Here is a 127,467-nt window from a genome sequence, read left to right as displayed (position 1 = left end):
GCCTGCTGAAGTGTGGCGGCCTGCAGGTCCCATAGCCCTCTTGGGCAGCTGCAGAGCTCCAGATTCCTCTGCTCACAATGGCAAGGGCTGCCTGTGTTCCAGGATGATTCTGCTTTCCAGAGCTTTTTCCTCCCCAGGGGTGGGAGAGTGGGGGCTGTTGAGGTTAAATCAGGTCACAGTAAGTGGTATGGGGCAGCAGGTGGGGCAGCAGAAAGGCGTGTGTGTGGGGGTGTTCTCTTGGGTGTGTGCTCATGTCCTACAGCCACCAGGTGGAGACTGAACTCTTTTATTCTGATGGATGCTGGGAAGGTGAGCAGGCGCTGAGGAGGTGAACAGGCACTGGGAGGGTGAGCAGGCGCTGGGGAGGTGAGCAGGCGCTGGGAGGGTGAGCAGGCGCTGGGAGGGTGAGCAGGCGCTGGGAGGGTGAGCAGGCGCTGGGGAGGTGAGCAGGCACTGGGCAGCAGTTGGAGCTCCTCAGGGATGCCCCGCATGCGTCATGCAGACTCTTACACTCATCACTATGAACATCATCACGTCCACGATGATGTGCTGAGCACCTCCCCCACAGAGGACATGGAATGGGCTCAGAGGAGCCCTGTCAGCCACCGATGGTCAAGGCCATCCATCACTGGACACCATAAAGCCAGGCAAGCCTCAGTTCCCACCCTCTGTTCTTCACCCTGCAGTTCAGCCAGACTGACCTGAGTCCTCTTTCTGGAAGTTGCTCTCTTCCTTCTCTTATTTGTGCTTTTGCTCTTCCTTCTGCCCTTTCCCTGATCATCTCCATGCTGCTTCCATAAGGAAACCTTCCCTGATCTCCCACCTGTCTGAAAGCATCGCTCCAGATTATTTTGTCAACGTCTTGAGTGTGCCTCTTCAGCCACAGGGAGCACATTCCTCCTCCTGATGCAGTGATGTGGATTTGCCTTCTCCAGTCCTGATTTGTCTTTTGTTTTCTGTTGGACTGTGGCTCTTTGATAGCAGGACCTATGTCTGCTCCAGCTTTCTGCTTCTTACAGCCACAGCACAGAGCCTGGTTCTCAGACTCATAGTAGTTGTTGGCTTGCCGAATGAATGAAATAAAAGATTCTAGCTGGGATTTGTTTTATAGTGATAAAGCATTTGTGCATTTAGGAATGCACTGCATTCAGAAAGCACTGAATCTGTATTTGTTCATTTTCATCTTACTTCTTCCTAAAAGCGTGCTATCCTCACAACTCCCCCCTTCCTACTGATTTGTTGTCTCCAAGCCCTCAGCAACCATGCATTGGTGTTGCTGAGGGCTGACACAGATTGAGCATTTCCTGGGTATCCAGAACTTCATACCATGTTCATTCCCTCATTCTCTCCAACACCCCCTCCCGCCCCCCGCCATGAGGTAGGTTCTGGTATGCCCACTTTATGGATAAGAGTGTGGGGAGAAGAAACTTGCCCAAGGACAAATAGCAAGGTTTAAACTCAGTCCCACAGAAGTGGTTCTCACAATGTGATCAGAGCAGCAGCAGCAGCAGCAGCAGTGCCTGGGAACTTACTAGAAATGCAAACTCTTGGGCCTCACCCAGACCTACTGAATCAGAAACTCTGGGGGTGGGGTTTAGCCATCCGAGATTAAAAAGCCCCCAGGGGATTCTGATGCACACGCAAGTTTGAGAGCCACGGGTTTGGTCATGGAGATGGATCCTGGTCCCTTGACTGCAGGGCATGGATCTCTTCTGGGACTCAGAGAAGGCTCAGAGAAGATGCTGTGTGCTGCAGGCCTTGCCTCTGCGAAGCAGGCTGCCTCCCTGCTCTGGGCTATAATGGATCTCTCCAGGGCAGAAGACAGTGGGCACGATGCTGGGCCAAGTTTTGCCATTGAGCCAGATGCCACATGCCAACCTTACTTTGTGTGATTTATGAGTTTCTCCCCCAACACCAGCCACATATGGCTAACTTCATTATAGAAGAGCTTCCACCCCAGAAGATTCATTAATTAAAGAATCAGTGCTGCACCTCACAGCCCTCAGGACGGGCATACATTACCAGGAGTTAGACAGCTAAGTCCTTTCTATAGATAATCCGAGTGACGACACAGCCGTGCTATCCCTTATTCACCAGTCACTGAGGTTCACACATTTTAACTTCTTTAATCCTTACGACAATTCTATCAGGTAGGCATTTTCATTATAACTCCATTTATAAACTAGGAAACCGAAGCCCAGAGAGGTTAACACACTTGCCCAAGATTACCCAGCTAATAGGAGACAGAGTCAGGATTTCAAATCATGAAGTCTGACCCAGGGTCCGTGCTCTTTTCTGGCCTTTATTGCCTTTGACATATTAGTTTGTATCCTCTTACCAACCCTGACAGGTTTATATTGTTTCCCCATCTTTCACTTAAGGCAATGAGGCCCCATGCAAAGCCCTTGGTCTCACACCAAAGCCCAAGGCTTGTCTCCCTACACCCTACATCCTTTCGTGAGTGATTCTTAGAAGCCTGAGAGGTAGGGTGACACAGGGTTAGTTCTACAGTCATCATCTATACAGATGTAGAAACAGGCTGAGAGGCCGGCAAGTCCAAAGTCACAGAGCAGGAAATTGGGAGCACCAAGATTTGGCAGACCCGAGAACACAATGTCGCTTGACACCACACTGACAGAGACAATTGCTGATGGCTCTGCCTGGTGCCAGGTGTGTTCTCTGGAGCTTGGGAGGGTGAGACCCCCTGAATGATCTGGGCCCACAGCCAAGGGCTTCCCACGCCCTCGAGTTCCCCATGTCTGAACGGCAAGGCCTTAGCATCGTCTGCTTTCGTATGCACCCTGGCCTGGAGCCTTGTTTTCCAAATGTCTTCCTGGCATTAAAGTTCTCTGTTCTGCATTATTTCTCCTCAGATGCTAGTTTTGTGCTTGTTCAAGTGGAATCTCCTTTTGCAGACCTGCCCCTGTGTCCACTGAGGTGGGGCCTTGAGGGTGCTTCATGGAGGCGGCTGGGTTCATCCAGTTTTCACCAGGCACCTGGGGCTTTTGCATGCTCATCAAGCAGCTGGGCTTATTTTAAATTTACTACCAAATGTATCCCTCCCAGTTATTTCTTGGCTGCTTTACTGTGTGACAGCAGGAGTGGAGAGCTCTGGCCTCGCAGTAAGAGAATAGTCGCTCCCAGCCCAGCCATTTATAAGCAGGGTGACCTTCAGCAAAGTCACTTCGGCTTCCTCACCTCAGTGTCCTCACCTGAGAAATGGGGGTGATGTGGGGGCAGATTAAATGAGAAAATACTGTGGTCAGGCCTTGTGAACTAGAAAGTCCAGGCAGTGGGCCGGGAGCATTGGGGAGTATTTCTCTGACCCTGGGGCAGGCCAGAGCTCCTAGGCCCCAAGGCTGTGGACTTTCCAGTTGCTAAGGACATTCTCCAGCCATCAGGGCAAGGCCTTGCCGTTCAGACATGGGGAACTCGAGGGCGTGGGAAGCCCTCTGGTAAAGAAGAGGTGGAGAGTCCAGGCGTCCTCTTTGCTCCTGAGCTGGAGATGGCTGATCTGGCTTTGAAACCTTTTTTGGTGCTACTTGCTTTTATCTTTGAGAAGCAAGAAAAGTAGATTCAGCAGGGGTCTTAATGTTCCAATAAGGCTTTGAAAATCTTTAGACTAGTCGGGAGGGCCAGGATGGGGGCCAGGGGGGAGGGTTATGAGGCAGGAAGAGTGGTGCCTTCTGGGATCTTCAGAGCAGAGCTGCCGCTCTCTCATCTGCATCTCCTCCCTGACATGCATTAGGGTTCTCTGGGCCTGTCCACGGAGCGGAGGAGGTGGGGGCTATGATGACCTCCCCAGGCCAGTGGCCTCTGTCTGTGGAGGCCACACTGGGCTTGGACTTGTCAGTGTCAGAAGGCCTGAAGCAGGATGACAAAGCCAAACTGCTGGGAAAACCCCACAGATATTTTATCAATTACACAAAGAAAGCTGCGGTCGGGAAGCTCCTTCTCAGCCCAGGGTTCACTCTGCCTGGCGGGGCAGAAAGAGCAGGGGCTGTGGAGCCAAACCTAGAGCTGAAGCCTGGCTTTTTCTTTTCTTTTTTTCTCCAAGAAATGGGAACTGTTTTTTTGTTTGTTTGTTTCTTAATTTTTTTTTATTGGGAAATACTGGGGAACAGTGTTTCTCCAGGGCCCATCAGCTCCAAGTCGTTGTCCTTCAATCTAGTTGTGGAGGGCGCAGCTCAGCTCCAAGTCCAGTTGCCCTTTTCAATCGTAGTTGCAGCGGGCACAGCCCAGCATCCCATGCAGGGATTGAACCGGCAACCTTGTTGCTAAGGGCTCTTGCTATAGCCAACTGAGCCATCTGGCTTTTTCTTTTATTAGCTGGGCAACCTGTGTCAAGTTACTTCACCTTTCCGAACCTCAGTTCCCTAATTAGTACAACAGGGATAATACTGCCTGCTTCTTAGGGATGCTGTGAGATTTGAATGAGATGGCATTTGTCCACTGGCTGGAATAAAGAAAAAGGGACATGCCCACAAGAATGCCCCAATTCTTTGAGAGGGTATTTGTCTTGTTCGCAGCTGGACCACCAGAGCTTGACATAGAGGATGTGGTCAATGAGTGTTTGTGAATGAATGAATGAATGGAGTATAACTCTGCGTGAGGCAAACAAGCCTCTCTGGGGAGGCCTTGACTCCAACCCCAGCTCCAGCCCTGGCCCAGGGTCCCCAGGACTTCAAAAGGGGACATGTGTTCAAAATAGGTACATGTCAGACTTGTTAACTTTGCAGACAGAGGAGTCCGGGCAGGCATGTGTCTGAGATGGACAAATGGGTGTAATTCACCAGCAAGAATGCCTGGAGCTACCCTCAGATTCCCCACCTCTATCCCTAGCCACTGGGTGAGAAGCCTGCCTTGACCCCTTTACCTTGAATCAGGGTTGTACTGGGATTGCCTGTAGTTTTCTACACTCCCACTAGACTGCAAACTGCATGAGGAAAAGGACGTGTCCACAACAGTAGTGTTGTGCCTCGCTCGTGGTAGGTGCTCACTGAATATGTGGTGAGTGAATGAATGAGTACAATGAAACTGCTGTCCTCCCTCAGTTCTGAGAGTCCCTGGTCTTAGAATGCAGCATTTGGATGCATGTCAGTTTGTTCTCAAGCTTTCTTTTCTAATCTAGCTGTTGATTTGGGTTTTCAAGTGAGTTTTGACCAGTGAAAATTCCTTTTTATCAGGCACAGGAGACGCAGCATTTGCAAGTTAGTGCTAAATCAGTGCCTGATTAAACACACAAGGAATGTGAAAACAAAAATTACACCGCAGTCATGATGCAGCTAATACAGATGGGGATGCACCTACCTTGTGAGAAAACTGCTTTCATACTAATGAATTTGTTAAATTTGGGCTGAAGCATGAAAAACTGCAGCTTTGGGATCATCTATGGTTTTAGTATAAACTGGCAGCAAAGAGAAACTGATGACGGCTTCCCTGGTCCTTGAAGCTTTTGCCCAGGGCCACGTCTCCACTCAGGATATACACCTGTAGTTTATTTGCATACAAATGGCAAACATCTACAAAAGGCTTCAGCTGAAGCAACTTTTAAGGAAAACGTTATTGCTTCCCTAAAGGCTCTATTTCCTCGGTTTTTCTCAACATTCTTTTCGTTTAGCAGCTACTCACGTCGACACAGATTTTCCACCCCCGGAGTGCCTACAGGAGAGTGGAAGGTGCCAAAGGTAAGGTATAGCAAAGAAAGGGCTGGAAAATTGAGCTCACTTTTCAGGACTCCCAGAACCTAACGTAAGTGTTTTAAGTATTATTTTGTTTAATTCTCAAGCTAACTCTGTGGGGTCGACACTATTATTATCTCCACTTGCAGTGAGGAAAGCAAGGTTAGAAGATGTTGTGAGTTGCTCAAGGTCACACGGCTAGGAAATGGCAGGGCCTGACCTTCAAGGATGCCTGGCTCCAAGAGTTACGTTTGTAAACTATTCTGTCTGTAAATCACTTACTCTTTATATAGCTTAAAAATATAAAGCAGTCCTGTTAAAATGATTCAACAGTAGTGTACAGAGTCTACTGACATCTCCCTGAACTGTTTTCAAATCTGAATGTGCTGAAGAGATTTCTGGAGTTGTCATCAGGATAAGGCTGGGTACAAAATGTGTGGGTTTCGTGGAAAATGAAAATATGGGTCACCTACTTTATAAACAACTAAGAATTTCAAAAATGATGATAGCCGTGTGGGGCCCTTCTAAGCACAGGTTACATGTCCCTGAAACCGCCCGAGTTGGGGATCTCGGTGGAAATGTCTGTTTTGTCTGGGTGCCTGGCATTGGGTCTGGCACATGACAGATATTAATAAACTGTTGGCTAATAAAGGGAATAAATATTCATTTACTCCTACATACCAAGCAGTGTTCCAGGCACAGGGGATATAGCAGCAAGCAATACATATAAGGTTCCTGACCCCGTGCAGCTCGTATTCCAGAGGAACAGAAAAACACAGGGCACAGCTACCAGGAGGTGGGGATCACTGGGGGCATCTTAGAGGCTGCCTACCACAAAGATCCCACCTCTTTCTTTGGACACTTCCAACCAGAACATTTCTTTGGGATTTGTGAACTCAACTAGAAAGAAAGACTCTTTCTAAAATGGTAAAGCTTGAAGACTCTGTGGACAGCCATGATCCCCAGCAAGTGGAAGAAGCTGCTCCATTGGATGAATGAAGCTGACACGGGGAAGCAGAGACCAGAAATGGCAGGCATTTCTGACTGCCCGTGAGTCTGGTTCCATTCGACCCTGAGATTCACCTGTGTTCTGGCCATTCCTGTAGTTTGGTTATATGAACCACTGGCTACACCCCCTCTATTGTTGCCTAAGCTAGCTCAAGGTGGGTTCCTGTCATTTGTAACAAGAGAATGACAACCAACTAACTGATCCAGAGCCTCACACTGAGGCAGGCAAGTCAGTTAGGGAACTGCAGCAGTAATTCAGGTGAGAACTAACGTATGCGGTACTGGGAATGGTGATTAGGGCCCAAACAGGAGAATATATAAGAAGGCAGTGGTCACGTTAGGACTGTCTTATTCCCCGTTGTATCTCCAGAGGTTAACATTGTGTCTGGCACATAGTGAAGTGCTCAGTAAATATTTATGGAATGAATTATTAGACGAATGAATGAAGGCAGGAAGACAAAAATAAAAGCAAGACTGGCTGACCAATAGGAAATGGGAGATGAGAATGAGGGAGAAATATTAATGCAACCTTGCTGGCTGGCTGGCTGGCAGCCCTATTCAAGACAGGAAGAGCTGCTTTGAATGGGGTCAGTGGGTGAGAGTCCGTCACTCTGGATGATGAATTCGGTTTTGCAGTACTGGCATGTGTTTTCCTGATGAGAGCTGGTCTTAGGGAACACAGGCGTTAACCTGTCTAGTCAGGAGCGTTCCGTCCTTGGCCTGCTTAGCTCTGACCACGGAACAACTGAGGGACTCCACTGCGCACTCAAAGCCTATTTCCGCGCTAGAGAAAGACCTAATTTTGCAAACAGGCACTGATCACAACCGCCTGGGGGACTGGTGGTCCTTGATTGGGAACAGTCTAAAGTTAGCATAACAAAATCAGCTGTCAAGAGTCAGCCTAATGAGTCCTCCTGACTCTCAGCACAGTTCTCTAGGGTCCCCGATATGACAGCTTACTTCCCAAGCAGGCTGGGGAAAACTATGGAGACGAGTTGAGAAGCTTGAAATTGGGTATTCAGAAGACACATTTGCTTGTCTCCTTTGGGGATGCCTACGCTGAGGCTGGGCATAGATGGCAGCTTTTTAAAAGCTGGCATTGTAAAGCTGTCAGAGGTGGGAAAGGTCCCCTTTTGCTCTGGCACTCTGTGTCCAGTCGGAAGCAGGCTAGGGAGATGGTTAAGCAAAGATGGTTAAATTCCAGCAGAATTTCGTTTGAAGTGCTGATCGTGTTTACATCCCTCATTAGCATGCGTCAGGAATGCAGCCTCCATCCCGCTGCTCCAGGCTTGCTGAATGCCAGCCTCCCCGCAACTAGTATACTTCCTTTCCAGGTCGTCCGAGTTCCTCCTGCCCCAGCGGCTACATAGTGCCAAGCAAAGGCTTCTTTGGGGACCCAACTATGTCCTGCTTTGAGAACGACTCATTCCCTCTTGTGAGCTCAGGTTTTCGGGCGGGAGCTGGGCAGAGCATCTGGGCTGAATGGACTAGTGAACACGAGGTGCTTGAACAGTAAAGCACCACGGAGGGGAAAGGGATGCGTGCTCATGGGCGCCTCCGAAACGGCCCTACTGGCTTCAGCACTACAGCTATGCAGCAGTCCCGGCAGGATTAGAACTACATCCTCCACCCGTTTTTCTTTAACTTTTCATTATGGAAAATTTCAAGCATATAAAAAAGCAAAGAGATGAATACTATCACCCAGCTTCAGCAATGATCAGTGTACGGCTAATCTTGTTTCATCTACATTCTTCCACTGGATTATTTTGAGACAAATCACAGATATTACGTCATTTTATCTGTAAATATTTCAGTACATACTCTAAAAGAGAACTTAAAGAAATAACCACAATACCATTATGAAAGCTAAAGCATTTCACAATCATTCCTTAATACGGATGGCATCTTACACTGGAGGGCGGAGGTGGCTCCGACTACCTTCTCTTTACCCTTGATCGCTACCAGGAACAATGTGTCAAATGCAAAGCCATGAAAAACACAAAGGATCAAGGCAAGGCAAGATTCTGCCCACACCAGGATCGCCACTGACAAGCTTAGCGACTTTAATGTGTTCAAAACCTTCCTGGAAGTAGTAGTCTAATAGAGAAGTTCAAACAAACAAACAAACAAAAACAAAAACCAGCAGCTCTCACCTTTTTAATGACCTTTTGGCACTTCCCAGTGTTACAAGGACCGCCCATTAGAGAACAGAGAAGTGACAGGAGGTAAAGATTCCTTGTCGGATCAGCTGGTGCAGGACTGGGGGGTCCTAGGCCTCCGCCAAGGTGCAGGGGTAACTGCACGGTGACAGGAAGTTTTTAGACTTCTTTCTGGTAGTGTTTTAATGACAGTATTAAATGTTTTGGGGAAATACATTTTATTCAAGTATAACATGTATATAGAAAAGTACACAAAATACTAACGTTTACTTACTTTGTAATAATAATTATCACTTACTGAGCTCTACATTTTTGCTGAGGATTAAGTTAAACACTGAAAATGAGATGTGAGCAGCCTGACTGCTCTGCAGCCAGTCCTGAATGTTGACCATGTGAAATCATCTCTATGGAGGAGCAGGATGAGGAGTGGCCTGGAGTGGGGAGTCGGAGGACCAAGTAGGGGGAGATGTCTAAGCAGAAGGTGGCTGGGTGGGGAGGCTGTCCACGTAGGGGACCCTTTCAGGACAGCACACTCTATGTTGAGCACCAACACTGACTCACTGTTGGGTCGCCCACTGCAGTGGTGATAACAGAATCTTTTCTAAAAACTGTATCATGCCAATGTCTAGGCTGGTCAGTTGCAGGAGTTACTGGGCAATACGACAGAGACGGTCACTGTTCACACCCAGGTCACCTAGTCCTCATATACTCTGTTGTTTAAGTAGTGATCAGTAGCTTTTTACAGGAAGGAAAGATGTGATTTCTCAATCCCAGTACTTGAATAGATCGAGAGCCTGGCTCAGCGATGCCAAGTGGGGTATCAAGGCTTTTGACCTTAAATCCCTTAGAGCTGCATCAGGACTTCATGCTAATGAACATTTGCCCTCTACAGGCTTTTAGTACCTGTACCTTCGAATCTTTCCATAACACTCCTCTGAAGGGAATATGAGGCACCACACACACACACACACACACACACACCCTGTCACAACTGCAATCTCCCATTGGGATTTGCTTAATAACTGAGAAGAGCATTATGGTAATCCTTCCTGGAATTGCTTGGTAGGTGGAAGGAAATGGGGTGACTATGCTTCTAATAGGCACCTGGGCTCACTGATAGTGCGAAGGACAAAACAATCTCTGGAAGGCTCAGGGCCATTGGAGAGAAGACACACAGCATTGTGGGTGCTCTTCAAACTGTTTACCTTGAGCGGGTACTAAAAGAATCAACCATACTCTTTTTTTTTTTTTTTTCAAAGTCTAGAGGGGCAATGTAGTTGGCCAAGCCTGGGGTTGCGTGTTCTGGAACACAGCAGGTACTCCACAACCAATGCGTGTAGGTGAAGGTAGGAGTTGGCATTACCATGGCAACCCCTCCAACCTCAGGCTTCCATGGAAGAAACCATGATCTACCCCACTTCTCTTAAATTACAGTCCAGACACCTTAAATTCAAACATCTGTTTACAAAGATAGAGCGCCTGTCTCAGTTAAGTGATGTAATCTGTCCTCATTAGCCTTCTCCCTAGTCTTTTGAAAAGTATGAAGAAAATTACCTCTGGCACAGAAGAGGCTTTTAAACCAAGCTCTTCACAATATGACTCAAATTGAACATCCAGTTAAGCACATAATTACCAAAAAGGAGTGTGCCAGGTCAATTGACACAGGACTGCTAAGAGTCCTCGTGATTTCAGTCTCTCCGCCCCCTCTGTACCCCTTAGCCCATTACTCGGGCCTTTGTGTCTAGCCTAGAGCTTCCTTAGCCTTTTGTATCATGCCTGTTACCTATGGTTCCTTGCCACCCTAACAGTCTCCCCACCCCAGCATTCCCTCCCATGACACTTTCATGTTGCTCGTTGCACTAAAGTGATGCTCTTCTCTACCCTCTACTAGATGGTGAGATCCACACTGCCTGACATTCTTTGTTCATTTTGGTAGTCGGTTATGTAACTTGTAATGTTACCTTGCAGATTCAATCACTATTTACTGCACATCTAACAATGCCAGGTACTTTCCTGGTATTATTAGATGTGGAAAGCAGTGTGGTATTGGATATTCTACTACTCCAAATATGGACACCTGGAACTTTGTTAAAAATACAGAATGTGAGGGTCCATTTCAAACTTAAATCTGCACTTTAACAAAAACCCGGGTGTACGACATTCAGAATGAGAAATAGTGGTTTGATACACATCAGAATCTCCTCAAGAGCCTTTTATGTATTTTGAAGTTCCGTCATTGGGTGCATACACATTTATGTCTCTTGGTAAATTTACCCTTTTATGATTATTAAAATGTCTCTTTTTATCCCCGGTAACATTCCTCATTATGAAGTCTACTTTGATAGCCCCTTCAGCTTCTTATGATTAATGCTTGCTGTTTGCATGTTTTTCCCCCATCCTTTAACTTTTAACCTGTTTTTATATTTAAGGTGGGTTTAGCATATAGTTGTGTCTTGCTTTATTAATCCAGTCTGACAATCCCATTCTAATTGGTTTAGACCATTTACATTTAATGTAATTATCAATTTGACAGGGCCTAAATCTACCATCTTGCATCTTTATTTATTTGCCCACCTGTTCTTTGTTGTGGGAGTCCTAGAAGAGGATACTCCACAACAAATACCTGTAGGTGAAGGGGGGGGAGATAGCATCACCATGGTAACCCTTCCCACCCCAGGCTTCCACATTATCCTGCCTTCTTTTGTTTTTTTTCTGGGGTTTTTCTGAGGGTTTTTTTCTGTTGTTTTTTAAGCAATTGCTCTCAGGTTTACAAATAGGTATCTTTAACTTTTCAGTCCATCTTCAAATGATATAACATTTCATCTCAGTGTTAAAAACTTTTCAATTGTGTATTTCCATTTTTTCCTGTCCTTTGCATTGTCATACATTTAAATCTAGATGTTATAAACCACAGTATTTTAACTTTAAACAGTGAATTCTCTTAAAAATATTTTAAATGATAAAAGTTTTTTGTATTTGCTCACATATTTACCATTTCAACTGCTTTTCACATTACTTGTTTAGATCCAAGTTTCCATGTTTTATTTTCCTTTTGCCTGAGGAACTTCCTTTAACAATTCTTGTAGGACAAGTATGCTAGCAACCAATTATCTCAGATTGTTTATCTGCAGAATCTTTTATTTTGCCTTTATTTTTGAATAATATATTCAGTGGATATAGAATTTTAGGTTGGTAGTTTTTCTCTCAGCATTTAAAATATGTCATTCCATTTTTGTATAGCTCTGGATAAGTCTGCTGTCATTCTTATGTTTGTTCCTCTGTATGTAATGTGTTTTATCTGGCTGCTAAGATTTTCTCTTTTATCACTAGTTTTTATCAGTTTAATTATGATATGTATTGTTTGTTTATCATCCTTGGGGTTAGTTTAGTTTTGTGGACCTGAGTTTACAGCTTTCATCAAATTTGAAAATTTGGGGCATTATGTCTTCAACTTCTTTTTGTTCTCCCCACATCATCCTTTTTCCTGATTCTCCATTATAAAATGTTAGACAACTTGCTATTATCCTACAGGTCATAGAAACTCTCCATTATTTTTCAATTTTTTCTTTATGTTTCAGTTTTTAACTTTCTATTGCTCTATCCTAAAGTTCACTGCACCTTTCTTCTGTAGTGTCTAATCTGTTAATCCCATCTGGTAAATTTTTCATTTCAGATATTGTATTTTTCATCTCTAGAAATTCCATTTATTTAAAAAGTATCTTCTATTCTCTATTTGTTTTCCTTTAATTTCTAATATTGGTAATAGCTGTTTTAATGTCCTTGTCTTGTAGTTCTGTCATCTCTGTCATTTCTGGATTAGTTTCTACTGACTGATTTTAGTCTCTGATAGTTGTTTTCCTGCTGTTTCTCATCTCCAGTAATCTGAAGGCAGTACAACTGTGAATGTGACTCTCTTCAGCATTTGGTTGCATTTGGTTATCATTAATCTTTAATGAGTGTTGGGCTTTATTTTGGCACACAATTATGTCTTAATCAGTATAGCCCTTCAAAACCTGTTTATAAAACTTTGCTAGGGTAGGGCTAAGTAGCCTTCACTTGAGGGACAGTTCAGTCTTATCACTAAAAGTGTTAACACCTCTGGGGTCTTCAATGAATGCCCTGGGTGATTACCCAAGACTCTCTAGCTAGTCCAAATTTCTGTCTCTCCATGCTGTGGGCTCTGGGAGTTGTTCTTCTGACTCTCCAGTCATTCTATGCCCAGCCTGGTACTCAGCAATGTGAGGGAATCCACACGCAGATTTCTATTAATTTTCTGGTAGCTCCCTCCTTTCCAGAACTTTGCCCTGCAACTCCCAGCTGCCTCAGTCTCCCTCAAACTCTGTTTCCTCAATTCTGCAAGGCAGTTGGGCTCTATTTGAATTCCCTTTCCTTGCTATTCTGCCTTCCAGAAAAATATCTTCAGGCTGAATCCGGGGCGAGTGTAAGGCTCACCTGTTTTATTTGCCTTTTCTCTGGGTTCATAGTTCTCTGTTACCTGTTGTGCAATGTATGAAGAAGTCCCTTCACTAACTTTGTCCAGTTTTCCAGTTGTTCAGTCTCATCCTTACTCTATTATGTCTAGAAGTCTTGGGGAGCTTTTAAAAATTCTCCTTTTCCCAGGTCCTGAACGTGATGGACTGAATCAGATTCTCTAGTGCAGGGTTAGCAAACTACAGCCCACAGTCCAAATCCAGCCTACAGTCTATTTCTATATGGCTAGCAGGCTAAGAATGGTTTTTACATCTTTGAAGGGTTATAAAAAATATAAAGAAGAATGTGCCAGAGACCACTTATGGTCCACGTCTAAAATATTTACTACTGAACCCTTTACAAATTGCTTGCTGACCCCCTAAATCCAGAGGAAGGGTCCGGGCACCTGATTTTTAAAAAGCTTCCAAAGTGATTGTGGTGTAGCCATCTCAATACCAACTGGTAGACCAGTATTTGAAATCCATTACTGTAGTGGAAAGAATGTGATCTTTGGAGCCAGAGAAACCTGGGTTTTACTTCTTGACCTTAGGTAACTGCTTTTTTTTTTCTTTTTAAGATTTTTTTTTTTTATTGGGGAAGGGGTACAGGACTTTATTGGGGAACAGTGTGTACTTCCAGGACTTTTTTCCAAGTCAAGTTGTTGTCCTTTCAGTCTTCGTTGTGGAGGGTGCAGCTCAGCTCCAGGTCCAGTTGCCCTTGCTAGTTAGTTGCAGGGGGCGCAGCCCACCATCCCTTGTGGAGTCAAACCGGCAACCTTGTGGTTGAGAGGACTTGCCCCAACCAACTGAGCCATCCGGGAGCTCAGCAGCAGCTCAGCTCAAGGTGCCGTGTTCAATCTTAGTTGCAGGGGGCGCTGTCCACCATCCCTTGTGGGACTCCAGGAATTGAACTGGCAACCTTGTGGTTGAAAGCTCATGCTCCAACCAACTGAGACATCGGGGAGGCAGCTCAGCTCAAGGTGCCGTGTTCAATCTTAGTTGCAGGGCGCAGAGCCCACCATCCCTTGCGGGACTCGAGGAATTGAACTGGCAACCTGTGGTTGAGAGCCCACTGGCCCATGTGGGAATTGAACCAGCAGCCCTCGGAGTTAGGAGCACGGAGCTCTAACCGCCTGAGCCACCGGGCCGGCCCGGTAACTGCTTTTAAGTCTTATTTCTATAGTTATAAAATAATAACTGATATGCAGGAATGAAGATGAGATAAGGCATTCAGGTAAAGTAGCTGTGTGCTACAGAGCTGGCCACAATAAATGGTTATTTTATTATTTTTTCTATTGAATAAAACCCTGAATATTGCTTTTTCTCATTGGTTGAGTGCTTCTGGTGAAAGTCAGAGTGCTAATTAGTTCCACTAAAAATGTGTTAACCTCCCCATATTCCCCACATTTGTTCCAAACTTTTCTCACCATCTTCAAGGTCCTTCATAGATCTACTCCTCACTTTTTCAAAGATGGTGACTTATTTTACCCATTTAATGGATTGAGACCCTCTAACACAAACTCTCAACTTTCCATCTCAATTTCTCTTGTGAGCTGCATTATTCCATTAGTACACCTAAACATGTATCCTCTTCAACTGGCACTGCAATTTTTCACTATCAATTATCTAATTATAATGCATTTTTTACCTTAGATCCTTCTACTACTTACACATGATCAAATTGCCTTTATTAAAAAAACCTGTCCTTCCAACTTACTGTTCCGTATTACCACACTTCTCTTTCCTAGTTTCCAATGAATTTTGACTTCCCTGCCTAAAGATATCACATTTCCTTTACTCTTTACCTGAAAATTTGGTTTTCATCTTCATATTATACTACTGAGACTTCCTAAATTCCAAATCCAAAGCCTTTTTGTAATTCCTGATTTTACCCGTCTCATTGAAAAATTCTGACTTGGCTTCTTGGACATTATAGTCTCGTTTTCCAATCTAGTCTACACAGAACATTGAGTTTCATCTTAATGCAGATTCGACAGGTTATGCCTTAAAAAAATTTAAAGACTATCCACAGCCTATAAAATTAAACTCTAGCTTCGTGTTCAAAGCACTCTAATGCTAGCTTTCCTGGCTTTTATACCACCAACCTCTTAAATATTCACTTGATTCCAGCCATGACTTACTTGCTGTTCTTCAAACACCCCCAGTGCTTTACTACCACACCTCCGTATTACTCTTGTCCTATTTTCCTGTTTTCAAAGTTTAGCCATTCTTCAAGGCCCAGCTCAAATGTTTCCTCCCTCATGAAACCAGCTAGATGTGCTATCACACATTTCTTCAATATCTGTGCATGAAGGATTAACAAATCCTTTATGGAGTTAGGGTGTATGGACAAATTTGCTCTATGGACAAATTTGACCTTGGGTTAACTCTCTAGCTCTGTTCCTAAGGAAAAATGATGGAATGTATTACTAGGCAAGATTGCTTAAACAGTTCATATTAATATATTAATCCTGATTTTCATTTGAATCTTCCAAAAATTAGTAAAAAACAATTTGATAAAGGAGGGGCCATAGAGATAAGAAGCTGATGCCATACTAACTCTGCCCCGACCTTTCTCCTCCAACCCAAAGTCTGTTTTGCTTTTAGGACAGTAAAATTGTCTGCTCATCCTTTGCCCAAGGCATTTATGAGTTGTTAGAAATATTTTCAGCCAAAGAACTGCAAGTGAAGTGAGATAGTTAAAATTTCCCTTTTCTACTCCTGGGACCTGTTAGATCAAAATGCTAAAAGGAAGCAGCATTGTCAAGAAATATTTTAGAAATTCTCAGGTATATAAAATACGGTGGATTAGAGAATCAGGAATTTTGTTATTTTTCTGGTAGGTTTTACCTTTACATAGCAGTATAAAGAATATCCCTTTGTAAGGAGAAATCAGATCTCCTTTACTTGTGGTTGGGTAAGGGCCACACAATCAATACTCCAACGATCTAACAATGTGGAAACAGTGGCTGTAGCTTGGCCAAACCACTAAGAAGTTTCATCAGACTTCAACTTAACAAGGAAAAGGCTACTTCTCCTTTTCTGTGTAATACTACAGTTAAACGTGAATCTTTTCATATTTATTCCAGTCCTAGTCTTCCTTAAGCCTTCTAAAATATGATTCAAAATACCACTCCCCTTCTTTTTGCTGTCATCACCCAACATGTAGGACCCAGATGTTTTCTCATTCCTTAGAAAATTCTATTTTCCTCTGTAAGTCCAATACCAGAAACTATTGCATCTAAGAATCACGGGATTCCATTCCCTCCAGATGTGCTTTAGAGTATTTTTCAAAAAATATGAAGCCAAGATTGTATCTGTTAGAGAAATAAAACTATATTAAAAGGACAGGACAAATGAAAAGTGGAACAATCTAACTTACTTTTGGATCTATTTTTTGTAAAAACATTTTAGCTTTAAAATTTGGCTGATACACATAAAATATTAACTACAGCTATACATAATTTTTTATTTTAAGTGTGTTTTTCCAGGACCCATCAGCTCCAAGTCAAGTAGTTGTTTCAATCTAGTTGTGGAGGGCGCAGCTCAGTGGCCCATGTGGGGATCGAACTGGCAACCTTGTTGTTAAGAGCACCGCACTCTAACCAACTGAGCTAACTGGCCGCCCGACATAATTTTTTTAAGGCACCCTAATTTTAATAGTCCTTTGATACAGTGATGGCGTTTCATTCATAAAATAATTATTCTATAGAAAAAGTGAACACATATACTTTTTAACTCAGAATTTGGTTCTATATAAAAGAAGAAAAATAGTTAAGGCCATAATGTGGAAGTAGGAGTGAGGACAAGGGGAACATAAGGCCAGTAATGAAGCCTCCAAAAAAAACTGCCACTCTTATAGTACATAAAGACTTTCCTGGCTCTCAGTGATAATAGCAGAATCAGGAAATGCCCACATATTCGATGACTAGAGGTACAATACAGTGTTATGTTCAAGTCACAATGTGACCAAACCCTACATTAAAAGCGAGATTACCTTGTACTTTTCTGTGGTCTTTCCCTCACCCTTATAGCTTTCCAGACCAGAATGGTAATCAGCATTCAGCTGCTGAAGGCTACGAGAAGGGCACAAGGAGTTCCCACAGAGTATACGACCAAAGCTAAGGAATGAACCTGGCTGCTACTACAATCTATGTACCAGAAAGTTTTTCATGATGTTTGCATTCGACAGTAGGTACCTTGGAGCTACAAATGAGATTCACATACAAAGCTAGGAATGAGGTAAAAGCTTGTTAGCGTCACATAAACCACAGCAAAATTCAAATTCTGTGTAGCAGCCTATTGGTTTTGAACCTGATAATGCTTTGCAAGAAAATTCAATGTTCAGAGACCAAAAAAAAAAAATTCACACCGGGGGAAAATATAACTAAAGAACATTTATTTGTTTTTCACCAAGACTTTAACTTGAGGACATAACTAAAACTGTGTCACCACCCCCACTCCAACTTGAAGAAGGGCTGTTAGTACAGTGAATGTTATAAAGCAGGCATGAACAGTTTTTGAAGGACTGAAACCAACATCACCTGACAAAACATCTTCCATGTAAATAATCATAAAAATGTTTAAGTAACAAAAAAGAAAAAAAGGAGGGGAGGGTTGGTGGGTGTTTCAGATTGAACCAGATCCTCATATTTCATCTAACACACCCTGGGCTAGCGTGTACCAAAATGGAAACAGGATTACTATAATACAGAACTTCCACTACAGCACGCTGTACACACCTGTGTTCCAAACCCACCCCCAGCCCCTTAATGCTTCCAACACAACTATTTCCCAGCCTGTTGGGCCTGCCGACGAAGGAGCACGTAGATCTTCTCTTTAATCCAGTCTTTGTTATAAGGCTGGTATGTCTGGGTATCAGCTCGGTAACTGAGGAACAGAAAGGTAATAAGCAAAGTTACAATGGTCAATTACTGTCACGTTTTTAAAACTCTTAAGTTATAATTGTCCAATAATGGCACAGATACGCACATGTTCATACATGACCTTAATGAAAATGTAAAAGAGCTGATTACATAACTTCAATTTTGAGCGATATAACTTTACATCACCTTGTACAATCTTATAGCAGAAAAGGAAACCAAGGCCTATAGATCTTAAGTCACAATGTGTTATACACCTACTTCTTAAGAATTTTGACCAGAAACTGCGTATTCTTTTTCCTACATAGTTACTATTTTTATGGTTCCTTTAGTGATTAAAAAACAAAAATCAAACACTAGTACCAACTTCAGATTTGCTAAATTTATTTTGAATTAACTAAAAACCTTTAAAAATGTTACTGCCATAAAGATTTATTCCTCGAAAATTATTAACAGAAGGAAATAGTTTAAGCTATATTTTAGGATTTGCTTTTTAAAATGAATCATGCTAGAGGCCAAAGGAGAGTTATTAGAAGATATAACAAGCTCCAAAATGGCTCTTATCAGAAAAGAAGGGCCAGGCATGCAAGGACTAGCATTAGCAATGAAACCGTAACAGGACTGTAGGGTTTTGGGAGTCCCAGGTGTCCCCTAATAGCCAATCACTCAAACCATCTTTACAGGACTCAAAAAACAGGGACATTCCAGTTGATCTACAACTGAAATATAGCTGGTTAGGCAATAAATTCATTTTTGGAGTAAAAAACTAATAGCATAAAAAGGCAGACAGTAACTAGAGGCTACACAAATACAAAGCACATGACAGTGTTTCAAAGCCATGTGCACCATCTGGTGGAAACACTGCATGGCATCCAAGAGAGGCACAGATGCGGTTTGCCTAAGAAAAATACCTTAGTGATACCCTAGGAAAACAAAAGATCTAATTTGTCAATTATTGCTTTACTTTAACCATCAGTTTATTTTACCTTCTCAGCAAAAAATTACATAAATACCTATTAATTAGTTATCAACTGCTAGGTATAGCTTTAAGTGCTTATCGGAATGAACTCAATCTTGTTTACAACCCTGTGTGAGTAGATAAAATTATCCCTTTTTTTTTAATAAAGGGGGAAACCAAGGCTTAAAGAAAGAAGTACAGCAACTTATTAGCTATGGGACTTTGGCCAGAACTAGAAATTTAAACATTTCTGACCCATCTTCACTGTTAACCACTGACCTATATGCTCCAGTTTCTGGCAAGAGAAACAAACTCCAAAGTAGGAATGCTTTATACCATTATCATATCCTTCCCGAATAGTAAGGTCAGAATCTGGTTCATTAAGAACACACAAGCTTTCCATTTTTACAAAAAGTAGAAAATAAAAAGAAGTATTTGGCTTTTCACTAATGTCCTTTTGTTACAATGACAAATATTCTAAAAAGGAAAATAAGTTTCTTTGACTATCCTTTTTCATGCTTCCTAATGAATAAGGGCTAATCTGGTCTACTTCAAGGTATGGCAGAATAGACTACAATATTTATATTAACGCTGGACTTTTCCTAACACTAAAAAAGGAACAGAATTTTTCAGAAGTATAGCATCTGAGTGGGACAGCCTTATTTAGGCCATTCCCAGCAAGATCAGTTTGGTCGTGAACATTTAGGAATCCATCAACTTGCATGCTATTTTCCAACTCAAGAAACAGTAGTAATGCTTTCTTTTTGGAAAGCTGTACATTGATGGCTGTTAAGTGGCACTTGATAATGAGACAAGTAAATGTTAGGGACATTTACAAAATCCCAAGCTGTTAGCACAGATGAATCTTTTAATCTTGTGTTATGGTCAATGAATGCAGGTTTATACAAGAACAAAAGCTGGGGGACTGAGCAGTGAAATCAGCCAGTGTCTTCACTGCTACCAGGTGGTCTTTCTGATTGGGAGTACCTCCTCGTTACAATAACTAAGGATGAAAATGTCCCTTTTGTCTCTTAAGCAAACAAAGAAAGCCTACATATTCAAAAGGCTATTATCTTAATCTTAATAAAAAATAAACCCCAACAGATCAGAGAACTGCAAAGAATTTGTACTTACACTTCAAATGTATGAACTACAAATCCTCCATGCCTAAATTTTACTATTAATGCATTGTTGCTTTGTCCGGGGTTTAATTATATCACAAAGTATAATCTTACTTATTCCATTTCTTCCTATGCTGGTTACAGCCCTATGTCATTGCCATGTAAACTTAATAGAAGCAACAAGTACACAGCAATTTACAAACCAAAACTGGACTTAATCCCTGTTCTGAGGAGTAACAGTCCAAGGCACAATTGCTGATTGAGAGGGGCAGGGTGCAGTGCCACGGCAATAGGTGGCCTCTTTGGAAACAAGACCTTATTTCTCCTGAATATTCAAATAACAAAAGGGACAGAACAAAATCACATTGTCAAAATGGTTCTAAATCCTAAATTTGATGCTGAAAGTTTTCAGAGACCAAAAAAGTTTCAACATTAGAGACAGAAACATTAAGCTACAATTCAGTTTTTCAGAGTAATAATTCAAATATTAGAAATCATTTTAGCATACTGGATGTAGTTTCTGGTTTACTTTTAATGGCACAAAGTTAGAAATGTTATGTTCTGCTGTTATTGCCATACTTGTCTCTTAAAACCGTTTTAGTTTGTAATTTTCACTGTCAAAAAACTCAACATAATACCTCTTTATTAGTTAACAGTATAATTTAACTCACTTGTGGAATTTGAAATTTATAATTCTACTTGTGAAAATTTCAAAGAACCAATCTACTCATTGTAATTAAAAATAAAACTCTGCCTTGATTTTTTCAATCTAGTTAAAAAAGGAGTTCCCATTATCTAGGCAGTACTACTGTGCTAAGCAAACACTGGATCCGCACAGGTAGTCTCTGAGGTAAAGTTATCTAATTTTTCCAAATGAGCAAATTGAGAATTAGCAACATTAAACTAACTTGCCCAAGGCAGCCACCAAATGACAGAGCCAGGAATCAGTCTCAGCTATGTCTAATTCTGAAACTCCAGCTAGCTCTTAACCATAGTCTCTCAAGGTGAGTAAAACACGATTCTTGGCTCTCAAGTAGCTCCCCATCTGTTGAGAATGAGTGTGCCACATCCACAGCATCAGGATTAGATGTCTTGATTTTTATAAAATCAGAAAAACAGCTATTAATTTTTAATAGGCCAGTAGTTCACTTAAACAATGAAGTGAGGATATGAATATGAACTGTTGGACATTGCAAAATTTAGAATGACAAGTCAGATTCTTTCACTTTTGTTTAACCATTACATCAATTCAAGAATATAGCTCTGTAATGTAAATAAGGGAAAATTACCACCAATTTTAAAAAGCTATGTCTCAAATCATACATGTGTGACATACATTTATACAAGTAGTATTTACTCAATATTAACTATGTTCCATGTACTCTTCCAGGCACTGGGGATACAGCAGTGAATAAAAACAAAGCTCCCTGTTCTCAGATTAAAATCTAAAAAGTAAATATATACGTTATTGATGATTTCACATCCAGTACATGAGTCTCTCCACATGGGCCTCTCAGTTCCTTGAACTCCTCTCCTCCAAGGATCTTGTCTCCTGCCCTTACTTGGCTAGATCCCTATACTGTGTCATCACCAGCAACTTCAATCTCCCAATTTCAAGCATGTCATTCTCTGATTATTACTACTTCCTAATACCCCAACTTCAACAATCCTTTGAGGCCACTGGGACCTAGAATTAAATACCTGTCTCCCCCCACTGCAACCCCCACTTATATTTCATGATCATTCAGTCCCTTGCACACTACTTCCTTGCAGACACGCTCAACTTTTAACATCTTTGCTAATTCTCTACCCGAAACCATCAGGTTAAGTAAGAGTGACTAGGAAAAAACCACCATCACAATGACTAATTTCATTTTAAATTCATCATCAGGTACCTCATAAATCACACATTTCCCTAACCCCTTCAATCTCCTAGATTATTTCTTACCTCTTTTCACAAACCTCCAACACCTCCTCCCTCCCCCTGAACTCCAAATAGTGTCCTTGCCTCCTATTTTCCAGAGATAACAAACAACCAGAAAACATTCCCAAGATTCCACATCTGGCTGCCCTCCCTACTTTTCCATTAATGAACTGTTCAAGATCCTATCTAAAGCCATCAATTTATCCCTCTCTACTAGTTCATACATACCATCAGCCTGCAAACTTAACATTATTCCTCCCACCTTAAAAAAGATTTTTTTAAAAAAGCTGTTTCTTCCTCTAGCTATAATCCCATTTCTCTGCTCTCCCTTTTAGCTAAATTCTTCAAAAAAGCTGTCTGCTTACAATTTCTCTTTTCCTATTTGCATAATATCCGCAGCTTTGCTGGCTTCTTATAGTTTTCTGAGCTGTTCATATTAAAATAATTAGGGCCGATATGTTTTTCACCACTGAAAAACATATTTACTTCTAGCATAGTGTCTGGCTTGGGAAAAACCTTTAATCTGACAAATTTCTGAGAATAGAAAACAAAAAATCTCACTAACAGACCAAAATACACATGGTTAATACTGGGTAGGATTAAAATTCCATTTCAGTCCTACATATATTTACATTTTCAAAATAATGTCAAGAAAGCAGAATAATCTTAGTTTTAATCCAAAGCCAATTGTTTTAGGGACAAAGACTATAAAGGAAAAGAAAAAAACAAGAAAAAGATTAGTTTAAGGAACAGAGAACCGGGACTGAAATTCTTAGTTAGCATGCTCTCTTCATACTAAATGCATCAATTAGCAAAGTTCTTAAGATTTTCCTATGCCTTTAGCTTCATGTTGCCAACTGATTTTATGAGCCATATGTAGATGAAATACATTAATACTTAGTAGTCAAAATGCAAAGATCAGTGTCAGGCACAGAGTGAACTTCCGAAACCATAAATCTCCTCAAACAGATGAGTAAACAATAGAAAAATACAACCTAAGAGCCACAGTGGTTAATACTTACACAAGGCAGCTGAGGTCTGCCAGATCATCAATAAAATCAAACAACTGGCTGATATCATATGTGATAGAGGGGCTGTTAGGATTCATTCTCTTCAGATGTTCTTCATACATTTTACAAACGCCTAGGAGGAAAAACCAAGATCTTAAAATTGCTTACACTTTAGATATAAATAGTGCTGTATGTTGATATCATAAAACTTATTTCCATAAATTTGGGCTCGGAAAAGGACAGTAAGTTGATCACTTTTAATTGTTACTATCAGCAATTTCATAAAAATTTTATAAATTCACCAAAATGTTTGTATTTTGTGCCTTAATAATAAAATAAAATGATTACTTCGAGCCACTGGATCTAAAAGGACTTTAAAGACTTGTCATATGATGGCTCAAACAAGTGATAACATTGTGGGACTTAGGTTTTCAAAAACTAGACATTCCCAAGGCCTCTGAGTAAAGAAAAACACCACACTTGGGAATGATGGATGACAAATGCTTTGCAATTTTGATACAATGCAAACAAACAAACCGCACACACAAACTTAGGACTAATAAATGAGTGCAGCAAGATTTCAGGATATAAGATCAATATACAAAAATCAATTGTATTTTTATACCCTAACAATAAACAATCTGAAAATGAAAGAAAACAGCTCCATGTATAATAGCATCAAAAAGGAATACACTCTTAGAAATTAATAAAAGCATAAGCTATACACTGAAAACTATACAATGTCATTGAAAGTAAAGGTTTTAATAAATGGAACAGTATCTCATATTCATGGATTGGGAGACTTCATATTAAGATGGTAATATTCCCCAAAATGATGTATAGATTCAATGCAAGCTCTATCAAAATTCAATCTATTTTTGCAGAACTTGACAAGATGACTCTAAATTTGATATGGAAATAAAAAGGACCTAGAGTAGCCAAAACAATCTTGAAGAACAAAGTTGGAAAACTCAAACTTCTGGATTCCAAAACTTACTACTAACTACAGTAATCAAAATAGTGTGGTAATGCCTACACATAATCACAGGCATACAGATCAATGGAATAGAAACAAGAGTTCACAAATACGCATAAATCCTCACATTTATGGTCAACTGCTTTTTGACAAGGACACCAAGACAACGGAGAAAGAATAGTCTTTTCAACAAAAGGTACTGGGACAACTGTATATCCACATACAAAAGGATGAAATTGGACCCATACCTCACAGCATTTATAAATATTCACTCAAAGTGGCTCAGAGACCTAAATGTAAGAGCCAAAACTATAAAACCTTGGAAGAAAATATAAGCATGACTTAGGATAAGGCAATGGCTTCTTAGATATGACATCAAAACTACAGATAGCAGAAGAAAAAATATGTAAGTTGGAGTTCATCAAAATTTAAACCTTTTGTGCCTCAAGGACACTATCAAGAAAGTGAAAAGACAAGCCACTGACTGAAAAAAAATCTTTGCAATACATATATCTGATAACGGACTGTTATCCAAAATACACAAAACTCCTAAAACACAACTCAATTAAAAGATGGGCAAAAGATGTGAACAAACACCTCATCAAAGAAGATATACAGATGGCAAGTAAGAGTTATAAAAAGATGCTCACCATCATGCAATTAGGAAATTGCAAATGAAAACAATGAAATATCACTATACATCTATTAGAATAGCAAAAATCCAAAACACAACACCAAATGCTGCCAAGGACGTGGAGCAATAGGAACTCTCATTCATTGCTGATAGGAATGCAAAATGATACAGCCCCATCTGAAGACAGTTTGTCAGTTTCCTACAAAGCTAAACATAGCCTTACCATATCATCCAACAATCACACTCCTCGCTATTCACCCCAAAGAGTTGAAAACATAACCCACACAAAAACTCGCACATGAATTGTTTATAGCAGCTTTATTCATAATTGCCAAAACTTGAAAGCAACCAAAATGTCTTTCAATAAGTGAATGGCAAACCAAACTGTAGTACATTCATACAATGGAATATTACTCAGTGATAAAAAGAAATTAGCTATCAGGCCACGAAAAGCCCTGGAGGAAACTAAAAAGCATAGTACTAGGTCAAAGAACCAAGCTGAAAAAGCTATATAGTGTATAATCTCAACCAAATGACATTCTGGAAAAGGTGAAACTATGAAGACATTAAAAAGATCAGCAGATAAAATAATGATAATCAAAATGGCGGCGTGAGGTGAGCCCCTGTAAAGCTCCCCTGGAAAAAAGATCAGCAGAGGTTTGGGGGGATGGGAAGGAAGAACAGGTGAAGAACAGGATTTTTAGGGCAGTAAATGGTAGATACGTGTCATTACACATACATCAAAACCCACAGATGTTCAAAGCAAAGAGTGAACACTAACGTAAACTATGGACTTTACTATTCAAAAAATAAAATCTATTAATTTAAGGCGTGGGGCAAGTAGGGAAAGCTCTGCTTTCCAGAGGAATACTCACTACTATGAGAGAAAAATAAAAAAAATTACCATTTGGCAACCACCATGTAAGAATTGATTCGGTAAATTCCCTTTTAACTTTTTTAAAAATGGAAAATAAACCACCATTTCTTTTTTTTTTAATCACATTTTTTTCAGTTACAGTTGACATTCAATATTATATCAGTTTCAGGTATATAAATAATCATTTCAAATTTAAAAAGAAAAAAGCTATTAAACCACAAAAAGATTTGGAAGAACTTTAAATGCATACTATTAAATGAAAAAAGCCAAATGAAAAAGCTACATGTTGTATAATCCCAACCATATGACATTCTGGAACAGGCACTGATTCATCCACTGTAAACCAAGGTACCCCACCAATGCAAGGTGTTAGAGATACGGGGAGCTGTATAGAGCGTGGGGAAGAGGAAACATACAGGAACTCTGTACTTTCTGTTCAATTTTTCTGTAAACCTAAAACTGCTCTAGAAATGAAGTTTTCTTTAAAAATCAAAGTTGGATGACAACTAGGAAGACATGGTGCCACCTACCCAGAAGCTGTCTAATTATGAATAGCTTTTTTTCACATGTCTTTCCATTGGTGGCTTTAAATGAACAGATTTTAAGTCTAATCCAGTTAGCTTCGGATAGCAATAAATTCAGAGTCATGCCCAGCAGCAAAAACAGTGACTACTGCACCTTTATAGGAAGATGAATGAAGAATGGACAATTTGCTAGAAACAGTGCAGGGCATACACAACTGGTTTACTTGGTGAAATGACTAAATGTAAAGATGAATGCAATTTGTGACAATCCAATCTATGTGCTCTCATCTAATAGTTCACTGAGTAAAGAAACATTAAGAGCTAATAGTTCCCTTCAGGGTGGTGTCCGCTTATCAAAGCACAACAAATTATACTGATTTGGTTCCATTCCCTTTATTCTCTGAGCTAATTTTTATTTTCTAACAACATTCTTAAATATCTACTTCCCCTGCTCAGATGAACAATCCAAGAAATCTGGAAGAAAAAACAAACCCAGTTCCTAAATGAGATAAATTGAATGTTAGGGGAAAAAAAACACTCCGATTTCTAACCCTTGATTAGTGTTTAAACTCACCTTCCATGCATTCATTCACAGATTCGTAGTCAGCATAAGTTCTTCCTTCTGGTCTTTTGGTAGGCTGTACCAGCAAAATGGTGTGAGACTACAGGGGAAAAACATGACCTCAACATAAGTTTCTAACTCATATTTGAGAAATTCATAGTATGATATAAAATCCTTCACGGCAACTTTCAATGTTTTCAATACTTATTGCCCTATGACAAGGATCAAAAATGACTAAGAAAAACTGACTAAATTTACAAATCTGTAGTCAAAATGGTTATTATTTTTAAGTGGCAGTGCTTTCCTGTTAACAAGTTTAGATCATAATACCTCCCAAACCAGTTTTGGTCACTTTCTTCTTATTGGAGCTATTTTCAGAACCCTTTGGTTTTATTAAAAATCCAAATATAATTGTCTTATCAGTCTTTTCCTTTTTCCAGACAGATTTGGTCCTTGACTTTCTTGTGGTCCTTTTTCCAAGGGGAATGACCAGTACAAAATATGTATTTAAAAAAATAATTAAAAAGAACATACACACATACAAAATATAAGTACACTTATATTTTGGCATACACACACACACACACACACACTGGGGGTGCCAAAAAAAAATGTACCCATTTTAAGAGATGTTACCTGTGTACTACTTTTCAAGTTGAATTATCGTAGCAATGTGTGGTATGATGTTCTCTCTAAAGATGGCACTAATCAAATAAGTACTAGTGTCATTCACTGTATTACAATTTTAATATTTTCCTTTCTTAAAATGTGTATACATTTTTTTGGCACCCTCTGTATATAGATTTATATTTGCCACAATAGGAAAATAAGGTTGTAAAACCTAGTCAGGAAAAAAAAGTTACACAGAATTACCTTAATAAAAATCCCTGTTCTCTATGATTACCAAGCAGCTGTGATTCACTCTAATGAATAGTTAATCTGGCTTTATTAATTTTTTTAAAGTCTCACAAACATGAACCCTAAGAATAGTCATTCTACTGTAGCAAAACTAATACGACACATACAATTTGCTCATTATCTTTGAAAGAAACTGAAGCTTGTATCTCTAGTAAAGCAAAAGTATTTAAGACTTCTGAATCAATACTTGTTTGTCTTAAATACAAATTCTAATTTTTTAATTCTATTTGGCCAGATAAGGAATTATCACTGACATATTTCCAACAAGAATGGGTAGTTGTTATTAACTGCTGTCACTTTCTCAGATTACTAAGCATTTTTACACAATACCAAATAATGACCTAGAGGTAAAATGACTTGCTCAAGGTCACATTGCTAGTTTTGACAAAACAGGAACTGGAAACCCAATTTTCTAATTCCTTCTCCTCTTTGGGAGACTGTTTTAGGTTAAACACATAAGTATCTCAATTCAGAAAATTTCAACCTGAAAAGGTGCCTTCTTAACAATAGCTGCATAACTTAACAGTTACTGCAGCAACCAAGAAATGAAAGTTTAAGTGTGGAAGTAACCATGATTCCTCATAATCCCCGTATAAACATCTCCTTTTTGTGGATTAAAAAAAAACAAAAACACCCACCCATTACACTACCACTCTGGTCAGAGTCTAAGGAAACGTAACCCTCAGCTGAGCCTTTTTTTCCCCCAGCCTCCAATCCCACGAGAATATAAATAAGAGTAAGAACAAGACTGGGGGCTGAGACTAATGCCAAACCAGGCATCTAGGAGTCTTGGAAAAGAGAAAAAAAGTTATATATCTATATATTTAAAGGGCAGGGCACAGAAAAACATCTGGGGAGGGGAGGGATAGTTGAGAAAGCCCACTACAAAGCAAAGATGACCAGGCCCACACGCTGGGTGCAATACATTGAAACTGTCAGCTTTGGGAGCAGGTTTGTCAGGCATTCCTCGGCCATTGTTCCTACAGCAGTCTAGAACGTTTGGGGGGAGACAGCAGCATCCCCACGCCTGCCTTTACCAAGGAACAATCGGAAGAAAGCGCATCCCGAGAACCACACGCCTCGCCCGAGGCAGCAAGAGGGCGCGCAACCGCAGGGCGGACCCGGGCTCTGGGGCCTAGTGCCAGGCCCAGCGTCTCTACGGCGGGAAGGGGAACGGTCGATCCACAAGCTGAGGGCCCGGGGAGAAGCAGCACGCTCGGGCTGTATGAGGTGGAAAAAGATGGACGGGGCTGGAGTTACCCGGAGGCTGGGGACTCAGGGAGCCGCTGAGGCCTTTCTTACCATCGCGCCAAACTCTTTCGCTAAAGCCGCCACCGACACTGCCGCCGCACACGAGCTTAGCCACAACGCCGCCAACAGCCAATCCCCGCGAGACTAGCCGCCGGAAGTCGTCAGAAGGGCACCGCGAAAGAGCCTTTTGGACCATAGGAGGTCACGTATTTCCGGTGGCTAGAGCCGATACCGACTCTGTTTCAGCCATCTTGAGTAAGGGCGATGAGATACACAGGGAATTCTTCGGAACCTGAAGAAAAATACTTTTTTTTTCAAGACTCTGTCTTCCGTACTCTCATTATTAGTTATACGGCTAACGTGATAACCGATGTAGACAGTGATACAAGTCATCTTTCATTAGCCCGTCTCAAAAATGGCGGCAGTATAGGAATCCCGGGCCAAAGGGCGGTTGTAACCCGGAAGTATCCTTCTGAAGGAGGGGGCGGTGAGGAAATCCGGATGTGAATATAGTGAAGGGGTGCCACTTGGCGGCCATGGCCGCTGTAGTATCTGTGGCTGCGGGTCAAAGCCCACCAGACTGGAGTAACATGGGCAGCACCGGACATAGGGCAGAGACAGCTTTGTATCGGCTTCGCTGCTGAATCCCTGAGACCCATCGTTAGAGACTTGTAGGACTCGTTTCCTCTTTCTAGACTCGGAGGAGAGTTTGCCGGGACTGGTGGGCTGGTCCCAGCCTGTGGGGATCACCAGCAGGGTGCCCCAGGGAGCTAGGGGCTCCGGGAGAACGAACAAGTTTGCTTGGGTGTTTCCTCCTTTTCCTGCTGCCACCTGAGACGTTGTCTGTGGAGGGAGTGGGCCCACTGTGCCATCCTCATTCCGACGATTGAAGAAATCGCGCTTTCGCGTATTTCCCCCGTTGCTTTTTCTTTAACTGTTAACCCACCGGAATCCAGTGACTGGCACTTGAAAACCCAGGGGCTAGGACCTAAGACTGCTGAAAGTTCTCTCTGGTGCTAATATCAGCAAAAGGGGTCTGTTTCCAGGTACGTTCAAGAGAAAGGTGCCTCGAACATATCTGGTGGGGAGGACGAAAGAACTGGAAAGTCCACTTGTTCTCTTGGAATCACCCCACGCGTTTAAGAACCTAAGCATCTTTGAAGACACTGAAAATTTGTAGTCTGGTGGTGGTAGGTTAATAAAGGAGGGCAGAATGGATGATTTCATCTCCATTAGTTTGCTGTCTCTCGCTATGTTGGTGGGATGTTACGTGGCTGGAATCATTCCCTTGGCTGTTAATTTCTCAGAGGTAAGAAATTCTCAATTTTGTGTTAGCTGTCAGGATGGCTGCTAGGAAGTAGTGACGGTTGTAAAGGGAAGCTGCTTCCCCAGTTAATCTCAGAGCTAAAGGCCTTATTAAGGAAGACTGTGTTTTAAAAAGATGTACAGGGTGGGTGGATCCATTGCAGATCCTGAAGCACTCTACACAATTTGGGGCTCTGCATTTTCCTGGGGAGAGGGACCATAACATTACTTTGATTCGCAAAGTTTCAAGGAAGGAAGGTACCAGATTGCTATAAAGAAATGTAAATAGTGAATGTTATTTGTTCATATCAGTTGAAATCAATATAACTTCTGTTTTTGAGAAAATCAAGCATAGGTGTTTGGAGAAAGGTGGTTTTTTAGATACCTGTATTAATTAGAATGAAGTAACAAAAATGTTTATTTAAAAAAAAACTTAGATTCTTAACTCATTTCCTTTTGAAGAAGGACAGCATTGGACTGAATATTCGAAGTTGTTTTCAAATCGATTGGCTTAGATATTAATTTTTTGTTACTATGTTTGACGTTTTGGTTAATTTGTTTGGTTGTCATTATTTGAACAAAAATTAATGGGAGGAAAAATAGATGAAAGCATTGTTCAATGAAAATGCGGATAGGTTCTTCAGGTTGTCATAAAGAGTTCATATGTTCACAGTACTCAAAGATTTAGGGAGGAAAAGCTGCTACACTGGGGGGAACAGGATTTCATTATGCCCTGGGGTTCAGCTGTAAAACAGGCCTCGTGTCACTGCCAGTCCTGAAAGAAAGGACAGGGGAGAGGAGAAAGTAAGGAGAAAAGAAAGGTATAGATGAGGTGTGAAGAAGGCCTTGAAGAAACCTGAGGGAAGAGGAGGCATTGCTGGTAAAGAAGATAGCCTGTGCGTGGGAAGAAAGGTGGGACGAGGCCTGGTGAGTTTGAGAAATAGTAAAGCCCACAGCCAGCTGGAAGGGAGGCTTGAATTACAGCTGCTCCCTTTCTGTTTACTTTTCGTATTTGTACTTCTCAGCATCTACTGCCAACATTGAGCTAAATTTTTTTGAGCATGTACATTACCTAACTTCATTTTAAAGAGTCAGCGAGGTACAGATGAGGAAACTGAGACTCAGACAGATTATGTAACTTGGATAAGTTCATGAAGTATGTTAGAATCAGAATTGTTTTTTAAATCCAGGTTTTCCTCACTCACAGCAATTGTTAGCTACTCTGTCCATTGTGGCAAAGGAAGCAAACTGGGAGCCTTTGTACCAAATCTAGCGCAGACTTAATTTGTTAGATTAGCAGACCTTTTATTTTTATTGCTGTTATTGTTTTTGTCTGTATTCCTTCAAGGCAGCAGTTAGCTCGAGCTGAGTGGCCGTAGATTGTCGCTATCCTTTTGGGTGTCTGTGAAGCCTACTGAACTCATTTTGGCTACCTGCCCAGCCAGTGCTTTGTGAGCCTGCTGTCTTTCCTCTGACAAAAACCGTATTTTCTTATAGCTACATCAGAACTGAATTGACATTCATAGGACTGTGATGTTAAGTTGGTTTGTATATTTAAACATTTACTGAGGTGACTTTTATCAGAAATTATAGTTAATTCAAATACAAAACTGATAAAACTTCTTATTTCTATGAAATGCTTAGGACTTTTCCAATTTCAGTATTTTCTCAAGCTGTCTTGGGTGATTTTTGCAATATGCAGACGTATGCTATTTTATTTTTCACTGACAGGAAATGTGTACATGAGTGGTGTACTTAACCAGGTCGTTAATATAAGATAATTAGTACGACATGTCATTTATGGCTTTCTAAATTGATGGTCATGTGGTCTTTTCCAACTGTAGATCTTAAAATGCTATAAATCAGCATTCACGATATCTGTTTATTATTACAGCAGGAACAATGCATTTGGAGCTATTAGAATAGAAAGAAAAGTTGTATATAACTTAACAAAGACATTTTAGAATTTTGTTTTAATTTTTATTTTATTTTTATGTTAGTTTCAAGACATTTTACAGTTTAACTGGTGTTTTCTATCTCCTGCGAATTAAGCATTTTTCTTCTAGGCAAGTTATATTATTACCAACCAAAGTATCGTGAAACTAGTGAGATGATAAATTTGTAAAACTAAACTTCATTCATGGAGGCTGAGAAGCACAATTTCTACCCTTAGAAAGTAGCTCCCCAGATTCCTACATTGGCAAAAGTCTAGCTTTTCTTAGGTACTAGTGTTATTATACATAGAAGGATCAATTAACCGGATTTATTTTACAGTTCACTTTCATTTACATGAAAAGATATGCTTTTTATTCATGCTCTTAATCTAGCTGCTGCTTTGTCATTCATTACTTTTTTCTTCAGAATTTCTCAGCAGGAAAAAAGACCAATAAAGCCATTACTTAGGGCAAGATTAGTATTTAGAAATTAATTAAAGTCAAGTAGTCTGAAACTGCTGTAGCAGTGGTGTCTACCTGCCATCTCTGACCATCAACAGGTTTATGTGACACTAATTTTTCTGTCATTTTTTTCCAACATTCCTTGCCCCCAAAGCAACTTTCCTGATGCTTTTATAACCTCTTCCTTGCCTTTTGACCTGGTGACTGTACCTTCATGTGTAAATCATTTTAAAGCAAAGGGAAAAAAATCTCCCGACTCTCAAGTGCATTTATAAGTAACTAATAATCAAGATTCTCTGTTCTTCAGCACATGGGAAGGAAGAAAACTGAACTTGTAAAGGAGGCCAAAGCATGCTTTACACAAGTGAGGTCCTGTCTGGTAAAGGAGTTGGACACACTAGCACTATCTTACGTTTTTAATGAGCAGTTTTCTTGGCTCTAAATGGAAATGCATATGTAGGTTGAGAGCCCACAATTTAACTACCTAGTATAAACCCAGTTTAGCAGGTGCTCAGAGTGATGAATGAATTTAAGATATGAATGATGGCCAAACTGGGATTTTAGATCAATTATCTGAGGGTTGTTGTTTACCTGAGCATGTCTTTTTGTCACAGAGCTGGTGATAGAGAGCAAGCTGTGTTTGCACCAGAGCTCTGGGGTAATGTTCCTCTAACTCTCTGCTAAATTATTAGTTTTTGGTTTTTTAAATTTCTGTTCCATTGCAGACCAATATATTTGTAAAAATGAAATACTAAGAAAATGAAGTAGGAAAAAAAACAACATACAAAATACAATCCCAAATGTAGTGTTATTAGATTTAAGAGACATAGCAATTATTCCTATAATTGTAATAATCATATTGCTAAAAAATGGATGGAGAGCTTTCTCTCAGTTTTGCACTTTTCTCATTGTAGGTCAGTTTGGATTATAATATTTCATGTGTTAAAATGGTATAAATCCGTAGGTATGCAGATGAAGTAGTGCTACTCTTATTTCAATAAAGAATTTAAAATGATTAATGTACTGATTTCAAAAGGACCTTTCAGAGACAGGTGGTGTGTTCAAAATCAGTGTTACTACTTGAGCAAGCTATTTAACGTCCAACTCTCTTCTTGACCTTACAGGATTGTTGTGAGGATATAATGAAATAATACAAACACAAGGCTTAACACTGTCTCTAGAACATAATAAGGACTGTAGAAATCATTGAGAATTATTCTCAGTATTGATTACAAAAATGTTTTAAGGTTTTCATTTTTATGATTTTGTTTTAAGTTATAATTTTTTTTTTCTAAGTTATAATTTTTAAACCTTTTATTTTTAGAACAGACTTCTAATACTGGGTAAACTCTCCAACCCCCTTAAAACGTGGAAACTTCTCAGCTATTTTTTTGGAAATCGAATGGTCTTGTTTGGGGGTTGGAATTCCTATTCACCATGAATGTTCCATTTGGAGAGGCCAGGGCTTTTCTTCTAGTCTCTTTGCCTTACAGTACTTTTCTTGTTATTTAACTTACTTTTCTTCATTATAATTATTCTCATCTTAAGCTTTGTTTTGTTTTTCATGTGTTAAACTTTTGTGTCTATAATAAAGGACTCATTCATAATAAATATGTTTGGGGCTTTGAGTTGCCCCCAAATTAAAGGTTTGTATCTAAAAGAACACATCCATTCAGTATGCTTTTTCTCAGACAGTGGTTCTTTTGGAAATAGATTTGACAAAGTTGCATTTTTAGGACTTTTGTGTTGTCTGTTAAATTAACCTTTTATTCTTGTATGGTAATTCAATAGATTTTAAGCCTTTTTTGAATTTCATTTCTAAATTCTAACATTTTACATTTTACATTCTCTATAATTAACCCATACATGGAAGACATACTTTGTCTTTCCTCATATTGTTGTCTTACAAAGTTATTGCCTCATAAGTATCTTTGCTTGATAAAACTAGGTTTGGCTCAAATAAAATCTTGATACAATCTGATTCAATATTATTGGTGAAAAACTTTGTTTTCTCTAGGATATTATCTGGATAGACATCATTGAAACTTGTGTGCACAATAATGTTAATAATAGTGATTGCTTATTGCGCTGCTTCTGTGTACCAGGCACTGATGTATTAGCTCAGTTAAACCTCAGGATGAGACTGTGAGATAGGTACCCTTCAACGTCACTTTCCAGATGAGCACACTCTGGCGTGCAGAGGTCACAAACACTCTGGAGGTGTTTGATTACCAGTCCAAAGCACTTGACCATTGAATGGTATTTCTTTTCCGAATGAGCACTGTGTAAAGAAGAAATGAAATGGATCTAAATTCGTACCTTTAGCTCCCCAAATTAGGAACATCCTTAACATCACTTACATTTTACCTTCCACAGTACATCTCATGTCTTGTGCTTAGTCAGTGTAGCAGAATTGAAATTACAGAGGTGAACAATCTCCAAATACCATTGAAACCTTGAAGAGCCGAATATGTCTTAGATGCCCTTTAAATGAACACCTGCCAAATCGGAAGCTGAAACAGTTCCTGTTTTGAACTATCCAAGATTAATTTCACACTTTATATCTTCATAGTTTGTCAATTCTAAAGTGTGCTGTTCAAGAATTGGCATGCTTTTTGAGGGGAGAAGACCTGAAATGGATTCAGACTTCTAATGTATGTGACAGTCTTAACCTTTCCTTTAATTAAAGAATTTAGATGTGAGACTGTTGAATGCTAACGAAGTTTAAGCTCGTCTAACTCATTTTGGAATTCCAGGTAACAAGTATTCTAAGTGTGTTACCGTGCTAAAGACCCAGAGGCTTGCCACATGAAAGCCAAAACTCAAGAGACGAGGTTGGTAGAAAGAAAAGCAGGTTTATTCCAAAATGCCAGCATTAGGTGGACTCCTTGTGACACACTGCCTTCCCACTCAATGTCGCCCAAAGAGTTTACAGGCATGTAAGGAGAGGCAGCACTTAGGAAAGGAGAAAAGCGCTTCCCAGAGGCTGGTTTGTTTCAGGGATAGGAGTGGATCTTGTGCAGATATGTAAAAACTTCTTTCAAGTCATTGAGCCAGGTATGCATAGCAAGCAGAACCATTGAAACTGGTCTGCACGGTAAATGTATAGTGAAAAGTCATTAAGGTTTGAAGGGATGGGAGGGTAGCAAAGAAAAGAAAAGCTTTCAAAAAAGTCCCAAGCTAAACTGCACGGTTAAATTGAATTATGCAAGAGGTTTAAATCTCAAGGTATAGTGTCACCATTACATAAGTACAGGTATTTCTTAAAACCTATGATGGAATTCTAGAAATCTCAATTCTCCTTGAATACTAATATTCAATGTCTAACTTCATTGAAATAAAATAAAAATAGGTATCAGTTCTGGGAATTCTTCTACCCCAATAACATGGATTTTTAAGTGACAGGGTCTTGGGGTTAACTACTAGATAATTATCTCAAACTATCTGATAAACCCTGTATTTATCTTGGGGTCAATTTTCTGTTAACCAAAAATTTTTACTCCAAGCTTCTGCATCTTGTATGTTCCTCTCATTAATTCTTTATGCATTTGACAAAGGCAAATTGGGGAAAGAAGACAGGTGCTCAAAGCCAAAAAACGGAACAGTGAATGGAGTATTGGTTTAGAATACCCCTGGTCGTTTGCAGAATGTGAAAGTATTCACAAGACTCAGAAAAGTAGGAAAGCAAGGAAAGTTTTATTGAAGGTCCGGGGCAGAGAGAATGCCTGGGGCAGTGTCTAAAGATTAAACCGGCTCCTCGGGTATTAAGGAGAGAAGCACCGGCAGAGGAGTTGGTGGGGGCAGAGTCTAGAGTAGACAGCGGCAGCAGGTTGCTGTTTAGCTGGGGTGTTATAGTATTTTTCTATGCAGGACGCACGGGGCTGGTCGTCTTGCAGTTGTTTACTGTTGCGGCTGCCCCTTCTGAGAACTGTTGTCAAAGTTGGCTTCCTCCGAAAATTGTCCTGGTGTTTGTCAGTCTATAGGTGAAGTGCTAGCCTGAGAACCCCGAGCTAACTGGTTAATCTTTAAGCCTATTCCTGTTAGCTCCCAGACTTGTTCTTATTAACTCTTTCTGACTCATCAGTTAATCTTTAGGCTTATTCCTGTTAGCTCCCAGACTCGTTCTTACTCTTTTCTGACTCATCAAATGGGTTTTATAGAGAAGAAGTTCAGCGTAGTGCTTGGTTAAGAGATGTTGGAGCTAGACCGTGTGGGTTCAGGTCACGGCTCTGCCTTTTGCTGGGTATGTGAGCCTGGTGACATTACTTCAACTTTCTATGCCTCTGTTGTAAAGTGGGGGTGATAGAAGTACCTGCCTCATAGAATTGAGTTAATATATATGTAAAGTGATTTTAATAGAACATGCTGACATAATAAGTACTTAGTAAATATTAGTTATTATAGAGATGAAAAAGAAGAATATTCGTAGCACCTCTCTGTGTAGAACTTGTCTATCCAGAAACCTCAGAAACCTCATTAATCTAAAGGGCCAGAAAAGCCTCTGATTAGCTAAACAGATGGCCTAAAGAGCAAGCATTTGACTTCCTCTCTACTGTCCTTGGTACTCACTCGGCTCTTGGGTATCTTTCTATGTAATTCTAGTAGGCCAGAATGCCAGTTATCAATTTATTGCCTCTCAGCTCCACATTCACTCTCCATTGACTGCTCTGTAAAAATGGATCTGGGTCTTTTAAATAGTTTTCCTTTGCCAGCTGGCACAGCGTTGAGCTTTTTCAACTTGTAAGAGGAAGGGGTTTTTCTCCTTGGTTCTGGCGTGCTTGCTCAGCAGGCTCCCAGACAACTTCTTGGGCCCCAGGTCATTAGGCAGCTTCCCCGTGCAGCTCCTGCCGCGCAGGAGGCTTCTCCAGCCTCCAGACTCCTGCGGAACTTCCAGCGTCTCTGGCACCGCCCCTGGGCAGTGTTATAGGAGAGTCTCCCCAGGAAGACAGCGTTTCTCGACACTCTAGAGTGCAGATTTCCAGCAAGTTCCACCAGGGTGGCACCACAAAAACTTCTCTGCCTGTGACGTGGTTTATAATAAGAACTATCTATTTGGGCTTCATCCCTGATTCTGGCATGGAGTGTCTAAAAACCTTGAAATTTCTTAAATGAGTAAAGCTAGGAAAGTGTCTTTTGTTATGTTAATGAGATGACTTTTAGAAGGCCCCTAGCTAAGCTGAGGATGAGGCTGGTTGCCAGGGAAACCAACCAGGTGATTGGAGGGTTAAAACTTTCCCACCAGGAAGGGAAGAGGGACTGGAGGTTGACTCAATCATTTGATGATTTATCAATCTTGCCCATGTAATGTAGCCTCCATAAAAACCCCAAAGTATGGGGTTCAGAGAGCTTTCAGGTTGATGAACACATGGAGGGTCTGGGAGAGTTTTCCCACTTGGAGAGGGCATGGAAGCTCCACACCCTTTCCCCATACCTTGCATTAAATTATTTTATATGCAGAAATTCTTATTATGCATTTAATTTTTTTCAAGTTTTTGCCATAATTGTGTTGAATGAAATTTTTATGTCTGAGACTGTGACCATATTTCAGATTATTTCTGCAGGGGTAGAATGAGAGGGTCATAGGGCATGAGTGGTTTTAAAAAGATTCTCACTCTTTGTTACCAGTTTTTCCTAGATGCATTTTTCCCCCAAAATGTAAATGACACTATGTGCTCACAAACATTGAGTAGTAGTATTGTTAATTTTTAAAACTTTGCTAATTTGGTAGAGAACAATGTATTTTCATTATTTTAATTTTCTCAGTTCAGTTGAACGTCTTATATGTTAATAATAATATAATTATTGCCAGTGTTTTCCCAGGTTCTCCTCCAGTGGGTTTTGTTTTTGTTTTTGTACTCACATTGAACAATCTTATGGGATTTCCAGTTTTTGTTTAGTTCTTTTATACTTAGAAAGGACTCTAATACAAAAGGAAAAACAAATTAGTCTTGTTTTCCAAGATTGGAGGAAGTGGCATTAGTAAAATATTGCTTGTTATTACCTCTATGTCAAATGAATTAGGAAAGGGGAAGCCTATATGCCACTGGCAAAATGGCAGGTATCAGGATTGTTCACTTTTATCCAAGTATCCAGGTTTGGTTTTGTTCTTGTGGAGGAGGAGCTTAGAGGCTTTCTCTGCATGCTCCTGGTGATGGTCAAGATCAGTAATAACGAGTTACTCTGCGCTGAGGGTCCTGATACCGTACTCCTACCTGACAGCAGTAGTAAGTCATCATTGCAGCTCCTTCTTACAGTGGAGGACACTGAACTTGCTCAGGGTTACACAGCTGCTACGTAGAGGCAGGAAGCTTTTTAGCATCTTGACTCAATTGTAAGAACTTGAAGAACAAAGTTCATCTTTGAGTTTCCTTCATTACCTGTTATCTACACTTAGCAGATAATGTAGTAGTTAAATTGGCATTAGGAAGAATCTCCTTGAAGCAGGTTTGTTGTGGAGAAAGAAAATGGAGAAAGCCTTTGTTGCTGGAATAAGAGTTACTCTGTACCCTCTATTTCATCTCTTCAGTGCCTAGAGCTTTGAAGGGATTCGTTTTATAAGAAGAGATGCATCTTTAATTTTTTAGAAGACTATAGTTGATGATTTCAGTACTAAAATGAGCATGGTACAAAGGGGTTGAAATAAACTATTTCAAGTTTAAAAGCTTTAAAAATTATTGGCTAATATTTAGTTGAACCAAACAATGTATTGACTGTTTCTATGAGCAAGGAAAGAAAAACCATTTAACTACCTTGGTGTCTGCCAGGAAAATTAAACTTGACTTCAAAGCTTTGCGCTGATAGTTAATGACATTGAGTACAAGCTGTTGTTTTAATTAGTACATCTGGTCAATCCTTTGGCTCATTCAGGCTACAGCTGTGAACTGTAAAATGAGACAACATAAAACCAATGGCATTCCACAGTTCATGCCTCTCGAGCAAATATTTCATTTCTCTGACAGAAACTGTCGCTTTGGGAACTCACTTTTCATTTTGAACTACACTTGGAATTTGTAGTTCTTCAGATACACCCTTTTAGTGATTTACCATAAGCAAAGGAGAGAAACTATCAGCGTTTTAACTTTGACATATACACAATTTTGAGATTGAATCCCAAATTGTGAAGTTGTGTGAAAGAATACAGTTATACAATAACATGGAGCCACAGCTCTAGTGCTTAAAATAAATCAGATTGCATCCAAAATGATTTAGGTAGAAATTTTTTAAAAATAGAAATTGAGGGGGCCTGCCCGGTGGCTCAGGCGGTTAGAGCTCCATGCTCCTAACTCCAAAGGCTGCCGGTTCGATTCCCACATGGGCCAGTGGGCTCTCAACCACAAGGTTGCCAGTTCAATTCCTCAAGTCCGCAAGGGATGGTGGGCAGCGCCCCCTGCAACTAAGATTGAACACAACACCTTGAGCTGAGCTGCCGCTGAGCTCCCGGATGGCTCAGTTGGTTTGAGTGCATCCTCTCAACCACAAGGTTGCCGGTTCGACTCCCGCAAGGGATGGTGGGCTGCGCCCCCTGCAACTAGCAACGGCAACTGGACCTGGAACTGAGCTGCGCCCTCCACAACTAAGACTGAAAGGACAACAACTTGAAGCTGAACGGCACCCTCCACAACTACGATTGAAAGGACAACAACTTGACTTGGAAAACAGGCCTGGAAGTACACACTGTTCCCCAATAAAGTCCTGTTCCCCTCCCACCCCCCCCAAAAAAAATTGAAATGACAACCCATGGCAGTGTTGCTTATTTTTTTGACTACTGCTTTTTTCATCAAGTGTTGCCTCTGTACTATTGGTCGCTGTGTGGTTAGACGTTTACCAAGCTGATAAAAGTTATGTAGGATACATAACCTTTATATCACTTTGCTGAAGATGGGCTTTATTACGTGTATTTGGATACCCCTTAAGCCAAAGCATAAATTCCAAAGCAACTAACCACTGAAAATTCTTGATATGGTTACACTTACAAGGAATACGTGAGGCCCATTTCCCAGCACAGGTATTCTAAAGAAGTTCCACTCCATTCGTGTATTTGTTGATAGTAGAGCCAGTGAAGTGGTGGGTGCCAGGTCCCTAGCACCAAGTTGTGCTGGGGACCTGCATGTCACCGGGCATTTAATTCATTCTTTCAGTAAGTATTTAGGGAGCATCTGTTAAGTGCCACATACTGTCCTATAAACTGAGGGTTCAGCAGTAAATTAAAAACAAAAATTTCTGCCCTCACAAAACTTACAGTCTTGGGGGAAGGGGGTACAGGGCCATGCAGGCATAGTGTTCAGTGGATGTTAAACTTCATTTGGTAAATAAATGTACTTAATTTCAAAGTGAACTGAAAATATGATACAGTAATTTTAGCTCACATTGCCTTTCCTCCAGGGAAATAATTATAAAGCTAGATGATTCACTCAGACTCACCTTAAAAATCTCTTTCTACAAATTCTCAAATTATTTGTTTCTGAAATTTTTATGGTATTATAACACAGAGCTCATGCTTACACCATAGATGTGGGGTTTCCAAGCTTTGGGGTTTCGCAGGCCACTAATATTTTTGGAGTTAGTTAAAATTGATACAGGAATGTCTGCTTTTAATTTTGCCAAGTAAGAACATTAAAAATAAAAACAAAAACTATCATCACCATCATTTTGTAAAAGAAAGGACATTTTAAGACTAAAAAGTAGGTAGGACATAATCTCAGAATAAAGAGTAGTCCTCTGCCTTGAAGAAATAAAATCTTAGGAAAAGCACATTTCATTATTCTTATTACTCGTATTTTGTCATGGACCTTTAGAAACTATCAATAGAGAACAATTTCACTAATTATAATTTTGGTTTTCCTCATGATGTTGCTAAGGGATTCTGCTGACTCACACTATTTAAAGAGGTTGTATGATTGAATGTTATCTTAGAGGTAAATTTTGTATGATGCGTTGTCTGTGTTGTGCCACGTGATGGACATTGTCTTGGGATGTACAGGGCAGAAGAGTACAGTGTCAAATCAAATTATGCCTCTACCACTAGCTAGCCTAGCTGTGTGATCATGGGTGCATTATTTCTCATCTTTGACATTTGAATCTCCACATATATATTGAGAGAGGATCATTTCTTATATTTTCTTCTAGTTCTTAAACTTGGATTCTGTGTTAGTAACTTAGCTAATATCCAGTTTTTTTAAAGTATGTGTCTAAAAATTAATAAAAATGTTGACTGTGTCTTTCTAAAAATTTGGACCAAGCTCCTGTTCATATCCTTCAGCTCAGAGCATTTAATTGTTCATACATGATTAACAAAGAGTGTAATTTCATGACTGTGTGCTTTAAATACTTAACCATGATTTCCTCGTAATGACATTAGCTGCACATAGAGATTCAACTGTTAATATTTTCTAGCTTGCTAGGGCCTTTGGAAAATTCTTACAAAATCTTTTGCAATAGATAATATTCAGAAATTTGGTTCATGTAAATAAGTAATGTAATTATGGGTAAAAAAAGGAAAAAAATTTTGAAGTGCCTTTTAGTATTTTACATAGACCTCTGAGCTTGGTTTCAAGGAGCTGCCATAAAGAAACTTTGTTAAAATTGAATAATTCTAAAATGAATCCTTTCAGCGGTTCTGGATGAGTAAATTACTACCCAGGTAATTAAAAAAAAAAAAAAATATATATATATATATATATATATGTAATTTTATAGAGGAAAAGGTACAGATGTTAAAAAGTACAGATGTTAAGTTTGATGAATTTTGACAAACGTATGAGATGTAACTCACATCACAATTAAGATTTAGAATATTTCCATCATCCTAGTAAAATAACTGGGTGCCATTTTCTAGTTAATCAGCCCTGCCACTGCGTTTTCCCATTCACCCCTCTTGCCACTGTTCTGATTTCTGTTGCCATAGATTAGTTTGGCCTGCTTTTTTTAAAACTTCATATAAATGGACATACTCTTTTTGTATAAGGCTTCTTTTATTCAAACATCAGGATAATTTTTTGAAATTCATTCATTTTCCTGTATCTAGCAGGAATTCCTTTTTGTTACCGAGTATTGTTCCATTGTATAAGTATATCACAATTTGTTTATCCATTCTTCTATTGGTGGGCATCTCGATCCAGATTTTGGCAATTATTGATAAAGTTTCTATGAACATTTTGTTTTTTTTTTAAGATTTTATTGGGGAAGGGGAACAGGACTTTATTGGGGAACAGTGTGTACTTCCAGGATTTTTTCGAAGTCAACTTGTTGTCCTTTCAATCTTAGTTGTGGAGGGTGCCATTCAGCTTCAAGTTGTCCTTTCAGTCTTAGTTGTGGAGGGTGCAGCTCAGCTCCAGGTCCAGTTGCCGTTGCTAGTTGCAGGGGGCACAGCCCACCATCCCTTGCGGGAGTCGAACCGGCAACCTTGTGATTAAGAGGATGCGCTCCAACCAACTGAGCCATCTGGGAGCTCAGCGGCAGCCCAGCTCAAGGTGCCGTGTTCAATCTTAGTTGCAGGGGGCGTAGCCCACCATCCCTTGCAGGATTCAAGTAATCAAACCGGCAGCCTTGTGGTTGAGAGCCCACTGGCCCATGTGGGAATCAAACCGGCAGCCTTTGGCATTAGGAGAATGGAGCTCCAACTGCCTGAGCCACCGGGCTGGCCCTCTATGAACATTCTTGTACAAGTTTTTTTGTAGACATACTTCTTCATTTCTCTTGATAAATACCCAAAGGTGGAATCTGTGGTTTACCTTTATAAGAGAGAGCCAGTTTTCCAAAGTGGTTGTACCATTTTGTGCTTCCATTCGCACTTCTGAGAGTTCCAGTTGCTCTATATCCTTGCCATCATTTAGTGTTGTCACTCTTTTTAATATTAGTCTTTCTGGTAGGTATGAAGAAGTATCTCATTGTAGTTTAAACTTGCATTTTCCTGATGACTGAATGACATTGTATACCTTTTCATGGGTTTATTGGCCATTCGTACATCTTTTGTAAAGTATTCAATATTTTACCCATTTTGTATTGTTTATTTTTTTGTCTTTTGTTGAGTTGTAGAAGTTCTTTGTATTTCAAATACAAGCCCTTTGTCAGTGTCTTAGGTTGAGTTCCCCAGAAAACAGACTCTGAGAAGGAGATTTGCTGTAGAAAGTTTGTTGGAGAGTGCTCTTGGGAAGGACAAGGGTGAAAGAATGAGCAGGATTAAGTAGATGGAGAAGTTGAGCTGTAATTCAGTTGCAGTAGAGGCAGCAGCTCACCCCACAGCAGGCTCTGAAGCTGGATGGCTCTTCAGAGATGTCCTGAATTGAAGCAAGGACATAGGGCTTCGTATCTCCCTCCACAGAAGTCAGTGACTGCACTGCCCTGAGAGGGAGGATTGCCTTTCGTTAGTCACTTCCCTTGGGCTCAGGCTCAGTTCCTCAGAGGAACTCAGCTCTGAGCCATCAGTAGGCAACTCTCAGCAAATGTTTTGTTTTACTTATTATTTTTTAAAATTTTTCATTGGGGATCTGTGTGTTTTTCCAGGACCCATCAGCTCCAAGTCAAGTCAGTGTTTTCACTCTAATTGTGGAGGACGCAGGTCACTGGCCTGTGTGGGAATTGAACCGGTGACCTGGGTGGTATGAGCGCTGCGCTCTGACCAACTGAGCCAACTGGCCGCCCTCAGCAAATGTTTTGAATTCTGATGTTGAATTTTTTTCTTATGGTCTGTGTTTTTGTGTCCTTGCTAAGAAATTTTAACAACCTAAGGGAGCTCCTCTCAACTTGCTTGATGGGATGCTTCCCTGATTCATGAATTGCTCTATAAAGCCAATTAGATCTTCAAAAAGAAAGAGAGGGAGGGAGGGAGGGAAGGAGGAAGGAAAGAAGAGAGAAAGGAATTTTGCCAATCCAAGATTGCAAAGATATTCTACATTTTCTAGAAGCTTTTGAGTTTTAGGTTTTATATTTAGGTGCATAATCCATCAAAAATTAATTTTTGTGTATGATGTGAGCTACCACCCAAGTAATTTTTGAGGACAATCAGCTCTTTCTTTTTTAGGTATATCATCACTTCTCATCTTCCCTTAATTTGCAAAGCAGGGGCATCTTTCATTTCCATTTCCCAGAGTAGAGCATAGTCCAAATGCTGACAGGACAATTTTCTAGCAATTTATTCATTAGTTTGAATTGTAGAGTTCTGAAACCATGTCTCTAAATTGAAATGATATGATGAGTCCATTTCAGTTTTACGGTTGTTTTTGTCCTTCCTTAGGAGTAAAACTTTACATTCATGAATTTTTTTAAAAAGGTCACTTTTATGAATTGATTAGAGAGAATGATGAAAAGATTGATTAATTACCGTGTCACCTTCTACACACAATAGAGCTATTTCTCCCTCTTGTGTTCTCCATGCTCTGACAATTTGTCTCAAATAATGCTGGATTAGCAGCACTTCGGTGAGTTCAATAACTTGGAAAAGACAGACTTATAGGAGCTCAGTGTTAAATATTAAAATAGTAACACCAGTTGTTTGATGTCATTTTTCTGAAATGTTTCAGTCACTTTTTCCTGTTTCCTCTTGTATCTTAATAAGACAGGTAGAAATAAATATTCTTATTTTACAGAAGAAAAGTTGAGGTACTGAGTTGTTAACCAATTTAGACATGGAGTCAGCCCTATCTCCCAAGCCAGTGCCCCAACCACTGGATGTGTTCAGAATGCCCTCAGTTTATAAGTAGCTAATAATGACCGTCCTAAATGTATGAAGGGCTGACCTGGCCTGTGTGCTCGGATTGTGGGAATTCCCCACTTGCTATATGGCAAGTATTGGCTAGTGCTGACATTGCAGCTGGAGTTCTCTTGTTTTCAGTAGAGACACAATGAGCTATACATCCCTTCCTTCTTCCCAAAGAGGGGGTAATGTTTCAATCAGCCTTTCAGCTAAGAACCCATTTTCCCATAGAGACCACATATATATCCCCCAGCCTCATAGGCACAAGTTCAGTAGTATATCAGAGGTAATACCGCCACTATTATTTTTGCTAATCTCATAAAGGAAACTAAAACAGAAAAGTGAAGTACATGATATACCATTAAATTACTGAAACTTTTTCATAAGCAACATACATAATTATCCCTTTTAGGTTTTAAGATTTTTTTTATACTGTTAAGACTCCAGGAAGCCATATAGAGTATATCACTGCTTCAAGAAATTTTGAAACATAATCCTTTATATCTTGTATATCAAGAGACAGTCTCTCAGAGAAATCTGGTTAAAAAGAAAAAAACAGGATTAACTTGGATTAAAACCATAGAGCATTTATGGCACTGATTGTGATGATCGTTTTACAGATGTATACTTTTGTCCAAACACATCACATTGTATACATTATATACATATATACTGTATACAGCTTTTTGTGTGTCAATCAACCTCAATAAAGTGGTTTTTTAAAAAAACCATGGAACATTTTAGTATTGAATTAAACACATTTTTTTATTGTGAGCAATACATGGTCATTTTAGATAAATTATAAATGTTTAATAAATTATGTTACAAATTATATATGCTATATTATATTTATAAATTATTATAAAGAAATTTGTTAATGTTTATTTTACACTTGTTCTATTTATATGTATACTTTTTATTACAAATAAGACATACCAAAAACCAAAGAACATGTTTGCCTCCAGCTTTTTCCTCTATAGCAGTAAGTCATGACTTTCTATGCTCGTAAATAGACTTATATCATAATTTTTAATGGCTGAGTGTTGTGATACTGTGATGAAGTATTATAGTTTATTTAGCCAATCTCCTTTCTTGGACATCTAAGTTCTTTCCCGGTTTGCACTCTTAATAAGTACAGAGGTCTTCTTTGCATAGTTCTTTGTTTCTTAGGATGGATTTCTAGAAGTGAAATTGCTGGATCAAAGAATTCACATTTTTGAGACTTTAAATCTAAATTGCCAAATTATGTATGGTCCAGATAGGTTGTAGCAGTGTCAGGTGTGCTCATTTCTCCCTATCATGGATTAGCAGACAAGTTTTCCCACATTATTGCTAATCTGCTAAATTTAAAAATGTTTTAATTAGTATTAATTATTCATGAAGCCGACCCTTTTTCATGTTCTGGCCATTGTAGATTTGGTCTCACAAATGAGCAGCTCAAAGTCGTGATTATAGATACTTCAGAAACTTTTTCTCATTCATTCATCAGTTTTTTCAACAGTTATATTTTCTTTCCAGGAGCGACTAAAGCTGGTGACTGTTTTGGGTGCCGGCCTTCTCTGTGGAACTGCACTGGCGGTCATCGTGCCTGAAGGAGTCCACGCACTTTATGAAGATATTCTTGAGGGTGAGAAAGAGAAGGGACTTCTTTGAGATATGTTATTCACACGGAGAGTTGAAAGAAGCTTAATGGTATTTTTTCTGAACTCAGTTTATGTTTGGCGTAGAAATCTACATTGAGAAAAGTCCTTAAAACGTATCTTTTGACATCTTTGACACTGAACACATCCTTAGCAGTTTGTGATTTGAATGCCCCAGTGCATGAAGACCACTTAAGATTTATTTGCAATAATACATGAATTCCAGTCTTTCAAAGTATGACAGTCCTTTTTTAGTGCCCTCTCAAAAACTTCCCAAATTCTACATGATGATGATTGTATTTTTATTGTTCTTTAATGGAAAAATGTATAATATACATGTTTGGATTTAAGGACTCTTTATAGTAAACTTTGTAGATAATTAGTGAGGACCTCTGCAGTAAAGGATAACAAAAAACCTAAAGAGGCCTCTCCTGACGCTAATAGAGAACAGTATTGCGGTGTAAGAGTAAATGCTGGTTGGTCAGCTTGGTTCACTTACCTGCTAAATAATTTGGTCCTTCACACCAGCTTGCACATATTTGACTCAAGGTTGTGACTCAGCAAAATCAGATTACTACTTGTCGTGAAACTTAACAGATACTTGTGAAGGATTGAAACCACAGCTGTTAAATTGGTGAGCTGAATCTTCAAGTGCCAAGAGTCTACTGGACTTTAAGAATAGTATAAAGAGGTACGGCCTTCCAAATTTCTTACTAGATACAATATAAACAAATCGTTTTTCAGATCTGGGTTGAGGAAGAAACCTGTGTCCGTTATCCAGAGTGGTGATGCTCTTATGCCTGGGGTATGAATATGGGTGTAATGGTAGAGTGAGGTCTTAATGCAAAATAGGGCAGAGGCTGAGAGAATTGCTCAGCTGGAAGGGGAGAAAAGTAAGAAATCAGGAGCCTTGGAGCACTGGTTTCTATTCTTTTTGATCATATATCCTATTGGGGTAAAAAAATATGCATGTACTATTTTACTTATTTGCTCTGCACATTATAAAACAGCCTAAAATGGAAAATTTTGAACTATGTCATTTAAAGTAAATGTGTATCGATCAGTATTTCCTTTCTTATCCCAGTGGATCATCTTGAATTTTTCTGGGTGTGATTATTCTACTGTAGAGAGATCATTATCCTAGTATACTAGAAGGCATTCGGACCATGATTAAATAGACAATTACATTTTTTTGTCTTTGTAGTTCAGAAAGAATTATGGGTGGCAGTAGTTTTCTAAACTTGTCTGATAATAAAAGTTTCTTGAGGGAGGGGTGCATTTTAGAAATATTATTTCCCAACCTAGACTGCAGTATCAGAATCTCCAGGGGAAAGGCCTGGGAATATGTTTTTAACAAATTGCCAAATGATTCATATTAGACAAGTTTCGGAAATACTGGGGTACAGGAAAGAAGGTATAGTTTTGTTTCTGTTTTTTTTAAGTAACAGTTTTATTGAGATATAATTCACATACCATATTTTAGATATAGTTTTAAGCTTAAATTTAGCTACTGGGTGTTGGATTACATTTCTTTATTTTCAGTTTTCCTGGGTTTTGATCCAAAATACTTCTGTGAATTCCTTTGAAAATAGATAGAATGTGCTTTATAAACCTACTTCTCCAAAAATAAGAATTCTGGTCTCTGTAACCTTTTATCATAGATTAATCTCCAGCCCTGACATTATTTAAAATTCATTCTTTTCATTTATATATTTTACATTCTTTTTTTTTGGTGTACACCTCTATGAGTTGTGACAAATGTGTAAAATTATGTTATCGCCACTGTGGTCAAAATACAGAACAGTCCATCACACAGAAAATACTACCTCATACTTAAAAAAATAAAAATAAATAAGAAAACGAAAATACTACCACATGCTGCCCTTTTGTAGTCAAGCCTTTCCTCTACCCCCAACCTTTGGCAACTACTGATCTTTTTTCTCTGTCTATGGTTTTGCCTTTTTGAAATGTCGTATAAATGTAATCTTGCAGCCTTTGGGTCTGGCTTCTTTAACTTAGCATAACGCATTTGAGAGTCGTCATGTTGTTCTGTGTATCAATAGTTTATATTTCTTTTTATTTTTGAATAGTAGTCCATTGTTTGCATGAACCATAGTTTGTTTATTCCTTTATCAGTCAAAAGACATATCGGTTGTTTCCAGTTTGGGTTATATTATATTATATTATAGATAAAGTCACTATAAACATTTGTGCACAGGTTTTTGTATGAACATGAGCTTTTATTTCTCTTGCATAAATACTTATAAGTGGAATTGCTGGGTCCTATGGCATGTGTGTGTTTAACTTTATAAGAAATTGCCAAACTCGTTTCCAAAGTGGCTGTACCATTTTGCATTCCCATCAGTAATGTATGAGAGTTCCAGTTGGTTCCCTTCCTTGCCAGCCATTGGTGTTGTCTGTTTTTGGTTTTTTATTTTAGTCGTTCTAATAGATTGTTAGTGGTATCTCAATGTGGTTTTAATCTGCAATTACTTAATGGGTAATGATGTTGAACATCTTCTGTGCTTGACTGCCATTGTTGTATCTTCTCTGATGATATCAAATATTTTGCCCATTTTTTAACTGAATTTTCTTATTATTGAATTTGGAGAATTCTTTATGTATTCTGGATATAAGTCCTTTATCAGATGTGTGATCTGCCAATATTTTCTCCTAGTCTGTGGCTTATCTTTTCATTCTTTTAATAGCATCTTTCACTGAGTAGTTTTTAATATTAATGAAATCCAATTTATCAGTTCTTTATTTCATAAATTGTGCTTTTGGTGTCATCTAAAAACCTCTGTTAAAACCAAGTTCACAGAGATTTTTCTCTTTTGTTTTCCTCTAGAAGTTTTATAATTTTAGGTTTTACATTTAGGTCTATGATCCATTTAGGGTTAATTTTGAATACAAAGTGAAGGTTCATTTTTTTTGCATACGGATAGTGGTCCAATAGTTCCAACACCATTTGTTGAAAAGACTATCCTTCTTCTGTTTGTCTTTCCACTTTGTTAAAAATCAATTGACTATATTTGTGTTGGTCTATTTCTGGACTCTTATTTTGTTCCATTGATCTGTATATCTATCCTATGCCAATACTACATTGTCTTGAAGACTAGCTTTAGAGCCAATCTTGAAATCAGATAGTGGAGTCCTTCTAACTTTGTTCTTATTTTTCAAAATTGTTTTGGTTAAACTAGTTCCTTTGCCTTTCTATACAATTCTGGAATGAGCTTGTCAGTATCTACAAAAAACTATGCTGCGATTCTGATTGAGATTGAATTGAATCTGTAGATTAATTTGGGGAGAATTGACATCCTAATTGCCAAATGATTTATATTAGACAAGTTTTGGAAATACTGGGGTACAGGAAAGAAGGTATAGTTTTGTTTCTGTTTTTTTAATAACAGTTTTATTGTATAATTCGCATACCATATTTTAGATATAGTTTTAAGCTTAAATTTAGCTACTATGTATTGGATTGCATTTCTTTATTTTCAGTTTTCCTGGGTTTTGATCCAAAATACTTCTTTCCAATCCATGAACACTGTATATCATCAGTGTTGTAGTTTTTAGCATACAGATCTATAGGTATTTTATTATATTTACACCTAAATATTTCATGGTTTTTGTGCAATTGTTAATGACACTTTTTTAAAATTTCAATTTCCAGTATTTTAGTATTCAGAAATTCACTAAACTCACTTATTAGTTATAGCAGCTTTTTTGTAGATTCTTTGGGATTTACTACATAATTATAATGTTTAATGTTTTCCTTTCCAATATGCTTTTTTACCCCCCTTTCCTTATTGCACTGATTACACCATCCAGTATGAGGTTAATTAGGAATGAAACTGAACAGTCTTGCCTTGTTCTCATTCAGTCTTTTACCATTAAGTATGATGTTAGATGTAGGCTTTTTTTTATAGATTCCTTTGTCAGGTTAAGGAACTTTTCAGTTGCTAGTTTGTTGAGAGTTTTAATCTTGAATGAATGTTGTCAAATGCTTTTTTTAGTCTGGTATTGTGGTGAATTATAGTGATTTTCAAATGTTGAATTAGACTCGCATATACCACTCTCCCCACCCTAACCCCCGGCTGTTATGTATTATATTTTTTATATATTGCTTGACTCAGTTTTCTGATACCTTGTTGAGAATTTTTTGTCTTTCTGTTCATGAGCAATACTGGCTTGTGGCTTTCTTACAACGTCTTTGTATGGTTTTTGTTATCAGAGTATTTCTGGCCTCTAAAGGTTGGGAAGTATACTCTCTTCTGTATTCTGGAAGAGACTGTATAGAATCAAAAATATTTCTTCCTTAAATGTTTGCTAGAATTTACCAGTGAAACCGTCTGGGGCTGGAATTTTTTACATTGGAAGATTTTTAGCTATGAATTCCATTTCTTTTATAGCTGTAAGAATATCCAAGTTATGTACTGCTTCTTGAGTATGCTTTGGAAGTTTGTGTCCTTCAAGGAATTGATTCATTTCTTCTAAGGTGAAGAATTTATGGGCATAAGGTTGTTCATAGTAATCTTTTATCCTTTTAATATCTGTAGTAATTTCTTTTTTTTCATTCCTGATATTGCTAATTTGTCTTCTCTCTTTTTTTTACCTTGGTAATGCTGCTGGCTGAAACACCATGCTTAATTTCATTGATTTTTTTTTTTTTGGTTGATTTTTCTGCTTTCTAGTTCATTAATTTCTGCTCTTATCTTTATTATTTTCTTCCTTTTGCTTACTTTAGGCTTTTATTTGCTCTTTTTCAAATTTCTTTAAGTGAAATCTTATTGCTTTGAGATCTTTCGTTTCTAGTAAAAGCAATTGATGCTATAAGTTTCCCTTTAAGTACTGCTTTAGTAGCATCCCAGGAATTTTGATATATTTTTATCTTCATTCAGTTAAAAATACTTTCTAATTTCTCTTCCAAATTTTTCTTTAACCAATGTATTATTTAGAAATGTATTATTAATTTCACTATGGTCAAAGAACAATTTGAATGCTTACAAATTTGTAAATGCTTTTTTTAATAGTCCAAAATATGGGTTATCTTGCTGAATGTTCCATACACTCTTGAAGAGTATGTATTCTGTTGTTATTTGGTAGAACGTTCTATAAGTGTCAATTAGGTCAATTGTTTGATAATGTTGAGTAGGTCAAGTTGTTTGATAATGTTGGTCTTCTGTATCCTTGCTGGTTTTCTCCTTTTATTGATTACTAAGGTAAGAGTATTAAAGTCTCCACGTACAATTGTGGATTTGTCTATTTCTCCTTTCAGTTGTATTAGTTTTTGCTTTATGCATATTGAAGCTCTTTGGTGCCTATACATTTAGGATTGCTATGTCTTGTTAACGAATTGACGTTTTTCATCATTATGTAATGTCTTTATTCCTGGTAATATTCCTTGTTCTCAAGTCTACTTTATCTGATATTACATAGCCATTCCAGTTTTCTTTTGATCAGTGTTTACATGTCTTTCTCCATCTTTTCACTTTTCAACTATGTTATTCATTATATTTAAAGTGGGTTTCTTGTAAATAGCATACAGTTGGATCATATTTCTTTAAGGATTAGGGCGCAACTCTGTGAAATTACAGAATCTAATTTATTAGTCTGTAGATGCTAAATTACAACCTTTTTTTTTTAGTTGATGTGTAGTTGACATACAATACCCTATTTGTTTCAGGTGTACATCAAAATGAATCAATATTTATCTACATTACAAAGTAATCACCGTTGTAAGTCTAGTTACCATCTGTCACCATACAAAGTATTACAATATTATTGACTATATTCCCTATGCTGTATATTACATTCCTATGACTTATTTATTTTATAACTGGACGTTTGTACTTCCTTTTTTTTTTTAATTCAGATGTACAAACCAATATAACAGTTAAACGTTTATCATTTATATCCTTCACACTAATAACCCTCCTCCTCCCATCTGCTGCCCCTCTGACATCGCATACAGCCATTATATTTCCACTGCCTCTATTCCTAATGCTGTACTCCACTTCCTGTAACCATATATATATATATATAATTGTAATTGACATTCATTATTGTTCAGCTTCAGCTTCAGGTGTACAGTGCAGTGGTCAGGTGTACATCAACCCTGAGGTGGTCTCCCTAATGAGACAAGTGTCCATCGGATACCCTACAGAATCTTTACAACATTATTGATTACAGTCCCCAAATTGACTTTTGTATCCCCATGGCAATTTTGTGGTTACCGATTGTGCTTTCTAATCCCCTCAACTTCCCCACCTTCCTCATCTAGCATGGATCGTATTGTTAAAATCTCTGTCTTCTAATTCGTGTGTTTAGACCAGGGGTCGGCAAACTTCTTTCATAAAGGGTCAGATAGTAAATATTTTAGACTTTGTGATCCACGTGATTTCAGTTGTTACTATTCAATTCCACCCTTGTAGCCAAATTCACCAATCCTTTCCTCTGTCATCTCCATTCTGTTATTGACCCCATCCAGTGAACTTAACTGTTTCACATATTAATATGTTTTTTCCAATTCTAAAATTTCTACTTGGTTCCTTTTGATAGTTTGTATTTCTCTGCAGAGGACATCCATTCATTTGAAGTGTGTTTACCTTTACCTCAGAGAGCATAGTTATAGCTGCTTTAAAGTCTTTTGAGTATTCCAGTATCTGAGTTACCTTGGGGTTGGTTGATTGTCTTTTCCCTTGGTGTTTGGTCATATTTTTCTTTTGCTTTGTATGTCACGTAAGTTTGGATTATACCATGGACATTTTGAATATTATAATTTGAGACTCTAGGTCCTCTCAAAATCCTTTGGATAATGTTTATTTCTTTTGTTTTAGCACACAGTTAACCTGGTTGGGTTCAGATTGCCAGTTCTGTGTTACCTTTTTTGGGTGATGGCTCCAATTTTAGTTCAGTTTTCAAGGCCTTTACAATGCTGCTTTGTGTCTTTTTCTCCTCCTTTCTTCCGCCTCACCCCCCACCCCCCACTCCAGTTCAAGCCATTGTTTCTCAGTCTAGTTGTGTAGACACAGCTCCCTGGCCCAGGCTGGTGTTATGAGCCTTGCGCTCCCCCTCGCTGAGGCAGTTGGTGGCCAGTCTTTGGTCGGCCACTCACAGCCCCTCACGGCAGCTCTCACCGGCTGCCAGCCACTCATGATGGCAGGGCAGCTCACAGCACCTCCGGCTGCTCACGGCAGCCCAGCTCCGGGAGAACTGCTCTTCACAATCTTAGCTGTAGAGGGCGCAGCTCACTGGCCCATGTGGGAATCAAACCGGCAACCATGGCATTAGGAGCACGGCGCTCCCACCACCTGAGCCACCGGGCTGGCTCTTTGTGTCTTGTCCCTGCAGAGTTCAGAGGTGAGTCTGGGACTTGTGCCATTTAGACAAAAGATTAGGGGACCTTCCCCAGCTCTTTCCAGTATTCCTCTCACACTTTCTTGCTCCCAGGGGACCCTTTCCTTGGTCCTCTGGCCAGAAAGAAGAAGTTTCTCTAGGAGTTTTTGTTGCCTGTGCTGTCACTGCTTAGTTCCATGTATCTTGGGCTGCTCTCAGGGCAGAGGGACAGGAGAAAAGAGAGAGAACTGAATAACTAGATTTCTCTCCACACTTTTCAGACCACTGGAGTGCTTTTCCCAGTTACTATGGCCAGAAAGATGGGGTTTTCCTTGGGGTTTTAACTGCCTGCATTACTGCCATGCTGTTCTGCAACTGGGGCTGCCTTCAAATTAGGACTGGGAAAGAAAAAAGGGAGAAAAGAAAAAAGGGGAAGGGGGACTTCCACACCAGCACCTCTCAGCAGCCTCTTTTGTGGTCCTTTGGCCAGAGGACAGGGTTTCTTTTGAAGTTTTTGCTGCCTTCTCTCCTCTTGCTATTGTTTACTTTTTGTAGTCCTCAGGTAGTTAGATGTATTTTGTGTGTTTTGAACAAAGTTTTTGTTTTAACGCTTTTGCTGCATTAATTGATTTGAAGTTTTTTTCCAAAATGTGTCAGAAATCCATAAAAAACAAAAAGTTTATATTTGGACTATTTTATACATTTAATAATAACAATTTGAGCTTTGTATATAAATGACATTATTTTTATGTATAAAAAATGCCTATTATTGATTCTTGAAAAATGCAAAAATATAGAAAAATGTATATCTACTTTTCTAAACTTCCTTTCTGGAAGTTTCCATCCACAGAGAATGGAAATATTTGTTTGGATATATCCGACTGTTGCAGCAAAAGTTCATCAGTGCATGATTTAGGCTATAGTGGATTTACTCCATCTTTGCCAGCACCAGAAGTCCCCATCATTCTTTATATAAAGTAAATACTAATACTCCACTCAATTAAAAATTTTTGAGATAACTCAACCATGATATTAACTTATTTAAACTAAGCTGTCTCCAAATTTCCCACATCTCTCTTCATACTGATGAGTTTAGTCAAAATCACTTTAGTTTCTGCTGCTTTATCTGTTTCTCCTCCCGACCCTTTTCCTCTATTTGTAGATCAAACCAACTTTTCTCCAAACTGGTTTAATTCTTCCATGGATCTTGCAATTATGGTAATTAACAGATACTTTTTCAGAGCTCAGTGTATCTATGAGCTCTGACACTTTAAAAAGCACTATTACCGTGTTTCCCCGAAAATAAGACCTAGCTGGACCATCAGCTCTAATGTGTCTTTTGGAGCAAAAGTTAATATAAGACCCAGTATTATATTATGTTATGTTATATTATATTATACCCAGTCTTATAGTAAAATAAAGACCCAGTCTTATTTAAAGTAAAATAAAGACTCAGTAAAATAAGACTGGGTCTTACATTAATTTTTGCTCCAAAAGATGCATTAGAGCTGATTGTCCATCTAGGTCTTATTTTCGGGGAAACACGGTAAATACTAACTAACGTAAAAAGGAGACTCTCACATATTCTTCTATAATTATAGCTCTAAAATCACTGGAATTAAATGATTATCAGCAATCGTGAGAAAACTGTCTTTCTATAGAAACAGAAGTTTTAAGAACATAGTTTATTGAGTATTATTACAGTGCTTGTTTACTGTGGAGCTAAAATTTGAAATCACCATAATTCTTTGGAACATGAGAATTGATATGTTTAGGAAAGCAGGCTATTGGGTCAAAGACCTAAATATAAATGTTACATATTCGTAGCTAGAAAATTATTGAAACTGTTGTCATCAGGAATGGTTCAATATAGATTTCCCCGCTGACTTCTCCAAGAATGCCACATATCAGATTCTTAGAGAGGTACAGTTACCATCTTAACAGCTTTTCTCTGTTGTTTTGTTTTACATTTAAATAAAAGGAAAGGGTTATACCTGCTACTATATTAATTAACTGTTACCCTGTCATTCATTAAAAAGAGGATCTCTAAGACTTTTTATACTTTACTCTCAAAATTCTGAAACATGGATAATTATGGACTAATAAGATCTATCTCCTCTTTTATTTTGTCTGCTAAAATGTCTGGCGTCTGCTTTTTCTATGCACACTCGTCTTTCTTTTCCTCCAACATTGTTTTATTGCGCAATATTCTATCAGACCAGATATTCAGGTCAAATATTTAACATAGATATTTAAAAATGAATCTCCCAAATTAATTCCATTTAATATATAACTATGTTTCTGAACATGTAGTGAGCACTTACCACTTATTATATACCGTCCTGACTGGAGATAGGTGAAGGTGATAGTTGCAAAACAATATGAATGTACTTAATGCCAGAGAACTATACATTTAAAAATGGTTAAAATGGTAAATTTTATGTTATGTATATTTATCGTTTTAAAAAAGCTATGAAAACAAATAAAAAATACCTTTCAGGAATTAGAAAAATACAGGTTTTTATTATCTTCAGTTGACGTGTGTTTTTTTGCCCCTCATAAATGACTTTTAAAGAATTAAGGCAGAGTCTAAAATACAGCAGGCTTGTTCAATTTCTTTGATCAAGGATAAAAGTACCTAATCTAATTATAAATGATAAATGTCTAGTATGTTAGTTTCTATTCATGAAATACAACAAAGATAAGGAGTCAGGCCTTGAAGCATTTATATTTTGAGTATCAAATATGTGACTATAAACTAGTCGTATTACTTGGCCAGATGTCATTTACTGTAATTCATAATCTCCCAACAATTGTGATAATTCTAGAACTGAATTTAGATCCAGGATGTGCCTCTTTTAAACTGGTCTCCCTTTGGTTTCTAGTTATTGATTGCCCCCTGATATTCTGTAAAGCTAAAAGTTCTATATTTGATTTGCTCTTTATTTGCAATTTTTATATCAACCTAAGTATAAAACTAGATGAATTTGATTGTAATTATTTTATTGTTGCAGCTCTTCATTCACTTGTTTTCATCAGAATAAAACTTACAATGGTTTCTGATAAGGTTGGCATGAATTTCTCAGCCAGAAAGGAAGATTTGGGGATGATATCCCTTGGGAATATGAGTGCTTTCTTGCTCGGTGATTTGCTTCCATTTGCTAGGTTTTGAGAATAATAGGCAGTTTAAAGGTCTGCATGCCAAAAGCAGAAGACACTTGGGAATTTTGTCATCGTGAACTTTAAGGAGTTTATGATTGGCTGGATTACAATATAGGAAATGGATGATTTTGCAGTAAAGTAAGTAGAGCTTGAAATACAGAAGAATGGAAGCTTCCATGTGAAAATGTTTTAAGGGGAAAACATATTTTCCGTTTATGGTTCATTCTGCTCTAGGAAAACACCACCAAGCGAGTGAAACACAGAATGTGATTGCATCGGACAAAGCAGCAGACGTACCAGTTGTCCACGAACACGAGCACAACCATGACCACACCCAGCTGCATGCCTACATTGGTGTTTCTCTCGTACTGGGTTTCGTTTTCATGTTGCTGGTGGACCAGATTGGCAGCTCCCACGTGCATTCTACTGATGGTAAGTGACCCCAAAGCTTTCTGGGCAGTGCAATAAATTTGCAGTTTAGAAAATCACAAATGATTGAATAATTCAGTGTATATCACTGGCCTGATTTAGTGCTAAAACTCTTGTCTTTTTCAGGTTTCCTTGAACATTTTATTCAGTTGGGGGAGCTACTGAGTTGTGGCATGTGGCACAAGAGAGTGTTGATTGGGTATTACCCATGTTATCTTAAAGCTGTCACATTTAGTTACAAGTCTAGGGCAGAAGTTTTTAACCCTTTTTGTGCCATGGAGCGACTTACGTAGTCTAAAGCCCATGGACGAACCTTTTTTTGGAATACTATTTTTAAATACGTAAAGCATAGTTCATAGGATTACAGAGAAAACCAATTATATTGAAATATAGTTACCAAAACATTAAAACAAATATCTGATATGATAATATATGTCCTTTTCATCAATGCATTAAATAATGAGGTAATACATTTAAATTATAAGCAAGGTTAAATTTCATTTTTCAGACATCAGTATGACAGCTACTGTTGCTTAGCTGGACTAAGAACATTAAATTGTGAGATGGCCTTTAACAAGGCAATGTGAATGTCAAGTTGAGCATCCAATTCATTTGGATTTTTGTTTTGATGTTTACTAGTTTAGAAAATCCTAATTCAGAAAGATATTTTCTTACAAATATTCCTAAGTACATTTGTAGGTTGTTTATCAAGGAAAGATAAGCTTCTCTGAAGGACAACTAGAATTCTCCAAAACTTAAAATTTAACTCCAGTCATAGTAAGTTTTTTGCCTTAAGATCAATGGATTCATCTTTGGGGAGGTCAACATCTTTGATATGATTTGTGGTAAATGAAGGATTCTGATCCATGAAACAACTTCGAAGCCATAAAGATAGAAATAAATTTGAAAGAGTTATAATAGACATAGGGGTTTACAGATATCTCTTTTCAAATACATTGACAGAGAACTTTGCAGATAGAAACTGCTAGAAAGCAGCATAGATATCTTGAAGCAGCATAGATATCTTGGTCCCCAATGGGCAGTGATCCCCTGATTTCCACTGTTTGGTGGTTGGAATGACTGTTGGGTGCAAGAAGCCTCATAGCTGCCTAGCTCTGTCAGACAGGAAGGCTAACCATGCAATGTGGCAGCAGTTCTGTAAGCCCTAATTTAGAGTAGTGGTGACTGAAAGCAATGATATCAAGATATCTTCACCTGTAAAATAATACGAAATTATCTGGTTTCTATTGGCAATAAAGTATAGGTAGTGCTAGTATGACTTGTGGGTTATTGTCTACATTCATAATTAAAGGACATGCTAATTTTCAGTTAGAGGCTAGTAAAAACAAAAATGCATTTTTTTCCAAGTTAAAATCACAGATATCCCCTGTATTCCACCTGTGTTCTCCTCTGTGGACCCCAGGTTAAGAATCCTTGGCCTAAAAATAACTGTAGAAAAGCAGTAAAAGTCACTAACAGATACTTTATAAAAAGATAAAAATAGTTCTTAAGCATATGAAAAGATGATCAGTTTCATTTAAAATAAGAAAAATGCAAATCAAAACTGCTGAGATGCCATTTCTCACCTGTCAGGTAAAAATTCAAAAGCTTGACAATACACTCTATTGGCAAAGCTATGGTGAAACAGAGAATCATTTGCTGTGGGAATGCAAATTGGTACAGCTCCTATGAAGGGGAATTTGGCAATAGCTAACAAAACTACATATGTATTCATTCCCACTTTAGGAATTTATTTCTACAGTAATGACTCCAATATGAAAATACATATGCACAGGACTATTCAATGCAGTATTATTTATCATTGTACAACTATTTATGTGTAGTCATGGAGACTGGTTGAATGAAGGGTATAGTGTGTACAAATAATGGAGTTTTATGTAACTATGAAAAAGAATGAAATCAGTTTTCTGTGAACTAATAGGGAGAGATTTCTAGGAGATATTGTTAAGGAAAAAGCAAAAATATAAATTAGCTTCTATTGTATACTATATTTTATGTAAGAAAGAAGGGAAAATGAGATTATATATGCTTGTTTTTACAAAATAAAAAAAGAAACATAAAGATCAATTGGAAGACAAAGCTGGTTACCTGTAAGGAGCATGGGGTGTGATAGGGCAGAGGGTTTTAGGAGGATATGACACTTCCCTGGGCATGCTTTTTTGGTATAGTTTTGACTTTTAGAAACATGTTGATATTCTCCATATTCAAAAATAAAATGAAATCAACAAGGCTAAGGGAGCTAACTGAAACAGATGAATTGTATTTTAAGTGAATGACACAATTATACTGAAGGGGATTAACAAAAAAATGAACCCAAGTAATTTATGAATGTAATATTTGCCTATATACCTTTAGTCTTGGGTGGACTTGAGGAAGAAGCATAAACAAACAATGAACTCTTATTCGTAAGCTTTGCTTTTTGTAATGGTGTGGGCAAAACAATTCTAAAACTGTTCAGATGTATTATAGCATTGAACAAATGAGTAAATGTGTTGATGTTGGTAGAACCAGGGTTCTTTCTCACTGTGGAAGAAGGGAGGTACAAATATGGAATGAGAAAAGAACCCCTGTAGGGATGGATTGGAATTGGAGCAATTTAGACTCGTGATTTCTAAAACTTGTATGTGTATAGGTATGTATATGTGTATATATATGTATATACATGTGTATTTACATATATACGTATAAACATGTATGTATGTCCTAGCGCTGTCTTCAGGGAAGACCTAAAAGGAAAGACACCCCACCCCCACCCTAGCAATGAGCATACCAGGGCTCTTCAGAGAAATGGCTGATTCTAGGGCAGGGTAGGTACAACATGAGTTTGGAATATCTAGTGCTCAACAAAAGCAGGAAGAAGAAAGTTGGAAACGTGTCACAGTATATGAACCAGCTTGAAGGCGCTCCCACTGACCAGATATAAGACAGCTTGAGCTCCAAAATCATAAAGAACAGTAATGAAGCGTAAAGCATTGAGAAAATGGGAATCGATGAGCCTATCCAAGGGTGGGGATGTGTGGGTGGAGAGGGAGGGGAGAAAGGAAGGTAAGAGAAGGGAGGGGCACTTGCTCACTGTAGAATACTGTAGAAGGAGTGCTGGAATTGGAAAACCATCATTTTTGCAACCTTCATCGTAAAAATTGGCTCATGCAAGAGTCATCAATGAATGTTAAATGTAGGGGCTAAATTTTGATTTGATTGCAAAGGAAAAGAAGTAACTAAATAATGAAATCGGACAGCATCTTGACTAGATGATCCAAATGAATGGCATTGGCGTTCTGCTTTCGTGTGGGCAAGTAAGTTCCTGTCAGACCAACCTCCTTACAGATGACTATAAACCCAACTACCTAAAGACACAGGAATGTTACCTAAAGCAGGCAAATTCTGGAGGAGAGTCAATAGTTGAAACAGGGTGATTCTTATTTTTACTGCTTTTAGCTATCTGTGGGGTAGCTAACACTCTGATAGAAAACCTAGTCTTTGTGGCCTGAGGAACCAGAGGGCAGTGTAACTAATACGTCTGGAAAGCAAGGGCAGAATCTTAGGAGAGACAGAGAAACACAGCCCCAAATTCTATGTATAAACTCTATCCAAGTCTCTGAGCCCTGAACTATGCTTTACTGGCCAGACTCCAGACAACTCAGCTAAAGATGAAAATTAAACCAAGATTTGAGCAGTCGCCAATCAGACAGTTTGTAGTTTGAGCCAAAGCAAGTTATGTAAAGCAAAACAAAAAATCAATACTCTTTGGAGGAATATAATAGAATCCAGAGTATTCATGAGATAATACTCACCTTGTCCCAGATACGATTCAAAATTGCAGCAGGTGTACATCTTAGGCATCTAGATGTGATATCCTGAGAAGCATTACCTATGTAATATTCCACCTAAGAATGCATAATCTAAGGACATATCAGACAAACCCAAAAGGAAAGATCATTCTATTAAAAAACAAGAAAGATACTGGGAGGGGAATGTAGTCTTGAAAGATAGCAATGTCACAAATGTCAGAGACAGAGAAAATGTTCCAGATTAAAAGAGACTAAAGAAATACAACTAAGTACAATATATGATGTTAGACTGGATCCTTCCTGGATAGGAAAAATGCTCTGAAAGACATTCTTGGACAATGGACAAAATTAGAATTTGCAAGAGAGATTAGAAAAAAGTATCAATGTTAAATTGACTGAAGTTGATAACTACTGTGATTACATAATAAAATATCCTTTCTCTTACAAAATACACACTGAAGTATCTAGGGGTAAAGAGTTGTGATGTATGTGATTTACTCTTAAATAAAAAAATGTATACGTATGTATATTTGTGTAGTATGGATAGAAAAAGCATGAGCACAAATGATGAAGCAAATGGGGCAAAAGGTTACATAATGGGTTCTGAAAAATTGATATATGAATGTTTTTTAAACTATTCTTAGTTTTTCTGAAGATTTAAAATTATTTCCAAATTAAAGGGTTTTAAAAATTGTAAGATTACACTTAAATTAAAAATACCCTTGATGTGGAAAGATTTTTTTCTTTAATTTTAAAGTCTTTTGTTTTTTCGTTTTTTTGTGTGTGTTTTTTAAGAAGGGCGCAGCTCACTGTGGCCCATGCGGGAATTGAACTGGCAACCTTGATGTTATTAGCACCATGCTCTGACCAACTGAGCTAACTGCCCACCCCTAAAGACTTTAGTTTTTATTTAAGATGCTACTTGTAACCAGACCATAAGACTTTGTATGAAGAATAGATAAAACAAACTTATCACAAAGTGTAACATGATTGTTCTTCTCAGTTTGGGATGATATTGAAATATTTGTTGTCTCAGAGTAATTGGGGGCCTTAGCTTCCCTTCCATGCAGTGTTTTAGTTAGAAGATAAATTTTACTGGTAAAAAGATAGCCTGTTACTTTATTGTATATGCTTTTTCTATTGTAAACCATTCCTTCTGTGTGCTGGGCTCCTCCAGATTAAGTCCCTTGGCATTTATTTGACTAATGTCCATCTGTCATTTCACCTGGCACTTTGATGTCCCCATCTTTTAACTTTGTTTGGACATTTTTACTTGCCTGTATATTTCCTATAATAGCAGTAGCATTCATAGGATACAGATAATACTTTTTTTCACTCTTCTACAAGGATTTATTAAGCAAATATTAGGTGCCAGTGTTGTGCTACATTCTGTAAGACATGTAAAAAAGAAGTAGAAAGAAGTAGAAAATTTAATTCTGTATAGTTTATAGTCAATCTGGGGATAAAACATTTAAATGAAAACAATTTTCTATAACTCAGGTGGTGATGCAGAGGAAACTTGGAAGTAGCACATAGAGCCTGTGCGCACCGAGCTGTAGGTTTCTAGGCAAGGGGAGAGTTGTTCTGAACTGGAATTAATCTTTCTTGAGGGAAGTGGTCCTAGAATTAGACTTTGAATAATCTCTAGTTTTTGGATTGACAAGCTAAGTCCCATACATGCCAAGAATTAGGGTTGAGGAGATTTAGGGAAAGGAAAATGAGAATGTTTTATTGGAGAATGTTAAACTGGTTGAACTGGACTAGATAGAGTGAAAAAGATGGTACCATTTGATAAAGGGCTTAAGAACCTACTGAATAGAGCATTTGGGGCTGAATTTGAAAAGCAGCAGATTCTCAACTGGTTAACCGACACATCAGAATGGTGGTGTTTCAGAAAGATGAATCCTACAAGGCTGTGCAAGATGAGTTTAGATTACAGAGAAATGAGAGGAAGGGGAAACCAGTTGGGAGCCTATTGCTAATTTAGATTTGAGTTGTTGAAAATTTAAGTTAGGCTGGTGGCAATAAAATGGAGAAAGGAAAATGTGAGAATAACGAAATAGTTGCAGGAGGCTGGGGAAGATGAGGTAGGCAGTGACAATTGAGTCTGGAGAGAAGTGATCAGAGCCACAGAGCACTTTCCATGGAGAGGTCGAGGGTTGAGGGGTATGAGGCAGTGGGGGCAGCTGGGGGTTACACCTCACCTGTTCAGTAAAGGCTGGGTCAAAGGAAGAGTTTCCTCCTGCCCACCTCTTCAGGATAGGGGAAACTTCTAAGTGGTGGAAGCAGGAGAAAACCAGTAGTGAGAAAAATAATCTTCTACTTTAAGAGTTTTCAAAGAATTCTTCCACCTCTAGGTCAATGTTCTAACAGTTTCTATTTCACATTGTTTAATGGATGCCATGCTTATTTTTACTTCAGATCCAGAAACAGCAAGGCCTACCAGTTCCAAAATCACCACCACGCTGGGTCTGGTCGTCCATGCTGCAGGTATGCAGGAACCCCTTTCTTTTCTGTGTGCATCACAGGGACCACCCACATGAACTGTACTTGGGCTGGCCTCCAGGGAAGGGGCTGCTTCAGTAAGTCCTCCAACACAAGCACAAGCCCTCATGTACTGAGTGTGAGGGGTTTACAAGCTCAGAATGATTTTTATGGTTTTTTAAAGGTTGAAAAGAAAAAAGAATATTTCATGGCACATGAAAATTACATAAAATTCAAATTTCAGTGTCCATAGATAAAATTTTATTGGAACATGGCCATACACACTTGTTTACATATTGTCTGTGGCTGCTTTCACACAGTGATTGAGTTGAGTAGTTGCAAGAGACCAAGTGGCCCGCAAAGCCTAAAATATTTTCTGTCTGGCCCTTTAGGAAAAGTTTGCTGATCTCTGCCCAACAATCTCATCTGGACAAGAGCCTCAGCACTTTTGTACTGAACAGCCTTGCTGCCTAGTCTATACCCAAAGTGTCAATTTAGGCAGTGGGGGGCTGTAGAGTGCCAAAGTCTCCGCGTTATGACTGGGCATGCCTTAGAGTCACAGCCCAAAGCCAATGCTAGTTGTAGGATTCTGTCAGTGACAAACAAAGACTGTAGCACACAAAGAGAGGTAGCACACTATTACCTGGACCTTTCTAGTATGACATCGTTTTCTAACAAAGAACTCATCCATTCAGCCAACTTTTACCCATTACGTATAAGTCATCTATGCAGAGTTCTAGTGTCTTTATTTTGTTTTTTTCGTCTGCAAGATGCAGAGATGCTTCCTTTGAAATTCTTTGCTATTTCTGTCATTACAATTTGATTAATCAGTGGTTTTTTGAGCTTCATCCTTTTTCCAGTAACAACAGTAATAATTGACATATTAAATATTCTGGACCAGGTGCTAAGCTCTTTTTTACATGTTGTCTCATTTAACCCTAATGAAAACCCTAAGAATATAGTATATTTTATTGAACCCATTTTAGAGATGAGAAGGCTAAGGTTCGCAAAGGTTAAGTAACCTTCCCAAAGTCAAATACAGCTCTACTTGACTCTAAAGCTCACACATTCAACCACTACACTATTATAGTCATTGTTATTTATAGTGTTTTGTGTTTTGCTTTTTTCAAATTTAGCTGACGGTGTTGCATTGGGAGCGGCAGCTTCTACTTCACAGACTAGTGTCCAGTTAATTGTGTTTGTGGCAATAATGCTACATAAGGTAAACAAAATTTTGGTGTAAGATTTAATATTGAATGTATTCATAATTAAAATTTCTCTTTAGTCATTAATGTTTTTCTGCAATGGGAAAATTTTTTTTTAGTTATTTTTATAATTCCTATTCATTTTAGAGACTTTAGTAAGTTGGTTTCATAGCTGGGTTTTTTTTGCTATAATTTTCTTCAATTTTTCCTAGAAGAGTTTTTTTTTTTAATGGTCATATACACAAACTTAAATTCTCTACAGATGTCTATATTTCATAGTAATTTTTGTTTATAAATATTTTTCTTACTCTCTTTTCTTGACTATTTCCCTTTTCCTACTATCCAAGAAACACACACACACACACACACACACACACACACACACACAAATAGGATATTTTCTTAGCTTAGAACATTCATTCCTAAAAGGCTGAGTTAGTTTTGGTACTATGCTTGGTTTTTTTGTATGAAAATCCAGTCAAATGACATGTACTTTTTTTTTTTTTTTTTAATTTTATTGGGGAACAGTGTGTTCTCCTAAGGCCCATCAGCTCCAAGTCATGGTCCTTCAATATAGTTGTGGAGAGCGCAGCACAGCTCTGAGTCCAGTCACCATTTTCAATCTTAGTTGCAGGGGGCGCAGCCCACCATCCCATGCAGGAATTGAACCGGCAGCCCTGTTCAGAGCTTGCGCTCTAACCAACTGAGCCATCCGGCTGCCTGACATGTACTTCTTAATGTAGAAGCAATCCATACCTGTGGAGCAATAATAAGGGATAAGTTTTCTCTTCCAGGCACCAGCTGCTTTTGGGCTGGTTTCCTTCTTAATGCATGCTGGCCTAGAGCGGAACCGAATCAGAAAGCACTTACTGGTCTTTGCACTGGCAGCACCAGTTATGTCCATGGTGACATTCTTAGGATTAAGTAAGGTAAGTCCAACTCATTCCTTGCTTACCTAGACAAGTGTCTGATTCTTTTGTGATCTACTAGAATTTACAGTCGCTTATGTTGAATTTTTCAATTATCCCCTCAAACTGAAGATAAAATTAGGAGTAAAAACCTATGCAAGGTAAATGTCTTAATTCCTAGTCAATCCTTTTCATAAATCTAGAGCATTTCCTTACTTATTTAATTTGAAGACTTCTCCCCATTAGTTCCAAAAATATTTGCACAAATATTTGGTCTTTAAAATAATATAACTTAAACCTAACCAGACATGCTAACTTTTTTTGACAGACACATAATAAGTCATAACAATAAATATTTAATGTTTAAGTAGGCACATGAAGCGTGAGTGACAAGCATGCAGCAGCTCTGAGAAGAGTAGGGGATGAGCGGAGATGTCTATATTCAGCTAAGATTCAGATTCTTCTACTCCCAGCTCCCGTATCACCAAATATTAAATACCCAATTCCTTGGAATCTAGAAAAACAAAATGAATGAACAAACAAAAGAAAAGCAGTTTCATAGAATCAGAAATCAAACTGATGGTTGCTGGAGGGGAGAAGGTGGGCGGGGAGGATGGGTGAAAAAGGTGAGGGAGGATATAGTCAGTAATGTGATAATTTTGCAGGTGACAGTTACTACACTTAGTAAGGTGATCACATCGTAAGGTATATAAATGTCAAATCACTATATTGTACACTCAAAACTAATATTGTATAACAACTATACTTAAATAAAAATAAATATCCAGTTCTTTATCATTGTACTGAACATAACTTCAGACCTGCAGTGGCATAAATCATTTGTCAGCTCAGAGACCCTGCTGTTCTAAAAGGACCTTTTCATACCTTATAATTCTGTCTACTAGGGCTACAGTTCTTAGCAGCAACCCTCCCCGTTTTACTTAAATGTCAACTAGCAGGCAACAGGAAGAAAATTTTAGAACTAAACTGACTCAGGGCTAGTTCGAGGGAACTGCTTTCCCCCATATTCTCTCTGAGGGTAACTGATTCTTCGGAGTGTCGTCCAGTTCATATTTGATGTAGTAAAACTTGTATTAAAAGGAACATATGAGAAATGAGATGGTTAAAGAATGGTTAAATTCCTGTTAATCAAAGTTTGTTGATCTGGATTGCTAACAAATGAGGAGCTATAAAATCTCTTTCTGTTCACCGGAAGAGCCTTATCTTCTTTCAGTGAGCAATGTATATTTTTTAAAAAAATTTTATTGGGGAACAGCGTGTTTCTCCAGGGCCCATCAGCTTCAAGTCATTGTCCTTCAATCCAGTTGTGGAGGGTGCAGCTCAGCTCCACGTCCAGTCGCAGTTTTCAGTCTTTAGTTGCAGGAGGTGCAGCCCACCATCCCATGCGGGAATTGAACCAACAACCTTGTTGCTGAGAGCTCGCGCTCTAATCAACTGAGCCATCCGGCCGCCCCTATATAGTTCCTTTTAAAATAGTATTCTGTTTATCACTTCATTAATCAGTATAAGTTTTTAGAACTTTTGAAAGAAAGGTATGATAATTCTGGGGGCATAGAGTTAGATTTATGGCATGTTCTTTTCTTAAAATGGTAATTAATTGTTAGTCCATAGGTCCACCGTTTTAATAGAAAATTTGTGTAACGATTAGCTAATGAAATGTTTCTAGGCCCTATGAGGACAGGTACTGCATCTTGATTACCACTGCACCGCAAGCACCTGACTTGCAGCCTGGTTTATAGGCAATGTTTGTTACCTGTTAGTAGCCTAAAGGAATCAGTGTGTGAGATTTAATATCTTTGTCAATAATGCTGTTGATTCCATCTTAAGAATAATACAAGCCAAACCTGTTGAGCCAGACTGAAGTTTGCTTGAAAAAGCAGTTGTGAATATCAGCAATAGTCTCAAACCCTTATTTGGAAGCTTCCCATAAATAACAGAATGGCTGTGATCGCCAGTGTCCCCAGTGTCCCAGATAGCCCTGGTTGTGAATATTGAGTGTTTTTTATTGGGACTTCTTCCTGACCCTGAATTATTCTTGACTTAATTTTTCTTTTCTCTCTCTCTCTGAATTCACAGAGCAGTAAAGAAGCCCTTTCAGAGGTCAATGCCACTGGAGTGGCCATGCTTTTCTCTGCTGGGACATTTCTTTATGTTGCCACAGTACATGTCCTCCCTGAGGTGGGCGGAATGGGGCACAGTCACAAACCCGACCCCACTGGAGCGAGAGGCTTCAGCCGCCTGGAGGTGGCAGCCCTGGTTCTGGGTTGCCTCATCCCACTCATCCTGTCAATAGGACACCAGCATTAATGTTCAGGTTCCAGCCTCCGTCCATGGCCATTTGCCATCCAGTGAGAACAGCCCGGCACATGACAGCTGCTCATTTCCTCAGTCTCTTGTCTCATGTTGCCCATCTCCACCTGTATTCCTAGAGTCTGCAGGGAGGTGAGATGAAAACCTGGAGTAACGGAAAGCTTTTAGAGTAGAAACAACACATTGCGATTGGATATAGACATTCCGTTGTGTTGTCTTTTAAAGGGCCCTGGGCATTTTGAGTTTTGATGTTTCTCTTAACCCTATTCTCAGGGAAGGTGGAATTTGGTTTTAAGGAAAAGTGGAGAACTTCGTACTCAAAATGAAATAGTAATTATGACAGTACAGTGTTCTGTAATTAAGGTAAATCTCTTTCTTACTTTAGAGGCTCTGCCACTTTATCCATTGATTTTTAACATGGTTCTCACCGTGTAAGACTGGTGCTTTAGCATCTATGCCATATGCCTTGTTAGAAGGTCATAATGCCCGCCTCTTAGATGCTAAAGATAACTGTAGTTAATTTGGGGCTAGTCAGGAAAATGATAACAAGATACATTGAAAGTTGACTTTATACCCGAGAGAGAGAAATACCCACTGAAAAGGGGACGTCTGGAGGACTGAGCACCTCCTTCTGCACGTATCTCTGAACGGGGCCTGCCAGTCCACCAAATGGAGCAACAGAGGTGAACTAGTTTCAAAGGTGACTAGTTTTCGGTAGCATTTATTTTCAAGTTTGCCTTTGCAGAACACCTGCCGCCAACACATTATTATAGAGGAACCGAGTTCTAGTAGGTTCATGGCCTAGCTTTCCTTAAAGAACAGTCAGATCCCAAAGTATCTTTGGAAATAAGGCGGTGTTAAATTTTAAGTGAATTTGGATAGTTACATCTTTGTAATAACCCTTTTAGAAGTAAGATTACCAAAACCTAGTTTTCTTTTTTTTTTCTTTTCTTTTCAAATACTCAGCTTAGCAGACCAGCAGTTCCTCTGACAAAATACTTGGTGTCCCTTTGGGAGTGCTAGGTCCGTGTCACATAAGCACCTGTAGCAGTGAAGAAAGTCAAGGCGTATCAGATGTGAAGTGTTTGCCTGTTCATGTAAAGCTTATTGAAATCATGTCTCTTGTCCCTTCATCTTTTCCATGCTTTTCTCCTTACTTCTCCCGCCAGCCCCTCCTCCCTACCATTTGCAGCTTACTGCTGGTAGCAGTGTTAATATTTGTGAATTGAGTTCTCATCAAGACAACCACTTGTTGAACTTGGATGATGAGGAGAGTATTGTCTCTCTTCTTTATTCCCTTCAGTGAAGTTACCTTTGTGTCAGATGCAGCTTTAAGCCCTTTCAATATCACTTCCTCATATGGGAGATGACACAATCACTAATATTCTGGTAACTTAAACAACTGAGATAGTAAAAGTGTTTAACAAACTAGGATGATTTTTCCGTATTTGCCAAAATCCCTGTAAATCTTTTGTTATCAAATAAGTATATAATATTGTGTTGTTAATTTATTTTTGATTTTCTGTATCATTTCAAAAACACGTTAAAGAGGGAACCAAGACTTCTTCAGAGCAGTGGATTTAGGAGTTTGTAAAATGTTTTATATGATGCATATGCCAGATGCCTGTGGTTTCTTTATTTCCTTCCTAGATTTGTCACTGGGTCAGCAGCTGTGGACGTAGAACTTGCAAGCCCTCTGCTGACTATAGACCAAAATAGCATAAATAGGATTTGGTTTTGTATAGTGGCTGGCAGCCATTGCATACAATATTAAAACCAACAGAAGGTAGAGTATGGAAAGTCCTGTGACTTGCCTGATAACAGCTCTGACTTAGGAGAGTCAGAGGGTTCATCTGTCATTCAAAATGACACGGTTGCATAGATTGTCCCTGGAAATTGACTTCGTTAAGTGAATACCACATTTTAGTGTCTGGTTTGGTTTGGATAGTAGCACTTTCTGTCATATTGTGTGCAATGATCAGAGATTTGTTCTGCTGGCCAAAGCCTCTTTCAGCAGTGCCTTGACATCACGCTTAAAAGTTTGGCTAGAATTTCTTGCTGGGTATGGCCTTGAACTCTGGCAAGGATTGACCCTTGTAACTTCCAAATTTGCCTTCCCCTCTGGACCTCACAGTAACAGGCAAACCTTTCAGGGCCTATCAGCTCTCAGAAGCTGTGGGCTTTCCCAGATTTTAAAGCTGCTGCCTCAGGAACTACTCACTTCTCTCTTGGTCAGCAGGCAGAAATAGCCATACTAACCTTATAGGGCTCAAATGCATCTTCAGGTGGCAGGGGACCGAGCAGCACGGCAGAGGCTTCCTTCACTGGGGGAAGAACTTGCTCACGGTGGGCAGTGTCCCAGGAGAGACCACATCGATGGTCACCTGTTGGCACATTTCACTTCCATTTCCTCTTGTTAAAACTGCCTCCTTAGCTGTGGATGCCTTAATGTTCTCACATATTTGAAAACATTGGCAATACTGAAGTCGCTGCCATTATTATTACAAGTGGAATAACTGGCGACCAAAGAGATGCAATTAGTAGTAAAAAGTATGGTCCTTCTTCCTCATAACCAAAGTTAATCTTGACTGTAATTTGACTCCCTTTCCTTGGTAGGGATAGACTTTCTTCAGATTCCGAATATTCTCATAAATGGCAAATTGAGTTGAAAAATATTACTGATCCATTCCCCTCACTTGTTCTCCAGGGAATCGCTTATCCATCCGTTTCCCTGAAACAGTGACGATCCAGGACCGGCAGTTTTCCTGTGCATGCCATTGCCAAGGTCCTTCTTTTATGCAAAGGTTCTGCACCGGAGTGTAGAGAGTTGGAAGTGGTACCACCTATAGAGGCTACGTGTTCTCTCTTCCTACCCCTCATCTCCATCACCTTTTTATTTCCCTATTTGAAACAGCTGAGTTAGCCCTGTTCCTGTATTTTGAATCATTAGAAAAAAAGAGAGGTGACCATTTTGAGTGGTCAGTTTTTTGTAGAAAGGAGAAAATGTAATTGTGGTTTTTACTGGCCTTCTTCTAAGTGTCACTGCCTGGTTTTTCTCTTTTTCAAGAATTAGACCTAGGAGGACACACCAGCATCAGAGTGTATTAAGCCCTCAGACATATGGTAGCTGGGTACTGAACACAGGAACTATATGTCAACAGCACAAGCGCCCAAAGGAGGTTCCTACCTTTCGGGCGCCTGGGCCCTTTGGGAGATCAAGAATAATGACCCGATTCCTCCAAAACTGCTACAGTGCCAGGTGTTCTTCAGGGGAACCTTCTTTACATTAGAAAATGTCTGCTCAATATAGAATGGTCCACATGACTCAAAGAGCACTGTTGGGGATGCTGTGAAATTAAAACCAATGATGTGGCCCCTTTGTAGCTGAGACCTCTAGATTCACCTGAGGGAAATCTGTGGCTTGTGGCAAAGGACTAGACAACCATTAGGAATTCTCTAGATGTTCTCAGCTTAACATAAAGAGATTGGCTTTGATCTTTTTTCTAATAGCATCTTCTAGCAAGTTGGAAGTCTCATGGGATAACACTGCAGTTCTCCTGGTTCAGTAGCCTGAATAGTGATTTTAAATGTCTCTTTTTCTGGATCCTTTGTAAACATGAAATCATTCCATGGATGGCTGCCTTATAATTTTGTCTGTTTCCACTTTGTGAATGGTTAAAAAACTTTTTTTTGCTGTTTTCCGATTTGTTTTATGATATTAAATTTTTATTAGTGCATACCTTATGTGAGTGGCTCATTATTTATCCTCTCAGCAGTTTGTTTTTTCCGTTTGATAACAGGACTTGTCCTACATTTGAACATCAGAGAAGGTCATGAAAAATTTTGAAGGGCAGAGGAAAGCTGTACCTACTATGTGTACATCCTTTAGAAAACGAGGGAAGGAAAGGAGGAGGGCAGATTAAGGACTCGATACTCCATCTGCCCCAAAATATACCAATTCATTGATGGTTTTGTTTGCTTTGCCATTGTTTGTTAGCAAATATTATTTATGAAGATAGCAGTCTACTCCCAGAAAAGAGAAGCAGGCAACAAATCCCAGTCATGGGTTCATTTCAAAGGGCAGAGCTACTTGCTAGATGGGTACAGGGAGCCTGTGGACAGCTGACCTGGTCACACAGATTCATGTGCAAGTGCGGTTGGTAAATTTGATAAATGGTTTCTCCCTCTATGGACTTTAGTACTAGAGCTCATTTTTAACTTATCTACAGATAAACGTTACATACAACAATGCATCACTTAAATATGTAGTTTGTATGTTTAGTCATTAGATTTCATTATTTATTACTGGTCCACTTTGTGCTGATTTTTTTGTGTATGTATCACATGTGTTACAGCAAGTCACAAAGATTGTGTCCAGAGTGTTTCATGTGTTCAGAAAACCTCTCCTCATCGTGACGAAAACAGACAAAAGGGATGTGTATTTACAGTTCCTGCCATCTCTTCCAGGAGCCTTTGGGTCATGTGCCTACATCCCTCCTTGCCTTGAGCAGTGGCCCTGGAAATCTTAGGAAGCAGCATTGTTAAGTGACAGCCTTTTCATCTTGCTGCCTTGAGATCAAAATACAGAGGATGCCAAAAAAATGTATACACATTTTAAGAAAGGAAAAAAAAACTATTAAAATTACACTGATGGTAACCACTTTGAGCACCTCTTATAATTGCAAAAGTCAAATGTGACTTGTATTCCTCTTTTGTTATCCATATATATTATTACAATTTTAATAGTTTTTTCCTTTCTTAAAATGTGTATACATTTTTTTGGCACCCTCCTCTATATGTACAATATGTGGATTTAGCCCAAATAGCCAGCAATCCTTATTCTGTTTAGTTTTATTTCTAATTCTGCTAAGCTAGAGCTGCGTCCCAGTGTGGTTTCTATAACGTAAGATATAAGCAACCTTGTGTCATGTCCCTATGTCTAGAACGCCCTCCCCTAACTCCCTCCCCTCCTTCAGGTCTTGATCCAAAGTTTCCTTCCATTAGGCCATCAGTGACTGCCCTTTTTAAAATTGTAATCCGCCGCACCCACACCCCGAAGCGCCTCACCCTGTTCTATTTCTTTTTCTGTAGCACTGATCACCTTTTAATCTGCTTCATAATATAGTATGTCTTTACTTTGTCCCTCTTCCCCGCTAAGATATAAACTCCAGGAAGCTAGGTTTTCAGTAAATATGTTGTTAAATGAATCGGTCTGCCCTGAGGGGACACTTTCTCCCTAATCTATGCTGCACCCCCCCACGCACACCACCGCCTTGTCCGCCACCAGCTGCTGCCCTGATTCCTGGCAGAACCAGCTGCTGGCCTTCTGTGTAGCTCGGCCTTTGTCTCACACTGGGGTGAAGCTGCTTGGGAGTTAGGCTCGGAGTCAGAGAAAACATGGCACTGTCTACAGGTGGGAAATGAACTGGGTTCAGGTTACTAATCCAGTGCTAAGTAACTGTAGTGAGGTACTGTGTGACTGATTTAGGGACCTGAAAAGCTAGATCCCATTTCTGGCTCAGTTACTGATTTCTGTTGCAGTGTTAGTCACAGCCCAGTTTAAAAAATATTGGATAGGAATGTGAGTAAAAGCATGTGTCTCACTCTGGTTGCCTCATTTATAGAGGGATCCTGACAAATTCAGGAGTTACCAGAGGAGGGAGCCCAGTGGAGAGGAAGGAACTACTGTTTACCTATGTCTGGAAGGCTCCTGGGGGCGGAATTTGATAACCATCTTCAGCTATATCCTCCAGAGGGTAGAATGGAAAGGAAGCCGAGCCCCGCCTCTCCTCCACTTCTTATTCCGTGAATTGAGCCGGTCCTATGGACCAGGACCAGGGACTCTTAAGGTGCTGAGTGGACAAAAGGGAGGAAGGGTCAGTGCCAGTCCTTCAGGACTGTGGTTCAGTGAGGGAGTCAAACCGGAAGACAATTGCTGATAGTAAGGTAAGCACTGGGAGACGAGGAAGCACAGGGTGCTCAGAGGACATGGGGGCAAGGGACCCAAAGTGGGGGCTTCAGGGAGAATGTCAAGCGGGAGATGAGACCTGAGCCGAATGAGTTAGTGAGAGGGTGGGAAAGGTGGTCTGATCAGGAAAATCTACGTGGGCCAAGGCCTGCTGGCACACAAGAATGTGGCGTCTGCATAGAAGTGCCACTGGCTGAGGGGAGGCAAGAGGTGGTGTGCCAGACACGTCCCTAGATGGCTTCTGAGCTTCCATATTTAAGTCTACAGATACTTGGGCCTGACAAGGATCTTTGTAATTCCTGCCTCAACTCCAACTGGGATCCCTTCCCAGGTGCAGTCTTGGCAGCCTGAATTCCTGTCACCACACGGATGACTCATGAATATGGTAGTCCGAAGTTTCCAGATCCTTGCACTCCAGTCAGTGGCTCTTGGTGACTTTTCCCCTCCCTCATCTCTGCTTGTCTCCTGCATTTCCTGGCTGGGGCCCAAGGACTCCCCCTGTTCCTCTGCTGAATACCTGTGTTAACAGTTATGTACAGAGGACCTGGCCTGGCCTGGGTAGGGTGCCCAGTCTTTCTTCTATCCCAACACTCCTGTACTCTGCTCTCCTTTATTTAAGGGGACATGTCCTGGCAGAGGAAGTGTCCCCTCCCACATATCACTGTCTTACCAAAGCCTCCATCCTCCACCTCTTATTTCCTTCCACACCCCAGCCCCTTTGTGACTTGGGTCTTCCCTGGGCTGAGGGCAGGGAGTAGGGGTGGGAGGGCCGCAGGAATGTGAGTAAAACCTGTTGCTCTCCTCTGCCCCTGCTTTCATCCTGCCTGGTACTATGACAAACCAGAAAAGAACATGCTATTCAACCTGGAAAATTTATTCCAAGAATATTGTGATGCTGAGAGTTGGAAGGGCCCTTTTTTGGTATATAAAGCCACAAGGCTTTCCAAGTACCTTGCCCACGGTCTTTTCATTGAGTAAAGATGGAGCTGACAGCTCCATCCAGTCAGCTCCTCCCACGCCAGCCAAGCCCCTGTCACCTGGTCCGATAATTCTGTTCTAGATGAAAAACCAGGACCCTGGCCCTCCCTCAGACCTTCTGGGAGAGTGTGTGAAATTGTAACAATAAATGGCTTTGGGCTTACTGACCAAACTGAACACGTGCCCGTCCAATGAAATACTATACTTGCTCTCACAAGCCAAATTAATGTGCACATTTTAATCCACACATTACGTACGAGGGGGAGCACTGAATACCTTAAGTGTTTCTGAGCAGGGAGCAGCCCTGGACGCCAAGAGCCCACGTGAGTGCTGTGAAATGTCTGGCGAGGCAGCGTGGTCCTTGGGCCACCTCCAGAAACACTTCCATATAGGCAACCTCGGGTGTGAGCAGTTGTTGGGCAGAGAGAGGGCAGAAGCCTGGCAAGAGGCTGACCCTGATGATGAGAAAGAAGTGCCCAGTGCAAGGGACTCGTCTCAGGACGTCTGGAATGGGGCACTGCCCGGGGTAGGGCAGCTGGCCTGTGCACGCACATGCTCTCCCTTGCTCCCCCACCCTTAGTCCTTTGGCCCCCTGGCTTCAAACCTGCATGTGGTGCCCTCTACCCCACCTCCCTCCCTCTTGGGTTCAATACAATTCAAAAAGAGAGGTGTTTTAATCTGCAGAAGGGAAGGCGTGGCGTCGGAAGAGGCTTGACCAAAGAAGAGTCATTTGAGCTGCATCTTGGAAGTTGGCTTTTGGGAAGATGAGAAGAAAAGCATTCTAGACTGAGGGAACAGCGAGTGACAAGATGATGTGAAAGAGCGTGGTGGCTTCTCAGAATATTAGGAGCAGAGTGTGGAGGAAAGGGACATTGGGTGAGCCTGGGCAATAGGGCAGGACCAGATTGTGGAGGATGGTAACAGTCAACGCTCAGGAGACCCAACCACGGGTTTTAAACAGGAGGCTCACACAGTCAACTCTGGGCCTTGAAAAGATCACATGAATGCTGGTGGGAGTGGGGATTCCTTGGGGGCCCTGCTGCAGAGGGGAGGGTCATTTGAAAAGGCTGTCTATTGCATAGTCCAAGTGGAAAACGGAGACTATACGAGGCAAGTTGGGAGGCCAGAGAAGTCCAATGATTGTCCTCAGTTCACACTTCTAATGGCAGCGCTGGACTTAAACCCATCTTAACACGAAAAGCAGGTGACAAGTCTGCCATCTAAAGATTCTCAGATTCTGTTTTACAGATGAGGGAAAGCTGAGGGCCTGAGAGGGCAGTCTCCATTTGGTTGGCAAACTGAAACAAGAAACTGCAGCACCTGAACAGGGGCCGAGTGGAAAAAAAGAATTCCGTAAGCATTTGTCGAGCACCTGCCACATGCCCTGGACTCTGTCCTCAAGGAGCCCACCTGGAAGGGACATAAACCACACAGAGAAAAACTCCCAATAAGGCAATAGACACGTTTTAGAACGGAAGGATGGGCAAAGTTCCACAGGATCCATGAGGACCATGTAGTTTCAGCTGCATTTCCCTGTGGAATCCGGGAGAGGAGCCTGACGGGTGGAATTAAGGTTGGAGAAGGGAAAGACTTCCCATGGAAGAGATTTGATGCTGCAGCAGGGCGTGGCTAGAGCCCGGATCTTTATGCCTCTTCTGCTGCTTGGCTCGACAGGAATACTTGTACTGGGCCCAGCCATCAGACTGTCACGGGTGCAAGGACAGCTCAGGGAACCTAGAGCGGGAACATTCCTAGGGCCTTTACTTGGCACCTGTATGGCCTGGGGTCAGGGACAGAGGGCTGGGAGCCGAAGAGGCGGTACTGTGGGAAGAGCCACTTTTGTCCACGTGGCTGGGAGCTTTTGAAGCCCAATCAGGTGACTCCAGGGAGATTCTTGTCACTGTTTCCTGTCTGAGAATGTCATCTTGCCCATTCCTGGCTGGAGTGGGTTAAATAAGACTGTGTCTGACTCACTCTAACGTGTCGGATCAGAGAGCTGGATCCAGTCAGTATTCCCATGTAACTGCCATGGGCTGGTCACATAAAGTGACCAGGCTAATAATGCACGTTTCATGGGAGAATGGTGACCGTCACATGAGGCTGCAGACTGGATAAAAGTAACGTTATAAAAATGTACATTCTTTTGTACAGTAAAGGAAATAATAAAATGGAAAAAAAACTATGGAATGGGAGAAAATATTTGCAAACTTATCTGATAAGGGGTGAATATCAAAAATATATAAGAAACTCTTACAATACAATAGCAAAAAAAAAGCAAATAACCTGATTAGAAAACAGGCAAAGGACCTGAATTCCTGAATTTGGAAATAAACATATTTCTAAAGACATACGAATGGCCAACAGATACACAAAAAGATGCTCAACATCACTAATCATCAGGGAAATGCAAATCAAAACCACAATGATATCACTTCACACTTGTTAGGATGGCTACTATCAAAAAGACAAGAGAGAAGTGTTGGCAGGAATGGAGAAAAGAGAACCCTTGTGCACTGTTGGTGGGAATGTAACTTGGTACAACCATTATGGAAAACAGTATGGAGGTTCCTCAAAAATTAAAAATAGAATTATCATATGATCCAGCGATCCACTCCTGGATACATATCTAAAGGAAATGAAATCAGTATCACAGCATTATTCACAATAGCAAAGATAAGGAAACAAGTCTGTTGATGGATTAACAGATAAAGAAAATGTGGTGGTACATACACACACAATGGAATATTATTTAACCATAAGAATGAAATCTTACCATTTGCAACAACATGGATGAACCTGGAGGACATTAACCTAAGTGAAATAAGCCAGACACAAAAACATACTAGATGATCTCACTTGCATGTAGGATCTAAAAAAGTCAAATTCGTAGCATCAGAGAGTAGTATGGTGGTTGCCAGGGGTTGGGGGTGGGGAAGAAATGGGAAGTTGGTCAAAGGGTACTAACATTCAGTTATAAGATGAGTAAGTTCTGGGGATCTAGTGTACAGTTAATATTGTATACTTGAAATTTGCTAAGAGAGTAGATCTTACGTGTTCTCCCCACACACACCAAAAAAATGGTGACTGTGACGTAATGGGTGTGTTAACTGATTTGATTGTAGTAAGCATTTCCCAAAGTATATATATATTACATCACATTGTACACCTTAAAAAATCATGTACAACCTAAATACACACAATTTTTATTTTCAATCATAATAAAGCTGGGGAGGGGGAAGAAAATGTGTGTTCATTATTAGGATTCTATCCCTACACACAGCTGAGAGGCTGGAATTTTATAGTGCAAGTAGAATTGCATCAATTCTATAAGAACTTTGAACCTTAGGTGAGTTGGCAATTGAGAGAAATTACTAGAAAAAAAGGGCAAGACTGAGTAGGCAGTCTTGCACGTCACATGGCGCTGTGCTGCAGTATGACAGGTGCGGACTTAGGATTCTGACCAAATCAAGTAACTATATCTGGATCCAGCCACTTTCCTTTCATTTAACACATATTTGAGGGCCTATCATATTTTACAAAATAACTAGCTGTGTGACCTTAGTTAGATAATCTTTTTGAACTTCATTTTTCTCATCTGGAAAACTCAAAGTAATAAGTACTTCAATGGGGCTGTTTCAAAAATTAAATGAGTAAGATATAAATAATATATTTAGAAATATATATATATATGTGTGTGTGTGTATATATATATACACACACACACATATATATATATATGTATTTCAGCTCTGTGTCTGAGTAGGACTCCTAAGACCCTGAGTTTCTGTCCCTGACTGGTCTCACTTAGTTTCTGATGAGACTGGGCAGCTCTGGCCCTCACTTGGCCTGGGGCACTGCATTGGCACCCAGCTTGTTTTGTCTTCCACAGAAATGTCCGCCAGGCATTTGGCACTGCCAGCAGCTGACGCAGAGAGAACAATGCAAGCAGAAGCAGCTTCTCCCAAGGCTGGCTTGTCATGATCTGGGCTGGTTAGTTAAGTGAAGCAGAAGCCACTTAAGTATCTAGTGTTCCAAACTCATGCTGTTTGTCTCGGGAGTCTTTCCACCTGCCATTAGTTAAGGTCTGTTTAGATATCCTGTAAGCAGAGGGGATGGGCGAAGATTGGTTTTTCTTTGCCACTAAAGAAACTTGCAGTGTTTCTTCCACTGAAGACACCAAATCTTTCCCAGGAACCATCTGGGCTCACCCAGTCCTTCTCCTTGGGAAGGACTTCTTAAGAATGATTTTTCCAGGTATCCTGCCTTTTTCCCACCTATGGCTCACAAGTTCATGACTAGTCCATCACAATCAGCCAAAGCTGGTACGGACCTGATTGAGCAGAAAAGGAATTAATGTATTAAAAGGATATTGGTAGGGCTAGCAAACCGGGCCTGACCAGAGGTGAAGCTTCCAGGAATGGCTACCCAAAACCATGCTGCAGAAGCAACCTGCTGAGGAATCTGTTGCTGCCACCAAGCACTCGATGCTGTTATTTGTGTGTAGCCAGGAGCCTGCCTCCTCGTGACTGCCACCACAGCCAGTGCAAATGCTGCTTGCTGCATTGCGACCGCAACTTTGCAGCCACAGCTGACCTCAAAGCAAGTCAGATGCCTTTGGTACCACCTTCCCTTGAGAAAACCGATGCCTGGGTATGTTTTTCCTCATGTTTGTCACCTGCAAGTCAAAAGTCCTGTCCTGGTGCCCCTGAGAAGTGAACTCCTGACCACAGGCTTCTAACACAGTTTTCTACCTTCCATCTGGGAAAAGCAGGACTCCCAGGCTGGGAAATTTCCGCAGCATTACATGTGTCAAAAATAGCCACATGTGTGAAATGTCCACTTTGTACCTGGGCTGTCATCCTCTTCCTGGCCCTGTCTTAACACAGGGCTGGGCCTGACATGTCCTGCAGGGGCACATGCCTCATGAGGGACACCAGGGAGTTCAGATGGGCCCCTTTGGACAGTAAGCAACAAGGGGGTGTTGCCTGGGCTTGGGAACCCAGAGCTGGTTAAGGGAAGGGAACCAGGGTGTGGAGTCCTTTGGGAGGCCCTTTCTTCACCAGTCATAAAACGTGAGACCTGGGAAGGCCTGAGGAAGCATCCAGTGAGAATACATGCCTACCAGGAGGAGCCAGGCAAGCAATAAAAGAGGGAAGCAGGCTAAGCAAAGGATGGAGAGTGACATTTTAGGCATTAAAATTTCTAATTTAAAAAAAGGCATGCAAATGTTAAGAATCAAAGTGGTTGCCTGGAAGGGAGGGCAGGGATATGGAGTTGACTAGATGAGCATGAGGGAACTTTCTGGGGTGATGGAAATGTCTGCATCTTGCTTTGGGTGGTGGTCACTCGGTGTATACATTCATCAGATAAACTTCATCAGATAAAAACTTAAGATCTGTGCATTTTATCATATATTAATTATACCTCATTTTTTTTTTTTACTTGGGAAAGTTCATCTTAAGTCTATCTATAGACTTAAGATAGACTTGGCTCTAGCTACCCATCTGCAAATTCTGTTACAATTGGACTTCTTTATCTAACATACGAGGAATCAGAGACTGAAGGGGAAAGTGGTTTTCCCAAGGGCGTGGTGAACCCTGAGATGGCCAGCGGCTCCTCAGCCTGGGAAGGACGACTGCAGCGTGGTCTAGCCCGCAGCCTCTTCCTGCGCAAACTCACTTCCTTGCCTTTGGAGCGATGCCGGCAGGCAGCGTCGCGAAAACAGCCTTCCCGCGGGACGCCCCCAGGGGCCCGACAGACGTCTGCCAGGGCCTGAAAGTGAGACTGTCACCTAGAACCAACGAGAGGAGCGGAAGTGGATGGAGCGCCGGGCCCCAGCAAGCACCGGCCAGACGCGCAGATAAATCACAGACTCCAACAGCACTGACTGTTCGGGTTTGGCACTGAATGCCAAATGCCCACGCAGACAGCCAAGTTCGGGGAAAAGAAATCTGATGCCCGCGAGGCGGCGGCAGTGCAAAATGAAACCCACCTGAGGGGGCGGGGAGGGGAGGGAGAGGCTGCGGGCCCGGATAGAGCCTCCTCTCGGGCGGGCGCTTCCAACACTTACCTTAGTCTCACCTGGCCACCGCCCTGTTCGAGGAGATAACAACATTTCGCTTTACAGGAGAGAAAACCAAAGCTCACCGCAACTTCACGGAGCTACGTAAGGACTGAGTTGGGATTCCAAGCTCGGTTGTCTGACCCCAAACCCTTGCTCCTTGCTCTCTCCCCCCCAGAGGCAAGTAGGGCTCTGCAGGGGTAACTCCAAGCCCATCATAAGCAGACGTGTCCCCAGTTCCGATGTAGGCGCTGCACGCGAGAGACAACCCGGGAGAGAGATGAGCGCGAGAAGTGGGGGTGGGTAAGTGCTATGGCCGCATCCCGGACCGATAGCGACCCGCCGGGACCTTCCGGACGCACAGAGCCCGGCCTTCCAGCCGGCGCCCGCACTGATTGGCGCTCGCGGCTGGCCTCCAGCTGGCTCACCTGCCCCACCCAGCCAATCCGGGCCACCAGAATTGGGGCCGTCGCAGGGAGGGGTGGCGGAATCCTGCCGGCTGGATGCTGAGCCGCCCTCCCCGCCGAGTCCCCGCCGGGCCCACCCCAATCCCGAACCCTAGCCGCAGGCTGCGCGCCCCGCGCCCCGTCGGCGCCGCGCTCCGGGCCCGCGCGCTTTAATGCAGCAGCTCCGCATTCCGCCGCTCCACGTCTCCGCTGCCTGGGACGCTCCTCGACGGCGCCCGCAGCCGCCTGCAGCGCGCCCGCCCTCGCCCGGAGCCCAGCGTCCTTGCCGGTCCGGGGAGTGGGTGGGCCAGGCCGGAGGCTGCCCTGCTGTGGCAGGATGTTCATGCCCAAGTCCAACTCGGTGTCGCCCTCGCCGTCCCTGGAGCAGGCTGACTCGGACGCGCTGGACATCAGCACCAAAGTGCAGCTCTACGGGGTGCTGTGGAAGCGGCCCTTCGGGCGGCCGTCGGCCAAGTGGTCCCGGCGGTGAGTGCGCCTCCCGCGCCGGGTGAGGACCGTCTGGGGAGGGAGCCCAGGGCCTACGAAGACCTTCCCATCCCCTTCCTTACAGTCCTGCCTCTGCCTTCCTTTGTGATCTTGGCCTCGCCCCATTTCACTCTACTCTGACTCACCCAGGAAGCTGTGAATCCCAGCCTGGGCTGGGGTCATCTGCCTGAGGGCTGGTGGAGCTGGGATGGGACCACCGGCCTGGGGGTGGTGATGAATTCTCTGTGGAATGGACCTAAGTCCGGGTGGGGAGATTGGGTGTTGGCTGAAGAGATCGTGGCCATGGTAGGAGCCCAGCTGGGTCAGGTTGGGCTAGACTCTGTCCTGAAGGGAGAGAAGCTACATCTCCAGCCAACGTTTTCCTCCTGGGACCCTCACTGCCAATTCTGTCATCTTCACAACACCCCTCCCCCAGGGCTCGCGGAGCGGGCTCAGAGGGGGGGCACGGGAGTCCTACCCCCACCCTTCTGCCTATCCCCAATCAGTGCACCCTGAGGGAGTATCTGAAAGGCTCAGGCCAGGGGAGTGAGGAAGGACCAGGAAGGGTCTGCGCCCAGCCCAGCCGGGGTGGAGTCCATGTTGGCAACCCTTTCAACTGGCCCTTGAATTTTATTATTATTATTTTTTAATCTATGCAGAGGAAAAAGATTCTCCAGTGCTTCAGGCAGAGAAGCTGGAACTGAAAGGAGGGACTAAACTGGGGTGGAGACAAAAGCAGAGGCTGAGGTGGGTGGGCGGTAGATTGCTCCTGCCTGATGAATTGATCCATTGGAAAGGGTAACGGGGAGGAGCAGAGCAGCCCCGAACCCGCGTCTTTCAGCACCAGTTTCCTGGTCCCCAACTCAGAGGCCACTCCCCAGATATCAGCCACTTTCCACTTAAAAATAGGCAGGAAGGTATCGCAGGAAGGGGGAGCTCAAAGCCCTGAGCCTGCAGGAAACTCCCAATGCTGGACTCAAGAGCAGTGGACAGTTTCCGCCTTCAAGCCAATCTCTGTTGGAAAATTTGCCCCTGGAATGACCTATAGAACTTAGACCCTGATCTGGCCCCTGCCTGGAGGTGTGACCCTGCCAAGAAACGAGGAGTGTGTCCACAAGCCCCTTCCCATCCCACACTATGAGCTGGTCCCTGAGAAGGGGGCTTCAGATGTTCCCATGGCCACAGATCAGCAGCCCGTGTGGTACGTCTCGGTTCTGATGTTCTATTTTGGTGAATAATATTTCTACAGGACGACAGTACAAATGAAGTTGTGGATAGTGTTTCACATTTTACAGAGCGGGTTTCACACATGTACTTTTGTTAGCCCTGCCACGTTTCTCTCTGGGATTCAATGGGATATAGATTCCTTGAGTTCCTCCAACATTAAGCTTATCTCTGGTCCCCTAAACGGAGGCCTGGGGCAGCATGGAGAGCATCTTGCGAGGGGGCTTTTAGGGTGGTGCTGTCTGAGCTACAGTTCCCGAGGGCCAGGAGCAGCCTTGTCTCTACCAGGGCACTTGAGTAGGGGTGGGAAGGGCTTGTAGGTTCAAATACTCTTAGCACAACGCACCCTATCCTTCTCTCTTCTGCCTCAGCTACTCCAGGCAGGCAACACTCCTCCATTGGGCCTAGCTGCTGTCCTTGGTGTTACCTCTGGGTCTTGTCATCCAAGACTTCTGCTGGGCATTTTCAACTGATTGGTAGTAAATGCTAGGAGCCTATGACTGCCACCCTCCCCGCCCCACCCCCAGGTATGTCCCTAAGCCCCTTTAACCCACAGTTGTGGGGACCCGGCCCCTGCATCCAGAATTGATTCCAGGGCTGGCAGGTGTCAGGGACAAAGGCTCCCAGCCAAAAGCACAGTAGTGGAGCCAAGGAGGGCTTGGAAAGCTGTAGCACCCCCCGCCCCAAGAATCTCCCTTAGTAGCCTCACAGCCATTCAAAAGCCCATCCAATCTAAGAATTATGGAGCTGTCACTGTGCAAAGACTCTCCCTCCTCTGGGACTCAGGAAAGAACTAACATCCCACCTACTCACTCTGGCCTCTGGCTATGTTCACACTTGTAGAAATACCCCCCCACCCCCCCCACACACACAATTTAGCCTTGGGTCAGCAACAGAGCCAGCCAGAGAGGGTCTAGGGGTGGGAAAGGCATGATGCTAAGCTTAGTCCCCTCTCACTTCCCAGCAGAGCCCCCTGGGCCCCAATTCCCCATTTGTGAAATGGACTCTGGACCTCAGCTGATTAGCAGCCACAAAAAGGCTTGCGGAGGGCGCAGCTCAGCCCCGCTACCACAGAGCCATGCCATTAGGGCGATCAATGCCCTCGTTGGGCCGCAGAGGGGAGGGGGCCTGGAAAGGCTCCTGCGTTGCATAAATAACAAATGGGCAGGATGGAACCGGCTGTGGCCAGCTGGGTTCCATAAAACCTTTTCCGCTCAGGGTCTGTCTCAGGCCATGTGCCTCCAACCCCTCCCAGCGCTGGGAAGGTGCCCTTGAGCTAAAGGGTCTGCTCTTTTTCCATGGGCGACAAGAGAAAGAAATCAAAAACATTTCTTCACAGAGATAAGAGAATCCGGGAGACATTCTCCCAGAATCTCTAAATCTTACCCTCTAGACAAGGGAGGGTAACTTTGATGACTGTCCTCCCTGTAGCCTGTGGCCGGTGGAGGCACGGGTGCTATTGGCAGAGACCTCAGCAGCTCAGAGACAAGGAGGAAAGGAGTGGAGCATCTCGGCCTCAGCCAGTGTCAGTCCCTTGGTGGGGCTGGTAGTGGGCAGGTGAACTCTCCCAGGGTTTAAAGTGGGGTCCCCAGCATTCTACTCCCTCCCCCAAATCCCTTCTGGAAACGCCAGCATTCTATTCCCCGGCATTCTACTCCCAAGGCCAGAGCCCCTGACGAGAAGGGCCCAGCCAAGTTCTTCCTGCAGCAGGGTTGTCTGCTTCCCGAGGTATAAGGTGGCCAGTAAGCCCTGCGCCCAGCCCAGCAACGGTTCCCTCTTATGGAACGTCGGTGGGTCCCTGCCTCAGGGAGCTGACTCACGGTGTTCACTAAGTGCCAGGGGAAGCGTGGAGCTGGTGGCTCCAACCCACACATACCCATTCTCAGTGTCCAAGGGGCTTGGGGACAAGGGAGGCGGGTCCTAGTCTAGAAGATTATGGCTGAGGAAGGAGGGGCAGCCAGGCTGCATGTTTCTCCTTCCTACGAAATGTAACCCATGGGCACTTCCCGTGTCCACCAGGTTCTCACTGCCCTCTTGAGAGTGAGAAGAATTTGGCCCAAGGTCTAATCCCACATCCCGAGGAAGTCTAAAACCTGCACCGGGGTGTCTGCTAATCCCCAAGAGACTCTCAACGAGTTTCCTTGTTTATGGATCCATTCCCCATCCCCTGTAGGCAGTCCTTATTGTGCTGTCAGACGAGGAGCTCAGCTCATTCCTCCCTCTCCCCCCACCCTTCCCCATATAGATGCACAGACTCTCACACAAGGTGTTAGTGAGTCTAGTAGTCTATGCTGAAGGAAGGCTTGGCAAGGAGGCGTTTACATCACACAAGTGCAAACACTTGATTGAGTGTCAGCTCCCGGTTTCTCATGCCTTCCAGTCACCCACCTTGCCACCACCGGAGAGGGGCTTGTTCACCACTGTCTCTTGACACTGTAGGACCCAGACTCTGGCATCGTCCCTGGATCCACTCTCTTCTGCACTCTCCTCTCCCCCCCTGCTCCCCACTTCCCCCAGGGTTTCCCCCAACTCCAAATTCCTCTCACTATGATGCAAGGCCCTTTCTAGCCCCTACTCCCCAATGTGGCTTCTGTATCTCCAAACATTAAGGCAGAGGGGGTGGGCCTTGTTGAACAGGTCCCACCCAATTTAGAAGGTACCTGTGGGTCCAAGTAGCATTTTCTCTCACTTCTAGCTGGGTCAGTTGTGAGGCCAGTGTTGACCTTCAAGCTCTGGATGAGACTTTGTTGCATTCAGAGCATTGAGGAGGGGAGCAAAGCTTAGGAAAATCCCTGCTGGGACCCCAGCTTGTGTTGAATGGCACCTGTGTCGGCCCTATCACCTAAGCTAGAGTCCTGGCCTTTGTATATCATCCCAGACTCTGCTCTCCCGACCCTTATCTCATTATTCAATAAGCCCTGCTGACTTTTGTCAGCAATGAGCAGTAATTTTTATCACCAGTAACTCTAATGTGCCCCTTTGCCTGTTGTGGAGCCCTCAAAGCCACCCTCCCCATGTTTAAAACTACAGTTTGACCTCACAAGTGCCCTGTCTGAAACCCACTGGCAGCTCCCCTCAACTTCAGGAAGCCCAGCCTTCTCACCCTGCCCTGCTCTGGTCCCCGCTTCTCGCTTTGACTTTAACTCATCCCAACTCTCCTTCCCCCCACACCACCTGCCCACTCCTTTTGCACATATCTGCCAGTAATACCAGACATATTTTGATAACCTTGAACACATGGTTCTTTGTATATGCTGTTCCCTCTGTCTGGAAGGCAATCTCCTCTTCCCCTTCCTCCCGGATTCCTAAGATACTCCTATTCGTTCTTCAAAACCCTGCTCAGTTGTCACCTCCTCTCAGAGAACTCTCATGGCCAGACACCTAAACAATTCATTCCACCCTGGTCTGCACTCCTCCTGTATCTCATGCAAACTTACAGCGTCACAGGGTACCCTTGTGCTTTACAATGTTGCAGTAAACATTTATAATGATCCCAGCTCCCCACTTACCAGCTGTGTGATCTGGGGCATATTACTTAACTTCTCTGTGCTCATTACCTCACCTAGCTTCTGTGAGGCGTGAATGAGTTAACACATAATGATGTTACGAGAACAGGGCCGGGCACAAAAGAAAAGCTTGATAAACATTAGTTACTTTTTAAATTATTGATTTCTAGACTCTTTCCCACATTTGACTATAAGCTCCTTGAGGGCAGGGAGTCATCAAGCCCCAGGCCCAGCATGGTAACTGGCTGTACCGGGTGATTAGTTAATGCTGTCTGACTTGAGCTAACCAGGAGCTTGTAGTTATGACGACTCCAAGTAATGAGGACAGCACAGCAAGTGAGAACATGGGCTTTGCCCTCAGACAGAGCTAAGTTCCGAGTTTGCCACTTACTAGTCGCTTAATCTCTCTGTGCCTCAGTTTCCTCACCACTGAAATAGAAAAACAAGTATCTCCATCTCTTAGAGTTATTGTAAGAAATAAGATAACGTGTTTTTTAAAACACTTAGCAAAGGGTGTGTCTTGGCACCTAGTAAATGCTCCTTAATCTAGAAGTAAAAATACTATTTTTAAGACTAGAGAGAGGAGACAGCCCGGGTTGACACAGACCCCTTATCTCCCACACACTCTCCAGGCTTCACACAGCCCAGGGGGTGGACAAGGAAGGTCCTAAAGCTTCACCCAGGACTGGAGTCGGGCCTGGATAGAAACGTGGGCTTCAGACAGGAGGGAGAGGCTGTGGGGACAGAGCCAGGAGAGCAGTTTCCAGGCTCTCGGCCTCACGTGGAAAGGTGCTGGCTCAGGTAGTAAATGGCCATCAACTGTGATTGGATGGCCATTAGCTGTAACCAGTGAGCCACTGGCCACTAATATAACTGCTGTGGCTACGCTAGCAGAAAAATGGGACTAGCAAGAAGGTGGTGGTTGGCAAGCGCAGAGTGCAGTTCGCACAGCGGAGTGCAGTTAGCAAGGGGTTGGTTGGTTGGCAGAGAAGCGGATGGCAGGTTGCGGATTGTGTGGCTCCTGCTTCCTGTGTCTCCAACCCAGCCGCCAGCGAGACTATAGTGGTACGAACCCCCTATCTATGGCTCCGTGGGTGTTCCTTTTTGGCCTCACCATGTCCTGCGCTCTTATGTGGAGAGCGGGAGCAGAGACCCTGCAGGCCGCCCCACGTGACAGAGGCAGATGCAGGAAAGCGCTGTGTATTTGGGGGACAGGTAGTTGTCCAGCTGGGCTGAAGCCAAGAACTCCTGCTGGTCAGAGCCTTGTGAGCACAAATGAGAAAGAAGGTCAGGTGAGGCTACAGCAGACACTGAGCCTAATAATAATAATAGTCCTAATAAAAGTAAACATTTATGGAGTATTTACAATGTGTCACACAATGTTCTAAGTCTTTATATGAACAAACTCATTTCATTATCCACACAATCCTAAGAGAGATAGGTACTATTATTATCCTCAGGTTGTACTGAGGGCGCAGAGGCCTAGAGAGATCAGGTGACTTGCCCTGCCTACCCTGTACGTAAGCGGCAGAGCTCTGACCCTTAACTACCCCAGCCTCGATCCCTGCTGCCTCTGGCCCACCTATTTCCTGCCCACGTGCTGGCATGAGTGAGGAGGCAGCTCCTTAAGCAGAGTGGTGTGGGGAGTAGGAGCAGGGACCGTTGTCCATGGGTTCCAATCCCAGTTCCACCTCTGTCCTGGCTGTGTGACCTTGTACACATCACTCGTACGCCTCAGTTTTCTCACCTGTAGAATGGGAACAAAAAAACCTTACCTTCCAAGAGGGTTACATGGATCAAATACTCTGATACTTGTAGAGCACTTAGCACGGGAGTCAGCACACCTCAATGAAGGGTGCCTATCTCCAACCCTTGTATAGCCAGCTCAACTGTACAGGGCCCGGAAGGAGGTGCCAGTTATTTGTTGAATCAATGAACGAATCTTCACAGCAGCCCCAAAAGACAGATATTTGCACTCCCATTTGATAGAGGAGCATGGAAAGGGCAGCTCAGCCAGGCTGGGAGCTTGCCTGCGGCTGTGGCTGGAAGGATGGGCATCACTGGACTCCAGAGTCTCTGTTCTGTCCCTGCCCATGTATCCTGTGGTCATCTGCCTGCCACCCCCATCCCCAACTCCTTGGCACAGTGCTTTGCCCTGAGTGGGGAGGGGGCTCCAGAAGTGTCAGGAAGGCTGAGCTTAGGCTCCCATAACAAAATACCATAGATGGTAAACACCTGTTAAACTGTTCAATTAAGCAACAGAAATTTATTTTCTCATTGTACTGGAGGCTGGAGGTCTAAGGTCAGGGTTCTGGTAAGGAGCCTCTTCCTAGCTATCGGATGTCTGCCTTCTCACTGTACCCTCATATGGCCTCTTTTTATAAGGCCATCGTTCTATCAGACCAGAAGGTAGACGGGGGTTAGGTGCTGGAGGGCCCAGAAGGTCCCTGCCGTGCTACGGAGAGTGGTGTTCACATGATCTTTCTCCACTGGGGGCAGAAAGGGGATAGAATCGACATTAGCAGGATGTTACTTCTGGGGTCCACAGCTCCCTTTCGGCGTCTGGCTGGGCCAAGTGGATCGATGCAAAGAGAAAACATGGGTGGGTATGAGATGTACACCAAGGGACAAAGTGAGCTTCCGTTTCCGGGAGGAGGAGAGAAGGCAGCTGTCAGCAGTCCCCGGGACTCTCCCCACGGCAGCTATGGCTTCAGGAAGGACCACACAGTTGGTGGAACCTGCAGAGATTCGCTGACTTCATCTTGCCCACCAGCAACTTTTCAAGCCCCTCACAAGAGGTGTGCTGGTAAATGGTTAACAACGGGCTCTCTTGGGGTGGCGTCAGGTGGGACAGTGTATAACTACTCCCACCATGACTGATATCAAGCTACCAACACAATGTCACTGGACTCAGAGCTGAGGAGAGAGTCGCACTGTTGGCTACCGTGAGCCCATCGGAGCCGGCTCCAGCAAACCCCTGCTTCCAGCGGCCCCGTCCCATCACAACAGCCGCATGAGCAGGGGCCCGGGGAGGAAGGAGCCAGCCACGCTGGGGGTCCTGGAGCTTTCGGGCTGTGAGGCCCCATGGCGTCGTCTTATCCCAGTCAGCTCCAGGCATTAGTCCTGTAAGGGTCACAACGTGGGCCCAAGTGCTCCACATGTGGGCAGCAAGGTCCCCAACAGTCATGAAGCAGCAGGATCCAAAGTTAGACCTGAGTCCAGAAGGAGGCGGTCGAGCAGTCTGAGACCTCAAGGAGTGCAAGTGTCACATGCAGACCCCAGGCCCGGCCTCGCCAGCCTGGTATCCACGTTCTGTTCCATCGCCAGCCTTCACGATCACTCGTCACAAGACCCATCTTGGAATCTTGTGTTGTTCTCCCCTCCTTCCGCCCCTCCTGGGGTAGACTCTAAGGGACTGGAGGTCCCTGAGGGGAAGGACCACAGACACCCACCTGTGCTGAGAGCATCAGCTAAGGGGAGATGGAGGAGCCAGGCCTGGAGGCCGCTTGTGAGCCCAATGGAGCCAGGCTCGGCTGCCTGTGGCAGTGGGCGCTGGCCAGCTGAGGCCTTTGCCCAGATGTGGAGCATGAGTTGGTGAGGACGAGTCTGAGCTGCTGTCCCCTTGGGCTCCCTACGTGAGTGCAGGGCCCCCAAGGATGTTCTTGTTGTCTTGAGAAACCTCATCCTTTTCTCCTGGTTTTCCCTCTTTCCCCACCACCCACTACAGGTTTTTCATCATCAAAGAGAGCTTTCTTCTTTACTACTCTGAGAATGAAAAAAAGAGCTTTGAAACCAATAAATACTTCAATATACATCCTAAGGTGAGGGGACCTCTCCCCAGGGCCACAGTGTGGGGGGGGACTCTGGGGACAACAGAAGAGGGTATCCTGTGAGGATAAAGTACTATCCCTTTTCTTGCTCTGGTCTACAAAGAGTCTGGAGAGCAAGTCCTGGGGCACAGGACTCGCTGCCCCTCCTGGGCAGAGCCCCCACCCTCCTACGACCCAGAGTCTGACTGGCCCTTCCTGTCCCCTTGGGGAGAGTTCTGGTCTGGCTCCCAACCTGGGGCCCTCAGCGGGACCTGGCTATGGCTGAGGGCTCCCAGAGGCCTAGAGTGACCTGAGATGGGTGGGGTGGGGGCTGCCTGTTTCTGTTCTTTCTCAGGGCGTCATCCCTCTGGGGGGCTGCCTGGTGGAGGCCAAGGAGGAGCCCAGCATGCCCTACGCCATGAAAATCTCCCACCAGGACTTCCATGTGAGTGCAGCTGTCCCCTCAGCCTGGGCTCAGCAAGCGTACAGCAGCTTCCCTGGGAGCCCCCAGGTCCCTGGGGCAACCCCTTCAGCGGCCTGGCCATAAGGGTGCCAGTGCCACTGGGATGTGGGGTGGGAGAGCAGAGCTGGGCCTGGAGAGGCCTGGGGACGGCTCCGGGTCCTCAGAGCGGCCTTTTATCAGGTGCACCGTGGCCCCTCTTCCTGGCAGGGGAACATCTTGCTGGCAGCGGAGTCTGAGTTTGAGCAGGCGCAGTGGCTTGAGATGCTGCAGGAGTCGGGGAAGGTGTAAGTACTCCCGGCAGGAGGGGGCAGGCTGATGTCCAGAAAGGGAAGCGGTGTGGGCTGGGCTGACCCTGATCTCTCTCTCTCTCTCTGCTGGGATCCCGGTGAGCTCTGAGGAGCCCAGGAGAGGGCAGGGGAGGGAGGACAGTGTCTGAACCTTTTTGAGGACAGGGTGTGGGAGCTGGACAGGGTGGGCGAGAGGAGATAGGCCATGTTTATAGCGTCCATGAGGGGTCTTCAGTGAGCTTTGAGCAAAATGAGCTTTGCTGGTCTAGAATCACAGGTGGCAGATGTGGACACCATTTGTCTGCAACTGTCGCGAGTGAATCCAGTGTCACTAGTACGATTTGGCTGCCTCCCGACCCCCATCTCACCTCCCCAGGCCCATCATTAATCTTAGCACAGACCATCGCTCTACAAATCAGAGTCCCGATCACAGAAACCTCCAGCCCAACAAATAACACTGAATGTGAGGCCTGTGCCAGGCCTCATGCCGGGGGGTGGGCATTCAGTGGTGTAGAAAGCAGCCAGGAAGCAATCTCTTCTTTGCTCCAAAAGTGCTGTTGTCCCACTTTGCAGCCTGGGCCGGTCTCTAGGGATTGTAACTGATCAATGCTGGTGGCATGCCCAGAGCCAGGGGTGCCAGTGAATGCGAGCTGGGATCCTGGAGAGAAGGACTAGACAGGTACAAAACATGTACTTTCTCCTCTACCCTTCTCTTTTCACGATTTTGTGCTTCTTCCTCTTCTCTCCTCTGTCCATCTGCCCTCCCTCTGTAGGACTTGGAGGAACGCCCAGCTGGGAGAAGCCATGATCAAAAGCCTGGAGGCCCAGGGGCTGCAGTTGGCCAAGGAGAAACAGGAGTATTTAGGTTGGCTGCAGGGATGGGCTGGAAGCTGAGATCCCCTGATGGTAGCACTTCAGGGCCAGGGGCTTGTTGGAGGACTGAGGTGGGGTGGGGAGGGGGTGTCTTGGGTGGAGCTTAGCAGTCCATGAAGAGCCAGATACCAGCTTGGAATCTGGAGGGCCTTATGGTGTAATAAATATTCTTTTGGCCAGCATGACAGGAGGCAGGAGAGCCCGGCGGTTAGGAGCTTTGACACTTACCTATTAGCTGTATGTTTTTTAAGGCAGCATAGCCTCTCTAAGCTTCAGTTTCCTCATCCTTAAAATGGAGACAAAAATAGCTTTTGGAGGTGGTGTGGGATTGGGGGAAGTGAGAACGCCTGTGAGCACTTGTATCAGGCGTGCCATAAGGACTCCGTAAATGGAGTTGATGTTATCCTGCCCTGGGCCCCCAGATCCTGGGCTTGCCCCCAACTACCACCCCCTTCAGCTCCCTTTAAATCTGACCACAAGTTTGCAGGACACTGGCTCTGATTAACTGGTTAACATGCTGTTTGGGGAAGAAGAATGTGCATCTGGAGTTTGGTCCTTTGCCTGGGACCCTCTGTCCTGCACCCTCCTTAGACACTTGGGGCCCCAACATTGGTTCCCCTCTACCTGCACCAGACACCCCTACTCCCACAGGACCTGCCCTCCTCCGCTGAGGCTAACGGCACCCTTGGGGGGTACACAGACACACTTGAGCTTCCAAGGATGAGGCCGTTCTTGCCTTGTGAATGCACAAAGCAGAGACAGTGACAGGAAAGGAGGGTAGCAACTCAGGCCGCAGGGCGGCTTCCATCCCAGGGGCTGCCCCCACCCTCGGGCCGGGGCACAGCAGGGCTGACCTCATCCTGGGGGACTTTAGGGGTGACAGAGGTGGATGGCACCACCCCCTCGGGACCGGATCTGGAGTGAGCTTTTTGTGAGAGTGTGTGTGTGTGTTCCCTTTGGCAGACAAACTGATGGAAGAAACGGAAGAGCTCTGCCTGCAGAGGGAGCAGAGAGAGGTAGGCTGACACTGAGGCCAGCGGAGCTGCTGCCCTTCCCCACCACCTCCCTCCCAGGGGGCCCCTGAACAGCCGAGGTGTACGGGTTTGTTTCTGGCCTTAGGGAATCATGTGGGGGAGCGGGGCACCCAGAGAACTGGCTGGAAAATCTCATGGGCAGAGCAGGGAAGCCAATGAGGGGATAGTGATTGGGACTTACTGTAGCTTCTTGGCAAGAACTATATTTCCTCTTGCCAATCCCGGGGAGGAAACTAAAAAGGGCAGGCAAGCATCTTCTAGAGAAAGAACTATCCAGTCATTTTATAAGCTGTGTTGGTAGGTAATGATCTGCTTGCTGCTGGTGATACTCACATGAGGCTGGATGGCCTCTATTATTCATGGAGGGGTTTCTGGCACCAAAAGGGTGATCAGGTTGGATGATCTCAGCAGTTTCTTCATTTTCTAAATGTCTGTAGGTAATACAAATACCAAGGGAGCCAGCATTGGCCTGAGGCAGACTGCAGAGTAAAGGAAACTCTTGCCTCATTTGAGGGTAGGGAGTTGCTGAAGTCCACTTCATTTGGAATCTCCATGTAGCATTGGGCCTTGCTTATTCATTCCCTCCCTTAAAGGGCAGAAAAGGGCAGTGGTTAGTGGTGTGGCCTTTGGAGCCAGGCTGCCTCTGTTTGTGCTGGGCCTTCACCATTTCTAGCTGTGTGACCTTGGGCAAGTTACCTAACCTCTCTGAGCATCAATATTCTCACATGAAGAGGGGGGATAGTAATTTAACCCATCTTATTAAGGGTATTGTGAGGATTAAATGAAATGTTACATATAGCAGTGCTTGGCACGTAGTACATGTTAAGGAATCTGTGTTTGTTAGTATTACAATCATGTTGTTATTACGGGCCCATCCTGCACATGAACTGCGAGGCCTGAAGCTGCAGAGAGGAGCCCACTGAGGGGGGACCCTTCTCTTTGCCCAGCTGCTTTTCCTCGTCTTCTCCCCAGCAAATCACTGAGCTGGGGCCATCAGCCTTGGCTCAGTGCCTGCCTTTCGACCTGACTCTTGCTAATTCCTTTCCTTCCAAGCAGCCCTTCCCTGGGCTCTGCAACAGGCCCTACAGTTATGTAGTACCCTACATAACAGGCCCCGTCGTACCCCAGACATTCCCAGGGTCTGGCACAGCAGCTGGTCCAACTTGAGCACTTCAGATATTTGTGGAATGACTCAATGAAGGAACACTTTTGATCCTTGTAATTTTACATTACATCTTGATTTTAATCCAGTATGACAAATCCACCCTCATTTTTCTTCTTCCAAAATTTTATCAGACATTCCTGCCCATTTATTCTTCTAGCTGAATTTCAGCATCATCTTGTAAACTAAGAACAACAATAAAAAAAAATAAAACTGAAAAACCAAAACATGTTGAGGATTTGTGTTAGGATTGTGTGGATTTGAGGTTTGGCATAGTGACAGCACAGAGCCCTCTACCATCCAGCAACATTCCAGCTTCGGTGTCTCCAGGCTCTCATTCGAGGTCCTACATTAGAGTTTTGGCATTTTTTTTATACAGTTCTGTACATTCTGGTGGGTTGTCAGCAACTTAAAGACAGGTAATTCAGGAAGTCAGGGGATGGGATAGAGTGACAGACACAGCCTGTGGCAGAGCGAGAGACAGGCTTATCCATCAGAGAGGCTAAATCTGGGGCAGCAGTCAGCCAAAGGAAAATTTAGACGCTCTATCTAGGTCTTTAGCCAGGAAATGAGGACAGCGGAGACCCACTGCACACAGGCCTTGCTTAAAGCCATAACATGTTGAAGGAGAGAAGCCTGTCAGCTGTGAACTCCCTGAGTTTATGGTACAAAATGTGAGAGATTCACTTGGGCACAGTGGGTTCCCGCGGTGAAGGCTGCTCTGGGCAGACAGGAGGGAGAGGACTGGCCCAGGCTCGCGTTCCTGAGTCAGCTGCTTGTTCCAGATCAGGAATAGAACTGAGTCATTCTGGTGAGGTTTTTCTTTCCTTAACTTGCTCATCCATATAATGGGTCTGGCTGTCCCCTGCACCTTTCCCATCTCCACTCCAGTCATGGAGATTGTCTGAATGTGCCTTGGGCCACTTAGAAAGGCATTTGGGGAAATGGCCCAGTGATGAGGTAAAGCTTCTCTGGTCTCTTAAAAGGCAGCCTGGTGTAAAGGAAGACTCAGAGTCTGCCACCAGGAGACCCAGGTTAGAGTGTTTATCACTGACTGTGTTGCCTTGGACAAGTTAACCTCCCCCGAGCTTGTTTCTCTCTCTGTGATGCTCTGCTAAGTGTGGTAGTTGTGCTCGCCTAGCTCCTGGGGGCAGAGGAACGCAATAAAATAGGATGCAGGGGAGTGCTTTGTGGACTTGGCAAGACTCATGCAGATGTGCACTCTGTGGTGGTGCAGCCCTGACATGCTCCATGTGGCAGAAAGGGCCTGGGACTCTGGGGCACCAGAAGACCATGCCCTTCCTTGGGCACAGGTCCCTCAAGTATCCCCGGCTCCCTCATCTTATTCATACCCCGGAGGAGGGCAGCCTGCCTACCTTTCCTTTTGGCTGAGCTGTAAGAGCTCAGCCTTGCATGTGGGTGGGTACAGGGGAAATCAGAAATGCCCAGGGCCAGTCGGTCAGGGTTCTTGCCACCTAGGATGCTCCCGGTCAGAACACAGACTCTTGGAGTAGGAAAGAAGATCTTACTTCAAGGTGACGCTCTTTGCTGACCTCCCTGATGGGTGTTGATTCTGAATTTGTGATGAGCAACTCACTACGTCGGGAGGTAACCTTTGCATTATTGCTCCACTATTTGAAAGCTCTTCCTTTGATTGAGCTGGAATTGGCCTTCTGGTGACTTCTTTCCAACCCTACACTGCAACTTCAATCAGGTTCAAGAGTCAGAAGGACTATGGTGAAGAAAAGCTTTAGCTGAAGCAGGTCTTGACTGACCCCAGTCTGTGGCAGGGTCGCTACAAACATTCCTACCATCCTGGGCTGCAGGAACTGGAGGTTATAGCTGCTCCAAGTTTACAGGTTGTAGGTTCCACTCGAATCAGCGTTCTCAGGCTACACCTGGACATCATCTTTATTTAAGAATCAAGCAGGTGAAATGAAAGGTGGAAAAGAAGTGAGAAACCAGGAAGGACATTGTCTTTCTTTTTCCTCTTTTATACACAACCTTTTACTAATGGTAGAAATCGTGCTCCTTGCACAAAACTTGGAAAACACGCTTTATCCTTAATCCTACAATTGACAGAAAGCTACTGTTAACTTTTTGGCATTTTTCTTTTGGTCTTTTGAAAATATACATTATTCTTATATATATTTTAAACATAAAAGGATCATATCAGATACTCAGTTTTATAGCTTGCATTTTCATCACACCTTTTGTTGTACCTTCATTAACATTGTACCTTCAGCAATGTTTCGTGTCATTCAACATTCTTTGAAAACATCAGTTTTAGTGACCATGTACTGTTTTGTCATATGCGATGTTTCATTTAACTAATCTTCTATTCTTGGACACGTAGGATGTTTTCACTATCATAAGTTATGCCACAGTGAACATCCTTGTACATAAATCCTGGTTTACTTTCTAATTATTTCTTTAGGATACATTCTTAGAGGTAGAATCACTGAGTTAAAACACAAGAACTTTTAAGATTCCTGATGCATATTGCCAAATTGCTTTCCAGAAAATTTACACTCCCACCAGCAGCATACGGCCATTTCCACGGCATTTTAATCATTTACTTTCTCCATTTTCAATTGCAAAAAAATGTCCCAGTGTAATAGTAAGTACAGGGAAATATTTGCAAGTTGGAGTGTTGGAGAAAGAAGCTCTCCAGGAAGAAGTCAAGGTTGTGGGATGGCGTCCTCCAGCTAGATCATAGGTGATCTGTTCTGAAGCAGCAGAAGCCAGGTGCTCTTCAAATTTTTCAGGTCTAAGCTCAGGGATGCTTGTAGCCTATAACTGCCCCAGTCCCCTGAACAGCCCTGCCACAGCAGGCAGAGGTCATCAGAGAGAGGAAATAAGGCGAGTTTTTTTCATCTGAGGGCACAGAGAGGTTTATCATCATTAGCAATACCATCAGCTACTGAGAATGTATTAAAATAGAGGTTTTCAAACTTTTTAAAACTCTGAACTTTTCTTCCATTAAAAAGGGGAGGGTCTATAAGAATAAAATTTTAATTATATTTGTACTATATCTATATATGTTTATGTCTACTGCAATAACATGCAACCCCAAAATGTTAGTGGCTTTGAATGGCAAACATCTATTTGTCACTCAGCTACATGGGTCAGCTGGAGCTCTGCTCCACATCTCCTCTCAGGGATCCAGGCTAATGGAACCTGCATCATTTGCAGCAATACTGGCTGTCATAGCAGGGAAAAGGGAAAAGGCATCTGCCTGGAAGTGACACACCTCTGCTCACATTCTGTTTGCCTTAGCCAGTCCCATGGCTCCCCCCCTCCTCCCAGCTTTTGCAGGTGTACTGTGGCCATGCAGTATGCCGGTGGGGCATCATTTTGCCCCTTGTGATGACCATTAGTGAGTCACATCAAAAGTGCCAAAATGATCAGAAGGGAAAAAAAAGAGCAAATTTGGGTTAAGCTGAGAGAGGGAGGGCATAGGGTTTGGAATCAGACTCTTCCCTTTCCTTCAGTTTTTTTTTTTCCTTCTCTTAGCTCCTCAAAGCCAATGGCAACTTCTCCCTTCAGGCAGCCACTCTCCATGGCAGGGTTTTCATGATCCTTGAGAGAAAAGCCCCCGGGTGAAAATGAGAATGTAATTTGGAGCTAGAAGATAAGAAGGTGGATCTAGAAATAATATCCTCCCACAGTGTAAAATGTGGAAGAACAAAGCAGTCATCACAAAAATGCTTCTAGCCAAGCTTCACTTGAAGTGCACCCCCAACACCACTTGCTATTGAACCCCAGGAAAACAGGACCCCTGGAGGGCACACGCTGGCTGGGAAAACCCTTGAGCTTGTTGGCATTCCTGAAGGGACGGGTTGGCCCCCTGGGCCAGCCTGTACTGGGCTCTCTGGCTCTCCTGTTCTCTTGGGACTGAGTATAGGGGAAGCTGCAGCCACCTGCATGCTCATTGCTTCCCAGATGTCTTGAGAAAAACAGTCCTTATTCTTTGACTTTTGAGCTGGGAATGGCTTTTCTTTGTCACTTCTAACAGATTCTATCACTCCAGGGATCTTTAATGGACATATACACTCACCACCTTACCCACCAGGGCTTGAGGGCCAGCCACCATGCCTTAGGATGTGAGTGACATCTAGAATTACCACATCCAGTTGCAGGAAATGATGCGGGGATCACTTCTAAACCCTGCCTTCAGCTGGCTAAGTGTGTTTGAAGTGAGCCCAGCTCTTCACAGACTTCGGTTGTGTTGCGACTGTGTGTCATTGAGGGGGCCAGAGCTCTTCGGGACTTGATTTCAGATCTGGTCCAGTGTACGCCGCAGACTGTGGGGCTGACTCCAGAGGGTCCCCCAGGTTAGAGTAGGGGTTCCCTTTGCTGCCCATGACTCTTTTCTGTCTGATTCTCTGCAGGAGCTCGAGCGCCTTAATCAGGTGTTGGAGGCTGAGAAGCAGCAGTTTGAGGAGGTGGTGCAGGAGCTGAGAATGGAGCAGGAGCAGATCAAGAGGTCGTGGTGGTGCCCGGGAAGGGAGAGGGAGGAAGGTGCACCTGGGTTAGGGCACAGAAAAGCCATGTTCCCGGTCAGGCCTGAACAGGCCTCCGCCCAGGGGATCCTCACTTGATGACGTGGTTGGTCTATCTTCCCAATGCTCCAGGCCTTGGGGGTGTGCCCAGAACAGTTGTAGACCCCACACAAATGGGCCACTTCTCTCCACTGGGGCATGAGGCATAGGCTGGTACAGCCAGGCATCACCCCCAAGCAACAAGCCCTCTTGCCTCCATGTCAAACCCTCCTTACCCAGGGCAGACAGGACCGAGCAGGTCTGGAGGTGCCATTAGCCAAGACCCCCAACATTTCCTGTCTTTCCTGTACAGTCCCTTCATATTGTGGCTAATAGTGTCCCTTGGGATCCTTGGTCCTGTGTATGGTTTAGAAACCGTACAACAGTTCAACATTATAAACACTTAACAGAATTAGAATCTCCTGAAGGTAGGGTCCAGAAATCTATATTTTTAAAAAGCTTCCCAGGTCGCTCTGATGCAGCCTGTGCAGGACTTTGGCGGCTCCTGCTCTGGGTACTGTTACTGGCGGTATGGACGTCGTCGTCATCACCGGTATCAGCAGCATCATAACTATTGATGATCAGGGATAGCCCAGGAAGACTTTCCTTGCAACAACCTTATAAAGGACGTCATTAGACATGTATTTTAGAGAGAGAATCTCAGAAGATCTTATCAAGTAAATACCAAGCGCCTGCTCACTTCCAGAATTGTGCCAGACATTGGAATAGAAAATAAGTCCTCTGCCTTGAGGAACTGGGTGGGAAAACCAGACTCACACCTAGGAAACATCAACACAACAATATGTGACCAGGTGTGAGGAGGCAGGGGCAGACTCCCTGTGTTACAGAAATTAAGATATACGCTTGATCCTTGTGGGCTTGAACAGAGGTTAGATTGAGCTGAGCCTTGAAGGATAGGTAGGATTTGGAAAATTTGGGCAGGAGGAGGGGCAGACACTGGCCAAGCAGGTGTAAAGAAAGGCCTGAAGTGGCCCAAGCTTGTTAAGAAAGCAGCAAGGAGTTTGTCACCCCACAGAAAGTCCTCAGTCATGTCCCATGTCAGAGTGAGTGTGGGTTCTAGCGGGGCTGTCCAGGGAAGGCACGGTGAGGCCAGGACCTCTTTGTTCCCCCAGTGTTTCTCTCTGCCTGGGGGGCAGCCCTGTGTTTATCTGTACTGACAGATGCACAAGTACCTGGAGCAAGTGACTTCAATCCCACTTGGCTGGGATCTCCTTTCAGCCCTGGCCCCTACAGCTGCTGTCAGGGTGTAGCCACGCAGAGGGGCCTGGTCTTCCAAGGACTGCTCTGAGCCGTACTGGGAGGTGAAGCAGAAACTATTCTGTGTCCGAAGGGAACTGAGAGGGTGAGAGGGTTGGGCACTGCCATACCTGTACCTTCTGTCTCTGCAGGGAGCTGGAACTGACTGCAAGATGCCTCAAGGGTGTGGAACAAGAGAAAAAGGAGCTGCGGCACCTCACGGAGTCCTTGCAGCAGACACTGGAGGTGAGGGGCCACTGGTGGGATGGTTGACTGGGAGGCAGGCGGATTAGTTGTGTCACATGATACTGTTTTTTCCAACGGTGTTTCCCAGAGGGTTATCTGCAAGGGGAATGGGTACTAAGAAGCACTGATCTACGGGCCTCTTCTCTAGACCACTGAGAACTCCAGCTGACATATGAGGCCCAAAGCAAGACCCAGAAGGGCAAATTCAGGTCTGCCTTTGCTATGACCGTGACCTCAGGAAATCCACCTTCTTCAGTGCTTATATTTTTATACCAGATGGAGGATTGATTAAGGCGGGTGGCTGGGCCACCCACCACTTCCTTCCTGTGGCTCATTCATTTAGCTGCTCCAAGGTGAAAACTGAGCACGAAGGGAAATCAACTGCCAGGTCACCTCCATTTGATACCACAGAAACTGTGACGGGGAGGAGGAGGTGGCATGTGTCAAGGACAAAGTGCCAACTCTTCAGCATGGCATGTCAATGCGTAGTCTGGCCCCAGCCTCTCCTCCCCTGCTGCCCACTCTCCCTCTGCTTCTCCCCTGCACCCCACACAGACACCCCAACCCCCAGTCCAAACCACTGAGGTCATGTGCCCCGAAGAAGCCAGACTCTCATCCTCCACCCCTTTGCCCATACTGTTCACTCTACACAGTATGTCCTTTTACTTCTTCTCTGCCGGAGAACTCTTTCATCCTTTTCTAAGACTCAGCCCAGACATCACCTTCGTCAAGCTTTCCTGACTCTTTGAGGCAGGAATTTGCTCTGAGCTGTGAGCTCCCACAGCACTTTGTACATCTGTTATGGCACTTAATGTACTAGGTTGTGTTTTCCAAACCATGACCTTCACGAGACTGTCTTAAAGTCTCTCCAAGGCCAGCACCGAGAGTGAGCCTGGCATGTCGTGGGGACCGTAATGTTTACTGAATTCATGAACTGCCTGGAAGACTGCAAGGGTTTCTATTCTCCCTGAACTGGGGCTTTATTTGTGGTGCCTTTATTTTTCTCCATTTCACATCATGGGAGGTGGTTCCCATGGATAGTTTCAACTCCAGAATTTCTGTGTAGTGCAAGATCCCAGTTTGATAAGAGGGGAGAATTGAAATCTGCTCTGGGGCTGGTCCTGTTGGGCATTTTTCCCATGAGCCCAACACAATACCTCACTTGCCTCTGGAGTAATAAGGACCTCAGAAGGTCATGGTGCCCTTGGGTCTTGGGCCCTGGTTTTAGGTTTTAACCTCCACTGGAAACCATATTGGGCTCTTCCTTGACTCCCTCGATAGAGGGATAACCTTGCCTTGTTGTGAGGAAGGAAATCTTGGATGGCTCTTTACTTCAAGGGAAGAATGAAGACATTTCAGGTGTCCCTCATAGAGGACTGAGAGAGGAGGGCATCATTGCCTGGAATTGGAAGGCATGTGAGGGCAGCCATGGTGAGGATCCTAAACTAGGCTCTTTCTCTTCCTTCTCTCCCTTCTTTCCCTCCCTCCATGCCAGGAACTCTCCATAGAGAAGAAGAAAACCCTGGAAATGCTGGAGGAGAATGAGAACCAACTGCAGACACTGGCCAATCAGAGTGAACAGCCCTCTCCCAGTGGGGGTCTCCATAGCAACCTAAGGCAGATTGAGGAGAAGATGCAGCAGCTCTTGGAGGAGAAGCTCCTGGCCGAGAAGCGGTGAGGAGCCTGAGAGTCCATGATTGGCATTGAGGATTGGTAACTTCCCTTCAACTGGACACTTGGACTCTTGGGATCTAGTTGGCATTGACCAGATAGGTCACTCACTGCCTTTTGCCTAGGACTCAGTTTCCTCACCAGGCAAATGGAAAGAAAACGTTCACTATCCAGAGCTGACTGGATCATTATCTCTTGCAATGGTGTGAACTGCACAGACAGTCATTTTGTCCATATCACAATGGTTTGTGGCCGGCTGGCTAGGTCTTCTTAGCCCCTTTTCACAGAGGAAACTGAGCCTTAGAGAAGTTATAGAGGTCACAGAACCAGCAAGACCTGGACCCAGGACTTGGGTCTTCTGACTCTAAGGCTAGGGCTCCCCTCACTATCGCACCCCTCTTATCACCTGGGTGGCAGAGCCCAGAAGGTTCTGGGGCTCCTGAAGCCTGAGTCTCAGGGTTTCTCCAGCCAGGTCTGTACGAGGGGCTGCCCTCCCACTGGAAACCCTGTTTGGTGAGTGAGCTCTGACTGAGTGCCTCTTCCACCCTGGGCAGAATGAAGGAGAATGAAGAGCGCTCGCGGGCCCTGGAAGAGGAGCGTGAGTTCTACTCCAGCCAGTCCCAGGCACTACAGAACTCGCTTCAGGAGCTGACAGCACAGAAGCAGCAGGCTGAGCAGGAGCTCAAGGTGCATCTCCTCACCTGGAGGCTTCCCTCACTTCCTTGCACTTTATTGGGCAGCTACCTGAATTATCTCTGCCAATCTGACCAGCCAGCTGCAGGCAATGGAGCCACCCTGACGGGAAGCCGTGGGCCTGCCACTTCTGTGGGACATCATGGCTGGGTGTGGGGCAGAGTTCAGGCCATCTGGTTGAGGCAGGAAGTGGTAACTTCCATCCACATCCAGAGGCGAGACAGCCTACTTGAGCCACAGGTGATCAGGGAAGGTTTCCAGGGGAGATGGCAGCGGCTCCCCAAGGGCCCACTTCTCTCTCCCTCCCTCTTCCCTCAGGCTGAGGTGAAGGTCCGCATGGACCTGGAGAGGCGTCTGCGGGAGGCAGAGGGGGCCTTGCGGAGCCTGGAACAAGGGCTCAACTCCAAGGTGCGGAACAAGGAGAAGGAGGAGAGGATGCGAGCTGACGTGAGCCATTTGAAAAGTAAGCCTTGCCCTCCAGTGCCGAGTCCCTCAGCCGTGGAGCTCAGCCCCAGCTGGAGTCCAGGCTTCGTGGGGTCTGGAACAGGACCTAGAACCCCACACAAGGCCTTACGTGCATTAGATGTTCATAGATATCGATGGAGTTTCTTCTCCAGACTTCCGCCTGCAGAAGCGGCATCTCCTTGGTGCTGCTTCCTTTTGGCTGTTGGATCTTGGGTTGGGGGTAGGGGAGAAAGCCTGCAGTTCTGACCCCTCCAGCAGGCGGCTCTGGTCTCCCAAGGGATGGGGTCAACGTGTTTCTCACGCAAGCCCACGAGGATTCTTGGGAGGGGCGGAGCGAGGCGGGGCAGGGGCAGGGCCGAGAGAGGGACGCCGTTGAACTGCGGCCGCAGGGTTCTTCGAGGAGTGCATCCGGAATGCCGAGCTGGAGGCCAAGATGCCGGTCATCATGAAGAACTCCGTGTACATCCACAAGGCGGCCACTCGCCGCATTAAGAGCTGCCGCTTCCACCGGCGTCGGTCCAGCACCTCCTGGAATGACAGTGAGTGTCGCTGTCTGAGTACCCAGTGGGCTGTCGGTGACAAGGCAGGAAGAGGGCAGAGTGGGAAGTGGGAGGTGGGAAGGGCAGGCCCAGCTCTGAGGTCGGACAGTGCGGCCTTGAACCAGCGCCACCAGCGTTAGGGCTTCTCCCGGGAAGGAGCTGGGAGAAGCTCAACAGCAGGTAGGATGGTGAGTGAGGAAGGTGGGGACTGGGGACAGGGCCAAGCCTTGATAGAGGGAGGGCTGTTCACGGGCCCGCTGGGCCACCATGTCCCCAGTGAAGCCGTCCCAGTCCTTCATGACCTCCCAGCTGGAAGCCAACAACATGGAGGAGCTGAAGGAGGTGGCCAAGCGGCTGAGCCGAGACCAGCGCTTCCGGGAATCCATCTACCACATCATGGTGACTCAGCCTGGACCACCCTCCGTGCTTCCCCGCGGTGGAAAATGATGGGCTTTCCTTCCTGCCTCCCAAGTCTTTTGTGGGTCAGGCTGGGAAGGGACAGCAGGGGGAGGCTGGCTCTACCTGGCTTCTCTTAGGTCTCCTCTGGGCCAGAGCTCCACCTGGGTCCAGTCTCACCCTCAAAGAACAGGGACGCTACCTCCCTCACTCCCACCCCAGACCCTCCCCTTGGGTGTCTACACCAGGTCCATGCAGGCCCAAGCTGGCTGCCTCCTAGTTGTCATGGTGAGGCCCAGAGGGTGCCTGGTTGCATGTAGACACTATTTTTCGGTTGGGGAGTGGGGCGGGCCGGGACCACACACTTCTCTTGTGCCTGCTCTCCCTCTCTGTGACTGCCACCCTTACTGTCCTCGCGTGTGAAGGCCTCCCCTCCCCAGCTTGACACTTGCTTCCTCCAGGGGCTTCCTAACCCCCTGTTTGCTTCAGAGACTCATAGACATCACTCAGTCAAGGGCCCTCACTTTGACCACATTATGGGGTAGGGAAGAAGGGGACCTAGCACGGCAGCTCTGGGTTCACAGCACACCATACAGCCACTTCCACCTTTCCTGAGGTTGGGCCCTGGCTATGACACCACCTGCTTACTCCCCTCCTCCGGTGAGCTCACCCACCTGCAATCTCAGCACCCTATGAGGGTGATGTGACCCCACCGCCACCACCTATGTCCCTCCTGCATATGTACCTAGGGCCCTGGGCCCTGGCTGGGAGCTGGGACAGCAGCGATGCTGAGAGCTCTCCCAGAGGACGCATAACAAGTCAGGGAGTGGGACAAGATGGCCCTGGCTCCTGCCTTTTCTTCTGGTTGGGCAGGGAGGCGGCTCCCTCTGGCTACCATGACCTTGCCGGTCTGTGGGATCACAGATGTCTTCCAGCTGCCTGTGCTCCAGTCGCCTTGCTGCCTCCTCTCCCTGCAGAGGCTTTACCCAGTGAAGCAATGTGACCACGAACCCTGGAAGATGAGGGCCGGGGCCTGTAAAGTGGCCAGTAGTCATTTGTTGACTCTGTGTCATCAAGGGTGAAGCTGAAACATGTATCTGCAGCTTTTGTGGAAGACCACCACCCTCCATGGGGCTGAGGGCTGTGGGGTGTGTCTCTCACTCATAGACAGACAGTCTGTCCAGCTATTCTCCCTCTAGGTTCACCCTCCGAAGCTGCCTGGGTCTGTTGGTTTCTTAAGAAAGGGTGTCTAGTTGGGATCAGGGTACTCAGGGACACTGGTGGTATTAAAGGTGCTGATTTCTCTCTGCTGCTTGGAAAACAGTGAAGAGCCCAGTCTGAGAGATGGACAGATGGCTGCAGGGTAAGTCCCAGCAGAGGCGTAGGTCCCTGGGGATTTGCATGGGACTATTGTGGGTAGAGGAGTGTCGATGACTCAAAACTCATGCGTGTCCACTGCTAGACTGGCCACCAGGCTGGACTTCACTGCTCTGTGCTCAGACCTGCCTGGTAAAACTAATCTCCGCAGTCCCTCCTCAGTGATAGGTAGATTTTGATGGCTTCAGCGAGTCTCTTCAGGGTCTGGGTGAGGACGGGTGGAGGTGCTTCAGAATCAATGCATCTGGCAGGGATGAGTCTAAATGTAAACCTTTAAACATGTATTATAGAAACCTGCATAAACCTGGAAATCATTTATCTAACATGTATGTAGGATGGACTATGAAATGAGGGGGAAGATTTATAAAACCAAGATTACTGTTTTATTTTTTTGTTTCTTTGTTTTTAAAGAATTAGAGTAATAATGGTTTACTCTTGGAGAAAGATCTTTTGGAAATTTTCAAATGCATTTTTTTTCTGGGCAAGCTGTTAACCAGAAAGGAAAGTGTTTTCCATGCACATTCACTAATCCCTCGTTCCTTTTCTCCTGTTTTGCCCTGTACTTAACCATGCCGCAGGCAAGTCATAGGTATTTATTTATTAAAAACATTATGTACCTAGCACTGTAAATAGAAAAAGAGCAAATTCCCTATGTGAAAATATGTAAAGGTGGGAATTGCTTGATCTGGAAATATATTGATCTGATTTTTTTTTTTTTTAAGAAAAAAATCAAAACCCTTATTCCTTGGCCAATTAAATGTGTTTCCTGCAGTATGTGTGTGGTGTGGTCATTGCTAGACAGATGTTGCCCCTTGCAGGCCAAATGTGGAATTATAGGATTTCCTGCTTGTACTCTTAACAAGCACACAGGTTTCTCTACATATGAGGAAGTCCTCTCCACTGCTGAACCTCCTGGGAGTGGCTTCTTAATAATTAACTGAAAAATCTGTGTTCCCGCCCTGAGTCGCTGGCCATCTCATGTAACAAGGACTACCAGCGGGATTTTCTTCTGATTTGGGCATGGACCAAAGGGAGAGAGCAGACCGCACTGAGAGTAACCTCAGGGAGACAAAGTTTTAAACCGAGTTTAATGACCTTCTAGTTTCCTTATCCCCACCGGAAATTGACAGTTTTACTTGCTCTGATGAGGAGAGGTTTATGCTTTGGTTGCATAATCACATAGGAAGAGCAAGAACTGGTAATGACCGGATTCTCCTAGTTGGTTTGTTTCCTCTTGGGATGGATGATCTGTCATCAAGCTGGGACTGTCCTGGTTTGTGCTGTTTCCCGGCAGAATTATTAATGGCTTCCCCTTTTGCTATCATAAGCGACCCAGTTTGGATGATAGTTCTGGGGACATACTGGTTGTAATGCTTTTCCCCAATGATATGCTAATGGTGAAGAAGGAGATCTGTAACACCCTCAGGTTCTGACCACCACCCCCCTCTCCCCCCCAGCTCCCAGCCCCTGGGAAGGATCCACTGCCCGTTCTTGCCTCTGAAGGATGTAATTCTTAGTCCTCACCCATCCTGTTCTGCCAGCTCCACATGACCTGGCCAAACTATGTGTGCTCAGGTGCAATCCAAGTGAAATTTGGAGCCCATGATAAATCACGGAACAGAAACTTGCTCAAGTCTGAGGGTGTGTCAGATTTTGTCTAATCAGAAGCTACTTATTAAACCCACCAGACACGGGAGCTGCTCTGGAGCCCTCAGATAAAGGCCAGTAGCCCCTGGGAACCTTGTGCATCTGCAATGAGCCAGGATGAAGCTGCTCAGACCCCTAGGCCGCTGCAGGGTCTCTATAAGGGATCCCCAAAGTCAGAAACCCTGTGGCTTTCTGCGGTGTTCAGGGGCAGTTTAGGAAGCACTGTGAGTCTAAGAATCCTGTAGGTCGGGGTCAATCAGCTAAATCCCCTTGAGGTAAATTCTGTCTGCAGTTGTCACCAAATGCTTCTGTACGGTTGGCATTTTGTCCCTCTGGAGAAGACTGGGTGACGCAAGGAAGTCGGGGGGAGTCAAGGTTGCTCACAGGCTTAGACCCAGGTACTTGCAGAACCAGCTCCCGGAGCCTTTGGGGGCACGTGCACTCCTTGCACGCGGCCTTGCTTTCCCTAGAGGATCTGACACCTGCCTTGGAGGTGAGAGTCCTGCTGTGAACACTCAACCTGCCCTTTTCTATCCTGTGGCTGATGGGCCTTGAGGGTCACTGACCACAAGGAGAACCTTTCCTCTTGCAGAGCAGTGACCTTGTAGAAGTCCAGGGGAAGAACTTGCCCCCCACTGTGCCTGCTGCTGCAGGTGGAAAGGAGGCTCGGGGGATGGGAAGGGTGGGGGTCTAAGATTGTGAAAGGTCAGGCCTTGGCTTTGCCACTTCCTGGCTGTGGCTTTTGTAAAGTCACTATTTAAAATATTTTATATATTTACATATTTTTGATTAGGTAGGAGATAAATCTCTTAAGTCTCATGAGGCTGCTCAGAGCCCTTGCAGTTCTGAGGTTCTGTGATCTGGGAACTTGCAGCCAGGGAATCGACAGAAACGTGGCTGCCGCTGCCAGTGCTCACCAAGAAGATACAATTCTCTAGGAGAATGTTCTGGCTCAGGCCGAACTTGGCACCGTGCCATTGTCAGATGGGATGAAAAGAGAAAATTTTAGTTTTGAGATGAGAACGATAATCAATTTATCACCACAAGGTAAGTGTGACTAATTAAGGTCTCTTGGAAAGCTGTCCTAGCAAAGGAAAGATGTCCATTGTCATGTTCACCCTGGTGTCTGAGGCCATCTGTGACTTCTTTCCATCTTCATTCAACAAATATTTATCATAATTCTATTGCATGAAGTCAAGCACCTACTATGTGCTTATCCCTGTCACTTATGGATTTTTTTTTATTGTGGTAGAATATACATAACAAAAGTTACCATTCTAACCATTTTTTAAGTGTACAGATTAATAATGCAAGGCATATTCACATTGTTGTACAACCAATCTCCAGAACTTTTCATCTTGCTAAACAGAAACTCTACACCCATTAAACAATTCCCTATTTCTCCCTGCCCCAGCCCCTGTCAACCAGCATTCGACTTTCTGTTTCTATGAATTTGACTACTTCAGGTACCTCATACAAATGGAATTGTACAGTATTTGTCTTTTTTGCGACTGGCTTATTTCACTTAGCATAATGTCCTCAAGGTTCATCCATGTTGTAGCATGTGTTGGAATTTCCTTCCTTTTTAAAGCTAAATAATATCCTATCATTTACTTTTAAAAAGAAAAACTGATTGAAATCTTATTTTTCTGACAAACTGTTGGCCAATGGTGAGGGTCTTACCTGTCTTAAAGGATAAGAGAGTCATAGCTGAAAGGGAGTTGGGTCCTACGCTTTGCTTTTCCCAGGTTGTTTCTCGTAATGGCCTTGTGTTAAGGAATGCTTTGGTGTTACTTCTTTCTTCTTCCCAGCAGATGGCAGCATGCTCTGAGCTGGGCCAGCAAATTCCAGTGGGAAAAGGAGCTGAAGCTCCCAGAGAAAGGGGAGGGCTTTGTGACACTTCCGAATTTCTGCATTGTTTGTGCTGAATCTACCAGTTGTGCTCCCTTTTAAGATATGAAGCAAAAATCTCTGCTTCAACCATCATTTATTAAGAATCTATTACATACCGGGCACTTTTACATTGATTTCTTTTTTGTCCTCACAACATTCTTTTCTTTGATTTATAGATAAATGAAACCCACAGAGGTTAAGGGACTTGTCCAAGGTCACACAGCTTCTAAGTGGAGGTCCAGCTATTTGAGTTCAAGGCCAGCGTTCTTTCTAGCATATGTAAATATGCAAATGCTTAACATTAATATGTAAATTATTTTATGAACCATATAAATTACATTAGTTTCCTTCCTCCTTCTCTCCCTTCCTTCCTTCCTCCCTTCTTTCCTTCCTTCCTTCCTTCCTTTCTTCTTCCCTTCTACAAATATATTGAGCTCCTCCATGTTATAGACCCCAAGAATCTCTACTCAGATCTTTTCTATTATGGATTCTTAAGGGATTGACTCAGCTACTTGGTAATGGACAGTTTCCCGAAAATTCTTCCTTTCTGAAAGTCTGCTTCATCCAACATAGCAGGGCTTGAGGATTGGATCCACAAAATTGTAAAGCTGGTTTAAGGAGCCCAGCACATATGACACTCAGTTCTTTTATGGATTCTTTTCAGAAATGCTGTATCATCAGCACTCTTGATGCTTCAGGGGATGGCAGCATGTGGGAAAAAAAGGTCATTGTCACTCTCGGTCAAAGAGAGAAGAGGCAGATTTGGAATGAGAAGTTCAAGAAATACCTTAGCCCAGTTATATCACTTCTATTTCCCATTTTATTATGCAGAAGAGTGATTTATGATGAAAACCTGTGACTAACCAAGTCTAAAAGTAGTCCTTCAATAAGTTTAAAATAAAAATTTTTAGTGGAAACATAGCATCATGGTTTAATTGGCAGCATTTTAAACTTCTCTGTAACTGAGAAGAATGCACTTGGAAAGAGGGAGGGCCCATCTCGATACTAGTCGTTGTGATGACAGAACACATTGGTTTATGAAGCTGGAAAGAATTCCGAATTGAAATAATAGCCGTAGGAACCAGGACCCTGGGGCCTAGAACTAGGGACTCTGCCACTGAGATGTTGGTATGTAAAATAATGGTGTGCTTTATATTCAGTGATGTCCTAAGTTGGATGATATATACTATGTGCCAAGCTTTGTTCTGGTGCTGGGACAGTGAACAAGAGTAAAAACCCTAGTTTGTGCAGGTTGACTGTGGAGAAAGTCCTTTACATGCCATTCAGGAACCTATATGACAGCCACTTTTCCATTATCAACAGAGGCTTCCAAGGTTGCCCTGGAGTTGTAATCTTCAGCCACCCATAACGATTTTCGTTGTGCCTGGAAGTGGCACAGAGCACTTCTGTTCTCATTTAATTGTCTGAAACTCAGTCACGTGGCCAGATTCCCCTGCAGGGGAGTCTGGGGAATGTAGTCTGACTGAGTGCCCAGGAAAAAACCTGGTAACTATCGATGCTGATGAGCTGCCAGTTGTTTGCACCACACACTGTAAGCAACACTGGAGGTAGGGGGCAGTCCCAGCAGCCCAGAGTCTCCCCTGCAAAAGAAAACCACCAACCTGCGCGTCTTGCCACTGTCTCTCTGGGGGTGTTGTCCTGAATATCAAGACATATCATCAAATACGAAGATGTTCGTATTAGCCAACATCCCCATGGCAGGATCCCCAGTTCTAGACCCTAGGGTCCTGGTTCAGAGTATTAGCACCATGGGAAACCAGGTTTTACTAGTTAATGGAACCTGTGGTGCGTATCCTAAACCTTGAGTCTGTGCTTGAGATATTTTTGGGAAGAGATTTTTTTAGGATTGCTTATAAAATCCCATCACTGAGCACTGCTGATTCCGCCGTTCCAACTGCTCAGGCGGCTGGAGGGGACTGGTTTGTTTGCTCAGTACAGTATGTGCTAGACTGGGAATGCAAGACTCCAGCCTCCAGGACACGGACCAGAGCAATGGTGCAGAGGCAATTGGACGTCTCATGGAAGAGTTCAGATGTTACCAATTACAAGCTACTATGTAACTTGGGCAAACCACTTAACATTTCCAGCTATTGGATTCCTCATTGTAAGTGTGCATTCCTCAAAGGTAAATGTAGCCGTAGTACCTGCCCTTACTACCTCACAGGTTGTTGAGAGGATCCAGGCAGCTGAAGTTAGGGGAGAACCTTGTGAATGGTAAAGCTTTTTACGAGCACTAGATTGTGTTGACAATGAGAGCACAGCGACCGCCTGAACCCTCCTTGAGTGAATCATGCTGGTCTTGCTCAGGCTCACTACATCTGATTTGATATTTCTAAGCCACTTGCTTAAAAGCTTTTCCCTCTCCTTTCCAGGCACACATGCACACATACACACACACTCCTACTCACACTCACATATTGGAGCTTGTTCTGTTTGGAATTCAGAGTAAAGCCTGTAAGTCAGAGCTGAGGCCTATTAATGGGAGATTGTGGGGACAGAGTCCCAGAGAGCAGTTCCCAGGCTCTCGGCCTCACATGGAAAGGTGCTGGCTCAGGTAGTAGATGGCCATCAGCTGTGGTTAGTTGGCCGTCAGCTGTAACCAGTTAGCCAGTTGGCCACTGATATAACTGCCGTGGCTCTGTTGGTTGGTTAGTCGGTCGCTTGGCAGGCAGAGAAGCGGACAGCAGGTTGCAGGTCGTGTGGATCCTGTCTCCCGTGAGACTATAGTGGTATGACTCTCCCATCTATGGCTCCGTGGGTGTTCCTTTTTGGCCTAGCCATGTCCTGCGTTCTTATGTGGGGAGTGGGAGCTGAGACCCCGCACGCCACCTCGCACGACAAATGGCTCAGCGAGCAGGGTCCCCCGCACGACAGAGATCTTTAGGAAAAGGAGAAAGCTGGGGTAGGAGGATGGGAATGCTATGGCTGCCCTCTCCCCCTGTGTAGCAACTGAATGCATTGTTTTGTTAGCAGCAGCCTGGTAGTGGCTGGCGGTGCCAGGAGGAGCCCCCCCCCCCCCCCCCCCCCCCCCGTGCCGGGTGCTGTGGCACACAGCTCTGTCTTCCCTCCTCAGGCCAGCTTTGTGGGCTGGGTCCTTTCTGACTCTCCACCTCTCTTCACATGAACCACTTCTGTCATTCCCTGAATCCTGTGACACATTCCCGAGTTCCAGGCCTTTTAGGGCGTCCCGTCTCTTCTTGTTCCTCTAACAGCTCCTAGAGTGAAGAGAGGTTGGGAACAAGATGCATTCTCCCCATTTTAGAGCTATGCAAATTACGGCACAGAGAGTGAAAAGGATTTCTTCAGCCAAAGAGGTGGATGGGCAGTACCAGAAGAACGCACTTGGAAAGAGGGAGGGCTCGTCAAGACACTTCTGGTTGTGATGAGAGAACACACTGGCTTATGAGACTGGGAAGGACTCGGAAAGTATTAGCCACAGGAACCAGGACCCGAGGGCCTAGATTTGGAGACCCTGCCATGAGGATGTTGGCTCTCTCTCTGCTTATCTTTGCCTCTATTTGTGTGTTGACCTTGCTCTCTCCCACTGCAAATATCTGGAGAGGAAATGGCTGCTGGCAGCCCCTGCTTAGAACCCCAGAGGAAAGAGAGAGCTCCTTTCTTGAGGTTCCCTGTATTCATCCCAAGGAATGAATTGGTCTTGCAGCTCAGGTCAGATGCCCACCACTTGGTTGAATCACTGTTGTGGGTGGGGACAATGTCAGATCTATAATTGCCCAGGCAATCCACCAGTACGAAGGGAGTGGGAAGAACATGTGCAGAGGATGGATGCGGAGGAGTGTGTGTGTGTGTGTGTGTGTGTGCGTGTGTGCGTGCTTGTGCAATCTGCTGGGACTGTTTGCATCACCGGCTGAGCAAGGTTGAGGAGCAGCTGCAGGACCACATCCACCCTGGGCCCCAGCAGCTTCCTGAAGGCTGGGTCAGCAATAGTTGTCATGGCAACAGCCTGATGGGAGGTGCTTAAGGAAAAGAGTGAGGCTGGAATGTTTTGACTGCTATTTGCCTATAGATGAGTCCTCTCTCGATAAGAGCCAAAGAAAGACAAAGCCCAGTTATTTGGGTCTGTCTCAGTCTGAGTAGAAGGGTGTGGGGTTGAGTTTGGGTTTCCATCCCTGAGGGTTCAGGGCAGGGCTGGCACTAGCTCTGCCATCACAGGGGAGTTGAGCAGAGACACAACCTTGGGGGCTTCACAGGATAACTAATAATGAGAAAACTTCCAGAAAGTCTCCACTAGTGCTCCCGATGCCACAGGAAAGGTACACTATCCGTTTGAGATTCCAAGCTCTCATCTGCCTTGTGAGGAAAAATGCAGCGAAGGGTCCTCCAGAGTAATCTGGGCTCTTAGTGCAGACTGCGGAGGTGGAACTCAGGAGAGGCCACCAGGGCCCTGCTTCCCTTATATCTCTCTTCTACGCACCCTGTGGTCCAGGGCACCTGGCACCCTTCCTCAGAAATCCCTCAGCTCCGTGCAGAGGGTCCTTATCTTTCCTTCTATAGCTGAACAGATCTTCCTATATTCAGTGAGGTGACACCCCTCACCCCAGATCCACCCTCAGAATTCGAAAACAGAATAAGAAAAAAAAAACACCCTTTCACTACTGAATGTTGTGCTAATTATTTCTTTTGAAAATGCCTCTCCCCACCCTCCTCCACCCCCAAAAAGGTTGGCAATATTAGCACAGATCCTGGCACTCCTAATGCCTGTGGAACTGACTCACTGTAGCACAAGTGAGAAGGTCCATGTGAAGAGGGGACCTTCAAAGAGTGATTCACAGCAAAGTGAGTGTGGAAGGGAACATCCTTCTGGGGTGGGGGGAAGGGTGTCAGCATGTGGAATGGGTAGAGCTTGAAAATGCATCCACTCTTCTAAGATAAATTAAAATCATCATCATCATCACCATCCAGCATTTTTGTCATTCAAACTACAGATAGTAGTAAAGCTTGCTTGAATCTTTGTGGGTGGACTATGGGTTTAAAAATGTTAAGAATCAGGACCTAAGATTGTTTGCTGGTAAATTCCTTGGTTTGGAGGGGATGGAGTCTCCCCTGAAGGTAGAGTTAGTCCTTGGGACAGTGACCACAGCTCAGCCAATCACAGAAGGAACTGCTGCTCCCTGGGGCTGGAAGCCTGGGCAGGGTGATGTGGTTCTTGCAAATTTAGCTCATGGCTAAGTCTTATGGAAAAGGCCGATGTCCAATGTGTGAACAACACCAGGGAAACTGTGACATAACTTGCTGTACATTTTCTTGGCAGAATGGTTCGTGGAGGACAGAAAAAGAAGCTCAGGACTGACAGGAGAGTGACTGTTCCTATACAAATGAGGATTCAGGATTCCCAAGACACCCAGAGAGAAAGAGACTGGATGAGAGAGGTATGGGAGGCCATCACCAAGCCATTGTGATGGAGTAATCGGTGATGTCCTGTGAGGTTGCCCAGGACCCTCTGGTTTCATTCCTTTTACAAGCAAACCTTCTGGTCTCTCACTGTGTCCCTTGAGTGGATTTATGCCGCACTATAAGGATGTGTGTTCTGTGCAAGTGAAGGGGTACTTTTCCATTGTAAAGAATGCAATGGCATGTGGACGGGGGGCCTGGCTGACATGGACATTTTTCCAGGGTGTATCAGTTTCTGAAAGGTTTTTTGGGACCGCAGAATCAAAGACCGGGCTGGCAGTCATGGTAACTCCACCAAGGTATGGAGGATGCGAGCTGCCTGATTGGTGGAGGCTGTAAGATTCTCCTAAAACAAGCATACTAACCACATACAACCATCTACCTGTAGTGGTGAACCGGTTGGAGGTTGTCTACCATGGCGTGTTGTTCCTCAGGGTGCTGTAGGAGTGTGTTTTGTTCCCAACAAGCATTCAGGCAGCTTGAGGCAGGGACTGTATTTCATATACTGTGTGCCCCTCCAGGCATATCCTGCTGTAGCCAGGATATGCTCCCTATCCATCTCCAGTCCAGCGAGGCCTTACTGAATCAGGCACTGGTGGCCCCAACAATGATAACCAATATTATGAGGCCCCTTGCGTTGATAGCATACTTTCACCTCCATTGCCTCAGCTTACCCCCAGGGCTGGTGCTTTTACAGTTTCCATTTTAAAGATGAAGAAACAGAGGTCAGAGAGTGCTGACTTCTAGAGAAGCTTGCACTCCTAGTCCACCTAGCCCTGCCCACCATTCTCGCCCATCCCTAGGTAATAGGACGATGCCAGGAGTGATGAGTGCCTAGAGGAGGTGACACTCTAGGCCTGCGTGGTGGAGAGGTGGGCCTCCTTGGGCTCTTCTCCATGCCTGAGACATGCCTCCCGGAGTGAGCGTGAGGTATGTGGATTGGACCTGCTCTGCCTAGATCTTGGACAGATATTCTTGCTCACTCTTTCTTGGCATGTTTTTTCTGGGACTCACCTTTCCTTACTATGGGAGTGTTAAGTACTTTCAGATTCAGGAGAAAAGAAAAATAGACTCCTTAAGTGAGCCCTCAGCCTACATCCAGGGGTCCCTTACATGGGGCAGCCTGGTCCACCAGTGCAAACAGGCCTCAGTAATGGAGTTTGCATTTGTCTGCCCGGTGCTAGGATAGGGTTGGAGGGTACAGAGTCTCTGGACAGGTACCATTATCCTGTCCTTACCTGCTCAGGCCAGGCACTAGTGACCTGCTCCAAGATCCCACTGCCACAAAAGGTAGAACTCAGCCCTTGGACTCGAGTCCCCAGCTCTTTTCTTCCACCTCTTCTAGTCTTGACACGATGCCAAGCCAAGATGGGGGGGATGTTTCTTCAGCCTCGGACATTCCGAGAGGAGCTTTGCACTCTGATTCTGGGTGTTTATTTGGGCTCGCAGTTCCATGGATGAGCTCCACACTCAATTGTTACTCTCCTGCAGCTGCCCTGCGAGGCAGGGTAGCCTGTCACCCAAGGCAGCTCCCGTAATCTGACCACAGCTCTTCCCCCAGAACCTATTACCCAGCCTAAGATGAAGTCTTTAGGTGCTTCTAAGACTGCTTGAAGGAGAAAATTGTTCTATAGCTAACTCTCCTTCCCCCTTCTCTCCCTCATTCCCTATCCTGATTCCCTTTTATCCTTCCCTCCTTCTTTGCTCCCATCTGTTCGCTCAAGTCTGAGCAGAGGCATCCCTATGGCATGCTACCTACTTTTCCTGTAGGATAAGGAGCATCAGAAACCAAATACTTCCCCTGAGCCATGAGCCATACTGAATTATTCATAAACCAAATCCATAGCAAATATCAGAGTGATTTTTCTTCAAGGTTGTGGTTGTGAGGCTATGGGTGAAAGGATTAATGAACACACCTAACATTCATGAAGGTCGGAAATACCATCAGAAATCAGACAGTCCAGGGGTCTCCATTTCATGAAGCCCTAGGCCAAGCGCAATGAAGAAAAATTCTCTGTGCAGAGATTCACATAGAGCCTTGTCCTTGGGTGGATGGACCGCTGGTTTCTCTGAACTCTTCAATCTGTGGATTGATGGATTAAACACACCAGCAGACAGGTGGGCTTCACCCAACCTCTACACCTGTGTGGAATCTATCTCCCCCTCAGCTGGACCATTCAGAAGGGGACCAGGGTACCTAGAGTTTTCTGACAGAGACACTGGCTGTCGATAGATGGTGAAACATTTTCCCCACCCCTGAAAATGTTCGAGTTGGTAACGATGGAACCATCAGGGGTGCTGTGGGAGAGACTGCTTTGGGTACAGCTGGACTAGGTGTCTCCGATGATCGTTCAGAGCCGTCCTGTGGATGACTTTGGAGGGCACGATTATCCTTACATCTGAGCATCTTGAGATTCTAGAATTCAACTAGTAGAGTTCATTTGGTCTGAAAGCAAAATCTGAACTTTGATTCTCCTAGGTTCAAAACCAATTGGCTTTATCAGATGTTGCTTCTTCAATGCACCTGCCAGCGGTTGCCAATCCTGTTCCTGCCTCCTAGTCTTCATTGTCTTCCTGCAGTGCCTCACTGTTGGCACCATTCTGCCAGTGACTCCTGGAGTCTCCCATCACCTTCTCCCATAGTCTCCTCCTACCTGCTAGGTGTCGTCACAGAGAGGAAGTGTAGCCTCATGGAGAGACCTGTGGGACTGGAGCTGGGTGGACTTAGATTAATGTCTTGGCTTCACCATTACAGCTGTGTGACCTTGGAAAAACTCACCTAATCTCTCTGAACTTCACTTTCCTCTTATGTAAGATGAAAATGATAACACTCCTTACTTATAGGATTATGAGATTTAAATGAAATAATATAGGTAAGGTACTTAGTACAGAGCATAGTACGTCGCTCCCCAAATCCATTGTGCCCTCTTTTGCCTCTTGCCCTTGACTGTGGTATAAGCTGTTCCATAGGTCATCCTCCCCCTGCTGTGATGGAGACTTCTAATTGTCCACCAGTGTCCATCCTCCCCTCTTGGTTTTAGCTTGATATATGGCTACTTAGCCAAAGACTATATTCTCTCACCTCCCTGGCAGCCAGGAGTGGCCACCTGACTAAGTTCCGGCTGGCAGGATGAAAGCGGAAGTAATGTATGCAACTGCTACAAGAGGAAATTGTTGGCCTGCCATCTCGTCTTTTTTCCTGGAATGTGGAAGTGGTGCTGGTGGGTTAGCTTTGATTATGCGAATGAGGAAAACATCCTAGAAACAGGCAAGAATGCTGCTGGGCCATGGGCAACCTCATGCTCTGGGACCATCTACCCAGCCTGGACCACCCGTCTGCCTATGGACTACTAGGCAAGAGAAAAATAAGCCTCTTGTCAGCCTTCTGCTTATCCATCAGCACGCGTCTTACACATTGCTTTCCCTAGGAAGCTGTCTCTGACCCTCCCAGGACGAGCACAGCCTGTGGGCTTTCACCTGTGTCCTCACCTATCATGGGGTCCTGTCTGCAACCCTCACCAGACTGGCAATGCCTTAGGCAGGGACCACAATCTCACCTGCCTTCTTTTCTCAGGATCTGGAATACTGTAGACACTTAGTGAATGTTGAATAAATAAATAAATGGTAGTAACACTCACTTGTAAACCGCCTTGGTTCTTGCCTAAAGGAATCTTAGGCATGTCCATCTGCTTAATCCCAAGCAAAAACTGAAGAACAATTCCCGTTCTTCTCTCCCTTCTTTCAGACACACCCAAGGCTTTCTTCTACATCGAGTCCGCCAGGCCAGGCCCCAAAAGAAGTGCTCCCCAAGGGGACTTGTTGTCTGTGGCCAAAGCACAGCCCAATGCCAGACCCCAGTCCACAGGAGTGTATCCGGTAAGACCCCTGTTGTCAGGGGAACTCCACCCTAACGTAAGACCTGGTAGTGTTTTGATTAGGTCTGTGAAGTATAGCAGGACTTATCCTCAGTAGATTATTTTTGCCTTGAAAACCTGGTCAAAACATAAGAGTTTCTTCGTAAAGGGGGTGGGGTGGGATGGAGAATCCATACATCAAATTTGATTGGAAAACGTATGCAAATTCCATTATAATTTGTTTTTAATTTATATACAGCCATTGAGGTCTGTTTATAAATCTGGGATGGGGCAGCCTGGTGGATCTCTCTGGTCACTGTTTGGAGGGAACGCTGCACCATCGAATGGACCAAAGCCTTGGCAGCCGGCTCTGAAAGCTGGGGCTCTGGCCCCGGGCCAGCCTTTCCTTGAAGACACTTCCCAAGAGCATTGGGCTTGGCAGCAATCTAATTGATGCTGCTGCTTTTTATTAGTGCTTCCTTCTCTTTGCTAGAGACTTCTTTGGGGTTCTTTGTGTAGACAGTGGCTCTCATTGAAGGCTGAAGGTTGAGAAGAGCACAGTTTGCCAGGCTCCTGGCCCATCAGCCTCAGCCTCAGGGACCTAATGCACACCATCATCCACACTCCCAAACCGACCTCTGAACATGCACCGTTGTGATGCTGCAGCCCAGGAGGCTCAGAAACCCCAGCAGCTCTCCTGAGGGCTGGGTGGGCCCAGGGACGCTTCACCCAGCGTGTAAGCAGGTCTGCAGGGGTTGACTTTGCCTCAGAGCAGGAGGCTTTATCCTTTAGTCTAAAAAGAATAAGACTGAAGCCTTTGAGGAAAAAGAAGGCCATCGCCTCAGAACAGGGCATTCAGCCTCCTCATTTGTCTCAGGCATGTCCTCTACTGTGACAAAGAGATTATGGTGGTTTAACTGTCCCTGGTGCACAAACCATTTGTGGAGGGAGGTAAAGGGCAGAGCTTCCTTGGGCACAGACTCTGATGGGCCAGGCTCAGAGTTCCTCCTTAGAAGAGCCTGGTGAGAAGTGGGGTCGGAGGGTAGGCCACCCTCAAATATGCCATCAAACAGGCTGGCCTCTGGACCCACTAATCCCCTCTGCTTACTCCTCATGGGGTCACATTAGTTAATTTGATGAAAAATCAGTGCTCCAAAGTTCATGTTCACCTTACATGTGTTCCGATGACAAAGCATGTGGAAATCATGACTCTTTGTGGTCTTAACCTTTAAAATACTCAGTACATGTTGGTTTTAAGTGGTTGCCATTTTATATTACATTTTAGTATAGATATCCAGAAGCATGCACCAATGTCTTAAGGCAAACAGCACTGGGGGAAGTCTAAAATTAGGACACTTTCATGCTTTGACTTAATTTTGTCTGAGAATTGGCACGAGAACTGCCTTTATTCAGTTTTAGGGGAGGGGGACACCTCAGGAGCTTAGTTGAGAGTCAGTGTTGAAGACTGTGTAGAGTCTATGATTTGGGTTGAACATGGAGACCTCCAGCCAGGCTCTCTGCATTCCTTCCAGCACTTTCTTTCTGAGAGTGAAATTAAGAGAAATAGTTCAGCTCATGGTTACCTCTGGTTCAACAGAGCTCAACTTTTAGAACCACCTATGTTAAGAAAGAATGACAATGAGATTAATAATAAAAGCTATTTATTGAGCACATATGCGGTGCCAGGCCCTGTGCTATTCCCTCTGTGTGCTTTATTTCATTTCATCCTCTCAATAACCTGTGAGATGGTGCCATTACTGTCCCCACTCTACAGATGACGAAACTGAAGCTCAGAGAATTTATGTAATTCGTCCAAGGTGACCCAAAAGCCAGGTGAGTCTGACTCTACAGTTTTAGCCACTACAATTTTTGCAAGAGAGTTGAATCTCAATGAAATGGGCAGAAATCAGGTTCTCCCACTGTGGGAAAGGCTGTGTCCTACCAACCATGTCTGATGGTCCTAGAAAAGTGTTCCCCAACCCTTGTACTTATGTGTATGGAAAATCTGAAGGGGAATTAGATCAAGAAAAACAAAACAAGGTGTCTGAATTTCTTTCTGTTGTTTAATATGAGTCTGGCTTTGCAACTGTAAATGTCCTTATTACTCTCAAAGTTAAAAACTCCATAAATTTTATCTTCCTGATATTTGGCTGTAGCCTCTTCTACCAGGAACAAAGATTTAGCAGAGCTGGCTTCATGGGGGTGCAACTTATGTGGGCACCATGGGCCCCCTGTACTTAGAAGGGTCCCGGGCTTCATTTAATGCTCTGCTGTAGCTGTTTTGAAATTGTTAGTAATTTTTGAATGACAGGCCATGAATTTTCGTTTTACACTAGTACTGCAAGTTATGTAGCTGGTGCTGTAATTTGGAAGATAAAAATAATGCTCTATGACGTAAAGTAGCTGCAGCCATGAGCTACCCCAGAGCCAATGCTGACATGCCTGTGGCACCCCCTTGTCAACTCACTTCTGTGTGTGGAGAGTAAGTGACCCTGGAAGCACCCCAAAGGAGACCTCCACTCCCCAACCTTGCAGCAAGAGCTGGTGTTGACGTCAGAGCGGGAGCTCAGCACTGAACCCATCAGAAGAGTAGAGGGGAACAGAGAGGGAGGGAGGCCTGGTCCTATTTGAACATCCCAGGAGAATGGGGATAGGTGGCTCCAGGTTCCCTGAGTTTGGGTTTGCTTGATGTGCTGACTGGTGGCAAATGGTCTGATGTCCTTCTGACCCCAGGTTGGAGTTTATCGCCTTCAGCATCCCATTTTCGAAACCAAACCGTTGAACCACCAAACCATTGAAGAGGGCTCTGCTTAACTAGGTGGGGTGAAGGCTGGGGAAGGGTGCCGTATGAGCAAGGCAGGGGGAGCACCTGGTTCCCCACTAAAGGCTGCCTGCAGGTCTGGAAGTCCTGCTTGTGCTTTAGCCACAGAAGCTAAACCAAAGGGCAGACGTGGGAAGGAGAATTGGTGCCATCTGCTTTGGCTCCTGTCTTCAGCCCTGTTTCCAGCTCCCAGATATGTCCCTACCTTGCTCCTTTGGCTTCCTCACTTGTTTATCACTTTTCTTGATGACCCCCACACACTCCCAATAATAAGCTTTCTCCTAGGAAACGTCTTTGTGGATGCTGGGTCTCAAACAGCCATCTCGGCTGTGCCCACTGTTCTGCCCCCAGGGTAATGTTGTCATTAAATAGTAGGGAGGGAAAGTAGAGGTCTTGGTTCGCAGGCTCTGGCCATGGTGAGATCAGCTGGAGCTGGGACGGATGTGGGCGGTGGGGGGCGGGGTGCAACATCTGTGCGATACACCATCTGGACGACGCTTGGAATTTATAAAGAAATTGTCCATCACAAAGCACCAGCAGCCCATTAAAAAACCCAGTTCTTTGCTGTATTTTCATTTCTCTCCTCTTGTTTAGGTACAAAAGCTCTTTCAAGAAGAAAGGAAGTCCCAGCTTCCCTAGACAATTTGGCTTTTGTGCTCAAGTCAAGGTTTAGGAATTATCATTGTTGGGCATCTGTAGACAGGTGCTCACTGCTTCCATACTGCTTCCCCAGAATTTGGGCTGTGTTAACCCCAGGACTGCCTTGCAGCTAAGACAGAATGTTTGTATCCCCAGCTGCCCCGCGCTGTCTCTATGCTGTCTGCCCCCAGGGCCGTTCTCTGGCTGGCTGTGAGCTGGCAGCTTGCTCATGGCCCTGCGTTGTCATGGAGAAGGTTTTGGAAACATATTGTTGGATCGTGGGCATATTTCTACCACCTGGAAACTAGTGGGTTTGTAGAAAAGCCACAATGGAGGGAGAGAAAGGGCTCTTGGAGGGTGGAGCTGGTGCCAGGGTAGCGGGCTGCTACAGAGAGACGGGAGCCTGCAGTGCTGTTTGCTGTTTGGTATTCTGGACAGGCAGCCAGCAGCATGCTGATCAGCTTGCTTCCTGCAGGACCCCTGGGAGCGTGCCTCAGACATAGGGCCACAGCCTCTGCAGGAAAGTTTGCAGATTCTAGGGAAATGAAGAGCCGTGCTGCCCAGTCTGTGGGGGGAGACCAAGGGAGCTCCCATTTAGATGCACTGATGTAAATGTGTGCTTCCTGTATGCAGAATAGCTACCCTTTGTCTGTGCACGCTGTCACGCTGCCCTTGACCTGTTTGTGCCAGCTCCTTAAGGGACATCTCTTTCCATATGAGACCTGAATGCCCCAGCCATCTGGGCAGCTCTCTCCTTGCCTCACCCCCAGTTCCTGCAAGGGCTTCAGACAGCCCATTTAGGGCACCAGTCACCCCATTGTCTGTGCTTTGTAGGTCAAAAAACAGTTGAATATCAACAAATTTCATATCATTCAGCCTAACTGGATGGGCAATCTGGCGTCTTACCTCAGGATTCGATGGTAAGAACATTAAAGAAAATCAGTAACAGATTTTCTTTTGCCTGATAAATATAATCTAAATCATTCTAAATCACTCTCTGTTCATTTCAAATCTTCACCTTCTGTGATGTCCCTGCTACCAATAGCCCTCTAAGTCACAAAACAGACTGTCTTTCCTTGAGCTTTGTGTACTTTTTCTGCTACTTGACTTAGGAACTAAATCCTCTCTAGTGCCCACAGAGAGAAGAGATATCTCAAAAGTACCTTCTAATGGATTCCAAGGATTTGTTAAGTGGTTTAATCACAAGCACAAGAAGTTGTATGTTTTTGTTACTTGTATATTCTTTTTGCTAGAAGTTTTGGTGACTTTTGGAAGGCCCCTTAGAGTTGGCTTGCCTACCCTTATCTATGTGGATTTGATACCTATAGACTGAACACATTTTGAGTCAGGACCTAAATAGTAACTATCAGTTTCTAAGGCACCTGCTCTCTCCTTTCTCCTCGCTGGATCTTGCTTCAGCTGCCTTAGAGGGCTGCAGTCAGGGCCTCTCTTTCCTCTGACGCGTTGACTTACTTAGCCTGCTCATACGTACTCACAAGATCTATACCCTGCCTGAATTTTTCTGTTTATGGCTTCATCCTAGTATTCCCCAGCCTCTTTCCTTTTATTCTCTTCCTTTATTTCTGTGTGCTCACTGCATTTTCTCCTTTCTTGAACATAATGATGCTTTTACTTATTTTAATAATCCTTCATAAATCAACCCTTTCCCTTCCCAGGGAAGTTCACTTCCCTCCCTCCCTGTTGTTTGCTTTCACTTCTTTTAGTGGCTGCGGAAGTGGGAGCCTGGGCCGAATTCTCAACCTACCTATGGCAATGCAGGCAGACTATGAAACATAAGGCCAGAGCTTTTGGCTGGGCCAAACATACTAGTTATAAGCATTTGCTGTACAGCCAGACTAACTTGACTCCAAGCCCAGTTCTGCCCAACACTAGCTGTGTGACCTTGGGCAAGTCATTTAAACTTAGTGCCTCAAATTTCTCATCTGTAAAATGGGAATAGTGGGACTAGAGATCTTGTGACGTTTCAGTGCTTAAGACAGTCAGCTGCATAGTGTAAGTGCTTAGTATGCATCAGTTATCATTACCCTTGCAATCCCAGAATTAGCAAATTGTTCCCTTTGGCTACATGTTTTGCTCACCCTGCGACTTCTCTTCAAATAAGCAGATGTTCCTGGAAGGCAGAGTCTGCCTACTCTACTCTTTTGCTGAGGGCTCAGGAGGCCTCTAAGGTCCACTGGAGCCTCCCTGTAGGGTATCCAAGGGCACTAGAAAGGTGACAAAGCAGGAGAGCTTCTGGCAGCTTGCCCCACTTTTTGTCTTCACTTCCCAATGCACGGTGAGAACTAGCACGGGCCAGTCGGCCTGTGCAGCACCTCTGAACATTGATATATGTCCAGAGTGGGGAATGGACTTCTACAAAGCCAGTCCTGCAGCTAAGCTCCATGCAGCTGTCTGCATGGCTGGGGGTGGGGGGTGCAGGAAAGGAGGCTGGAGCTTTTTCTGAGCCCTCTCAGAAAAAGCACTCTTCCAGGCTGGGCTTGTGCCAGACCCTCTTTCTCATTCCCATGTGGCCACAGCAAAGAGGGCTGCATGTCCCAGAATTCCTGCCCCGTGCCACATCCTGCGATATCAGATCCCCCTAGAACAGTGGTTCTCCTACAACCTTTCCTACTTGTATCTTCTAAAGATGCTTTCAAAGAATTTGGGTCTCGCTGGGACAGAAACCCACCCTTTTCCCCAAGAAAGACACGCACATTTTAAAACATCCTGTCAGTATAAACATCCTTTAGGAAGTCTTAAAATAAAATTTCAAAAATTATCATCAGATATCAATTTTATTGCCAAACATTTGGTAAACAAGGTACTCCCTTCCTCTTTCCCCAGCCGCAGACGACTGCACAGTCCTGGAGACCCATTATTCCAGAGCCCCTTCTTTTGGAATGATTGGGGAATTGTCGCACAGCAAGGGATAGACATGCGCAAAGGGCTGCCATCCAAGCCTGGCATCCACCAGGACCACCTGGCTGAAGTTCAACCTACCCCATTCTTTCCTTTACCGCCCTCCCAAGTTCAGAATAACAGTATCCACAAATTGAGTTCTATCTGCCAGGGATGGTGCCGCTTACCAAACATTACTCATTTAAAAACTCCCTACCAACTAGGATTTATGGTCCCCATTTGACAGATGACAAGAGGAGCATGTGGAACAGTAGGTAATAGTTTGAATAAGTCAAGACACTTGCTCCTTTGCCCAACGCTTTGCCTTGAAGGTATGGTAACCACATGGACTGGATTTTCAAAACTCTATAGATATCAGTCATTCTGTCACACTGAGATATTCTGAATGTCAACTTTTGGCATCCAAATTCCAGTGCCCAGTCAGTCTCTCACACTGAGGAGAAGGAAGGAGAAGTATAGTGGCCGCACGAAAAGCCTTTGTCACCCATGTGGCTCAATAATGCATTTGGGAAATATGTACACCATGTTTACGGGCCAGAGCCTGAAGCAGTCTTGGAGCTGGGGGTAGGTGGAATCATGGACCCCCACCAAGGGGCAGCTCCATTTTCCCAGAGCTTACCATTCCTTGGAAGAAAAAGATGGCTACAGGTTCTCTGCCTCTGCAAGAACGTTGATGCTGGGACTGTGTGTGTGCACGTGTGTGTACATGTGCGTACACGTGTGCGTACATGCGCGTGCACACTCAAAAACACAGGAGTAAGATATAGATCTTTCTGACAGTCCTGTGAATTGTGCAAGTGTCTGACACAAAAACATGCCATCAATACTGAACTAGTGGAGAGGAAGAAAGGCATGAACAGTTCAAAATGGAAGCTAATTTAAAAATCGCTTTGGACTAGGTTTTTGTGCTTTTGTGAGACATGACGATATTTGATGAATTTGGAGAGCGGCAACATTGCAAACAATGATTACCAGAGTTCCTCAGAATGAAATCACCCTGCCCTTCTATATCTTAACATCCGCTACTAACTCCACCCTCTGTCCCAGTGCTGAGCTCTGGGAAGCCAAAGCAGCACCGGGGACAGGATGAAGGCCTGGGACACGTGGGGGATGCATGGGCTGGGAGGAGGCGCATGTGGAGAGTGCATCAGAGCTTCGTGGGACAGAGCACACGCGTGAGCAGACAAGATGCTCTTCTGTAAAGTCATGTAACCAAAGCGTGTGATCATGCGTAATACTGCAGGTGCTGCATGAGACTCCCAAAACCAAATGTGTCACATATAAGGCCTAAACTAAACATTTCTACAATTGAGAGTTGTCTGCTGGGCTCCTGGAAGCCCCTATCCAAGCACACTGTGTCAAGAAATGCCGGGTTTCCTTATGTTCCACTGTCAGGTGTTTCTGTGGGACATGAAGGGTGGAGACGCAGTTACATGGTGGAGAAAAGGCCAGTCTACACAGCAACCTATGGGTTACTTCAATTACCAGGAAGTTTTAAGCAGTGGGATGTTCTGGATCACTAAACATTCTCATTGATTTAGTATTGATCAGAAATCTCTTTTTTGTGGGGACTTTAAAACAAATGCTTCTGAAATGTTGAGTTTCTTGTCTCAGCAAAAACAGTCGAATGATGGACCTGGTCCCATTTTGGTGATCTGGGACTCTGCACGGCCTGCGGGCTCGGTTCTCTAGGCCCGTGATCATTATTTATGCTGCCTCTGCTAAAGGCAACACAGATCAATGCCCTTGAAGGTAATTAATTTCTCTCTTTTTACTGTAATTTAAAAGTGATTAAGTACACGACCTTATGAATTTGACCTGATTAATCAAGGCTCCTCTGAGGGAAAGAGAACAACAGTGACTAGATGATGGTTGGCTGGTGGATGGCGTGTCCCCAGGAAACTGAGAAGGCTTGAAATTAGTGCTTGAAGGGCCATCAGGTCTTACCCTGGATGGATAGTAGGGTGGGGAGGTAGTGAAACTCAATGGGGAAATACAGGTGCCTGCTCATGACATTGCAGAATAAATGGTCCCTAGGGTCAATAATCAGAGAGACTGTCTCTCCAGCACCAAGAGCAGGGCCTGGCACATAGCAGGTGCTCATTACAAATTTATTGAAT

The 127,467-nt window shown here is 43.5% G+C and overlaps 4 protein-coding genes across 9 annotated transcripts in view; 2 read left to right on the top strand and 2 right to left on the bottom strand.

Moving 5' to 3' along the window:
* Positions 1 to 17,694: 17,694 nt before the first annotated feature.
* On the bottom strand, positions 17,695 to 29,121 carry ERH (ERH mRNA splicing and mitosis factor). The gene is made up of 4 exons (XM_033106959.1): positions 29,007 to 29,121; positions 26,799 to 26,886; positions 23,226 to 23,346; positions 17,695 to 18,207 (listed from the first exon to the last, which is right to left on the bottom strand). The coding sequence occupies exons 1-4, from the start codon at positions 29,007 to 29,009 to the stop codon at positions 18,105 to 18,107; spliced, it is 315 nt and encodes a 104-aa protein (XP_032962850.1). The 5' UTR covers positions 29,010 to 29,121; the 3' UTR covers positions 17,695 to 18,104.
* A 328-nt stretch (positions 29,122 to 29,449) lies between these two features.
* Positions 29,450 to 72,395, top strand: SLC39A9 (solute carrier family 39 member 9). Of its 3 annotated transcripts, XM_033107056.1 has the most exons (8): positions 29,450 to 30,001; positions 46,866 to 46,974; positions 47,585 to 47,678; positions 57,722 to 57,919; positions 64,150 to 64,218; positions 65,349 to 65,434; positions 66,212 to 66,346; positions 68,423 to 72,395. In XM_033107056.1, exons 4-8 carry the CDS (start codon positions 57,871 to 57,873, stop codon positions 68,651 to 68,653), a joined length of 570 nt encoding a protein of 189 aa, XP_032962947.1. In that variant the 5' UTR covers positions 29,450 to 30,001; positions 46,866 to 46,974; positions 47,585 to 47,678; positions 57,722 to 57,870; the 3' UTR covers positions 68,654 to 72,395. The 3 variants fall into 3 exon arrangements, with proteins under 3 accessions (XP_032962947.1, XP_032962945.1, XP_032962944.1); XM_033107054.1 differs by lacking the exon at positions 47,585 to 47,678; XM_033107053.1 differs by lacking the exon at positions 47,585 to 47,678 and having other exon boundaries at positions 29,450 to 30,264.
* A 9,751-nt stretch (positions 72,396 to 82,146) lies between these two features.
* PLEKHD1 (pleckstrin homology and coiled-coil domain containing D1) lies at positions 82,147 to 106,912 on the top strand. Of its 2 annotated transcripts, none has more exons than XM_033107051.1 (13): positions 82,147 to 82,595; positions 91,053 to 91,146; positions 91,490 to 91,579; positions 91,778 to 91,881; positions 92,658 to 92,749; positions 93,721 to 93,773; positions 99,348 to 99,442; positions 100,907 to 101,000; positions 102,496 to 102,674; positions 103,226 to 103,358; positions 103,683 to 103,827; positions 104,219 to 104,368; positions 104,646 to 106,912. In XM_033107051.1, exons 1-13 carry the CDS (start codon positions 82,447 to 82,449, stop codon positions 104,813 to 104,815), a joined length of 1,548 nt encoding a protein of 515 aa, XP_032962942.1. In that variant the 5' UTR covers positions 82,147 to 82,446; the 3' UTR covers positions 104,816 to 106,912. The 2 variants fall into 2 exon arrangements, with proteins under 2 accessions (XP_032962942.1, XP_032962943.1); XM_033107052.1 differs by having other exon boundaries at positions 82,149 to 82,595; positions 91,805 to 91,881.
* Positions 106,913 to 125,236: 18,324 nt separating this feature from the next.
* CCDC177 (coiled-coil domain containing 177) overlaps positions 125,237 to 127,467 on the bottom strand; it is a 9,120-nt gene continuing 6,889 nt past the window's right edge. For all 3 annotated transcript variants that reach the window (XM_033109560.1, XM_033109561.1, XM_033109559.1), the window contains one exon: positions 125,237 to 127,467. This exon is cut by the window's right edge and continues 5,700 nt beyond it. The gene's annotated coding sequence lies outside the window, so the exon portion shown is untranslated.

The sequence above is a fragment of the Rhinolophus ferrumequinum genome, chromosome 6 (assembly GCF_004115265.2).
Source record: "Rhinolophus ferrumequinum isolate MPI-CBG mRhiFer1 chromosome 6, mRhiFer1_v1.p, whole genome shotgun sequence".
Classification (NCBI taxonomy): Eukaryota; Metazoa; Chordata; class Mammalia; order Chiroptera; family Rhinolophidae; genus Rhinolophus; species Rhinolophus ferrumequinum.
Note: the sequence above shows the minus strand (reverse complement) of the source record. Positions and strands in the feature narration are given on the sequence as shown.

Coding starts and splice junctions, on each gene's coding strand:
- ERH (XM_033106959.1), bottom strand. Junction 23,347..26,798: donor TGTGAATGAATGCATGGAAG/GTGAGTTTAAAC, acceptor TTTTCCTCCTAG/GCGTTTGTAAAATGTATGAA. Junction 18,208..23,225: donor GCAGACCTCAGCTGCCTTGT/GTAAGTATTAAC, acceptor TCTGTTCCTCAG/TTACCGAGCTGATACCCAGA.
- SLC39A9 (XM_033107053.1), top strand. CDS start 30,169: ATGGATGATTTCATCTCCATTAGTTTGCTGTCTCTCGCTATGTTGGTG. Junction 30,265..46,865: donor TGGCTGTTAATTTCTCAGAG/GTAAGAAATTCT, acceptor TTTTCTTTCCAG/GAGCGACTAAAGCTGGTGAC. Junction 64,219..65,348: donor TCTGGTCGTCCATGCTGCAG/GTATGCAGGAAC, acceptor TTTCAAATTTAG/CTGACGGTGTTGCATTGGGA.
- PLEKHD1 (XM_033107051.1), top strand. CDS start 82,447: ATGTTCATGCCCAAGTCCAACTCGGTGTCGCCCTCGCCGTCCCTGGAG. Junction 82,596..91,052: donor TCGGCCAAGTGGTCCCGGCG/GTGAGTGCGCCT, acceptor CACCCACTACAG/GTTTTTCATCATCAAAGAGA. Junction 91,580..91,777: donor TCTCCCACCAGGACTTCCAT/GTGAGTGCAGCT, acceptor GCCTTTTATCAG/GTGCACCGTGGCCCCTCTTC.